This window comes from Pecten maximus, chromosome 11 (assembly GCF_902652985.1).
Source record: "Pecten maximus chromosome 11, xPecMax1.1, whole genome shotgun sequence".
NCBI lineage: Eukaryota > Metazoa > Mollusca > Bivalvia > Pectinida > Pectinidae > Pecten > Pecten maximus.
Window position 1 is genome coordinate 39,931,864 of NC_047025.1, and position 124,059 is coordinate 40,055,922.

General features: G+C 36.6%; 4 protein-coding genes and 1 non-coding gene across 13 annotated transcripts; 2 read left to right on the top strand and 3 right to left on the bottom strand.

The window, feature by feature from the left end:
- Positions 1-3,732: 3,732 nt before the first annotated feature.
- On the bottom strand, positions 3,733-7,741 carry LOC117338606 (dentin sialophosphoprotein-like). The gene is made up of 3 exons (XM_033899963.1): positions 7,716-7,741; positions 4,357-6,200; positions 3,733-4,202 (listed from the first exon to the last, which is right to left on the bottom strand). The coding sequence occupies exons 1-3, from the start codon at positions 7,739-7,741 to the stop codon at positions 3,733-3,735; spliced, it is 2,340 nt and encodes a 779-aa protein (XP_033755854.1).
- Positions 7,677-69,612, top strand: LOC117337677 (rotatin-like). Of its 4 annotated transcripts, none has more exons than XM_033898773.1 (47): positions 7,677-7,844; positions 9,354-9,541; positions 10,707-10,896; positions 11,443-11,649; positions 12,645-12,729; positions 13,334-13,448; positions 13,650-13,794; positions 14,013-14,169; positions 14,656-14,926; positions 15,114-15,287; positions 15,556-15,768; positions 16,053-16,165; positions 18,416-18,542; positions 20,344-20,469; positions 21,958-22,074; positions 22,578-22,717; positions 23,581-23,749; positions 24,150-24,249; positions 24,470-24,567; positions 25,177-25,297; positions 37,132-37,228; positions 37,365-37,418; positions 37,665-37,865; positions 38,252-38,473; positions 46,210-46,434; positions 46,669-46,740; positions 47,752-47,886; positions 48,543-48,618; positions 50,928-51,056; positions 51,689-51,805; positions 52,293-52,559; positions 52,801-52,981; positions 53,249-53,295; positions 53,467-53,542; positions 54,449-54,626; positions 55,715-55,935; positions 56,540-56,680; positions 57,025-57,201; positions 57,823-58,008; positions 58,460-58,635; positions 59,560-59,686; positions 60,112-60,311; positions 65,573-65,720; positions 67,919-68,041; positions 68,309-68,412; positions 68,679-68,838; positions 69,082-69,612. In XM_033898773.1, exons 1-46 carry the CDS (start codon positions 7,784-7,786, stop codon positions 68,817-68,819), a joined length of 6,738 nt encoding a protein of 2,245 aa, XP_033754664.1. In that variant the 5' UTR covers positions 7,677-7,783; the 3' UTR covers positions 68,820-68,838; positions 69,082-69,612. The 4 variants fall into 4 exon arrangements, with proteins under 4 accessions (XP_033754664.1, XP_033754666.1, XP_033754667.1 ...); XM_033898775.1 differs by having other exon boundaries at positions 68,679-68,783; positions 68,869-69,612; XM_033898776.1 differs by having other exon boundaries at positions 68,679-68,764; positions 68,850-69,612.
- Positions 43,702-43,774, bottom strand: Trnat-ugu. Its single transcript has one exon. It is a non-coding gene; the product is annotated as a tRNA-Thr (tRNA).
- Positions 69,613-71,478: 1,866 nt separating the features above from the next.
- Positions 71,479-97,762, bottom strand: LOC117338390 (ankyrin repeat domain-containing protein 50-like). Of its 2 annotated transcripts, none has more exons than XM_033899736.1 (8): positions 97,719-97,762; positions 89,219-89,487; positions 85,533-85,955; positions 84,982-85,060; positions 82,208-82,339; positions 80,876-81,014; positions 80,562-80,678; positions 71,479-78,374 (listed from the first exon to the last, which is right to left on the bottom strand). In XM_033899736.1, exons 2-8 carry the CDS (start codon positions 89,456-89,458, stop codon positions 78,098-78,100), a joined length of 1,407 nt encoding a protein of 468 aa, XP_033755627.1. In that variant the 5' UTR covers positions 89,459-89,487; positions 97,719-97,762; the 3' UTR covers positions 71,479-78,097. The 2 variants fall into 2 exon arrangements, with proteins under 2 accessions (XP_033755627.1, XP_033755625.1); XM_033899734.1 differs by lacking the exon at positions 97,719-97,762 and adding an exon at positions 97,449-97,704.
- An 11-nt stretch (positions 97,763-97,773) lies between these two features.
- LOC117338388 (cytoplasmic dynein 1 light intermediate chain 2-like) lies at positions 97,774-116,117 on the top strand. Of its 5 annotated transcripts, XM_033899729.1 has the most exons (14): positions 97,774-97,883; positions 100,188-100,261; positions 100,575-100,691; positions 100,875-101,105; positions 102,984-103,177; positions 103,799-103,892; positions 104,325-104,460; positions 105,337-105,448; positions 105,636-105,737; positions 108,054-108,146; positions 108,495-108,500; positions 110,876-110,978; positions 111,472-111,483; positions 114,541-116,117. In XM_033899729.1, exons 1-14 carry the CDS (start codon positions 97,804-97,806, stop codon positions 114,645-114,647), a joined length of 1,461 nt encoding a protein of 486 aa, XP_033755620.1. In that variant the 5' UTR covers positions 97,774-97,803; the 3' UTR covers positions 114,648-116,117. The 5 variants fall into 5 exon arrangements, with proteins under 5 accessions (XP_033755620.1, XP_033755622.1, XP_033755621.1 ...); XM_033899731.1 differs by lacking the exon at positions 111,472-111,483; XM_033899730.1 differs by lacking the exon at positions 108,495-108,500.
- The last annotated feature ends 7,942 nt before the right edge of the window (positions 116,118-124,059 follow it).

The following is a 124,059-nucleotide window of genomic DNA, read 5'->3' on the forward strand; positions in this document are numbered from 1 at the left end:
GGGAATGATAAAGCTGAAACATCAGGTACAGTGGGAATGATAAAGCTGAAACATCAGGTACAGTGGGAATGATAAAGCTGACACATCAGGTACAGTGTTAAATCCATGTCGGAGAACAGCATCTTAAATCCGTATATAGTCACTATCACCAAGCTCTCCCACTCGTCATACTGCAATTCAACATGTTCACGACTTCCCGATATGTTTTCAAATTGGCCCAAGAAGTAATATGATAGAACGTATTGGTAGCGTCTGCAGTCCTACGTTTACAAATATGCGGAGTATAGCCCCCTTTTTGTGTCAAAAATGAAAAACTACGATTTTGGGGGGAATGTTAAATATCCTTTCTTCGTGTTTTGGGAAGCCTAAACAAGCTGTTAACAACATGTTAGATATCATATACATGCAAATCAAAAAGCTACATTTTTGAATACATTAGGAACAGGAGACAAAGATAAAAATGTGATGGGTTTTGAATAAGAATATTGTCCTTTATATTACTTAAGCGAAATTTTCTGAAGGCCAATAAATACAACTTCCTGTTGCAGTCCATTCGTAATTACAAATGTGTTCGTATGTGATATAAAACCATCTACAGACAGTATAAAATAAATCGCCCAAAACATTGTAATTAGGAGTTTTTAAAGTTGATTGACAACATTGCTGTATAGTTTTCAAAAGAAAAACGAACATGGGGGAAAATATGATTTGCATTGAGCTTTTACAAAGTGAACTAAAATAAAATGTTTATTTGGTTGAATTAGTACACAGGGACTGACACCTACACTAATAATCAACTTAAGTGGAATTTTCATTTTCAAAATGGCCGCCATGTTCCCTGCATGATAACCACAAATAGCAAATGTTCTTACAACTGCTGAATCAATTTCCTGACAAGAAACGCTTCATAATAGATTTATGTTGGTTTACACATTAGACCTCCGGAATTCTATAATATGATTGCCCACGTCAGTGTAAGTCTACATCGTAGTTCTAAATGTCCAAATCGACCAGACCCCACACTAAGAAGACGAAAGTTGGTAGCGAAATCTACATCACTTGAGGTTTGTCTTAAACTTTTGACTTTTGGATGCAAACATTTTCAGGTTTCCAAATGCATGTAGTATCCTAGACAGTATATGTTATTGACTACGTAGGACGCCTGTGGTTCTCTGTCCATTAGAACACTGGCAATAATAATCCTTTGTGAAATTGACAGTGCCGGAGCAGTCATGCGGTATCCAAACATGGTACTTTACACTGCTCTTATGCCTAGAGTGGATCTGACATCCTACAATGGCCCGTGAGTTCCGATGGATCCAGATCTTGTAGTCACCATCATCACAGAGGTATGCACGGGTGTAGCCAGCTGCCAGTGATATTTGGTATGTGCCAGTGGAGATTGTCCGAAGGTATTCCATATGTCTGTGTTTGAAAAGTCACAATTATCTGCAGTCGCATCTAATTTGACAAATAGTGACTTGGCCATTCTGGTAAGAGCTGGCTTATCTTTCACACGCTGATCCAAGGTGTTGTGAGTTGTCATTTTGTCAGCCAGCGCCCTATCCTTTGTGTCTCGCTCTGGTGTTCTAACATATATGGGTCGTCGGATTCCATTGAGACAGGCTGTTACTATTCTAACGAGTGTCTCGATGACATCAATGAAATAGGTGGACCGTGAGGTAAGTTGTGTTTTAAAGGACAGCCATTGCTGGAATCGTTCGTGATATGACTCCACCGCTACTCATCTGGATTTAGTTATGGATCTATCAAGGTTAGCTTGTAGGTCGTCATGTTGAGTCTGCCAAGGTTTTAGATAAGATGGCATGTTTGTTGTCAAACCACGTGATTCAAACGCTGGCAAAACGTCCCTAAATTATACATCAACAATGACATTGTCATCATTCTCCAGTAAGGAAAGTTTGCATCATTATTGCTTCCAGGAAAAGGTCCCAGTGTGTCCAGAATGTAACCATCAGGCAGGGCTATGGATTTAAAATAGTTCCGTTTCTTCTGGGCACAGTAGGAGATTCTCTTGAGCTTGTGATCAGAACTCTTAGAAATAAATATATGTACCGTCAAGTATGACCGTTGCCCGCTTACCAAAAAAAAATACTTCCGAGAACACTGTGTTGCGTCCCGGAATGTTTTCGATATACTGGAAAATGACATGTTGAAAAGAATCGAAGACTCTTTCCGTGATATGTCTGTCTTCACTTTTACCCAGAACAACAGTAGTACGTCCCCGTGGTTTTTGAGTGAGGACGTCTTCACTTTTACCCAGAACAACAGTAGTACGTCCCCGTGGTTTTTGAGTGAGGACGAACAACGTAAAAGAATTTCTAGAAACTGTGTTCTTGCCCAACCTTTCTAGGCTTCACAATCTGTAATATCCAGAGAGGAGAAACGCAAAGTAAAAAGGCTCCTGTTTTGATAGCTTATATGATATCTCCAAAAGATCATTGATAATTTCCTTTGATCTAGAAGGTAGCTGGGAAGTCAACATTTTTTCTTTCATCATTGCGAATTTCAACGTCAGGGTTAAGTACAAATACGTGAGGACCAAGGACACCACAGTTTGTGATGAAAGATGAGTTGATGTTTTGCGCACTTGGGCAAAGTGGTCGGAGCTTTGATTCAAACTCTTCATACCTATTGTGCATTTGGCGTGGGAAGACTGGCCATACAATAGATCTTCTATGGAGAATAATGTGATATACCGCCTCGTATCATCATCGACACCAACGTTTTGATCTTCAGGTTGCGGCTTTCGTTTCCGATAATTATTATAACACTTCGCACACACGTCAATCTCCTTATCGTCAGTAAAGTTGTTCTAAGATGCTTTTAAAACATAAAGCAACCAATTGTACAGGGGAAGTCTAATGATTCTATCAGATTTCTTGGAGTGAATGTCTCTCCTAAAGACAACTTTACAACACGCACCTACACACCTTTCTCTCATTGTGAGAACGATACTGTATTAGGTCACCTACACACCTTTCTCTCATTGTGAGAACGATAATGTATTAGGTCACCTACACACCTATCTCTCATTGTGAGAACGATACTGTATTAGGTGTTTAAAGTCTCCGTCCGACGCGATTTTGTAAACGTGATAGAAGTTCTTTAATGTAATACAGTATTTCAAATCATGGACATAGAAGCTATTTACTTGAAGAGAATATCAAAAGTAAGGTCAAAAGAACTGTCAGATTGGGGTATGGGGGCTTATTGTTGCAAGATTTGTTTCTCCACTACTGGTCATGGCCATTTAAAGACGTGGCCTCCATATGTCGGCATTACTTGTATGCGTACTACGGGTTGTTATAAATAAGGAAAGGCGTACATTAATGTTTTGAGTGTAACAGGGTGGTCTGTTATGTCCAATATCTTTCAACAAGTCATTGGGGTGACGCATCAAAAATCAACACTTTGCAAAAATAGAGTTATTTTTTCTTTTGGAATGGTTGGGTGAGTGATGAAGATTTTGAATAGACTGAATATGGAAGCCATTCAAGATGTCATTAATTCGGGCTATTCTGAAAAAAAAGTCGGGCACCGACATCTATTTTGCATTTTTTTGGCATAAAAAAAAATTATTTAATACAGGGACAGGCAAGTGCATACTTTTTAGGGAGACCTGTGTCGGAGCCATGCTGACTTTTAGAGAGACCTGTGTCAGAGCCATGATGACTTTTAGAGAAACCTGTGTCGGAGCCATGCTGACTTTTAGAGACCTGTGTCAGAGTCAGACTGACTTTTAGAGAGACTTGTGTCAGAGTCAGACTGACTTTTAGAGAGACTTGTGTCAGAGTCAGACTGACTTTTAGAGAGACCTGTGTCGGAGCCAGACTGACTTTTAGAGAGACCTGTGTCGGAGCCAGACTGACTTTTAGAGAGACTTGTGTCAGAGTCAGACTGACTTTTAGAGAGACTTGTGTCAGAGCCAGGATGACTTTTAGAGTGACCTGTGTCAGAGTCAGACTGACTTTTAGAGAGACTTGTGTCAGAGTCAGACTGACTTTTAGAGAGACTTGTGTCAGAGTCAGACTGACTTTTAGAGAGACCTGTGTCGGAGCCAGACTGACTTTTAGAGAGACTTGTGTCAGAGTCAGACTGACTTTTAGAGAGACCTGTGTCGGAGCCAGACTGACTTTTAGAGAGACCTGTGTCGGAGCCATGCTGACTTTTAGAGAGACCTGTGTCAGAGTCAGGACTGACTTTTATAGAGACCTGTGTCAGAGCCAGGATGACTTTTAGAGAGACCTGTTTCAGAGCCAGGATGACTTTTAGAGAGACCTGTGTCGGAGCCAGGATGACTTTTAGAGAGACCTGTGTCAGAGTCAGACTGACTTTTAGAGAGACCTGTGTCAGAGTCAGACTGACTTTTATAGAGACCTGTGTCAGAGCCAGGATGACTTTTAGAGAGACCTGTTTCAGAGCCAGGATGACTTTTAGAGAGACCTGTGTCGGAGCCAGGATGACTTTTAGAGAGACCTGTGTCGGAGCCAGGATGACTTTTAGAGAGACCTGTGTCAGAGCCAGGATGACTTTTAGAGAGACCTGTGTCGGAGCCAGGATGACTTTTAGAGAGACCTGTTTCAGAGCCAGGATGACTTTTAGAGAGACCTGTGTCGGAGCCAGGATGACTTTTAGAGAGACCTGTGTCGGAGCCAGGATGACTTTTAGAGAGACCTGTGTCGGAGCCAGGATGACTTTTAGAGAGACCTGTGTCGGAGCCAGACTGACTTTTAGAGAGACTTGTGTCAGAGTCAGACTGACTTTTAGAGAGACTTGTGTCAGAGCCAGGATGACTTTTAGAGTGACCTGTGTCAGAGTCAGACTGACTTTTAGAGAGACTTGTGTCAGAGTCAGACTGACTTTTAGAGAGACTTGTGTCAGAGTCAGACTGACTTTTAGAGAGACTTGTGTCAGAGCCAGGATGACTTTTAGAGAGACCTGTGTCAGAGTCAGACTGACTTTTAGAGAGACCTGTGTCAGAGTCAGACTGACTTTTAGAGAGACTTGTGTCAGAGTCAGACTGACTTTTAGAGAGACCTGTGTCGGAGCCATGCTGACTTTTAGAGAGACTTGTGTCAGAGTCAGACTGACTTTTAGAGAGACCTGTGTCGGAGTCAGACTGACTTTTAGAGAGACCTGTGTCAGAGCCAGACTGACTTTTAGAGAGACCTGTGTCAGAGCCAGACTGACTTTTAGAGAGACCTGTGTCGGAGCCATGCTGACTTTTAGAGAGACTTGTGTCAGAGTCAGACTGACTTTTAGAGAGACTTGTGTCAGAGTCAGACTGACTTTTAGAGAGACTTGTGTCAGAGCCAGGATGACTTTTAGAGAGACCTGTGTCAGAGTCAGACTGACTTTTAGAGAGACTTGTGTCAGAGCCAGGATGACTTTTAGAGTGACCTGTGTCAGAGTCAGACTGACTTTTAGAGAGACTTGTGTCAGAGTCAGACTGACTTTTAGAGAGACTTGTGTCAGAGTCAGACTGACTTTTAGAGAGACCTGTGTCGGAGCCAGACTGACTTTTAGAGAGACTTGTGTCAGAGTCAGACTGACTTTTAGAGAGACCTGTGTCGGAGCCAGACTGACTTTTAGAGAGACCTGTGTCGGAGCCAGACTGACTTTTAGAGAGACTTGTGTCAGAGTCAGACTGACTTTTAGAGAGACTTGTGTCAGAGCCAGGATGACTTTTAGAGTGACCTGTGTCAGAGTCAGACTGACTTTTAGAGAGACTTGTGTCAGAGTCAGACTGACTTTTAGAGAGACTTGTGTCAGAGTCAGACTGACTTTTAGAGAGACTTGTGTCAGAGCCAGGATGACTTTTAGAGAGACCTGTGTCAGAGTCAGACTGACTTTTAGAGAGACCTGTGTCAGAGTCAGACTGACTTTTAGAGAGACTTGTGTCAGAGTCAGACTGACTTTTAGAGAGACCTGTGTCGGAGCCATGCTGACTTTTAGAGAGACTTGTGTCAGAGTCAGACTGACTTTTAGAGAGACCTGTGTCGGAGCCATGCTGACTTTTAGAGAGACTTGTGTCAGAGTCAGACTGACTTTTAGAGAGACTTGTGTCAGAGTCAGACTGACTTTTAGAGAGACTTGTGTCAGAGCCAGGATGACTTTTAGAGAGACCTGTGCCAGAGCTAGTACTACTATACTCGCTACTGAGTATGTACAATATACTACAACAGTACAAATTAAAGGTCTTTTAGAGTTAGATGACCGTTAAGACCCTTGTGCCTCTTGTTTTATATCAGATAATTAAATTCAAAATTTTGGAAATAAAGAATAATTCAAATATTTCCAATACTCAATTGTCAGTCCATCATACCTAGATCTGTAATGATAATAACAAAAAGGAAAGCCGGGGTAGGTGTGGAATGTATATATGTATGGGGCGCCGTTTTACTATTTATTCCCATTTGGTGATATCACCTATTCGAATGAGTGATATCACCTATTCGAATAAGTGATATCACCTATTCGTTTCATTAAGTGATATCACCCATTCGAATAGGTGATATCACTTATTGAAACGAATAGGTGATATCACCAATTCGAATAGGTGATATCACTCATTCGAATAGGTGATATCACTTAATGAAACGAATAAGTGATATCACATATTCGAATAGTGATATCACCAATTCGAATAGGTGATATCACTTATTTGAAAAATGAATTGGTGATATCATATCACTGATTGAATAGGTGATATCACCTATTCGAATAGGTGATATCACCAAATGGGAATAAATAGTAAAACGGCGCCCCATAGTGATATCACTTATTCGAATAGGTGATATCACCAATTGGAATAGGTGATATCACTTATAAAATTTCATAAGTGATATCGCCTATTCGAATAGGTGATATCACTTAAGAATTTTATAAGTGATATCACCTATTCAAATTGGTGATATCACCTATTCGAATAGGTGATATCACCTATTCGAATAGGTGATATCACTTAAGAATATTTTTAAGTGATATCACCTATTCGAATAGGTGATATCACTGATTGAATAAGTGATATCACCTATTCGAATAGGTGATATCACCAAATGGGAATAAATAGTAAAACGGCGCCCCATATATATGGACCTACATTTTCAAACCTTTTAAAAACTCCAAATTGAGTTTTGATGGGAAATGTCCAAAACATGTAAAAATTTTGGGGGAAATCAATCAACACTATTACGCTAGCTCTATAACATTTTTAGGGGGTGGGGGTGGGGGGTGGGGGGCACACAACTCACATACAACTTAATGCAAACATGCAAATTCAGGGGGGTTTTCGGTACCTCAGACACGTGTAGTTGGATAACTAGCATTTATAAAATGAAACGCCACAATAAATCTTCCAATGTCAGCATATATCAGCAGAGACATATATATATGTGTATAAGCTTATATGTCTGATAGCAGGCAACCGGTTAAAATGCTTTTATTTATTGTTTTATATGTTGTTTGCTTTAAAAAGACGTAAAGTTCATGTATCATGTAAGACACGTATAAATATAATTTATATTTAGGTCTAATATCTTTAAACGTTCATCAAAGTCATCTGAATTATTTTACGTTTACTGTAAATATGAGTCACAGATATTTCTTCTTGGGAGAGTTATCTCCCCTGTGTGGAAATCTTCGTTCAAAACATGGCGGATGTTTTGAAACAAGTTCGGACAGCACCTGACTGTTTTGTGTATTTGTGTTGAAACATGGAGTTAGCGTAAAATCAGTGGTTGAACGAATGCTGTAGAATATGGAGGGTGTAAATATTTTAAGACAGGATATAAATTTTCAGGGATTGTTTAAGAAACTTGGTAAGATCCGATTATTTGTAGCTAAAAAAATGTCTGCGATTTTTTTCATCCCCTATCTGCAACTAACGTTTTCAATTCGGTGTATAAAAGTTCATCTGGACTGTGTTGTGATCTTCCATGCACTCGCATGAACATATTAAGTAATTAAAACACAGTCCACTAAAACTGACTAAGTCGACTCTACAATTCTGAGCGGTCGCCAGTTTTAGAGGACCATCAGTTTCAGAAATCGTCAGGCCTAATTCTTGAATCCATGTCACAATCAAAAAGTCGTCATGATATGGTCTATTAGTTTATCTTTGTGTTTGTGACTTTAATTGTAAATAAAAATATAGAGTGATATGGTTCACTGTTGTAAAATGAGCAGATCGGTCTGGCTTCTGCTTATATATAGTGTTAAATACTATAAGGTCTCTGTCAATCTGACAGAGACCATGCATCTTTGGCTCTATAACAGGAAAGTGGATAGTTTACTTCTACCGGGGAACGGACCTGCCACCCTCTGCTTACTACTCTGATCAAATGAACCTAAGTAAAATTCACCAAGCACGAAGCTAGAAGGCGACCGTATCACAATGTACACTAAACCTGCCACAGCTCAATTGGCAGATTATCACAACAGGCCTGGACCCAGATTCAATCCCTTTCTAACTTTACACTTGGAAGGAGAAAGTCTGAAAGTCATTATCTGTTTCTGTATTTTAGTATGATTGATTAAAGGTTGGTTAAAAACTTCCTAAAGAACGAGGTACATAAGAATATGAGTGACGGATCGAGACTGTATTTAACACTGATGTACAAGCCACACCGACCCGTTCCTTTTACAATATTTTTTACATTATATCATAATGAAAATGGATATAGAATGTCTTATAACAACAGTATCAACAGAAGTACTGCACATAACTTTCAGTGACTGGTTTAGCATGTTGCACCATTTTTCTTGCTGTTAATTACTGTAAAGGTACATATATATATTTTAGCGGTAATGTTATTTCTGCATTTTTCGCGCATGAAACATTCTGCTAAGCTATGATTGCACGAATTGTACTTTATCTGCATTAGTTTCTATTGCAATCATTTGGTGCGCTAATTCATTATTCCTCTTGTCAGTTTTAATTTGGGTTTGCACTTGAATATGAGTGCATCAAATTAAGAATGTTTGTAATATGCGGTTCTGAAGCCATCTTCACTAGCTCTTTAATTAAGGAAGGTCAATAATTTTTGACATATTATAAGGCTACAAGAAGACAAACAAACTTCTAATATGCAGATATTATAATCCTTGAACCTTTGTTTTAATCTGTGTTAAACAGATAACACAGTTTCTTTTGATTTTATTTGAGTATACATCTAACCTATACAGGACATTAATGTACATTTAGGCAGACTATATTCATATTTCAATTTGTTCAATATATACCTTGACATATTTTTCTCATTTGTGATATTGGGTCTGTAGCATGCTGGGGTGAAGGGCTACCAAGTTTTTCTCATTTGTGTTTTTAGGTCACGACCTGGAAGAAATCCGTGTTCGAGCTCTGGATAATCTGCTCTCCAAACTAGAACACAAATTGGTGTGTGATGCTGATCTAGTAAATGAGAGACATCTCCTCATCAGACTGATAGAATGGTTCAATTTCCCCAGCAGTACTAAACACAAGGATGTCTTACTACTGTTACAGAGACTGTCACAGGTTTGTAGTAGCCTGATTATTTATGATGGCTGATGAATTGTTTAGCTGGTTTATTAGCTCACCTGCCCGAAGGGCAAGTGAGCTTATGCCGTGGCACGGCGTCCGTCGTCCGTCCGGCGTCAACTTTTCCATTCAAGCAACTTCTTCTCAATAACCAAGAGTCCCAGGGAGTTGATATTGGGTCTGTAGCATGCTGGGGTGAAGGGCTACCAAGTTTGTTCAAATGAATGACCTTGACTTTCATTCAAGGTCACAGGGGTCAAATATGCTAAAAAAAATTAAACGACTTCTTCTAAATAGCCAAAAGACTCAGGGACTTGATATTGGGTCTGTAGCATGCTGGGGTGAAGGGCTACCAAGTTTGTTCAAATGAATGACCTTGACCTTCATTCAAGGTCACAGGAGTCAAAAAGGCTAAAATCTTTAAACGACTTCTTCTCAATAACCAACAGTTCCAGAGACCTAATATTTGGCCTGTAGCATGCTGGGGTAAATGGCTACCAAGTTTGTTCAAATGAATGACCTTGACCTTCATTCAAGGTCACAGGAGTCAAAAAGGCTAAACAATTTTAAACGACTTCTTCTCAATAACCAAGAGTCCCAGAGACCTAATATTTGGCCTGTAGCATGCTGGGGTGAAGGGCTACCAAGTTTTTTCAAATGAATGACCCTGACTCACATTCAAGGTCACGTCGATCAAGTATGCTCAAATCTTTAAAGGACTTTTAGTGAAAAGCCAAAGTGCAGAGAGACATTATATTGGTCCTGTAGCATGCTTTCAAATAACTGCAGGATCCATATATATGAAAAGATCACTGCATTGCAGGTGAGCAATGTGGGCCCATTGGGCCCTTGTTAATATTAACCTTCAGCTATCCAGTGTGTATATACGTATGTATTTAGATATTGTCAAACACTCTGTAATATCTGCTTGTAACACATTAAAAACTAAAACTAAAACACGGCTATACATATGCATAGATTTCATCGTCTAGCTGGTCAGAGACATTGAAATAAAATACAAATTCAATACATCTACAGAACTGATTTTGAATCATTTCTTCAGTTTATATCATGCAGACATTGAATTTAATTATTAAAATCATAGATTCGTCTATTAGATAATGTTCAGTATAAAGTGTAGACATGGTGTTACATTTTCCAGCACTCTGCTGCTGCCGAGATTCTTCAGGAGGTAGGTGCTATAGAGTTTCTTGGTAAGCTGCGGTCTGATGTGGCCAGTTCTCTACAGCCAGTGATAGACCAAGTTCTGGAGAACACCATGAGATTACCACAGACAAGGACTGAAGATCATGTACCTCAGTGTCTATACCAAAGACACACGGAGGAAACAGGTATGTATTACATAGATCATGTACCTCAGTGTCTATACCAAAGACACACAGAGGAAACAGGTATGTATTACATAGATCATGTACCTCAGTGTCTATACCAAAGTCACACGGAGGAAACAGGTATGTATTACATAGATCATGTACCTCATTGTCTATACCAAAGTCACACGGAGGAAACAGGTATGTATTACATAGATCATGTACCTCAGTGTCTATACCAAAGTCACACAGAAGAAACAGGTATGTATTACATAGATCATGTACCTCAGTGTCTATACCAAAGACACACGGAGGAAACATATGTACTCAATGTGTGTTTTGCAATGATACTTAAAACTTCAGGGTATATTGGTATAGTAGGCAATTTATTCTAAAATATGAAATTATTTTACACCTTTTCGAAGTCATCATGAATGTAGTGTGATTGATTGTATACTAATTTAAAGTTGAGTAATTGCCATTTCAATATAAACTTAACTAACTGTATCTGTTAGTTAAATTATCAGCTTTGAAACTGTTTCAGAACAATTTTAAACCATATTTCAGAATCTGTCCAACAACATGTTATGTCTGGCTGGGATTCCATAGGATCACAAACAACAAATTCTTCTGTCCAGCCACCACCGATCACTGACATTCCACATATAGCGAGCGGACGAGACATGGGCATGGGGTACTTTCAGCACCAGCAGCAGCAGCAGCCCGCTGTATCTACCCCAATTGTTCAGCAGAATTCAGAGGCTAGCACTCAAGGTAGGATAGATTACACTGCTTCTCCTGCAGTGGGTATTGATGTGATCATGAGCTTATATACAAAGATGTACCTTGGGTGTCAAATAAAAAAGACATAGTTCTACACCATCTACCACCATTTTTGGGGCCATATTGTGTTACCCATGTCTAAACATTCTGTCCCATTATGAATCGGTGACAGATTTTGAGTACCCCTGAACAGGTTTGGTTCCTATTTGTACTGTAGTATCACGTAAAGTTCTACACCTGATCATATGGTCATCAATCAAGGGTTAAAGGTCAAAGGTTACCCTTTCTAAATGAGACACAATTTAGCTGCCTGGTAGTGTGTCGGGTCTCATTTTAAAAAAGTGTCATTCCTTGAGAACCTCCTAACTTGTAGACATTTTCTAGTTGTTTTTGTTCTGTAGAATATTGTTGATTTACAGACATTTTCTAGTTGTTTTTGTTCTGTAGAATATTGTTGATTTACAGACATTTTCTAGTTGTTTTTGTTCTGTAGAATATCTAAGCATTGATGTCATTTTTTTTTAGTTTCATCGGGGTATGAAATTTTACAATTTTACTGGTTTTAAATGGGATTCTTTTTCTCAAATATATACGCAATGTCAATTGTCGTATTGTGACGTCACATTTTTCGCGCCATTCTCGGAATTTCTTTCATAGAAGAATGAAAAGAATTTTTCGACCAATCACATTTTTTTTTACCATGAAAACAAAGAAAAATTAATTATTGTTGATTTACAGACATTTTCTAGTTGTTTTTGTTCTGTAGAATATTGTTGATTTACAGACATTTTCTAGTTGTTTTTGTTCTGTAGAATGTTGTTGATTTACAGACATTTTCTAGTTGTTTTTGCTCTGTAGAATATTGTTGATTTACAGACATTTTCTAGTTGTTTTTGTTCTGTAGAATATTGTTGATTTACAGACATTTTCTAGTTGTTTTTGTTCTGTAGAATATTGTTGATTAAATCCTTTTCTCTGGATGGTAGGAGGAAGTGAGAGTTTCCAGCTGTCCGCCTTTCCCTGGCTGGCCCTCACACCAACAGACAGACACGTCATACAGTCAACCAACTCGTGAGTTATATACTAAACTAGTTTAACAGTTAGTATTGTCAGTCGCCAAGCAAGTCTTATAATCTTCTAATCCTTACCATACTTCTAAACTATTGATTCCAATTTTATTTTACTTGTAAGTATGTCTGTAGGTCATTGGAAAATAAGTTCTAAAATCTGCTTAATATGTTTAGTTAGGGTTAACTTTATAGGTTACTTATACACTGTACATGTTCAAGTAATTACAACCAGACATCAGGGGTTTTATATTAACATAATCAGGTATGTGCTATCAAAATCAATAATTTGTGGCTATAAGTTTAAACACAATAAATATACCAGTAGGTAAAAAACAAACACACAATTAATATACCAGTACATGTATTGAAAAAAAAAAATAGTTTTAAGGTTTTTGTTTCGTTCCTAGTAAGCTATATACATGTAACATGCTTGCCTCATCAATTTCTCGCTATTCTAGCATAAAGAGATGTCCTTATAAGTAATCTGTACCGAGTCATTATACATAGATTACTGATATATTAAAGGTCTGCCTCAACCAACTCCTAAGTTACTATGTGACCATGGTAGACATACTAGTATAGTGTTAGTACTCCCTCCTCTCCAGATCACTACAGAGTAGAGAGCCACACCTCCTGGCCAGCTCTTGTGAATTCCTCAGTGATGTTGTGTTCCAAGACTTCCCTGCAGAAATATTTCTCCAGAGGCCAAATATTGTAAAAGTAAGTACAAATGTACCAGTATTGATTAGAACTAGTATGTAGTTTTTAATAAAGAAGCTAAAATGCTGACAGTGTTTATTTATAGCATGAAACATTCGATGCTTATCTGACTGATTGTCACTTATAAAACATAAAGATGAAAGTATGATAGAATTTCTTCTAGAGGCAAATAAAGCCAGAATTGTTATTTTTAATTTACAGAATTTATTATCAATTCTTGGAAGTCCTACCAATTCGAACACCAACTTGACAATGAGTGCTGCACGTACTCTTGGGGATTTGGCATTTTCTCTGAGATCAAGAATGCGATATTACCAAGATCCAACATTGTGTACACCAAAGCAAGGTTTGCTAACATTGTTTGCTTCTGTATCTCTATATACCAGGTTATCTATGATTTTTCTAAAAACTCATTGATATACTGGTCAAAAGCATGAATGAATATTCTTAAAAGTGACCCTTATTATACATGAAGTAGAATTTTAAAAACTTAAACCAAAATCAACCAAATTAAAACGTGAAAAAGTACAATTTTCGTGACTTTGTGTTGGATTTATTTTTCAGAGTTCACATCCTCCTCATCATCTCCATTTTCTGCTTCACCAAGTACAGAGTCAAACCACTCTACCCCTTCTGAACCTCGACCATCAGCGATTGGTGTAACAGACACACGTCACCGTGGTGATGGTCGAGACGGCGATTCATCCACTTCCTCCAGCAGGTAAACTGTATTCTTTGTCCAGTAAACGTCTGTTTTGTCAGTTTAGTATTTTGTAGGTTAATTATAATTTCCTTGATAATTTTTTTTACAGCTTTATTCAATATGTTCTTTTATACAATTTATCAGAAATGACAAGTATTTTCAAGGATCTAGTTTTCCGTTAAACAAATTAATTGTTAAAGTAACTAGTTTGGAGATAATAACATACAGGGTAATACCAGCTATATCATATAATGTGTCCTAGTGTTGTATGTTCTTTATGATGATATGAGACTACATGTTTTGAGGCATTTCTGGAAAAGTGAACACTATGCCCGGCAACAAAGTTATAGAGAGGCCTACTGGAATCAGTCTGTTTAAATCGGCCTTGGCCTCACAGCTATGGCGGATAATTCTAGCTTAAAACTATTTTGTAATGATTTAATTTTAATTTGAATTTTGTGCTTTGTGAGACTTAAAATGAAATAGCCACTTTTTCTATGACAGCTCACGGGCTTCAAGTATTGGCCTTGGCCCCGACATGACAACCACACGCGAGGAGACCGACATCGAGGACGCACCAGCCCTACAGTTCGTACAGCTGACCTTACCACAGTTCTGTGCCCTGGTCCTGGAGAAGGCCCTGCCATTGTTACAGACAGGCGAGGAGAGTGTGGTGGTACACCTGTTATACCTACTGAAGGAGAGCTTCGGTATCCTGGTGTCTGTTGTCAGTCCGTCTGTCTGGACTGACACTAGTCCTGCTGCTAGGGAAATGGTCAGTGTCTGTGGCAGAATGTGTTTATTTTGTTTAGTGAGAAAAGCATGGATCTATTATAAAATTTTCAAATTCTTTATAAATAAGCAAATATGTATTTACATACATGTATGTGAATGTGTTGTCATTACCAGTAAACCTGCAATGAAAGTCAAGTGATTGAATATGTCTAAACTTGAACCAACAGGTAGAAAAGTTAACGGGATGCCTGAGTGTTATAGCCGAGCTGATGAGTTACCATCACTATGGTAACAGTGATTCTGACAACAGTAAATCTGGACTGATTCCTCACAGGCTTGCATACATTGGTGTTTGTGGGTTCTTAAATCAACTACTCAAAGATCTCATCCCTTTTCAAAAGGTATTCTTTTAATGTTTATATCATTTATATATAAAAAATATAACTTTTATCCACTTCTGAAAGATTTTAAACCCTTTCAAAAGGTATTCTTTTTATCAACTTATATATATAAAACACATGCATTTATTAACGTTTTGTATGAATAGTAAACTTAGATTATAGATATCTATCACTACAGCTTTTAAACTTCTGCATTTGATGGAAGTCCTGTACAGACCAGAGTTCCCAATCTTATATGAGAATGTTTTAACTTGTGTGTTGTTTGTAGGTGCGGAGTTTACTGCCCGAGAACCTAGTCAAGGCTGTAACTGTGGCTGTGTATGATGAGAGTCTGTCCAACAGCTACCCTGACATACAGATCACACTGCTGTCTGTCCTACAACTAGTGGACACTGACCGCTACCAGGTCTACGTGGACACTGCCAAGGTCGCCCAGTCCATGCACAAATCCTGTAAATTCCTGATGCTGTGTCAGCAGGAGGTCTGTATCCACTGTTCTAGTCCTCTTAATTCATCATATTTCTGTGTGCTACATTTGTTTTTATATTTCAGAGAAATCATTACGTAGACCATAATTTCTTCCATCAATCTTCATTTTCAAGATATCTATGTTCTGTGTTTTTATTCTGTTCACATAAACAATGAAAAAATAATCTTTATAGTGTTTTAATAAAAAAATTGTCTTTATTGACTACAGATTGTTTTGTACCATCTTACATACCCTGGTATATATTGTATACATGTATCCTGCACTTATAACTACAGGCGTATAAGGGGAACAAGGAGCTGGCCACCCTGGCTGAGGCCTCACTGTTGAGTCTACAGTATCACCTACATCTGCCTCTTGTCATTGAGTTTGTCAAGCTCACATCCTCTGTGTAAGTGTAATATACAAAAATCCAGGTGTTAACTTCATGTGGAGTTCAATCTACATTCTTTGCATACCTAAACCTGCAAAGTTAATAAAAAGGTGTCATATGTTTTTAGCTCACCTGCCCGAAGGGCAAGTGAGCTTATGCCGTGGTGCGGTGTCCGTCGTCCGTCCGTCCGTCTGGCCGTCCGGCCGTCCGTCCGGCGTCAACTTTCCATTCAAGCAACTTCTTCTCAATAACCAAAAGGCCTAGAGACCTAATATTGGGCCTGTAGCATGCTGGGGTGAAGGGCTACCAAGTTTGTTCAAATGAATGACCTTGACCTTCATTCAAGGTCACAGGAGTCAAAAAGGCTAAAATCTTCAAACGACTTCTTCTCAACAACCAACAGTCCCAGGGAGTTGATATTGGGTCTGTAGCATGCTGGGGTAAAGGGCTACCAAGTTTGTTCAAATGAATGACCTTGACTTTCATTCAAGGTCACAGGAGTCAAAAAGGCTAAAAAAAAATTAGACGACTTCTTCTAAATTGCCAAAAGACCCAGGGACTTGATATTGGGTCTGTAGCATGCTGGGGCGAAGGGCTACCAAGTTTGTTCAAATGAATGACCTTGACCTTCATTCAAGGTCACAGGAGTCAAAAAGGCTAAAATCTTTAAACGACTTCTTCTCAATAACCAAGAGTCCCAAGGACTTGATATTGGGTCTGTAGCATGCTGGGGCGAAGGGCTACCAAGTTTGTTCAAATGAATGACCTTGACTTTCATTCAAGGTCACAGGAGTCAAAAAGGCTAAAATCTTTAAACGACTTCTTCTCAATAACCAAGAGTCCCAAGGACTTGATATTGGGTCTGTAGCATGCTGGGGTGAAGGGCTCCCAAGTTTGTTCAAATGAATGACCTTGACTTTCATTCAAGGTCACAGGAGTCAAAAAGGCTAAAATCTTTAAACGACTTCTTCTCAATAACCAAGAGTCCCAGGGAGTTGATATTGGGTCTGTAGCATGCTCGGGTGAAGGGCTACCAAGTTTGTTCAAATGAATGACCTTGACCTTCATTCAAGGTCACAGGGGTCAAAAAGGCTAAAATCTTCAAACGACTTCTTCTCAATAACCAACAGTCCCAGGGAGTTGATATTGGGTCTGTAGCATGCTGGGATGAAGGGCTACCTAGTTTGTTCAAATGAATGGCCTTGACCTTCATTCAAGGTCACAGGGGCCAAAAAGGCTAAAATCTTTAAACGACTTCTTCTCGATAACCAACAGTCCCAGAGACCTAATATTTGGCCTGTAGCATGCTGGGGTAAAGAGCTACCAAGTTTGTTCAAATGAATGACCTTGACTTTCATTCAAGGTCACAGGAGTCAAAAAGGCTAAAATCTTTAAACGACTTCTTCTCAATAACCAAGAGTCCCAGAGACCTAATATTTGGCCTGTAGCATGCTGGGGTGAAGGGCTACCAAGTTTGTTCAAATGAATGACCTTGACTTTCATTCAAGGTCACAGGAGTCAAAAAGGCTAAAATCTTTAAACGACTTCTTCTCAATAACCAAGAGTCCCAGAGAGTTGATATTGGGTCTGTAGCATGCTGGGGTAAAGGGCTACCAAGTTTGTTCAAATGAATGACCTTGACCTTCATTCAAGGTCACAGGGGTCAAAAAGGCTAAAATCTTTAAACAACTTCTTCTCAATAACCAAGAGTCCCAGGGAGTTGATATTGGGTCTGTAGCATGCTGGGGTGAAGGGCTACCAAGTTTGTTCAAATGAATGACCTTGACCTTCATTCAAGGTCACGTCGATCAAGTATGCTTAAATCTTTAAATGACTTTTAGTGAAAAGCCAAAGTGCAGAGAGACATTATATTGGTCCTGTAGCATGCTTTCAAATAACTGCAGGATCCATATATGAAAAGATCACTGCATTGCAGGTGAGCGATTTGGGCCCATTGGGCCCTTGTTATATTTAACATTCTAATGAAAAAAAAACTAAAGTATGTTAAAAACAATGGTAGCAATTGATTGTTAACTGAAACTAATGTTTCTTGTTGTCAATATATTTCATATTAATGAGTTAAGAGATAATCCCCCAGCAGCAAATACAATAATAATTTATTATTTTAATAATATATCACATCAATAATCTATCACATCAGTGGGATATATTATTTTACCTGGCCCAGTGGGATATATTATTTTACCTGTCATATTACTATGCCCAGTGATATTATTCCCTAGTAGACAAAGTGATTAACAATTACAGGTGTGCAAGTGTCTCTGGTGACCAGGACCTCCAAGGTCGTTGTAGACAAGTGTTATTGAAATACCTGGCTAATCCAGTGGTACAGGTACGACAGCGGGCTTACAACACAGTGTTACAGATCATTAAGGTAAGTATTGTCTTCCTACCTGCAAGTATAAGTGTGACTCACTCCCTCCCAATACAGGTGTGACTCCCTACCTCCCTGTACAGGTGTGACTCCCTACCTCCCAGTACAGGTGTGACTCCTTACCTCCCTGTACAGGTGTGACTCCCTACCTCCCTGTACAGGTGTAACTCCCTACCTCCCAGTACAGGTGTGACCCCCTACCTCCCTATACAGGTATGACTCCCTACCTCCCTGTACAGGTGTGACTCCCTACCTCCCAGTACAGGTGTGACTCCCTACCTCCCCGTACAGGTGTGACCCCCTACCTCCCTGTACAGGTGTGACTCCCTACCTCCCAGTACAGGTGTGACTCCCTACCTCCCTGTATAGGTGTGACTCCCTACCTCCCAGTACAGGTGTGACTCCCTACCTCCCCGTACAGGTGTGACCCCCTACCTCCCTGTACAGGTGTGACTCCCTACCTCCCAGTACAGGTGTGACTCCCTACCTCCCTGTACAGGTGTGACCCCTACCTCCCAGTACAGGTGTGACTCCTTACCTCCCTGTACAGGTGTGACCCCTACCTCCCAGTACAGGTGTGACTCCTAACCTCCCTGTATAGGTGTGACTCCCTACCTCCCTGTACAGGTGTGACTCCCTACCTCCCAGTACAGGTGTGACTCCCTACCTCCCTATACAGGTGTGACTCCCTACCTCCCTGTATAGGTGTGACTCCCTACCTCCCTGTACAGGTGTGACCCCTACCTCCCTGTACAGGTGTGACTCCCTACCTCCCTGTATAGGTGTGACTCCCTACCTCCCTGTACAGGTGTGACTCCCTACCTCCCAGTACAGGTGTGACTCCCTACCTCCCTGTACAGTTGTGACTCCCTACCTCCCTGTACAGGTGTGACTCCCTACCTCCCTGTACAGGTGTGACTCCCTACCTCCCAGTACAGGTGTGACTCCCTACCTCCCTGTACAGGTGTGACTCCCTACCTCCCAGTACAAGTGTGACTCCCTACCTCCCTGTACAGGTGTGACTCCCTACCTCCCTGTACAGGTGTGACTCCCTACCTCCCTGTACAGGTGTGACTCCCTACCTCCCAGTACAAGTGTGACTCCCTACCTCCCTGTACAGGTGTGACTCCCTACCTCCCTGTACAGGTGTGACTCCCTACCTCCCAGTACAAGTGTGACTCCCTACCTCCCTGTACAGGTGTGACTCCCTACCTCCCAGTACAAGTGTGACTCCCTACCTCCCTGTACAGGTGTGACTCCCTACCTCCCTGTACAGGTGTGACTCCCTACCTCCCTGTACAGGTGTGACTCCCTACCTCCCTGTATAGGTGTGACTCCCTACCTCCCTGTACAGGTGTGACTCCCTACCTCCCTATACAGGTGTGACCCCCTACCTCCCTGTATAGGTGTGACTCCCTACCTCCCTGTATAGGTGTGACTCCCTACCTCCCAGTACAGGTGTGACTCCCTACCTCCCTGTACAGGTGTGACCCCCTACCTCCCTGTACAGGTGTGACCCCCTACCTCCCTGTACAGGTGTGACTCCTTATCTCCCAGTACAGGTGTGACTCCCTACCTCCCTATACAGGTATGACTCCCTACCTCCCAGCACAGCTGTGACTCCCAGTATAGATATGATAAATAGCCCTGATATCAATGATAAGTCTAACACTTGGACATTCTGGATCAAAAAGAAACTGTAAGGAAACTATATCTGGCATTAATTTTCTGTATATTGTGATTGTATCTGCCCCAATCTTGAATTTGAATAACTAAAAATTTTCTGTGTTTGTGTATACAGGGAGCTGTTTGTGTGGATGAGGCATCAGACCCAAGTTCTGAGGCATGCCGGCTCAGCCGCTTCCTGTTTGATACAGATGTCCTGTACCAGATCATCGTGTTTGCACTGGACGACAAGGATACAAAGGTAACATCATCTAGTTTAGTGGTGAGGATAACACCTATATCACCTAGTGTGGTTGTCAGGGTAACACCTATATCACCTAGTGTGGTTGTCAGGGTAACACCAATATCACCTAGTGTGGTTGTCAAGGTAACAACTATATCACCTAGTGTGGTTGTCAAGGTAACACCTATATCACCTAGTGTGGTTGTCAGGGTAACACCTATATCACCTAGTGTGGTTGTCAAGGTAACAACTATATCACCTAGTGTGGTTGTCAAGGTAACACCTATATCACCTTTTGTAACACTTAAACACCTTAACAGGTCTGTCATATGTATGTTATTATGTCAAGAATATCCAGAGAAAATGATCAGAAATAAAATCTAATAATATGTATAATGGCAAATCAAGACATCTATAAATGATGTAGGAATATAGGAGTTGTCCTCCCTCCCCTCCTCCAATATTAATACATTCATTTATTGTGATAGGTTGTCAGGACCCTGTGTCCCCATCCCTCCACTTACTATATTGATATATTACTTTATTGTGATAGGTTGCCAGGACCCTGTGTCCCCATCCCTCCACTAACTATATTGATATATTACTTTATTGTGACAGGTTGCCAGGACCCTGTGTCCCCATCCCTCCACTTACAATATTGATATATTACTTTATTGTGTGGTTGCCATCCCTCCATTAACAATATTGATATATTACTTTATTGTGACAGGTTGCCAGGAAACTGTGTCCCCATCCCTCCATTAACTATATTGATATATTACTTTATTGTGACAGGTTGCCAGGACCCTGTGTCCCCATCCCTCCACTTACAATATTGATATATTACTTTATTGTGATAGGTTGCCAGGACCCTGTGTCCCCATCCCTCCACTTACAATATTGATATATTACTTTATTGTGACAGGTTGTTAGGACCCTGTGTCCCCATCCCTCCACTAACTATATTGATATATTACTTTATTGTGATAGGTTGTTAGGACCCTGTGTCCCCATCCCTCCACTAACTATATTGATATATTACTTTATTGTGACAGGTTGTTAGGACCCCGTGTCCCCATCCCTCCACTAACTATATTGATATATTACTTTATTGTGACAGGTTGTCAGGACCCTGTGTCCCCATCCCTCCACTAACTATATTGATATATTACTTTATTGTGACAGGTTGCCAGGACCCTGTGTCCCCATCCCTCCACTTACAATATTGATATATTACTTTATTGTGACAGGTTGTCAGGACCCTGTGTCCCCATCCCTCCACTTACAATATTGATATATTACTTTATTGTGATAGGTTGCCAGGACCCTGTGTCCCCATCCCTCCACTTACAATATTGATATATTACTTTATTGTGACAGGTTGTTAGGACCCTGTGTCCCCATCCCTCCACTAACTATATTAATACATTCCTTTATTGTGACAGGTTGCCAGGACCCTGTGTCCCCATCCCTCCAGTAACAATATACATTCCTTTATTGTGACAGGTTGCCAGGACAGCGACAGACATGATGTGCCACTTACTGAACAGTCCCCTGATGATGTCCTCACAGATGTGGACAGAGTTCATGGAGAGTCTGCGCCGCCCACTCCCTGTCCTCCAGGTATGTACTCGAGGAGTTGTTATCTCGTTGTTTTATAGTTGGTCATAGTTTAGATAACTAGAATTGATTTTAACTAAAAAATCAGAGGATGTATCATTTACCAGATATGTCTTGGTATATTCTGAACGCAGTCATAATTGCCTCTATGTTCAGAATCTATTTTCAGATCATCCATATATGTAGAGAGTCTTATGTGATCAAACAGTTTTATGATTTAAAAGTTAAACCATCCCTCTGAATGTAATAAACCTGTTATGAGCAGCGCATGGTAATGATAATTTAACTATCCTGTAAATACCATATTTATCCTGTAATAAGCCCCTTGGGGCACCAACTCCTAAACTTTTGACTCAAAATGTGGTGTGCATATTGCAGGACAATGAATTAACATTTTTGAATTGATAACAAACATGAGTTTCTTAGCTGGCATTGGCTTATTACTGAATAAAAACGGTACTCATTAATCCATCCTGTGGTCACATGACTATTGACGTGTGTTGCAGTCGTACAGCGACCTTGAGACGAGCCTGGGGAAGTGTCTACTGTCCATGTCTGACCCACAGATGTCAAAGGGGTCCAGTTCTCTCTCGTATCTGGAGAAACTCCGGGCCACACTCCGGCATATGTTCTCATCTGATGTCAGGTTAGTTGAATCTAAGAGAGACCAGATTTCTATACGCCCATCAATGATGGGTCGTATTATGGTATACCCTGCCCTGTCCGTATGTCTGTTAACTTTTCTCTGTTAGTTCTTTCTAGCCTTTATTTATCAACAGATTTTTATGAAACTTGCTACAGATATTCTATGGCACAATAGCTCAAGCGAGTTTGTGTTACAGAATTTCATGATTATTTTTAGCAGTGTTATGCCCCTTTTATTGCCAAATATGGGCATTGTGTAGAAAATGCAAGAAGTTTTCCATTTCTTATTCAATTTCTCTTCAAGATTTCTTTCATTACAACAAGAAGCAATTATGTTCAACAGATATCAGGGGTTTTTATATGCACCTCAGTGACACTACATTTTCTTGTGGTACCTTTTCCAGTGATTGGCGTGTTGAGCATGCTTGAATCAAATACATTCAATGTGTCAAATGCTTTGTTTAATGCTGATTTAACGCTTCTATATCTTAATAAATGAAACAGAAAATTATACATTTTTGCATCCGTATTGAAACACGGTTATTTTACTTGGTCCTGTCGACTTATCTGTGTTTACTGTATATTGATTGTTTTGTGTTCTTTCTGATATGGAGGGGAAAAGGCACAATTTTCTGTAGACAAAATCAACAACATCATTTTCAGTAGAAGTTATTTGAGCTTCAGTCAATGACACAGCTTATGACTTATTACTATGTTAAAGCAAACTGTTCTTGAGATAAAGAAAAAAAATATTGTTGTTTCATTGGCCTATACTGTAGACTTGTGGATCGTAAAGAGACAATTTTAAAATAAAAGAGAACAATTTACCTGATGTTTAGAATTTCTTGGTATATCCTATTACAGGACACGAGCAGAGGCCCTGAAACGTGTTGCCTGGTTTCTGTCTAATGAGAAGGACAGTACAAAAAAGCTACCAGTCTTCTCTGACCTGGACGTCACTAACTTAACCAATATCTTTGTGATGGAGACACCAAGGTCTATAGATGATGACCTGGGCCGATCTGTATTCCAGGTAGATTCTCAAATTAATGGTTTTTTGATTTTCAATGACACTGCAGTTACATTTATCATAAATAGAATAAATTATAGATGACCTTCGGATTAACACAGATCATACAATACCAGAAGCTGACTGTGTTTTGAATGTTAATTGTACACCATGGACTAATTAAATGAAGATATCAATTTAATGATTTTATATTCCAAATTTGATAATGTCACCATGAAATCATAGTGAAAATTCATGTCTGTAGAAGAAGTCAGTAGTCTGCTGTTAAAACTGCTTTAAAGCTTGAAAAATTTCCAAATTTTTCACCTCTATCAGGAAAAATAAATGTGTACATACAGTAGTCTATGTGAATCTGACACTCAGCTATTTAGAATGCCTAATTTCTTACTGTCTTGTCCAACAGATTGATGGGTTAAGGAAAGTCAATGACATTTTCAAGTCTACATCAGTAGACCCTGGAGTGAAGAAATCAGCAGCAGATCAACTAGCTATCATTCTTCAAGGTTGGTGAATGATTACTGGCAGTTTTATCAAATACTGTGAGCAATTGAAAAAATAAAGGGAGATAATTCTTTGCCCAATGAGATTTTCTGTAATTTTGTTTGTGTATTGACATAGTAACCTTGTTCGTCTCAGATAAAGTTTTTAGATGGAATTCTAGATTCAATATTGAGAACGCTATTGTATAATGGCTTTCATGATTTTTACCTGAATTTTCAACAGATCACAATTTACATTCTGCATTCAAAAGAGATGGAGGACTGGAAAATGTACTGGATCACTTAAAGTTGGCCATACTACGGGATCAAGGACCTAACAAGGTAGCTGTAGTGTACCACCTTGTTGTTTGGTCATGTAACTGATCATGTAGTTTATTTGCTATATATAAACACAATCAAATTCACTAATATGTTATATGACATATTCTTTGTTTCCTGTGATGAATTTGCCTTCAGATTTCAAAGAATTTGTAAAATATGTAATGAAAAATACCCCAAGTGTTATTTTTCTTTTTCATTTTGAACCTTACCGTTAATATTATTGTGCATTCATTATCCTCCTGCAACACATTTGTGGGGGATATTGAATTGGGCTTTGTCTATCTGTATGTCCAGCTGTGCGTTCATGCGTCCTTCTGAGGGCTTTTCTGGACTGCTACTTCAAATTCATTCAACTAACTCCACAAAACTTTCTGTATATATTAGGTTATTGCCCTGGCTGTGCCTTTTTGAGTGAAACACACATAGGATCTACATCGATATATAAACTCTTACTATTAGGTTGATATATATGTATCATGTTTGGGTTTTCATACCAACAGCTGGGTACGGGGGATAATGCCACACTTTGCGGCTCCTTGTTGACTATTTAACCATAACAGATCAACTATCTGCCATTCCCATGTAACATTTAACATTTAACGATCACAGATTGACTACCTGCCGTACCTGAATGCCTGTGTTAGCATACTGAGATACCTTGTCCACCATGACTACACCCTCCGACACAAACTGGCCACAAACGAGGAAATATACACCTGTTTGATTAGAGGTATAGCTTTAAACAATCTAATTAATCCAAACAATTCGTATCATCAAAGATACAGTGTACATAACAGGTAGTATTTGTATCTCGATATTAATGATTGTCTGTTAAAATCTGTTGACATATCTATATGACAGCTCACTATAAATAAAATTGGTTCTAAATACACCAATGGTTTAGTCAATTGGTTCTAAATACACCAATGGTTTAGTCAATTGGTTCTAAATACACCAATGGTTTAGTCAATTGGTTCTAAATACACCAATGGTTAAGTCAGTTGGTTCTAAATACACCAATGGTTTAGTCAGTTGGTTCTAAATACACCAATGGTTTAGTCAATTGGTTCTAAATACACCAATGGTTTAGTCAGTTAGTTCTAAATACACTAATGGTTTAGTCAGTTGGTTCTAAATACACTAATGGTTTAGTCAATTGGTTCTAAGTACACCAATGGTTTAGTCAATTGGTTCTAAATACACCAATGGTTTAGTCAATTGGTTCTAAATACACCAATGGTTTAGTCAGTTAGTTCTAAATACACTAATGGTTTAGTCAGTTGGTTCTAAATACACCAATGGTTTAGTCAGTTGGTTCTAAATACACTAATGGTTTAGTCAGTTGGTTCTAAATACACTAATGGTTTAGTCAATTGGTTCTAAGTACACCAATGGTTTAGTCAATTGGTTCTAAATACACCAATGGTTTAGTCAATTGGTTCTAAATACACCAATGGTTTAGTCAGTTGGTTCTAAAGACACTAATGGTTTAGTCAGTTGGTTCTAAATACACCAATGGTTTAGTCAGTTGGTCCTAAATACACCAATGGTTTAGTCAATTGGTTCTAAATACACCAATGGTTTAGTCAATTGGTTCTAAATACACCAATGGTTTAGTCAGTTAGTCCTAAATACACCAATGGTTTAGTCAATTGGTTCTAAATACACCAATGGTTTAGTCAATTGGTTCTAAATACACCAATGGTTTAGTCAATTGGTTCTAAATACACCAATGGTTTAGTCAATTGGTTCTAAATACACCAATGGTTTAGTCAATTGGTTCTAAATACACCAATGGTTTAGTCAATTGGTTCTAAATACACCAATGGTTTAGTCAATTGGTCCTAAATACACCAATGGTTTAGTCAATTGGTTCTAAATACACCAATGGTTTAGTCAATTGGTTCTAAATACACCAATGGTTTAGTCAATTGGTTCTAAATACACCAATGGTTTAGTCAATTGGTTCTAAATACACCAATGGTTTAGTCAATTGGTTCTAAATACACCAATGGTTTAGTCAATTGGTTCTAAATACACCAATGGTTTAGTCAATTGGTTCTAAATACACCAATGGTTTAGTCAATTGGTTCTAAATACACCAATGGTTTAGTCAATTGGTTCTAAATACACCAATGGTTTAGTCAGTTGGTTCTAAATACACCAATGGTTTAGTCAATTGGTTCTAAATACACTAATGGTTTAGTCAATTGGTTCTAAATACACCAATGGTTTAGTCAGTTGGTTCTAAATACACCAATGGTTTAGTCAATTGGTTCTAAATACACCAATGGTTTAGTCAATTGGTCCTAAATACACCAATGGTTTAGTCAATTGGTTCTAAATACACCAATGGTTTAGTCAATTGGTTCTAAATACACCAATGGTTTAGTCAGTTGGTTCTAAATACACCAATGGTTTAGTCAATTGGTTCTAAATACACCAATGGTTTAGTCAGTTGGTTCTAAATACACCAATGGTTTAGTCAATTGGTCCTAATACACCAATGGTTTAGTCAATTGGTTCTAAATACACCAATGGTTTAGTCAATTGGTTCTAAATACACCAATGGTTTAGTCAATTGGTCCTAGATACACCAATGGTTTAGTCAATTGGTCCTAGATACACCAATGGTTTAGTCAATTGGTCCTAGATACACCAATGGTTTAGTCAATTGGTTCTAAATACACTAATGGTTTAGTCAATTGGTTCTAAATACACCAATGGTTTAGTCAGTTGGTTCTAAATACACTAATGGTTTAGTCAATTGGTTCTAAATACACCAATGGTTTAGTCAACTGGTTCTAAATACACCAATGGTTTAGTCAATTGGTTCTAAATACACCAATGGTTTAGTCAATTGGTTCTAAATGCACCAATGGTTTAGTCAATTGGTCCTAAATACACCAATGGTTTAGTCAATTGGTTCTAAATACACTAATGGTTTAGTCAATTGGTTCTAAATACACCAATGGTTTAGTCAATTGGTCCTAGATACACTAATGGTTTAGTCAGTTGGTTCTAAATACACCAATGGTTTAGTCAGTTAGTCCTAAATACACCAATGGTTTAGTCAATTGGTTCTAAGTACACCAATGGTTTAGTCAATTGGTTCTAAATACACCAATGGTTTAGTCAATTGGTTCTAAATACACCAATGGTTTAGTCAATTGGTTCTAGATACACTAATGGTTTAGTCAGTTGGTTCTAAATACACCAATGGTTTAGTCAGTTAGTCCTAAATACACCAATGGTTTAGTCAATTGGTTCTAAGTACACCAATGGTTTAGTCAGTTAGTCCTAAATACACCAATGGTTTAGTCAATTGGTTCTAAATACACCAATGGTTTAGTCAATTGGTTCTAAATACACTAATGGTTTAGTCAATTGGTTCTAAATACACCAATGGTTTAGTCAATTGGTTCTAAATACACTAATGGTTTAGTCAGTTGGTTCTAAATACACCAATGGTTTAGTCAGTTGGTCCTAAATACACTAATGGTTTAGTCAGTTGGTTCTAAATACACCAATGGTTTAGTCAATTGGTTCTAAATACACCAATGGTTTAGTCAATTGGTTCTAAATACACCAATGGTTTAGTCAGTTGGTTCTAAATACACTAATGGTTTAGTCAATTGGTTCTAAATACACCAATGGTTTAGTCAGTTGGTTCTAAATACACTAATGGTTTAGTCAATTGGTTCTAAATACACCAATGGTTTAGTCAGTTGGTTCTAAATACACCAATGGTTTAGTCAGTTGGTTCTAAATACACTAATGGTTTAGTCAATTGGTTCTAAATACACCAATGGTTTAGTCAGTTGGTTCTAAATACACCAATGGTTTAGTCAGTTGGTTCTAAATACACCAATGGTTTAGTCAATTGGTTCTAAATACACTAATGGTTTAGTCAATTGGTTCTAAATACACCAATGGTTTAGTCAATTGGTTCTAAATACACTAATAGTTTAGTCAATTGGTTCTAAATACACCAATGGTTTAGTCAATTGGTTCTAAATACACCAATGGTTTAGTCAATTGGTTCTAAATACACCAATGGTTTAGTCAATTGGTTCTAAATACACCAATGGTTTAGTCAGTTGGTTCTAAATACACCAATGGTTTAGTCAGTTGGTCCTAAATACACCAATGGTTTAGTCAATTGGTTCTAAATACACTAATGGTTTAGTCAATTGGTTCTAAATACACCAATGGTTTAGTCAATTGGTTCTAAATACACCAATGGTTTAGTCAATTGGTTCTAAATACACCAATGGTTTAGTCAATTGGTTCTAAATACACCAATGGTTTAGTCAATTGGTTCTAAATACACCAATGGTTTAGTCAATTGGTCCTAAATACACCAATGGTTTAGTCAATTGGTTCTAAATACACCAATGGTTTAGTCAATTGGTTCTAAATACACCAATGGTTTAGTCAATTGGTTCTAAATACACCAATGGTTTAGTCAATTGGTTCTAAATACACCAATGGTTTAGTCAATTGGTTCTAAATACACCAATGGTTTAGTCAATTGGTTCTAAATACACCAATGGTTTAGTCAATTGGTTCTAAATACACCAATGGTTTAGTCAATTGGTTCTAAATACACCAATGGTTTAGTCAATTGGTTCTAAATACACCAATGGTTTAGTCAATTGGTTCTAAATACACCAATGGTTTAGTCAATTGGTTCTAAATACACCAATGGTTTAGTCAATTGGTTCTAAATACACCAATGGTTTAGTCAATTGGTTCTAAATACACCAATGGTTTAGTCAATTGGTTCTAAATACACCAATGGTTTAGTCAATTGGTTCTAAATACACCAATGGTTTAGTCAATTGGTTCTAAATACACCAATGGTTTAGTCAATTGGTTCTAAATACACCAATGGTTTAGTCAATTGGTTCTAAATACACCAATGGTTTAGTCAATTGGTTCTAAATACACCAATGGTTTAGTCAATTGGTTCTAAATACACTAATGGTTTAGTCAATTGGTTCTAAATACACCAATGGTTTAGTCAGTTGGTTCTAAATACACCAATGGTTTAGTCAATTGGTTCTAAATACACCAATGGTTTAGTCAATTGGTTCTAAATACACCAATGGTTTAGTCAATTGGTTCTAAATACACCAATGGTTTAGTCAATTGGTTCTAAATACACCAATGGTTTAGTCAATTGGTTCTAAATACACCAATGGTTTAGTCAATTGGTTCTAAATACACCAATGGTTTAGTCAATTGGTTCTAAATACACCAATGGTTTAGTCAATTGGTTCTAAATACACCAATGGTTTAGTCAATTGGTTCTAAATACACCAATGGTTTAGTCAATTGGTTCTAAATACACCAATGGTTTAGTCAATTGGTTCTAAATACACCAATGGTTTAGTCAATTGGTTCTAAATACACCAATGGTTTAGTCAATTGGTTCTAAATACACTAATGGTTTAGTCAATTGGTTCTAAATACACCAATGGTTTAGTCAATTGGTTCTAAATACACCAATGGTTTAGTCAATTGGTTCTAAATACACCAATGGTTTAGTCAATTGGTTCTAAATACACCAATGGTTTAGTCAGTTGGTTCTAAATACACCAATGGTTTAGTCAATTGGTTCTAAATACACCAATGGTTTAGTCAGTTGGTTCTAAATACACTAATGGTTTAGTCAATTGGTCCTAAATACACCAATGGTTTAGTCAATTGGTTCTAAATACACCAATGGTTTAGTCAGTTGGTTCTAAATACACCAATGGTTTAGTCAATTGGTTCTAAATACACCAATGGTTTAGTCAGTTGGTTCTAAATACACCAATGGTTTAGTCAATTGGTTCTAAATACACCAATGGTTTAGTCAATTGGTTCTAAATACACTAATGGTTTAGTCAATTGGTTCTAAATACACCAATGGTTTAGTCAATTGGTTCTAAATACACCAATGGTTTAGTCAATTGGTTCTAAATACACCAATGGTTTAGTCAATTGGTTCTAAATACACCAATGGTTTAGTCAATTGGTTCTAAATACACCAATGGTTTAGTCAATTGGTTCTAAATACACCAATGGTTTAGTCAATTGGTTCTAAATACAATTAATTGTTTAGTCAATTGGTTCTAAATACACCAATGGTTTAGTCAATTGGTTCTAAATACACCAATGGTTTAGTCAATTGGTTCTAAATACACCAATGGTTTAGTCAATTGGTTCTAAATACACCAATGGTTTAGTCAATTGGTTCTAAATACACCAATGGTTTAGTCAATTGGTTCTAAATACACCAATGGTTTAGTCAATTGGTTCTAAATACACCAATGGTTTAGTCAATTGGTTCTAAATACACTAATGGTTTAGTCAATTGGTTCTAAATACACTAATGGTTTAGTCAATTGGTTCTAAATACACCAATGGTTTAGTCAGTTGGTTCTAAATACACCAATGGTTTAGTCAATTGGTTCTAAATACACCAATGGTTTAGTCAATTGGTTCTAAATACACCAATGGTTTAGTCAATTGGTTCTAAATACACCAATGGTTTAGTCAATTGGTTCTAAATACACCAATGGTTTAGTCAATTGGTTCTAAATACACCAATGGTTTAGTCAATTGGTTCTAAATACACCAATGGTTTAGTCAATTGGTCCTAAATACACCAATGGTTTAGTCAATTGGTTCTAAATACACCAATGGTTTAGTCAATTGGTTCTAAATACACCAATGGTTTAGTCAATTGGTTCTAAATACACCAATGGTTTAGTCAATTGGTTCTAAATACACCAATGGTTTAGTCAATTGGTTCTAAATACACCAATGGTTTAGTCAATTGGTTCTAAATACACCAATGGTTTAGTCAATTGGTTCTAAATACACCAATGGTTTAGTCAATTGGTTCTAAATACACCAATGGTTTAGTCAATTGGTTCTAAATACACCAATGGTTTAGTCAATTGGTTCTAAATACACCAATGGTTTAGTCAATTGGTTCTAAATACACCAATGGTTTAGTCAATTGGTTCTAAATACACCAATGGTTTAGTCAATTGGTTCTAAATACACCAATGGTTTAGTCAATTGGTTCTAAATACACCAATGGTTTAGTCAGTTGGTTCTAAATACACCAATGGTTTAGTCAATTGGTTCTAAATACACCAATGGTTTAGTCAATTGGTTCTAAATACACCAATGGTTTAGTCAATTGGTTCTAAATACACCAATGGTTTAGTCAATTGGTCCTAGATACACCAATGGTTTAGTCAATTGGTTCTAAATACACCAATGGTTTAGTCAATTGGTTCTAAATACACCAATGGTTTAGTCAATTGGTTCTAAATACACCAATGGTTTAGTCAATTGGTTCTAAATACACCAATGGTTTAGTCAATTGGTTCTAAATACACCAATGGTTTAGTCAATTGGTCCTAAATACACCAATGGTTTAGTCAATTGGTTCTAAATACACCAATGGTTTAGTCAATTGGTTCTAAATACACCAATGGTTTAGTCAATTGGTTCTAAATACACCAATGGTTTAGTCAATTGGTTCTAAATACACCAATGGTTTAGTCAATTGGTTCTAAATACACCAATGGTTTAGTCAATTGGTTCTAAATACACCAATGGTTTAGTCAATTGGTTCTAAATACACCAATGGTTTAGTCAATTGGTTCTAAATACACCAATGGTTTAGTCAATTGGTTCTAAATACACCAATGGTTTAGTCAATTGGTTCTAAATACACCAATGGTTTAGTCAATTGGTTCTAAATACACCAATGGTTTAGTCAATTGGTTCTAAATACACCAATGGTTTAGTCAATTGGTTCTAAATACACCAATGGTTTAGTCAATTGGTTCTAAATACACCAATGGTTTAGTCAATTGGTTCTAAATACACCAATGGTTTAGTCAATTGGTTCTAAATACACCAATGGTTTAGTCAATTGGTTCTAAATACACCAATGGTTTAGTCAATTGGTTCTAAATACACCAATGGTTTAGTCAATTGGTTCTAAATACACCAATGGTTTAGTCAATTGGTTCTAAATACACCAATGGTTTAGTCAATTGGTTCTAAATACACCAATGGTTTAGTCAATTGGTTCTAAATACACCAATGGTTTAGTCAATTGGTTCTAAATACACTAATGGTTTAGTCAATTGGTTCTAAATACACCAATGGTTTAGTCAATTGGTTCTAAATACACCAATGGTTTAGTCAATTGGTTCTAAATACACCAATGGTTTAGTCAATTGGTTCTAAATACACCAATGGTTTAGTCAATTGGTTCTAAATACACCAATGGTTTAGTCAATTGGTTCTAAATACACCAATGGTTTAGTCAATTGGTTCTAAATACACCAATGGTTTAGTCAATTGGTTCTAAATACACCAATGGTTTAGTCAATTGGTTCTAAATACACCAATGGTTTAGTCAATTGGTTCTAAATACACCAATGGTTTAGTCAATTGGTTCTAAATACACCAATGGTTTAGTCAATTGGTTCTAAATACACCAATGGTTTAGTCAATTGGTTCTAAATACACTAATGGTTTAGTCAGTTGGTTCTAAATACACCAATGGTTTAGTCAGTTGGTTCTAAATACACCAATGGTTTAGTCAATTGGTTCTAAATACACCAATGGTTTAGTCAATTGGTTCTAAATACACCAATGGTTTAGTCAATTGGTTCTAAATACACCAATGGTTTAGTCAATTGGTTCTAAATACACCAATGGTTTAGTCAATTGGTTCTAAATACACCAATGGTTTAGTCAATTGGTTCTAAATACACCAATGGTTTAGTCAATTGGTTCTAAATACACCAATGGTTTAGTCAATTGGTTCTAAATACACCAATGGTTTAGTCAGTTGGTTCTAAATACACCAATGGTTTAGTCAATTGGTTCTAAATACACCAATGGTTTAGTCAATTGGTTCTAAATACACCAATGGTTTAGTCAATTGGTTCTAAATACACCAATGGTTTAGTCAATTGGTTCTAAATACACCAATGGTTTAGTCAATTGGTTCTAAATACACCAATGGTTTAGTCAATTGGTTCTAAATACACCAATGGTTTAGTCAATTGGTTCTAAATACACCAATGGTTTAGTCAATTGGTTCTAAATACACCAATGGTTTAGTCAATTGGTTCTAAATACACCAATGGTTTAGTCAATTGGTTCTAAATACACCAATGGTTTAGTCAATTGGTTCTAAATACACCAATGGTTTAGTCAATTGGTTCTAAATACACCAATGGTTTAGTCAGTTGGTCTAAATACACCAATGGTTTAGTCAATTGGTTCTAAATACACCAATGGTTTAGTCAATTGGTTCTAAATACACCAATGGTTTAGTCAATTGGTTCTAAATACACCAATGGTTTAGTCAATTGGTTCTAAATACACCAATGGTTTAGTCAATTGGTTCTAAATACACCAATGGTTTAGTCAATTGGTTCTAAATACACCAATGGTTTAGTCAATTGGTTCTAAATACACCAATGGTTTAGTCAATTGGTTCTAAATACACCAATGGTTTAGTCAATTGGTTCTAAATACACCAATGGTTTAGTCAATTGGTTCTAAATACACCAATGGTTTAGTCAATTGGTTCTAAATACACCAATGGTTTAGTCAATTGGTTCTAAATACACCAATGGTTTAGTCAGTTGGTTCTAAATACACCAATGATTTAGTTAATTGGTTCTAAATACACTAATGGTTTAGTCAATTGGTTCTAAATACACCAATGGTTTAGTTAATTGGTTCTAAATACACCAATGGTTTATTCAGTTGGTTCTAAATACAATTAATTGTTTAGTCAATTGGTTCTAAATACAATTAATTGTTTAGTCAATTGGTTCTAAATACACCAATGGTTTAGTCAATTGGTTCTAAATACACCAATGGTTTAGTCAATTGGTTCTAAATACACCAATGGTTTAGTCAATTGGTTCTAAATACACCAATGGTTTAGTCAATTGGTTCTAAATACACCAATGGTTTAGTCAATTGGTTCTAAATACACCAATGGTTTAGTCAATTGGTTCTAAATACACCAATGGTTTAGTCAATTGGTTCTAAATACACCAATGGTTTAGTCAATTGGTTCTAAATACACCAATGGTTTAGTCAATTGGTTCTAAATACACCAATGGTTTAGTCAGTTGGTTCTAAATACACTAATGGTTTAGTCAATTGGTTCTAAATACACCAATGGTTTAGTCAATTGGTTCTAAATACACTAATGGTTTAGTCAATTGGTTCTAAATACACCAATGGTTTAGTCAATTGGTTCTAAATACACCAATGGTTTAGTCAGTTGGTTCTAAATACACCAATGGTTTAGTCAATTGGTTCTAAATACACCAATGGTTTAGTCAATTGGTTCTAAATACACCAATGGTTTAGTCAATTGGTTCTAAATACACCAATGGTTTAGTCAGTTGGTTCTAAATACACTAATGGTTTAGTCAATTGGTTCTAAATACACCAATGGTTTAGTCAATTGGTCCTAAATACACCAATGGTTTAGTCAGTTGGTTCTAAATACACCAATGGTTTAGTCAATTGGTTCTAAATACACTAATGGTTTAGTCAATTGGTTCTAAATACACTAATGGTTTAGTCAGTTGGTTCTAAATACACCAATGGTTTAGTCAATTGGTTCTAAATACACTAATGGTTTAGTCAATTGGTTCTAAATACACCAATGGTTTAGTCAGTTGGTTCTAAATACACCAATGGTTTAGTCAATTGGTCCTAAATACACCAATGGTTTAGTCAATTGGTTCTAAATACACCAATGGTTTAGTCAATTGGTTCTAAATACACCAATGGTTTAGACAATTAGTTCTAAGTACACTAATGGTTTAGTCAGTTGGTTCTAAATACACCAATGGTTTAGTCAATTGGTCCTAAGTACACCAATGGTTTAGTCAATTGGTTCTAAATACACCAATGGTTTAGTCAATTGGTTCTAAATACACCAATGGTTTAGTCAATTGGTTCTAAATACACTAATGGTTTAGTCAATTGGTTCTAAATACACCAATGGTTTAGTCAATTGGTCCTAAGTACACCAATGGTTTAGTCAATTGGTTCTAAATACACCAATGGTTTAGTCAGTTGGTTCTAAATACACCAATGGTTTAGTCAATTGGTCCTAAATACACCAATGGTTTAGTCAATTGGTTCTAAATACACCAATGGTTTAGTCAATTGGTTCTAAATACACAATGGTTTAGTCAATTGGTTCTAAATACACCAATGGTTTAGTCAGTTGGTTCTAAATACACCAATGGTTTAGTCAGTTGGTTCTAAATACACCAATGGTTTAGTCAATTGGTTCTAAATACACCAATGGTTTAGTCAATTGGTTCTAAATACACTAATGGTTTAGTCAATTGGTTCTAAATACACTAATGGTTTAGTCAGTTGGTTCTAAATACACCAATGGTTTAGTCAATTGGTTCTAAATACACCAATGGTTTAGTCAGTTGGTTCTAAATACACCAATGGTTTAGTCAATTGGTTCTAAATACACCAATGGTTTAGTCAATTGGTTCTAAATACACCAATGGTTTAGTCAATTGGTTCTAAATACACCAATGGTTTAGTCAGTTGGTTCTAAATACACCAATGGTTTAGTCAATTGGTTCTAAATACACCAATGGTTTAGTCAGTTGGTTCTAAATACACCAATGGTTTAGTCAATTGGTTCTAAATACACTAATGGTTTAGTCAATTGGTTCTAAATACACCAATGGTTTAGTCAAGTTGGTTCTAAATACACCAATGGTTTAGTCAATTGGTTCTAAATACACCAATGGTTTAGTCAATTGGTTCTAAATACACCAATGGTTTAGTCAATTGGTTCTAAATACACCAATGGTTTAGTCAATTGGTTCTAAATACACCAATGGTTTAGTCAATTGGTTCTAAATACACCAATGGTTTAGTCAATTGGTTCTAAATACACCAATGGTTTAGTCAATTGGTTCTAAATACACCAATGGTTTAGTCAATTGGTTCTAAATACACCAATGGTTTAGTCAATTGGTTCTAAATACACCAATGGTTTAGTCAATTGGTTCTAAATACACCAATGGTTTAGTCAATTGGTTCTAAATACAATTAATGGTTTAGTCAATTGGTTCTAAATACACCAATGGTTTAGTCAATTGGTTCTAAATACACCAATGGTTTAGTCAATTGGTTCTAAATACACTAATGGTTTAGTCAATTGGTTCTAAATACACCAATGGTTTAGTCAATTGGTCCTAAATACACCAATGGTTTAGTCAATTGGTCCTAAATACACCAATGGTTTAGTCAATTGGTTCTAAATACACCAATGGTTTAGTCAATTGGTTCTAAATACACCAATGGTTTAGTCAATTGGTTCTAAATACACCAATGGTTTAGTCAATTGGTTCTAAATACACCAATGGTTTAGTCAATTGGTTCTAAATACACCAATGGTTTAGTCAGTTGGTTCTAAGTACACCAATGGTTTAGTGGTGAAGCCTCATGTGATTGGTTTATTTCCAGCTGCCTTTATTAACCAGAGGGATGAGAGGACATGTTACGAGGCAGCTCACACTCTCACGCTCCTTTTGTTCGATGAGGTTGCCAAGTTTGACATGGGGTAGGTTTATAATGGAGTACCTTCTATAAAATATACCTTCATTTGATCTTCACCTCTAATTCAAGAGATTCAGAAGAAGCTTGGTACAAACATGTTTACATTGTATTGATGTTTCTTGTATATTGTTTTGTTTCAGAGGAGGACAAAATCCAGTTGTGACGTTTTCTATACCAAAAGTTTTAAAGAAAAGGCAAGTGTCCCAAATGTTCAAACCATTATTATTTCTGTGATTTTTTTTTACAAGTAGTAGATAATCTAAATGGCAACAGTTGCATAATCTATGAATTGTTCTGAAATTTTTATATAAAAACAAAGAACTGATATTTGATGACATAGATAGAATGTCTTTGTACTTTTCAAAACTGAGTTTTAATCATAAAATTGCATATAACTCTGAAGCCATTAATCGATAAAGAATTGTCTCCCTCTCCTACAGATACCGCTTACCTTTCCGCCCTGTATGTCACCATGAGATAAGTCCCCACCAGGGCCCACAGCCCCCTGAGCCAGATCCTCTGACAAATGGACCTCCTGCCGAGATGTTGAAGGTTGTTTGGAATGTAGCCTGGCATGGAGGGATGGACAAACTCCTGTCTTACCTCAAATTACACAAGTCTAAACAGGACAAGTTCACCGAGTAAGTATATCTGCTATAAACTGTCTGTAAGTTTGAAGAAAATAAGATACATGTATTTTATCAATATCCTGGACGTACATGTAATGCCATGGTACATGGAATTTATTTGGAAAATGTTTATTTGTATTATCAAAATGTTTATGATAATTATTAAGAAGTTTTGAAGACGACTATTATATATTAACTTTACTTTATCATTACAATGTAATAATTGTTACTTTACTTCAATATATCATTGTCACATTTACAATCTTAAGTAAATAAGGAACCTTTAAAGAATACCCTGTAAGATCTAAGATGTCTATAGCTAAGATCTAAGATGACTATAGCTACTCTATATGTGGCAAATACCTGTTGTACATATTTTGTCCGCACATTTGTTTCAGATTTTCTGCGAAGCTTCACTTGACTTGTTCGGACCGTGTGGTTATACAGACCACACACCTACGTCAGGGTATGCAGGAGGCTGTGTTTGATATCAGTAACGCTACCTCACATAGAGGTGTCAGTACCGCACTCAACCGACTCCTCACCTACCTCGTCACGGCTCAGGGTCACCCCGGAGTTGATGATGTGTTCAACCTGGACTGGTTCACCACAATTGGCAGGTAGGGGTCTAGAACTAAGATGTAATATGTACCTCACAGGAGCATTGTGTGTTGAATGTAGTTGGTTATATAATCTGCACCTCAAGGTCTCAAATCCGTCTATTAACACCTTTTTCTGTTGTCTGATACAAATACCAGTAATACAAATTGTGTTTATTGTAAACATGGAGACCTCGTGAAAGCCTACTCCAGGCATTTTCATTGGCCACCCCAGCCATAGGGTTCATGGTTGTTTTTTCAACTACTACCAAAAATATTACTCTTACTATATCTTGCATTTTCTAGTACTGTTTATCTATCATGTGATTGTATTTGTATTCTTTGTGTCTTGATAAAGGGGTAGATTGCCTGAAAAATTTGACATTTTCCATTTTTCACACTGTTAAGTTACTTCTTTGCCCCATATATTTATATATATATCTATAGGGTCTAGTAAGTAATAACAACAGTATGGTCCAATATAGGTACTGGATCCTAACATAGTGTTATACAGGGTCTAGTAAGTAATAACGACAGTATGGTCCAATATAGGTACTGGATCCTAACATAGTGTTGTATAGAGTCTAGTAAGTAATAACGACGGTATGGTCCAATATAGGTACTGGATCCTAACATAGTGTTGTATAGAGTCTAGTAAGTAATAACGACGGTATGGTCCAATATAGGTACTGGATCCTAGCATAGTGTTGTATAGGGTCTAGTAAGTAATAACGACGGTATGGTCCAATATAGGAACTGGATCCTAACATAGTGTTGTATAGGGTCTAGTAAGTAATAACGACGGTATGGTCCAATATAGGTACTGGATCCTAACATAGTGTTGTATAGAGTCTAGTAAGTAATAACGACGGTGTGGTCCAATATAGGTACTGGATCCTAACATAGTGTTGTACAGGGTCTAGTAAGTAATAACGACGGTATGGTCTAATATAGGTACTGGATCCTAACATAGTGTTGTATAGGGTCTAGTAAGTAATAACGACGGTATGGTCCAATATAGGTACTGGATCCTAACATAGTGTTGTACAGGGTCTAGTAAGTAATAACGACGGTATGGTCCAATATAGGTACTGGATCCTAACAAACAGATGTTCCCTTGATGCTTATTCCTAGAAATAAGATAATTTGTCGATTGTAATTTACTTGTGTCTGATAAAGGGGCAGATTGCCTCAAAAATTTGACAATTTACTTGTCTGTACTGTCGTTATTACTACTTGATCACATATAGACATAGAACATGGAACAGTTACACATTAATTATAATTAATTAGAAAACATCTTAGGTGGTGTACAGATGGTTTATATATATCAAAAAACAATAAAAACTTCACAACAAATTTTCTAGCGCTTTCACAGCTCTTGCTGCTCTTCAGGAAAGTTTATTTTTAGCTCACCTGGCCCGAAGGGCTGGTGAGCTTATGCCATGGTGCAGCGCCCATCGTCCGTCCGTGGTCCGGTGTCCGTCAACTTTTTCTTTAAATTGCTACTAGTCCTAAAGTATTGAATGGATTTTCTCCAAATTTGGTCAGGAACATCCTTGGGGGAAGGGGAACAGAGTTTGTATAAATTTTTACTCTGAACCCCCAGGGGCCTGAGGGGCGGGGCCAAATAGGGGAAATAGGGTTAATCCTTTAAATCGCTACTAGTCATAAAGTTATGAATGAATTTGAACCAAATTTGGTCAGGAACATCCTTGGCAGAAGGTGAACAGAGTTTTTATAAATTTTTACTCTGAACCCCCAGGGGCCTGAGGGGCGGGGCCAAATAGGGGAAATAGGGTTAATCCTTTAATCGCTACTAGTCATAAAGTTATGAATGAATTTGAACCAAATTTGGTCAGTAACATCCTTGGCAGAAAGGGAACAGAGTTTGTATAAATTTTTACTCTGAACCCCCAGGGACCTGAGGGGCTGGGCCAAATAGGGAAAATAGGGTTACTCCTTTAAATCGCTACTAGTCATAAAGTTATTAATGAATTTGAACCAAATTTGGTCAGGAACATCCTTGGGGGAAGAGGAACAGAGTTTGTTTAAATCTTTATTCTCAACCCCCAGGGGCCTGAGGGGCTGGGCCAAATAGGGGAAATAGGGTTACTCCTTTAAATCGCTACTAGTCCTAAAGTATTGAATAGCTTTTCACCAAATTTGGTCAGGAACATCCTTGAGGGGAGAGGGAACAGAGTTTATATGAATTTTTACTCTTTACCCCTAGGGGCCTAAGGGGCGGGGCCAAGTAGGGGAAATAGAGATTAGTCTTTTAATTGCTACTAGTCATAAAGTTTTAAATGGATTTTAACAAAATATGGTCAGGAATATTCATTGGACAAGGGGAACCGAGTTGGTATAAATTTTTACTCTGAATCCCCAGGGGACTGAGGAGTAGGGTCCGATAGGGAAAATAGGGGTTAATCCTTTAAATCGCTATTAATTATTAAGTTACGAATGAATTTTAACTAAATTTGGTCAGGAACATTCAGAGAGGAAGGGGGGAAAGAGTTTGTATAAATATTGAGGGGCCTGAGGGGCGGGGCCAAATAGGGGAAATAGAGATTAGTCTTTAAATTGCTATTTGCCATAAAGTTTTAAATGGATTTTAACCAAATTTGGTCAAGAACATCCTTGGGAGAAGGGGAACCGAGTTTGGATAAATTTTTACTCGGTACCCTCAGAGGCCTGAGGGGCAGGGCCAAATAGGGAAATAGGGGTTTATCCTTTAAAACGCTATTTTTCATAAAGTTATGAATGGATTTGAACCAAATTTGGTCTGGAATATCCTTAGGGGAAGGGGGCAAGAGAGTTTATATAAATATTGACTCTGACCCCCAAGGGGCCTGAAGGGAGGGGCCAAATAGGGGAAATAGAGATTTGAGTTTTAAATGGATTTGAACCCAATTTGGTCAGAAACATCCGTGGTGATGGGGGAACAGATTTTGCATAAATGGTTATATATAATTACTGTGACCCTCAATCCCATAACAATGTATAGTATCGCTGGGCATTAAGGGATAAACACAATTCTTATGTAAAAATAGGCCAAAGGGTTTTCCCCACCCTAAGGGACTTAGTTTCTTTAAACACCATTATGTTGTAAAAATAATCCATATTGTCTTTCAGAGAGTACATTTTTGTATATGTATTAACAAATTGAACATGAACATTATTTTGACATTTGGTCAAATCCAACCAGGTGAGCGATACAGGCCCCATGGGCCTCTTGTTAAAAGGACACCTTGATTATGTCACAAATAACGTGATGTCACAATGTACAGAACAAGTTTATAAAGTTGCGCCATATTTACTATGATCTATATTGAGACTAGATTTTAATATTTTCATTAGCTGGTCCTCTTTTTTCTCCAATAAAAAAGTATCAGATGAATGTAGTTGATATAAAGGTACTACATTGAATTGGTCACCAGCACAGTCATGAGTATGCTTATTGACATATAAATTTCGTATTGAACAAGTCTTTGTTTGTTGCTCATACGAGCACCGTTTTGCTTTAGCTCCTCTCATTTTGTTTTAATCACATCTAAATATTCTAAAAGTTCCAAGGGTCATGAAATGGACATCACGGTAAACCAATTTTTATTTTGGATTTTTTCATATTATTTAAAAATATAACCTTATGAACAATAACCGTTCGAATTTGATAATATATGTACATAAAAAAACATCAATTATTAATTATAAAAAGGTTATCACAATTCGTTGATCAACAGTCTGGATATGTAAATTTTGTGATATACACGATAAAACGCGATAAAACGCATGCGCACAACAAACTAAAAAATCCTGAAAACAAAAATAAATGGCTTCCAACGTGAATCGACTGCGGTTGAAAACGATAACAGCTTCTGCTATAAAGAGAACAATGGCCAAATGGGTCAAAGACAATCCTAGAATTACACTGGGGAAGCAGTACAATAGATTGGAACAGTTCAAACATGAAAACAATGACTGCAGTAATACGGACGCTGCTTGTATTCTGCTTGATTGCTGGATAGTAGGCCATAACAAACTTGGTAATACATGTATTTATACAAACTCTGTAATATTTATACAGCCTGTACCAGTACAACATTACTGTCACTACACTATATGTACAGTGTTAAGTTCCGCGCTGAATTTATGGTCTGATGGAACTCATACGCGAAACAAGGGTTAAGACGAGGAATTCACTTGTTTCGTGTATGAGTTCCATCAGACCATAAAGTTTACTGTACACTGCAGACATTTCCAACGAGAAAAACACTTTTTTGGACACCTGCTCCAAACTCGCCAACGAAGAAATAAGCACAGAATTATACAGTTAACCTGGACACTCACCAGCAGCTTCACTTCATATGTCACCCACCTTATACTACAAGAGGCATTCCATATTCCCAAGCTGTGAGAATCAGACATATTGATTGTATAACAACGACTATTTCATCTGCTGATTTACTTTGTTTCAAATAGAGTGTTTTCCGAGTAAAGCCTAGTCCTTTAAACCAGACTGTCCAATCAAGATCTTTGTCTAAACCTGTCAAATATTAATTTAGTCCCAAAAATTTCCTTCTTTATCTGTAGTAGTTAACTCTACCTAATCCTAATTTAAAGTCCTCTTCCTTCTTTACACTAGTAAATGTACTCCATGTCTTTCTTCTGAATGGAAAATTGCACTTCTTGTCTGTTCGACCAGTTTACCATAGTATGGACACAGATGAGGAGTCAGATATTGAAACAGAAAATGAAAATGAGATGAGCTAGACTACTAAGACATATACTACATTACTGAATTATTATGAAAATCAATATTATCATGATGATTTGTTTACTATCAATAACCTAAGTATTCTGTGTTTCACCCTTCTATGATGTTTTACCTTTTAATATTTGCTTCCCAAAAGGTAAAATTTATACATTCACCATGAGATATATTGGAATATTTTGTTGAAAATAAAGTATAATCCATAATATAAGAAAAGCACACATTTCAATTTCAAAATATTAATTGTCAACAGAACAAATATGAAAACAAGTTATTTCACAGAAAATATCGCTATAGGGATTGGATAACATATATACTTGGGGCATTTTAATCTTGTAAATACAATATATAAGTAAATGGTTAAATAAGGAGTAAATAAAATTATATATTTCGATGGAAGTTAAGAATGTCGAATACATGAATATAGACGTTAATAAAATAAAATGTTTTTTAATCTGGAAAAAAAAAAAAAATCAGCCCCCAGGGAGGATCGAACTCCCGACCCCTGGTTTACAAGACCAGTGCTCTAACCACTGAGCTATGGAGGCTTACATTTAAACGATGGGAGAAAGTCTGTATCTATAGCTGGTTTAAAGTATGCTTCTCGTAACATACGTAGAAAGCGTTGTTTGTTTACCCAGGCGCGTACTGTATGATCAATAAAAGTAAAATAAGAGAAATACTAGCACTATAAGAATTACAATTGTGTCAGGAGGTAGTACTTACACCCAGCCTGGTGTTAACAAACACGCGTGGCACCCTGACGTCACGGCACAACAAATTCTATAAATAGCTACACAGAACCAGTATAACAACGACATGTAATACACCTTAATTTCACAGCAATGACGATTTACTTATCTCTGTTATTGACACTGGAACGCTAAATAATTCGATAGCTTTTTCTTGCATTGGAACGCTAAATAAATCGTGTAGACCTATATTTGGTGTTGCTGAAGTTCTGCTGATTCCTTACTCTTCGATGAAAACGAAAGTAGAGCAGTCCAACAGTACACACGTAGCTTGCATTGTCAAAGGGACCTTTTTGTATGATATAATAATGGATCTAAGCTTAACCTTAATAAAAAAAGACAAGAAATGCCGTTGTATAAGGACATTTTTAGGTTTATAAAGGTAAAACAAAAATCAGCAACAAGAAATGCCTATGTAAAATCTTTATAGGTTGCATACTTATTATTTTTGCATGATGTTTATCAATTTGTTATTCGTTCGGCTGTCTGATACATGCTGCTAATGTGATATTTTGTTTGTTTTATTGACTTAAGTTGTTAAATCAAATTCGTAAGAATAGCTGAATTGAGCTAAAGTTACATATTGGACATGACTTTAAAAAATAAATCATTAGAAAAATAAACAACAAGAAATACCTACAAAAAAGACAATATTTATTTTAAACAACAAAAACGTGTACTTAAATTTCCTTCACAATGGAAACAACATTTGTTCTCAATGGAGGCAGGTCACCTGAGGTCTCTATATTAGATCGTTATCCTCATCTGAAACTGTCGCATCAGCACTGAGTATAGACAGTGTCTTGAAAACTTTATGTTTATTTCTATGTTCATGACATTAAATTAAGATTGTTGACTTTTCAATAACATTACAAGGATGATGTCATAGGAAAGTAAACCTGTACTGCTGTACAACAATTAAGGAGGGTGAAATGGACCATTTATTGTAGTCCAATACAACTGAAAAGTAAATGCATCATCATCTTATTAAGCACTCTTTATAAACTATCTGTCTGCATAGGTGTCAACCATCCCGGATTACACAGGAAGTGCCCGGAAAATCATTAAAATTTCCCCTAAATCCCGATTTGGTACATTACCCGAATAGGGGTTAAATTTATCCCAGATTTGAGCAATCATTCCTCATCAAACCCCGGAAATCTCACACATTTCGACCCAGGACTGATTGTGTAAACAAAACACCCCCTCAACCTGCCTTGGCCTGGGGCTTGTTGAGAGAGGAGTCGGTGGTCACTGTGTGTGCCAACGGGTGTATACAAATGTACATTACAACTGTGCGTAGCTAGTTGGCTTCATTTGACACGGTCAGTTAATTTTGTGATTACAACTAAGATACATCACTTCAAGAACAAGCACTATAGTCATGTCTGCCAACAAGATTTACTCAATAATGCCTTTCTTAATCGTCAGCATTTGTATTGCCGCCATAAACAGTTGTATTAACTGCCACAAAAATCCGGATTTCAATTTGGGTCAGAAAAAAAAAATACTTTTAAGAAGTTTGTTTGATGTCACAACAGACCTAGTAGTAATCCAAACACAATTAATAAATTACTGTGTAATTTTAATTTGAGATATAAAGGGAGATTATTTGATCAATAAATTTAGAATTTTTTCAATACAAAATATATATATAAAAAAAAAAATCAGCAGATAGGTAGTTACTTTTGTATATTGGTTGGAGATTCCAAGTGACTATATAGGTAGTTACTTTTGTATATTGGTTGGAGATTCCAAGTGACTATATCATTAATAATTCACTGAATACAGTTCCTTTCTATGAAATTTCTTAAAACATTTTTAAAGAATCAATCATTTGTTTTTATTTTTTTATTATTATTCATTAAAATTAACTATTGTTGTCAAATTTTAACATCAAAATGTACTTATCAATAACTTGAGGTAGTTAACACCTGTGCAAGCTCACATGAAACATCCACTAAATACAACAAAAAATGTCGCAATTGTTTTCACGCTCTTTTTCCCTCATTTTGGATGTGGAATGAGGGAGATCTCCCTCATTGGAGATTTTAGAGGTTGACAGGTATGTGTCTGGGTTAGATTTAATGTCCCAGCGAAAAAAGGCCATTATATCAGGTCATTGTTTTACCTACAATGCCAACATGTTGGAGAGAATTGAAATGAGAAGATAACATTTCTCACTTAGAAAAGTCTTATTTAAAGTGAGGTTAATTGGTGCTATGTTTTAGGTTCCTGAAAGTGACCCCCTCCTTGACAGCAGATGAATCCCTGTTACAAGAGGTACTGAAGTTCATTTGCATAGCTCTGAAATTGACCAATGGTGTGCCAGATAACACTCTGCAGTGGCTGGGAGAGATGTTGTACCAACCATCAGGCACTCTGATTGGTCTACTTCACAGAGCGTCAGTGAAGGGAGAAGCAAGAGATGTGCCAGAAAATGTTAACATTAAAAGGTGGGCTACTGCTCTATCTAGACTAGATATATTAAGGAAATATTTGACTATTTATAGACTGAAGTTTGTAATTTTAATGGTGGAATTTCAAAAGAAAGGTCATGCAAAAAATGTATTAAGATTCAAAACCATTACCAAACACCAACTGCCCTTTTGGAGAGAAATGTGTGTTGTTTTATTGCGATATCTTCTCTCATCTTTCCCATTGTTTACCGTTGTGCTTGTACTTTTCAGGACACTGGACAAAGAGCTACTGTCTTTCATAGCGACATACAACAGTAAACTACCGTACCTGTTGTGTAGAAGGTAGGGGATATTCCATTATACATCTTTTGTACAGATAGTTGTGACTCAAAACTTTACAAATCTACAAATCTACAGACATGTGGAGAGTGTTTATTAGGGATGAGAGTCAAGGTCAGCATTTCTGATACAGATGATACTGTCTTAACTTCAGTTAAGAGACAGAAATTCCACGCACACACAACTAATATTGTGCCACATTAAGGGGATACACCAACAATGGTTCCATGTTAGCAAAGTAAATATTACAATCACTGGTGTTACTTAATCCACGAGATACAGGTTATTTTTACTGAAGCATTTAACTTCATAATTAAGTTGAAAAGGTTAATATATATATATTTATCCTGCAACTGCCACCGCATTGTCGGAATACACCCACCGTATATATTTTTGCTGTATACGGCAGTGACGGAAAACAGCTGTATTTTGGAATCTTAGCACGTGCCTCAGTTCGACTGACCTACTTCAAAGTGAAACTACGTTTAAAAGGCGAACATATTTCTGTCATTTTTACACCCTTTCACTTCAAAATGATTATTTTTGATGATTATTTTTATGACTGTTGCAGGATAAATAGAATACATGGTCAGTGTCTTAAAATATAAGCTGTATTTTTGGCTCGGGACAGAAAGACAAAAGTGGCTCGCCAAGGCTCGCCACTTTTGTCTTTCTTTACCCTCGCCAAAATACAGCTTATATTTTAAGACACTGACCATGTATTCTCTATATATATAATATATAAATAACAGAGTAACACAAATGACGAAGGAAGACAACTTTTTGACTCACGCTAATATAGTTTGTCTATACCCAGACTGAAGACCAGGGTTGATGGATATAATAGATTATAAAACCTGATGTAGTTTGTCTGTTACCCAGACTGAAGATCAGGGTTGATGGATGTGATACATTATAAAACCTGATGTAGTTTGTCTGTTACCCAGACTGAAGATCAGGTGTTGGTGGATATGATACATTATAAAACCTAATGTAGTTTGTCTTTTCACCCAGACTGAAGATTCAGCAGCTGAGAGGAGACCTTTCTCATCAACTGATTCAGCGACTTAACGTGACAGATGCCCCTCACTTTTACAATCTCGCCTCCCTTGAAGGAACTCTCCAATGTCTGATGCACATCACAGCCAGGTAGGCTTGCCTCTGTTATATCTTCCCTCACCCTTTTCATTATTATAGACTCATCAAGTTTTCACAGGGAGCATTAATGTTGGTGTTGGTGACTTTTTTTTGACCGACTGGTGTTAAGGAATAATCATGACTGGTTGTTTCGACAAGTCTTTTGTAACATTTCAATAAGGTGTTTGGGGTGGGGGGGGGGGGGGGGGGCTAGGTTTGCTCCCCACCTTTCTGTCTGTCTGTTGGTCCATATGTCTATCAGTTTGTTCACTCAGTTTTCTTCGCTTTCTCATCCATACTTCAAGGTATGTTGATGAAAGTTGGTATGTAGCTCCAGTATGAGTAGCTACAGATCAAGCTTGAGTATCAGGGTTTTTTGGTCAAGGTCAAGGTCACTGTTACTATTTTAACCGGGGGTGATAGGGGACATGTATTGCTTTTGAAATAACAAGCAGGCTTGTTATAAAAGAATGTATGTCACATTTCTTTGTCCAGTGGTACCATCCTTATTGTCTTAACAGGACTTAAGCATTGCTTACTCACACCAAAACCTTGCAGTGGCCTACTAGTGAAGATTTCTTTTGTCTGAGTCATGTTTCAATGTTATATTACCAGTGTACTTATTACTTAGTTGTCTATGAAAGCTAATTGCTTAACTTGTCTTTCAGACCAGGGTGGAGCCATGAGAGTACAGAACTAGACAGTGGGGCCCTTTGTTCCCAGGTCCTCCATTGTTTACTGGAGGTAGGTATCAGCCCTTTGTTCCCAGGTCCTCCATTGTTTACTTGAGGTAGGTATCAGCCCTTTGTTCCCAGGTCCTCCATTGTTTACTTGAGGTAGGTATCAGCCCTTTGTTCCCAGGTCCTCCACTGTTTACTTGAGGTAGGTATCAGCCCTTTGTTCCCAGGTCCTCCATTGTTTACTTGAGGTAGGTATCAGCCCTTTGTTGCCAGGTCCTCCACTGTTTACTAGAGGTAGGTATTAGCCCTTTGGTCCCAGGTCCTCCACTGTTTACTGGAGGTAGGTATCGGCCCTTTGTTCCCAGGTCCTCCACTGTTTACTGGAGGTAGGTATCGGCCCTTTGTTCACAGGTCCTCCACTGTTTACTGGAGGTAGGTATCGGCCCTTTGTTCCCAGGTCCTCCACTGTTTACTGGAGGTAGGTATCGGCCCTTTGTTCCCAGGTCCTCCACTGTTTACTGGAGGTAGGTATCGGCCCTTTGTTCCATGGTCCTCCACTGTTTACTGGAGGTAGGTATCGGCCCTTTGTTCCCAGGTCTTCCATTGTTTACTGGAGGTAAGTATTGGCCCTTTGTTCCAAGGTCCTCCATTGTTTACTGGAGGTAGGTATCAGCCCTTTGTTCCCAGATCCTCCATTGTTTACTGGAGGTAGGTATCAGCCCTTTGTTCCCAGGTCCTCCATTGTTTACTTGAGGTAGGTATCGGCCCTTTGTTCCCAGGTCCTTCATTGTTTACTGGAGGTAGGTATCGGCCCTTTGTTCCCAGATCCTCCATTGTTTACTTGAGGTAGGTATTGGCCCTTTGTTCCCAGGTCCTCCATTGTTTACTTGAGGTAGGTATCAGCCCTTTGTTCCCAGGTCCTCCATTGTTTACTGGAGGTAGGTATCAGCCCTTTGTTCCCAGGTCCTCCACTGTTTACTGGAGGTAGGTATCAGCCCTTTGTTCCCAGGTCCCCCATTGTTTACTTGAGGTAGGTATCAGCCCTTTGTTGCCAGGTCCTCCACTGTTTACTGGAGGTAGGTATTAGCCCTTTGTTCCCAGGTCCTCCACTGTTTACTGGAGGTAGGTATCGGCCCTTTGTTCCCAGGTCCTCCACTGTTTACTGGAGGTAGGTATCGGCCCTTTGTTCACAGGTCCTCCACTGTTTACTGGAGGTAGGTATCAGCCCTTTGTTCCCAGGTCCTCCACTGTTTACTGGAGGTAGGTATCGGCCCTTTGTTCACAGGTCCTCCACTGTTTACTGGAGGTAGGTATCAGCCCTTTGTTCCCAGGTCCTCCACTGTCTACTGGAGGTAGGTATCGGCCCTTTGTTCCCAGGTCCTCCACTGTTTACTGGAGGTAGGTATCAGCCCTTTGTTCCCAGGTCCTCCACTGTCTACTGGAGGTAGGTATCAGCCCTTTGTTCCCAGGTCCTCCACTGTTTACTGGAGGTAGGTATCAGCCCTTTGTTCCCAGGTCCTCCATTGTTTACTGGAGGTAGGTATCAGCCCTTTGTTCCCAGGTCCTCCACTGTTTACTGGAGGTAGGTATCAGCCCTTTGTTCCCAGGTCCCCCATTGTTTACTTGAGGTAGGTATCAGCCCTTTGTTGCCAGGTCCTCCACTGTTTACTGGAGGTAGGTATTAGCCCTTTGTTCCCAGGTCCTCCACTGTTTACTGGAGGTAGGTATCGGCCCTTTGTTCCCAGGTCCTCCACTGTTTACTGGAGGTAGGTATCGGCCCTTTGTTCACAGGTCCTCCACTGTTTACTGGAGGTAGGTATCAGCCCTTTGTTCCCAGGTCCTCCACTGTCTACTGGAGGTAGGTATCGGCCCTTTGTTCCCAGGTCCTCCACTGTTTACTGGAGGTAGGTATCAGCCCTTTGTTCCCAGGTCCTCCACTGTCTACTGGAGGTAGGTATCAGCCCTTTGTTCCCAGGTCCTCCACTGTTTACTGGAGGTAGGTATCAGCCCTTTGTTCCCAGGTCCTCCATTGTTTACTGGAGGTAGGTATCGGCCCTTTGTTCCCAGGTCCTCCACTGTCTACTGGAGGTAGGTATCAGCCCTTTGTTCCCAGGTCCTCCATTGTTTACTGGAGGTAGGTATCGGCCCTTTGTTCCCAGGTCCTCCATTGTTTACTGGAGGTAGGTATCAGTTATGTTAGATTGGAACTTGAACTAAGATTTACACAAAGTTTATGTTATTGTACATATTTAGAGCTTTCTGAAGTAATCATGGTGTCCATGATATGTTTGTTTGTTGTGTGAGTACAAGCTGTAACCTTAGAATATTAATATGTATGACTAACACTTCATGATTGTTGATTGTCTTGTTCAGGTTGTGTCTGCCTTTCACATTGGACGTGGAGGGACATCAATGTCTTACATGGGGAAGGGTGTCACCAAGTCTGCTACACTCTGTCTTCGTCACCTCGCACATGAAATGGCCACATACTCTGATGACAAGGCAAGTTGATCACCTCTTCATACACAAGATATAACAATTAAAAGTTCATGGATAAAATTAATGATTAAGCTTATACATCTGGTTTTGAGGTGTATATTTGTTGGTAATAGTGACTAAGAACAATACTGTAAAAAACTGTTTGTACAATAAGTACTGATTTAAGATAGTATAAGTACTGGTAAATGAGGTTAAGATAGTATAAGTACTGGTAAATGAGGTTAAGATAGCATAAGTACTGGTAAATGAGGTTAAGATAGCATAAGTACTGGTAAATGAGGTTAAGATAGTATAAGTACTGGTAAATGAGGTTAAGATAGTATAAGTACTGGTACATGAGGTTAAGATAGCATAAGTATTGGTTAATGAAGTTAGGATAGTATAAGTACTGGTAAATGAGGTTAAGATAGCATAAGTACTGGTAAATGAGGTTAAGATAGTATAAGTACTGGTAAATGAGGTTAAGATAGTATAAGTACTGGTAAATGAGGTTAAGATAGTATAAGTACTGGTAAATGAGGTTAAGATAGTATAAGTACTGGTTAATGAGGTTAAGATAGTATAAGTACTGGTTAATGAAGTTAGGATAGTATAAGTACTGGTAAATGAGGTTAAGATAGATAAATATTTTACAGAACTGGGCGAGGCAATGGTCCCACCTACAGCAGAAGTCTGACATGTCCCGAAGTGTAGTGACAGGAGATTCCGGCCTGATTTGGATGTTGACACTGTGGGCATACAGAGATCCCGAGGTGAGAACTTCACAAATACATTGATTGATCAAGTTTCTGTCATAAAAACAAGCAGCACAAATACATTGATTGATGTCAGTTTCTGTCACCAGCAGTCATCATATCATGATGTAAATCTCCAATACTTATGTACACGAAGTAGTAGGTGAATACACAGCTGGAACCTTGGCTATTTATTTGTGACAATTGATTTAAAAGTCACATAGTTGATTAAAAGATAATATGACATTTGCTTGTGAGTGCTCATATGTGCTATATCCTATAGAAATCTATGCCTTTCACATTAGTGTATGTTTGACCAGGATTATTGACCTGAATGTGACGACAAAAATGTCAAAAACAGAGAAGGAAATCTATGACTATCCCAAGAGGAAAGGTTCAAAATGTGGAGTCTGAAATGTAGTTTTAATAACAGTATAACAAATATTGTCAGCGATTTCTTACGGACGATCCATCTGTTCCATCTTACCTACTACGTATGTTACAGGTGAGGGCTGCTGGCCTCGGTATAGCTGTCGCACTGACTTCTACAGAACCAGGTCGTATTGTTATGACGTCCCACTGTAAACACATCCCAGGGGGGATCTGGGGAGCAGCGTTCAGTATACTTTTGGATCAGGCTGAATGCAGTATGGTTCGTCAGCAGGCAGCATTGCTCCTAGTGAACATGACATCACAGACAATGCCATGTGGTAGCGTGGAGCTAGAACAGAATGTGTGGCAGGGGCCCATTGTCACGGATACAGAGTTTGAGGTAATGTATTTAAAATATCAATATTACATGCTGTAACTTTTAAACAGGGGGAGTCAGTCCAGAATTATTGTGTAGAAAATAATTATGCATTCACATATAACACATATAGTACCAAGGTCCTACAGAAACATCTACCAACTATTGTTGTAATTTATCTAATTTTCACTACTAGGTGTCTCTGTTTTGCCTCAACACTGTTGATACATTTACTCTAGGAAATGTATTTATCTAATACCACTAGGTGTCTCTGGTTGGCCTGACTGCTCTGTTGGCACTAATTCACCACAGCCAGTTTTACCAGGAGATGCTTGTCCTGTTGTGTAACTTCTATGCCCAGCCTACCATCCAACCAGTCAGTGTGTTGGAAGTACCGGTCAGTCATCTGTCCACTACAGGGTCAGACTCGACGCTCTCTACTGTAGGTATGTACTACATCAAAAGGCTAGAGCAACCATCTTACTGGGTCAAATTCATTGTTTCTCTGCAGAATTAATACAGGTTAAAGGTCATCACTGACCTACTGGGTCAAGGTCAAGATCTAGCAACAAGGTCAAGGTCATTCTCCAGATTTGAGTTGATGTAGTTGATGTACTAATGTTATTGTGGCTTTGATGGGAAATGCCAAGTTGTCCTTTGTAATGTTTATATAATGTTGACATGTAACCTTGCAAGTCTATCTTACATTACAGCTGAATTTGGAACAGATGGACTTCAGAGTACATCAGGAAGTAACCAGGTAGGTATAGCCTTACGGTTCTGTGGCATTCAAATGTACATATTTATATCTACTTTATTGTGTATATCGGTCTTGCATCAGGTTTTCATAGATTTATTAGATTTAACCAATGCACTAAATTAGACTGGAAAACATTTGATAAATAATAAATATGGTAATGTTTGTTCACAGCCGAGATCCAAGGGGAGGGGACATATTCACCAGACATCCAACTCTAGTGGCAGCAAGACACGCCATTCCACCACTGGTAAGTACCCGTCAGGCCTCAGATGATGGACTCTATCTAACACCATTCCACCACTGGTAAGAACCCGTCAGTGATGGACTCTATCTAACGCCATTCCACCACTGGTAAGTACCCATCAGGCCTCGGATGATGGACTCTATCTAACACCATTCCATCACTGGTAAGTACCCGTCAGTGATGGACTCTATCTAACGCCATTCCACCACTGGTAAGTTACCGTCAGGCCTCAGATGATGGACTCTATCTAACGCCATTCCACCACTGGTAAGTACCCGTCAGTGATGGACTCTATCTAACACCATTCCACCACTGGTAAGTACCCGTCAGTGATGGACTCTATCTAACACCATTCCACCACTGGTAAGTACCCGTCAGGCCTCAGATGATGGACTCTATCTAACACCATTCCACCACTGGTAAGTACCCGTCAGTGATGGACTCTATCTAACGCCATTCCACCACTGGTAAGTACCCGTCAGTGATGGACTCTAACGCCATACTATCTATTCCATCAATCTGTATTCTGAGATTCTCCATTAATTACACTGGTTCCATAGCCTGGATTTACTTGTGTGTTGGATCCAGTATCCCAACCACTAGTGTTTGAGTTTTCCCAAGTAGGACATTTTATTTCTGTTACAGTCTAGTAAACCAAAAAGATCATTTTAATCAATTTTTTAAAAGGAATGAAATGTCAAAGTAAGGGACTGATCAGGCCAGTCATTTATATCCTAGACTTTGGTGTGTGGTGGTTTGATTCCGTATTCTGTGTAGACATTCATAAATGAGTGGATAGATTGAACTATTGAGACGTGTTGGCAAGAACGAGCCATTCACATAATGCATTTTGATTCAACATTATTGTTATTTGATAACCTGAATCATTAACCAGAATTTGTTTTGTAGACCCCACAGGGAACAGTACCAGTAGTACTCTGACTGGAGAACAGTTGGAGTACCAGAGTATTGCCACGCCCTCCCTGGTATCCTCTGTGTGTCAGTTCCTACGTAATCTGGTGATATTGGCTCCTCAGGACACATTTACCTGTCTGAAAAAGGATTCTTATATACAAGTACTCACCAAGTAAGTTATGTACATGTCCTTACCACTTAGCTTGTAGTTGACCACTGTGCCCTTACTTGACCATGATATTTGTGTAGTTTTTTACCACTGTGTCCTTACTTGACCTTGATATTTGTGTAGTTTGTGACCATTGTGTCCTTACTTACCCTTGATATTTGTGTAGTTTGTGACCATTGTGTCCTTACTTGACCTTGATATTTGTGTAGTTTGTGACCATTGTGTCCTTACTTGCCCTTGATATTTGTGTAGTTTGTGACCATTGTGTCCTTACTTGACCTTGATATTTGTGTAGTTTGTGACCATTGTGTCCTTACTTGCCCTTGATATTTGTGTAGTTTGTGACCATTGTGTCCTTACTTGACCTTGACATTTGTGTAGTTTGTGACCATTGTGTCCTTACTTGCCCTTGATATTTGTGTAGTTTGTGACCATTGTGTCCTTACTTGACCTTGATATTTGTGTAGTTTGTGACCATTGTGTCCTTACTTGACCTTGACATTTGTGTAGTTTGTGACCATTGTGTCCTTACTTGACCTTGACATTTGTGTAGTTTGTGACCACTGTTCCCTTACTTGACCTTGACATTTGTGTAGTTTGTGACCATTGTGTCCTTACTTACCCTTGATATTTGTGTAGTTTGTGACCATTGTGTCCTTACTTGCCCTTGATATTTGTGTAGTTTGTGACCATTGTGTCCTTACTTGACCTTGATATTTGTGTAGTTTGTGACCATTGTGTCCTTACTTACCCTTGATATTTGTGTAGTTTGTGACCATTGTGTCCTTACTTGACCTTGACATTTGTGTAGTTTGTGACCATTGTGTCCTTACTTGACCTTGATATTTGTGTGGTATAGGGCCACTGTGCCCTTACTTGACCTTGATATTTGTGTAGTTTGTGACCACTTTGCCCTTACTTGACCTTGACATTTGTGTAGTTTGACCACTGTGTCCTTACTTGACCTTGATATTTGTGTAGTTTGTGACCACTGTGTCCTTACTTGACCTTAATATTTGTGTAGTTTGACCACTGTGCCCTTGATCTTGATATTTGTGTAGTTTGTGACTACTTTGCTATTTTGTCTCCAGTATGGTTGACACTAACCTGTTGGATGCCTACATGACAGAGATGGAGGAGGGATGTTCTGATCAGCTGGAACTTGTCTTCTGTGACCTGCTCCATATGTATGCAGCCATTTTGGATCTGTTGCGTACCTGTGTGGTGTATGACACTCCCATCAGACAGGAAGTGTTAGCCAATGAGGATTTCATCAGGTCCACTGCAGCTCTCCTCACCATCCGATTCGAGGGTGTGAACCACTAGGCTGACTTGACTTTAAACTTATTTTATTAACCAATCTTAGAGATATATTCATATTCAAACTACATATTCATATTCAAACTACGTAAATGATTAGAAAGGGCAGCACAGGCATTTGAGTAAGTCTGGCATTCAAAGAAGAAGTGATAGGCATTCTAACAAGGGTAGCCACAATTAATACAAGTTTTCGTTCTCCACTTAAATAGGAAGGGGGGACTGAATAATGTACGTTTGAAATTAAAGCGGACTTGAAAGAAGAGAAGGGCTGCATGTCCTTCCTTATTCAATCAACAGTCAAAGATTTTAGTGTTTGAATCCAGTCTATCTGATATTAGGGCCTTTCAGTCTTCCAGTTGACAAGAGATTGAAAAAATGAGTAGTAGGGGCATAGTTAGTCTGTGCTTTGTGTGAAATTGATATACAGGAGAAAAGTGTTCTCGTAAAGTGGTTCACTACATTCATGGTTTTCTGAATTACAAAAACTAAAACACATATACATATGGTATGTATTTTATATAAAATTTGAGGGAATATATTGCTGAATTCCTGTAAATTACTGTGTATCCATAGCTGGTATATGTATGTGTTACCAGGCTCTGCTGACGTGGAGGGATGTTGTCATACACTGTGGAGTTCTGTGTTCTCCTTCCTCACTGTCCTACTACAGCTACAGGGGGCCTCCGCTCTCCACAGCTTCACCATGGCCGCCCACACTCTTTGGACATCTATATCAGGTATTAGTCATGTTACTTCAGACTAAAACAGATTAGTTCTTTGTGTACAGTGTGTATATACGCCATCTGTCTGAATTTAAATCTGTGATGACAGACAAAGTTTATTTCAGTAATAATTTACTTGAAGCATTGAAATCTATATGTTTTAAAATATGCAGGTTTACAGTATTTTGTGTGTATTGTAGAAACAGTTTGATGTATTAGAAATGATTTCTGTATATTTTGTATTTATTTGTAGAAACGATTTGATATGTTAGGAATTATTTCTGTTTATTTTGTATTTATTTGTTGAAACAATTTGACATGTTAGGAATGATTTCTTTATATTTTGTGTTTATTTGTAGAAACAATTTGCTCTGTACTGGAGAAAAGAATACACCTGAGCAAGCACCTGTTTGACAATTGTTTACGATTCTTGTCCATACTCTTCAGTGAAGAAGGTAAACTGGTGGGGAGACAACCCCAGTTAGCAGAGGACACAATCACAATCATTGGCCTCCTTAACACGCCTCTAAAGTCAGGTGTGTACTTAATTCTGAGTAATTTACTTCATCAAGGTTTAGGTAATTAGGCTGATTAACTAGTTTAACTTGCAGAGTTCATTTTCGACTTTCAACAGACATTTTGTGTGTAGATATCAGGAATTTTCAGTATATGATAAAATATTTCCATACTAGATACTCATGGAGCCAAGTTTTTATTAGGCCATCTTTCCAGATATCAACACTAGTGTACTTTCACTGCCACTGAGAACCCTAGTAAAGGGAAGTAATATGCTAGCTCTAGTTATGCTTTGGATTAAACCCTTACTACAAGATAATAAAACACTCGGAAAAGTGAGAATTTCTATAATGTAAACGTACTTATTTGGCTCAAATAACCAAGTTAAAGAGAGATTAGCTCTGTGATGATTTAGGGCTACCAAAATGTTTGCCATAGAAAACCATTTTACAGACTCGAGAATTAAGCACAATCAAGCTTAAAGCACAAAGTTGCAAAAATAAAATTGTGGCTTAACATGTATATTTACCATAACTATCTTATGAGTTCTAAACAATGGACCTGGATGTCTTTTACTTTCAGATATAATTTTTTCTTTGAAGCTAGCTTCAGAAGTATTCACAGATAATTTTACTTTGTAGACACAAAAGATACCGACCAAGGGGAGGTAACTACAGGCAGTCAGCTTTGTAAGGTGTTGGTTAATGTGTATGAACACTCATGTATAAAGTCCTCTGACCATAAGGAGGATGAACGTATCCACGCTGCCACAGCCCTGAGGACACTGCTAGCCATATCCAGCTCCGCCAAGGCCACAGCTCTCCAGTGTAAGTCTAAAATCATATAATCTGTCTGTGACACAATTCCCTTTGTTTATTTAAACTGTTTGTCCATTGAAGGAGTAAACAATCGACCAGTTTCACAAAATTCATCAGTTATTGGCTGCTAGTTTTCATCTACTTCTATCTTAGAAAATTATTGAAGATCATTTAATCAAACTTAGTAATGAAACCAAAATAAGGACTTGTGACTTGAAATACAGTGTCTGTTGGTCAACATCAAAATCATATTATAGTGTGTTTATAAGAAAAATGCCATTAGGGCCCATTGACGTCTTGCTTCTAAGTGAATTGGCATTCCTAAAACTGATGTTTTGATTTGTGATATTTGCCCTCAAGTGGGCCTCCCTGTGATTGCCATGTTTTGATTTGATATTTGCCCTCCAGTAGGCCTATTATAACTGTGGATTATTATTGTTTTTATTCCCCTGTTTTCCAGTGGGACTGGTGGAGAGTGTTATTGATCACATCAAACAGACTCACACCAAACTCAACATGGAGTCACTCCAGCCTGGTAAACCTAGCACCAAGAAGAAAGAGGACCCACTGATGAGTGACCTCATCCTCACTTTTGACCTTCTGCGCAACTTCATTTTCCAGGACCAAGAGGCTAAGGTTAGTTCATGATTTATTTTTAGCCACAAGTAACATCCCACCTGTATATGAGTACCATAGATTTGTTTATCATTTTATATTGTATTTTGTCACCTATAACTGGCCTGTTACTACTTGTTACTTATCACATGCATGGTAAATGTTACTATATCATTTTGTCCCCTATAACTGGCCTGTTTCTCCTCGTTACTTATCACATGCATGATAAATGTTACTACTGTATGTAATTATACCCCCGCAACGAAGTTAGGGGGGGTATACTGGAATCAGGTTGTCCGTCCGTCCGTCCGTCCATCCGTCTGTCTGTAGACGCATTTTGTCCGGACAACTCCTCCTAAACCGATGGGCCAATTCCGATGAAACTTCACACAAATATATATAGAGGACCATGTGTAGATGTGCATGCCACTTTTTTTTTTTTTCAAAATTATGGTTGCCATGGCAACTGGTCACTATAAACAGGTTTTCTGATAAGAACCATAACTTTAAGTTTGTGCGGACAACTCCTCCTAAACGGAAGGGTCGATTTCAATGAAACTTCACACAAATATAGAGGACCATGGGTAGATGTGCATGCCACTTTCTTTTTCTCAAAATTATGGTTGTTATGGCAACTGGTCACTATATTACTGGGTTATCTTAGTTAGCCTCTAATTAACAGTTCCAATTCACCATTGACTCGTGCAGATTGCGGGGGTATTAGTCAGCCATCCTGGCGACAGTTCTAGTTTTGTCCCCTGTAGATGACCTGTTACTACTTGTTACATGGTAAATGTTACTAAATCATTTTGTCCCCTGTAGAAGGCATGTTACTACTTGTCAAATGGTAAATGTTACTATATCATTTTGTCCCCTATAACTGGCCTGTTTCTCCTCGTTACTTATAACATGGTAAATGTGACTATATCATTTTGTTCACTGTAGATGGCCTGTTACTACTCTGGTCTACACAACATCATACACCGACTTTGGGCCTGGTGTCAACTAGATATGGCCGTCATGTCTTCTACTCTCTCCCTTCTCACCACCTACATAGCTCACTGCCCCACAGGTAAGACATTTCATGATATTTTATATCTCAAACTGTCATAGAATATGTTATAGTAACATATCCTACAGCTTAAGATGGTTTCTGAATCAGTGTAATATAGACTGTTCTATTACATAATCTGTTGATTTTCCTTAACTATACGCATAAGCTTGGAATTTAGTCCCAGCCTTTCAAGCGATTAAATCACTCAGATGTCAACACTGGCAGAGGAAAGTCATGGCGACTTCTAGGCAAATAGGAAAGTCAAAATTTCAGTGATTCTAAGTGTGTTTTAGTGATTATGTAATAAAACAAGTATATCATGGGTGTCTGTGCAATAGTCCAGAATATTTGACCCTCGGTACTATATTAGACTTTTGATATACAATGTACATGTACTTCCATTGCTACAACTGGAACTTAGAATATCTGATGATCTGTTACAGCCACCAGCTCCCTAGCCTACACAACCACATCTGTCTCTACTGGAGGTCAGAAATCACAACAGCTCAGTAGTAACTCCCTGGTTCACTGTCTCATACGTCTAGCTGGGAGAGACAACATCAAGGACTCCATACTCCGCACTCTCTTCTCCCTCCTTGCCACCCTCACACTGTCCTCTGAGGGTAGGAACATTGTGTTTAAGGTATATTTGGTGTAATATATATATTCTAGGAGAGTAAAGACAAATTTATTTTTTTGTGTCAGTTTCTTGGAAGGATGAGATGCACCAAGTGTTGAGTCATAAACAGTTCTTCTTCCAAATACATATTTATCTTTTCCATGATGTACTTTCAGCTTGTGAAAAAATCGTTATTACTCTTGAAGTCATTGTAATTCAAAGTCAACATTCACATAAGTGATCAATTTCAGTATAATCTTTTTTCAAGGTTATGGTTGTTCAGCCATATAACAGAAACATTTATGATAAAGGAAAACAAAAAGACAATTTTTAACTTGTGCCCTTACAAGGCCTCAGAATCACGACCTACACACAAAATCACTGGTACAAAGTTGCCTTCCTTATTTTTGACACAAACGTAAGTTTGAGTCTATGTCAGCGCTTTTGAGGTGTAGCTGACAAAATCTACGATGCCCTCTGGCGGATACTGCCTTGGCCAATCTAACCGTTGCTTTACAGTAACTCCGTAATGCTATGCAGTAAATATTTGTAAATATCGTAAATATTCACGATAAAAAATGACACACAGTGAAGTTCAGCTATTAAAAAAAATCACCTTTTGTTTTGTTGTATTTTAGAAGCTGACAGGACAATGTGGTTTTTTTTTGGCATTTTCGTTCGCTCTGACACAACTTCCACTGCCACTTCACAATCATATTCTATCGCAAAAAAAAATAGTCCCGTGACTTACGGAGTCAAATGCAACACTGCAGTTTCGTTAGATATATGACAAAACAACAGAACCTCACAAATAGATAGTTTTCAAAGTATTTAATTTAAGTATGTTCTGTCGATGATACGTAAGAATATTTTTCCGCGTTGAACGCATTAGATTTCACGCGGAATGATACAATCGACTTTTCGCTGGCGCCATATTGCTGCTTACCTGTGACCCGGAAGAAAAATCTACTAACATCACGCTGAATTTTCATCATCGACATCTAGCCTATGTGTTTTTTTTCTTTGGTGGCATGTTACTGAATGGGTTATAATATTGATAAAGTTTCGTCGGAATATCGTTGTTATTTTGTACATTGAAAATCACTCATCCAGCATCCGATTTTATCCGCCATCTTTCAGTAATGTAAACAATAATAAAAGCAAGAGTAGGTGATCAAACCCAACTTTGACTGTCATTTTCTCACTGAAATATTAACTTGCATGTGATTGATGTAGTCTGCAGATGGTTAGATTATATAGATGTTTTTTTACGAAAGAAAAAAAGTTGTCTATTCATCATGACAATATCACAACAACGGCAGTCGAGTACCATACGCATGTTTGCAAATAAAAAGTTAAAATAAATTCTCACTGAATAGGGTTTTGAAATGTCAAATGGACTTGTGAATATTAATATTGACTTCGGATCTATTGATTATATCCTACGTAATGCACATGAAGTTTTTCGTTTGCAGAACGCGTACCGCATTAACGTGGCTGTCTGCATGCATATGTAGACGTCACTGAAAATTTCATCTCTAATTATAGCGACTGATTCTTTTTTTCTAATATTCGTGATGGTTTAAAAAAAATAGAAAATGATCTATCATTATCATTTGAAATATTACATAACAGTCGAAGCATATTATAAAAAAGAAAGGGGTCTACGATGTACATCTACATAGACCTTTATTATGTTTGGTGGAGTTTTGAACGCTTCAGGGACGGTTAAAGGGCAGTAACTCTTTAGAAAACACAATGGAAATGTACTGATTGCTAAATATAACCAGAGATATTTAAAGGCAGTGGAAATGTTATATTCCTACATCTGCGGTTTTTTCTGTCTTAAATCATTTCAGCTTCTGAATTAAATTAACCTTTAAACTAATGCACAGTAAAGTATTGATAAATCAATGCAAATAATTTATTATAACTTAGATTTATTATTATTATTTAATCTTTTTTTCTTTACAACACTAGTACATGTACATATTATTTGAGAAGAACAGCAAAAATTACTAAGTTCATTATTCTTCTAAACAACAAAAATTTGTAAAACTTTTTTGTGTTGTGCATATATCCTATTGTGAAATAACTTGGCATGACTAAAGATAATAGTATTGTCTTGATGGCTGTTACATACTATATCATAGGTTGAGTTAAATAATTATTTTCTTCTTATCAATTATGGTCAATGGTGAAAACACATTTTTTTCATTTAAATTGTTAAGTCGGTTTAATGTTCAAATTCAGATTAATTTAATTAAAACTATTAATAATGTATATATGTGTTAACTTTTCTGACAAAGTCTTCAAGTAACCTGATTATATTTGACAGAGAATCAAAATAAGTAATTTTGTTGTTAAGAATAGTGGGCTTAGCCATTTACAACTGTTTAGATTCTACTTAATAAGGTTTGATTTTTAACATTTTGGCAAATTTATCTTATCAATATCCAATATAGTTTTAAAGATAAGCAGTACTTTATGAAAATAAAAATTACTTCAGTGTTCTAATAATTTAAACACATGAACAATTGAAAGAAATACATTTGTATGAAAAGCATTCATAATGGACTTTGAAGAATGCTGCTACATGTACAGTTCATCCAGTTTGGGCATTCGAACTACATTTTCATCTGACAGATGCTGCAGATTAAAAAAAAAACTCTGATTTTGAAATCGATGATATCAATACATATAGCTACATTCACATCTCACTAACATTAATTAACATGATATATATACCATACATATATATATGTATCATGCAGTTACAGTTATGTATGTGGTACATATACTATTGCGGAGAATATTTGATGCAATGTACATAAGTGAAAAACAAAATTCCACTTCAAATTGATTTGAACTGTACATGTGAATGAATGTGTTTTTGTTGTATAGATAATTTGTAGCTACACAGTATGGAGTGTAAACATATAACGTAGAGTGCTATATGAAAATCATGTTCACTCTAATGAGCGATTAAGAAACTGTCTCAAGTCTGAGCTGATATGAGCATGTAATTCTAAGTTTTGAATATAGTGCTTAGTTTAATGTGCCCGTCGTGATGGTATACCCTGCCCTGTCTACATCCGCATTCTACGCCTCCAGAGTCTGTTTATCAGACCCAGGTGTTTTTAACCCACCATCATCAGATGGTGGGCTATTCAAATCGCCCTGCGTCCGTGGTCCGTCCGTCCCTCCATCCGTAAACAATTCTTGTTATTGCTATTTCTCAAAGTACTGAAGGGATCTTCTAAAATTTCATATATAGGTTTCTCTTGGTTTCTAGTTATGCATATTGCATTTTGAGACCAATCGGAAAACAATATGGCCGACAGGCAGCCATCTTAGGTTTTGACAATTGATGTTTGTTATTGCTATTTCTCAGAAAGCACTGAATTGATCTTTCTCAAATTTCATATGTAGGTTCCTCTTGGTGCTAACATTAGTTATGCATATTGCATTTTGAGACCAATCGGAAAACAATAAGGCCGACAGGCAGCCATCTTGGATTTTGTCAATTGAAGTTTGTTATCACTATTTCTCAGAAAGTTTTGACGGGATCTTTTTCAAATTTCATAAGTAGGTTCCCCTCGGTGCCTGGTTATGCATATTGCATTTTGAGACTAATCGGAAAACAACATGGCCGACAGGCAGCCATCTTGGATTTGGACAATTGAAGTTTGTTATCGCTATTTCTCAGAAAGTGCTGAAGGGATCTTACTCAAATTTGATATGTAGGTTCCCCTTGGTGGGTGGTTATGCATATTGCATTTTGAGACCAATCGGAAAACAATATGGCCGACAGGCAGCCATCTTAGGTTTTGACAATTGAAGTTTGTTATTGCTATTTCTCAGAAAGCACTGAATTGATCTTTCTCAAATTTCATATGTAGGTTCCTCTTGGTGCTAACATTAGTTATGCATATTGCATTTTGAGACCAATCGGAAAACAAAATGGCCGACAGGCAGCCATCTTGGATTTTGTCAATTGAAGTTTGTTATCACTATTTCTCAGAAAGTTTTGACGGGATCTTTTTCAAATTTCATAAGTAGGTTCCCCTCGGTGCCTAGTTATACATATTGCATTTTGAGACTAATCGGAAAACAACATGGCCGACAGGCAGCCATCTTGGATTTGGACAATTGAAGTTTGTTATCGCTATTTCTCAGAAAGTGCTGAAGGGATCTTTCTCAAATTTGATATGTAGGTTCCCCTTAGTGGGTGGTTATGCATATTGCATTTTGAGACCAATCGGAAAACAATATGGCCGACAGGCAGCCATCTTAGGTTTTGACAATTGAAGTTTGTTATTGCTATTTCTCAGAAAGCGCTGAATTGATCTTTCTCAAATTTCATATGTAGGTTCCTCTTGGTGCTTACATTAGTTATGCATATTGCATTTTGAGACCAATCGGAAAACAATATGGCCGACAGGCAGCCATCTTGGATTTGGACAATTGAAGTATGTTATCGCTATTTCTCAGAAAGTGCTGAATTGATCTTTCTCAAATTTTATATGTAGGTTCCCCTCGGTGCCTAGTTATGGATATTGCATTTTGAGACTAATCGGAAAACAACATGGCCAGCAGGCAGCCATATTGTATTTTGACAATTGAAGTTTGTTATCGCTATTTTACAGAAGGTACTGAAGGGATAGAACAATCTGCCACAAAATATCATTCAAAACCTTGACATAACATCATTCAAACCAGGGCTCACACACACGATAAAATCCTAAAACAATCACACAAGTGTTTTTAACCTGAGCTCTCTCTTAACTAAAAGCTAGTAGCTAGATGGGGCGCTACATCAAATGTATAAATATCTTTTCAATGGCTAATGATAATGATAATTTGTGAAGCGCTTATAGGCATGGGATCCTCAAAAGTTTGAAAAGAAAGGCCTCATTAATTTTACAGGTAATCTAGGACCTTCATATTACATCTACAACTACGTATACATTAACCCATTGAAGATGTCAAATAAGATTACCTGAGTACCTATTCTGACAATTAGCTGCCAAGACGCACTTGCAATCAAAAGTAGATATGAATTTCTTTTCTTGCCAATATTTTGTCCTAGTCCTAATCAGGTATTGGTGATGTTCCATACAAAGTTGACCATGTCCCCACTAAACAAAAGCAGTTAAAATAATTTGTTTTCGTTTGTGTCTTCAGTACTTTCAGTACTTTGATTCATCATTTGTGAGACTATTGTTTTATACTTGATATTTAGTAAATGATTCTGAACTGGAAAACTTTACATATACTTACAGAGTAACTTTCTGAGAGAATTCCTGAGTCTAAATCCAAGAAAAAGTAAGAAGACGAAACACGTACAGAACTTAGAACTGTTCTGGCTGGAGTTGCTGGTCAACCTGTCTTTCTCAGTGGAGGGTCAACAGATGCTGCTGAAAACAGGAGGTGAGGACAGATATAGTACTGTTGTTTGTTTTTGTGGACGATCCTTATAATAGTACTGGTAAGTAGGGACAAAGACAAAGGTGAGTCACTTTGTTGGAAGGTATGTCAGCTGTGCTTCCAAAACCAATGGTGGCACCTGAATACCTCTGGGGTCTATATACCGGGAATTGTTAATTATGTCAAAGTACATAGATGACTCCTATAATTTTGGTTTTATTTTACTATAAATTGTGGTGTCTGTATATCATTTTGTGAATGACAATTTTTAGCTCACCTGGTCCAAAGGACCAAGGTGAGCTTATGCCATACCGTGGCGTTCGTCGTCCGTCGTCCGTCCGTCCGTCAACAATTGACTTCTTCTTCATAACCACTGATCAGAATTTGACCAAATTTGGTCAGAAGCATCCCTATGGGTAGGGGACTCAAAATTGTACAAATGATGGGGCTGACCCCCCAGGGGCCTGAGGGGCGGGGCCAAAAGGGGTCAATTTGGCTATATTGATATAAACGACTTCTTCTCTGAAACCGAGCAAAGGATATTGCTCCTATTTGTCTGGAAGTATCACTATGGGGTGGGGATTCACAATTGTACAAATGGTGGTGCTGACCCCCAGGGGCCTGAGGGGCGGGGCCAAAAGGGGTCAATTTGGCCATATTGATATAAACGACTTCTTCTCTGAAACCGAGCAAAGGATATTGCTCCTATTTGTCTGGAAGCATCACTATGGGGTGGGGATTCACAATTGTACAAATGGTGGTGCTGACCCCCTAGGGGCCTGAGGGGCGAGGCAAAAATGGGTCAATATAGCTACCATATGGATATAAACGACTTCTTCTCTGGAACCGAGCAAAGGATATCACTCATATTTGCCTGGTAGCATAACTTTGGGGTGGGGATTCAAAATTGTACAAATGGTGGTGCTGACCCCCTAGGGGCCTGAGGGGCGAGGCAAAAATGGGTCAATATAGCTACCATATTGATATAAACGACTTCTTCTCTGGAACCGAGCAAAGGATATCACTCATATTTGTCAGTAGCATCACTTTGGGGTGGGGATTCAAAATTGTACAAATGATGGGGCTAACCTCCAGGGGCCGGAAGGGCAGGGCCAAATGTGGTCATTTAGGCTATATTGATATAAACAACTTCTTCTCTGAAACCGAACAAACGATATTGCTCATATTTGCCTGGTAGCAACACTATGGAGTGGGGATTCAAAATTGTACAAATGGTGTGGCTGACCCCCGGGGGGCCTGAGGGGCGGGGCCAAGAGGGGTCAATTTGGCTGTATTGATATAAACGACTTCTTCTCTGAAACCGAGCAAAGGATATTGCTCCTATTTGCCTGGAAGCAATCACTATGGGGTGGGGATTCAAAATTGTACAAATGGTGGTGCTGACTCCCTAGGGGCCTGAGAGGCGGGGCAAAAATGGGTCAATAAAGCTATATTGATATTAACGACTTCTTCTCTGAAACTAAGCAGTGGATATCACTCATATTTGCCTGGTAGCAACCCCCTAGGGTAGGGATTCAAAATTGTACAAATGACAGGGCTGACCCCAGGGGACCTAAGAGGAGGGGCCAAAAGGGGTTATTTTGGCAAAATTGATATAAACAACTTTTTCTCTGAAAATAAGCAATGGATATCTTTAATATTTGACTGGTAGCATTCACTTTGGTTAAGGATTCAAAATTGTACAATTGATGGGGCCGACCCCCTGGAGGCTGAGGGGCTGGGCCAAAAGGGGTCAATTTGGCTAAATTGATATGAACAACTTCTCTGCAACAGCTCATATTTGACTATTAGCATCCTATTGGGGTAGGGATTCAAAATTGTATAAAGGAAGGAGCTGACTCCCAGGGGGCAGAGGGCAGGGCCAAAAGGGGCCAATTGGTCTAAACAAAATCTTCTCTGAAACTAAGCAATGGATATCACTCACATTTGTGTGGTAGCATCCCTATGGGGTCGTGCCAAAAGTCAATTTCATTTCATGGATTAATGTACCTTTTGGCATTTTTAGTATTAAAATAAAACCAATGTACATGTACCCATATAAAATGCTTATGATATATATTGACATAGCAATACCAGCAACAAATATACTTAAGCATCATTCTTGTTTCATATCTCATGAAACCAGGTGAGCGATACAGGCCCTCTGGGCCTCTTGTTTATGATGTTATGTATCTTTTCAGACTGTGTGAACCTGCTGTTGGATTTTGTGGAATGTGGCAAGGGGAAGGTCCAGGAGTGTGCGACCCTCATCCTCCGTAATATGTGTTGTCACACCAGTAACAAACCAAAACTCCTTGCCTGTGGTCAGTATAGGTCAAAGTTGTCTCTGGCCTGTGGTCAGTATAGGTCAAAGTTGTCTCTGATCATGTCGTTATGTTGGAAGATAAAATGATAACCTTTTCGTTCAGAAACTAAAGCATTTATCTGTTGACAAACTTCACTTGTTAAAATGTCCGATAAATTGATGAATCTGTGTTGAAAAATTCATACATTTCTGATGAATCTGTGTTGAAAATTTCATACGTTTCTGATGAATTTATTGATAAATTCATACATTTCTGTGTTGACAGACAAACTACTGCCCCAGCTGTTGGAGTGTCTGACCAGTGGTAATACCCAAATCCAGTGTGTGGCTGCCTCGGCTCTGTGGGCGCTCGTCTTCAACAACCAGAAGGTGAATATCGTCTCTCTGATGTGATCAGTAACAAGTGTAGGCATCAGTAACATGCAGATCCAGAGCTAACATACCTATAAACTGTGTTGTTGATTATCTGATTCACTTTTAAATACTCCTTCGTAGAATTTTTGTATTGTTACTTAGATGGAAGAAATTCCTATGACTTACAATATACTAGTATATCCTTCTCCTTGTGTCAAGGGTTGGACATAAGAGTTGTTCCTTTGTACAGTAGTATTTATTGAATACCTTCTCTTTCCTAGGCAAAGGTGATGATGAAGAATGCCAATGTGATCCCCAAACTCCAAGAAGTAATGAACAACATCAACAACCACTACAGACGGGACACATCAGACAAGTGTTTAGAGGACCTGCAGTCTGTTGTAGCTGCAGTGGGGGAATAGTTATATAAATACCCTCTACAGACGGGACACATCGGACAAGTGTTTAGAGGACCTGCAGTCTGTTGTAGCTGCTGTGGGGGAATAGTCACACCAACAACCACTACAGACGGGACACATCGGACAAGTGTTTAGAGGACTTCCAGTCTGTTGTAGCTGCTGTGGAGGAATAGTTACACCAACAACCACTACAGACGGGACACATCAGACAAGTGTTTAGAGGACTTCCAGTCCGTTGTAGCTGCTGTGGAGGAATACCCTCTAAAGATATGAAATAGACTTGGTTTTGTTGGTCTGCCATTGACTAAAGTCTGTAGTTGTGTATGTAGAGACATAGATTGTATTTTGGATCAGCATCAGTTATTGTGAGAATATTGCTAGGACTAACATACAAGCATTGTAACATGTTTGGATCACTCCTTAGGTATATCTGGAGAAGTGCCAAATGCTGTTTATCATCTCAAGTCTAGTTAATGTTTTATCCAGTTATGACATGAGATAATAGATGAATGTGTATCCTGGTAGTATGATTGTACCATATGTAAGTGATTACAGCTATTTCTTGAATGAGAAAGGAGAATTATACTATAATTAAACATTCCGTCCAATATGTGTATAGTACATCCGTATTTATCACTGATTTCACATACCGATACAGTATGTTTCAGTTGGCTTTGTTGTTTCATATGGTTTATGTTGTACATTTATGTAAATCATGTTTATAGCTGATATTTATTGCCAATTACATAAATCATGTATTTGAATTGTACAGAAAATAAATAACTTTATACTAAAATTGAATGTATGTGTACTTTGTATTTTAGCGTCTTTGTGTTTGGTATTTACGGTACAAGCTTAAGGAAAAAATATTTACCGGTGTCATTGAACTTTGAATGCACAAGCTACAGAGAGTTAGAAGCCTGTATTTCTCGCTTATGGAAAAGAAATTTGTAAGAAACATCATATTATCTTGTTAGTAGATCAAAATCCTGTTTTAACAAACTTTAACCAAAGCAAGGTAGACATGTCTCGCATTGTACATCTTTGTTAACTCACACTAGCATTAGGGGCGAGTTCAACAACTGGAATCTATATTGCAATACATGTATACCAATATATTAGCAAAAAATAATGCAACATTTACAGGTAAAATGGACGTACTTTTAAATTTTTTAAACATGTTCACCTACAGGAAATAACAGTGAGGACCCCTACAGCAACCCTCAAACCAAATATTAGGTCCTACAGCAACCCTCAAACCAAACATTAGGTCCAACAGCAACCCTCAAACCAAATATTAGGTCCTACAGCAACCCTCAAACCAAATATTAGGTCCTACAGCAACCCTCAAACCAAATATTAGGTCCTACAGCAACCCTCAAACCAAATATTAGGTCCAACAGTAACCCTCAAACCAAATATTAGGTCCAACAGCAACCCTCAAACCAAATATTAGGTCCTACAGCAACCCTCAAACCAAAAGCAACCCTCAAACCAAATATTAGGTCCTACAGTAACCCTCAAACCAAATATTAGGTCATACAGTAACCCTCAAACAAAAATATTAGGTCCAACAGCAACCCTCAAACCAAATATTAGGTCCTACAGCAACCCTCAAACCAAATATTAGGTCCAACAGCAACCCTCAAACCAAATATTAGGTCCTACAGTAACCCTCAAACCAAATATTAGGTCCTACAGTAACCCTCAAACCAAATATTAGGTCCTACAGTAACCCTCAAACCAAATATTAGGTCCTACAGCAACCCTCAAACCAAATATTAGGTCCTACAGCAACCCTCAAACCAAATATTAGGTCCTACAGTAACCCTCAAACCAAATATTAGGTCCTACAGTAACCCTCAAACCAAACATTAGGTCCAACAGCAACCCTCAAACCAAACATTAGGTCCAACAGCAACCCTCAAACCAAATATTAGGTCCTACAGCAACCCTCAAACCAAATATTAGGTCCTACAGCAACCCTCAAACCAAATATTAGGTCCTACAGTAACCCTCAAACCAAACATTAGGTCCAACAGCAACCCTCAAACCAAATATTAGGTCCAACAGCAACCCTCAAACCAAATATTAGGTCCTACAGCAACCCTCAAACCAAATATTAGGTCCTACAGTAACCCTCAAACCAAATATTAGGTCATACAGTAACCCTCAAACAAAAATATTAGGTCCAACAGCAACCCTCAAACAAAATATTAGGTCCTACAGCAACCCTCAAACCAAATATTAGGTCCAACAGCAACCCTCAAACCAAATATTAGGTCCTACAGCAACCCTCAACCCAAATATTAGGTCCTACAGCAACCCTCAAACCAAATATTAGGTCCTACAGCAACCCTCAAACCAAATATTAGGTCCTACAGCAACCCTCAAACCAAATATTAGGTCCTACAGTAACCCTCAAACCAAATATTAGGTCCTACAGTAACCCTCAAACCAAATATTAGGTCAAACAGTAACTAAAGTAAATTTTAGAACCTAGTAAAGGAGTTTATTGATGCCTTTCAACACTTGCACGACGACGGACAAAAGGCGATTAGAATAGGTCACTTGAGATCTCAGGTGACCTAAAAACGGACACCAGGGTGACAACATAAGCTTCCCCTCTCTTCAAGAGGCAAGCTAAAAAAGAAACACAACATTGATTAGGTAACATTTTTAATGCTAATGATAAACCATTAAAGAACAGTGAAAACTTGACTGGTAGCACCATTAGTAATCGTGTATGGTGGCGACAATCAGCAGTGATAACTATCAACATTCACAGCAAAAATCTTGGAGTAAAAAAACTATTGTGTTTCTAACATGACAGCAGAGTTCTACATCCTATTGTATGTACACATAGAAATGTATATATATTGACCTGTATGGAAACATTGTGAGCATATTCTTCAAATTACTAACATCACAAACAAGCAACAATTTATAATCATTAACAGAAACGGACAACATCAAAAAAAGACACTGTATATGGTAATGTAAATAAATTAGTGATCTGTAAGATTTATCAGAGATACTAAATGTTGAATAACTTACATGTCTATAGTAAACATTATCTTCAGAAGTCCAGGAATTCTATTGTGTACAGAGGCATATTCATCAAACACTCGCTGAATAAATATTGTTCTAGAATACAGCTGTACTGTACTTTATAACATGAAACCTTCATTCTGAATAAACTTGTTTTTGTAGTTAATATGGAACCACAACATATCAATATAAATACAAAAAATATTGTATGTATTATATTATTGTCCCATGGGCTAACCAAAAAATAATTTGAAAGCTCCAAACCACGAAAGATAAAAAAGAAAGAACATGCAAACATTTAACGTTATACAGTATATATCAATTTAACGTTATACAGTATACATGTATATCGGCAAATAAAGCGATGCCTCTGCCCACAAATAAGTTCCTCTTAATCCTCAAAGTGATTCTCAAATAAGCTGACCCCCCCCCCCCCCCCCCCCACACAAAAATAAAATAAAAATTAACAGTAAATATACTACACTTTAATAATAGGCGACTTAATTGAAGATAAATATGATAGCTACATAAAATGCCTGAAATAACCCAAACATCACCAGAGGTATGTTGATTTTCACAGCTGCTATTCAATGTTGGGATCAACTGAAAAAATATTTAAATACTACTAACTTAGGAGTGTCTTGATTGAATCCCAAAGGAAACCAACTTGGACTCCAGATTAGTATCAAATCTAATATGTACAAATTGATTACGATGTACTAATATTATTGGGTTTGTTCTCTAACAGATCTTCAAATATCACTGTTTAGATCACAATAACTACCTGCTATGTTCTGACGTTAAGTACAAGGCACTTCATTATAAAACAGTGATTTACTGTATGTAAAATATGCAGTGATTATATAGAGGTTACACAACGAGTGGTTGTTGGATATGGAATTTATTTCACTTGAGTAAGTTATTTTTCTAAAGTTACAAAAGACACAAGTTTTAGCGAGTGTCTTTTGTAACTTTCAAAAAATAACTTACGAGTGTGAAATAAAATCTATCCAAAAAATATGAGTCGTGTGACCTGTTTCTACCACATTGAAATTAGCTTGAATAAACGGGGAACGTGGCCAAGTCTAATTCTGCGTATGAAAACAAGGTGTACAAGTGACGGCGGGGACCCGGTGATGTGACATCATTCTATTATTGGTGACGTTAATAACAATTGTAGTTCGGGTCAAAGTTTGAATTCTTGACCAATCAAAAGACCGGAATATAACATATATATCCGACAGTCAGCTTATGTATACAATGGCCTGAGAATGGAATAACATAGCATATTGTGGTAGAAAAAGCCAACAATAAATCCCAGATGAATCTTAGTGGACTCAAATGAGTGATCTTTATTGGTTCTATGTAAGGCGGATCTTTTATCTACTTTTCTTTTCCTCTTCATCAAGGAAAACATCGCATGATATCGAAGAAAAACCTAGAAAATAGGAAAACAAATTTCAACTGACAAAATCAAAGATGGCCAATTCGCTATTTTGTTTTCCTTATGAAACGCAAAATTGAATGCACACAACTACGAAACAAGGGAAACCTAAATATCATGTTCGAGAAATATCCCTCCAGTATTCTGTAGGAAATCACAATTATATATGTAACAAACTTCAACTGTCAAAATCCCAGATAACTGTATGTCGCCCTGTTTGTTCCTCCAATCAGACTCGGAATTGAATGTCACAACTAGGGACATGCAGGAAATTACATGTGATATCCTTGTAATATTTCTCACAATCATAACCAGGATTGTTTATGAACGGACCACAGGCATAGGACGATTTGAATAGCCCACCATCTGATGATAATGGACTAATAAACAAACAAGGTCTGAAATGGTCACACAACATTCTGTCCAGGTACATTTGCTACCCTATTTATCCTGAGGGGGCATGGGTTATTTTGTTTAAGGTCCTATTAACAGCCAGGGGGCCATAATATTTTACCTCTGATGTAAAGAGAAGGGGTGGGCATTTTAAAGGACAATGACTTTCATTTGATGGTAATTTTACTGCTGTTGCTTGGCCTATTACTAGGCATGGACTTGTAGTGGGATTCATATAGAATTATTTAAATCGCAGCAATCTGATAACTTTGAAGTTATTAAAAGTTACATAAAAAATCAGGCAAATAGCTAAACTGAAAAACATCATCATAAAAATCATAGATATTCTACCTGCAACTCCATGTCACACTCCAAAAAACATGAATGATTATATTCTCCTACCCCGTTTATCCTCATATACATTTGTATAAGACCGACATTACATCAATGCAAGACCATTATTGGTGTGAAACCTTCGTATTGTTGCCGTGACCAATACTGAATTGTTGATTACATACAAAGAGCATATGTAGAAAACTTCACACCGGTAAAATTGTGAATAAGCCTGTCCAGGGAACGAGATAAAATCTCACATCGTTAAAAATTATTGATATCCATGTCAAGGGTAAATGAATAACAGAATCCCCCATTGGTAAAGTAGTGGATATCCCAGGGGAAGAGGAAAACTGTAGAGATTGTAAAACAACACGCAGTACCAGCTGCTAATATCATCATACAATCTGTACCATACCAAGGTCATCCATTTGAACAAACTTGCTAGCCCTTCATCCCATCATGCTACAGATCCAATATCAGGTCTCTGGGCCTGTTGGTAATTAAGAAAAAGTTGAAAACGTAAATTGTTTACGACGCACGACGCTGGACAAAAGGCGATCACAATAGGGCAACTGAGAATTCGTCTCAGGTGACCTAAAAATCATAGATATTCTACATGCAACTGTAATAAGGGTCACCGAACTTGACTAGATGTGGCAGAATTTAGGCCTTAAATATATACATCAGAAGTAAACATACAATTAAAATGTTATACATGTCAACAAACATATATATTTCATTATACCTATTATCGTTAAATTTCACTCTATAACTTTAGCAAAATGAAAATATGATGCTAAATAGATTTTCTGTAATACAGTTTTCGTTACCAACACTTTCTTACGTTACCTCGAATAACTTCTTAATTAATTTAGATTCCAGCATTTTACAAAACTTTAATAACAATTTATGATTTAGAAAGTAAAATAAATGACCAGAATTGCAATTATAATCTAATAAACCGGGTTCATCAATCAGGGCATGCACAGCTGCCCTTAAACTATTGAAAATGTGAAAACATATAAAACAAGGTCCTAATACAGACCAACATCACATTCAGACAAAATCCAAGTATGACTCACCAAATAATATAACAAGACAGCAGAGAATGTAGTCATGTATCAAGTGAAAGGAGTTGTGTTGTAAATAGAGGAAAGACTTGTAGAGCAATCAAGGGAAAGATGAGGTTGTCCTGGAGTAAATTACAGCACTTAAACCAAGCCCAATGGAAGATTGATAAAATCTTTCAGTCCCTTGAGAATGAGACAGGAGAATCCAAACCTGAGCAGGAAGATTCTTAAGTTACACCTGGCTCTGCTTAGCTAAAGAATCTTAGCCCGAGTTGCTATCTCCGTGTCGCACTCCAAAAAGCCTGAATGATCATATTCTCTTCCCCTGTTGATCCTCATATATAAGAATGATGTTACATCAATGCAAGACGATTATTGGTGTGACACCTTTGTATTGTCGCTGTGACCAATACTGAATTGTTGACAATATGCAAAGAGCATATACCGGTATGTAGAAAATTTCACACCGGTAAAATTGTGGAAAAGAAATAAAATCTCACATCGGTAAAAATTGTGGATATCCATGTCAAGGGTATTAACAGAATGTCACATCAGTAAAATTGTGGGTATCCATGTCAAGGGTATTAACAGAATCTCACATCAGTAAAATTGTGGATAACCTTGTCCAGGGTGTGAGATAAAATCTCCCATTGGTAAAATAGTGGATATCCCAGGGGAAGAGGAAAACTGTAGAGATTGTAAAACAACACGCAGTACCAGCTGCTAATATCATCATACAATCTGTACCATACAAAATGTTGTAGAGAGAATTCTCCGACTGATAAACAGCGAAACAAATCTTGTACAATGTATGTACCTAATGTAAAACAAAACAAAAAACAAAATCGTCTCCAACAGCAAACAACTCAATGGTCCTTGTCAGAATTTGGTCAATGAATATTTCAAATCTCTATTATACCCAAGACTGACAGAATAAAATTCTATCATAGAATCATTCCTTTGTAAAAATCAAAACAGAAAAACCAGCACAACTAAGTATTCATTGAATTCTCACAGTACTGTACACTGGTACACCAATATAAGATATATACCAAGGTAAAAATCCTCAGAATCCTTACAATTAAAATCTAATGTACATTAATTGAGATTAAGCAAATGAAATGTATTTAAGAAAAATCCTCAACAAAATGAACATTCATCAGATGATTACATTTTAAAGGAAAGTAAAATCATAAGTTCATAAATTTTCTGTCCTTCGAAAATATTTCTTTCATCAAAGAACAGCACCACTAAAACCAGAATCATATGTAATTATATGTCTCCCCTGTCGTACCTTCATGTCAGTATAGTAAGATTTAAAATCCAAAATTCTCTAAAATTTCTGTATTTTTTGCCCCAAAACAATCAATGGTACCTCCACATTAAAAAGTGATAGTATGTTAGCTTACTCTATACTTTGTAGACATCAGAGAATATAAAGATGCCTTGCAAAATTACTAAATTTTTGCAAAATCAATAATTCTCAAAATTCACCAAAATATGATATTTTTATCCAAAAAAAAACCACACTGCTGAAGAGTGACAAGCAAAATATATTTGATTTATTATAGAACTTGTTCCAATTTGACTATAAATTAACTGTGAAAGAAATGGAAGAGCAATGATAAAAGATGTTATATTAATTTCTCAAATCTGATGTTTTTACCCTTAAAGAAACCAAAAAACAAAATTCACATAATCTATCAGATGTACATACTACAATGTATCTACTGGTATGTTCCTTTCTTTGAAAAACTGAGCTTAACATGAAAGTTTGAAGTCTAGATTCCGTGCATCCCTAATTTCCAGAGTCACTGGGTCATACATTCTGTATGATATTCCCTAAATGAAGGCTGTGTTGAGATGTTCACTATGTGATGTAACTTTATGCCAAGGTTGTTTAAGTTTATAAAACTTTTGATACATGAATGTACACGAAAAAGAATATACACTGTAATGCTTCTGTTTTAGCAATGGATGGTGTTATTCCTTTATCAAGCAAAGTGCAGAAACTTGTGGTCTACTAGTATCTATATACACAACTGAAAACCACTTAAAACCAGATATAAATCTGTTCTAGCATTAGTGTTTACTAGTATTTATATTGAGGAAATCTGATGAACCACATTTCCATTTTGATTACAAGTTGTGTTTCTGTAATTCAACTGAAAAGTTGGCATATTGTATCAACACCACAAAACTTGTGATGGAATAATATCAGACATGCTGAACATTTTAGTATTACATGTACTACAAATACACAATTCCTATATCTCCGTAATTATAAACAAAATCAATAAAACAAAGCTAATTCAAAATCTTAATACCAGGCAGACATCATACATTGCACTCATTCCAACCACGTAAAATAAAATACAATAAATCATATTATCTAAATTTAAAAGACTGACACATGAGGTTGAACACTTTGTTCTAAGCTCTCTACTGACACCAGAACAGTTTGTATTTACTGTTCTAATTACCTGTAAACAATTGGCATGGACAAACTGCTTTTGATTTAAAAACATGAATAAGATTAAAAAGATTTGTAAAAAGGTTATATATCATGACACATACAACTTGATCATCTATAACCAGAAATATACCAAAAGCACACACTGGGCTATGAAAGACAAAAGGTTACCAGCGATGTCATTACTTCTCTGATTCATCATACTTCATTTATACATGTGTAACACACGTCCATACTCGAGGAGCATAGATAGCTCCCGAAATCTAAAGTTATGATTTTTCGATGATTTTTCTGAACTAAAATAATTGTATATGAAGTGAATATGAGGAATATGCTGATACAGCCAAACTTGAAGCACATTCTTGAAACAACATGAAGTTCGACTTTCTACTTTTAACCAACTTGCTTTAGAAAAAAAATCACCTTATATAGATTACAGTAGATAAATTTTATGTCGCGCAGACACCGAGTCCTTGATGACAGATGGTAGTGGCTATCTCTAAGTCACCAAACTTTATTCCTTTGATATGTCGTGCAGACACACATAGTCTTTGATGATAGATGGCAGTGGCAATCCTTTGGATAGGCAAAGAATTTTATTGCCTAGACATCTCCGCACTCGAATACGACACAATGATTTGAGAGAGCGCGGTTTCTTGTGGTACTCTTGAAGCCACTCGGCAGCGATTGGATTGCAGACATATTTGGGGTGAAGTTTAGGCACTGTGAGGACTCCGGGGATAGTCTGTATCCCAGACATAAACAACATCTCCAGCAGGTATTTGTCAGTACTGTGGAGGCAGAACACAGTATTAAAAACATATTCCAATAATCTGAAATACTAATATTGAAAAATACTGAGAAGTTCATGTTCCCTTTATGTTTTTTCAAACTCGTAAAAGGTTAATTTTTTCACTACATATGAAACTTCCTGGAATTTTCAACATCAGAAAAAATGTAATTCTCAATACAACTGTAGATTTATAAGAAATACAAAAATGACCGAAAGTATTCACCTTTTATGGAACTGCATGGTTCTGTACCATATCTTTGAATATAACAAGAATTTTAGGTAGAGGGTAGTGTTATAATGTGACCTCGGGGTAGTGTTACACTGTGACCCCGGGGTAGTGTTATACTGTGACCCCGGGGTAGTGTTATACTGTGACCTCAGGGTTGTGTTATAATGTGACCTCGGGGTAGTGTTATACTGTGACCTCGGGGTAGTGTTATACTGTGACCTCGGGGTAGTGTTATACTGTGACCTCGGGGTAGTGTTATAATGTGACCTCGGGGTAGTGTTATACAGTGACCCCGGGGTAGTGTTATACTGTGACCCCGGGGTAGTGTTATACTGTGACCTTGGGGTAGTGATATACTGTGACCCCGGGGTAGTGTTATACTGAGACCTCGGGGTGGTGTTATACTGTGACCCGGGGTAGTGTTATACTGTGACCCGGGGTAGTGTTATACTGTGACCCCGGGGTAGTGTTATACTGTGACCCCGGGGTAGTGTTATACTGTGACCCCGGGGTAGTGTTATACTGTGACCGGGGTAGTGTTATACTGTGACCGGGGTAGTGTTATACTGTAACCCCGGGGTAGTGTTATACTGTGACCTCAGGGTAGTGTTATACTGTGACCTCGGGGTAGTGTTATACTGTGACCTTGGGGTAGTGATATACTGTGACCCGGGGTAGTGTTATACTGTGACCCCAGGGTAGTGTTATACTGTGACCTTGGGGTAGTGATATACTGTGACCCCGGGGTAGTGTTATAATGTGACCCCGGGGTAGTGTTATACTGTGACCCCGGGGTAGTGTTATACTGTGACCTCAGGGTAGTGTTATACTGTGACCCCAGGGTAGTGTTATACTGTGACCTCAGGGTAGTGTTATACTGTGACCCCGGGGTAGTGATATACTGTGACCTCAGGGTAGTGTTATACTGTGACCCCAGGGTAGTGTTATACTGTGATGTGACCTTGGGGTAGTGTTATACTGTGACCTTGGGGTAGTGATATACTGTGACCCCGGGGTAGTGTTATACTGTGACCCTGGAGTAGTGTTATACTGTGACCTCAGGGTAGTGTTATACTGTGACCCCAGGGTAGTGTTATACTGTGACCTCAGGGTAGTGTTATACTGTGACCCCAGGGTAGTGTTATACTGTGACCTTGGGGTAGTGATATACTGTGACCCCGGGGTAGTGTTATACTGTGACCCCGGGGTAGTGTTATATTGTGACTCCAGGGCAGTGTTATACTGTGACCCCGGGGTAGTGTTATACTGTGACCCTGGAGTAGTGTTATACTGTGACCCCGGGGTAGTGTTATACTGTGACTCCAGGGCAGTGTTGTACTGTGACCCCGGGGAAGTGTTATACTGTGACCCTGGAGTAGTGTTATACTGTGACCCCGGGGTAGTGTTATAATGTGACCCCGGGGTAGTGTTATACTGTGACCTCGGGGTAGTGATATACTGTGACCCCGGGGTAGTGTTATACTGTGACCTCGGGGTAGTGTTATACTGTGACCCCGGGGTAGTGTTATACTGTGACCTCGGGGTAGTGGTATAATGTGACCCCGGGGTAGTGTTATAATGTGACCTCGGGGTAGTGTTATACTGTGACCTTGGGGTAGTGTTATACTGTGACCCCGGGGTAGTGTTATAATGTGACCCCGGGGTAGTGTTATACTGTAACCCCGGGGTAGTGTTATACTGTGACCCCGGGGTAGTGTTATACTGTGACCTCGGGGTAGTGTTATACTGTGACTCCGGGGTAGTGTTATACAGTAGTGTACTCACCAGAACATCTCTGTGACCCCGGGGTAGTGTTATACTGTGACCCCAGGGTAGTGTTATACAGTAGTGTACTCACCAGAACATCTCTGTGACCCCAGGGTAGTGGTATACAGTAGTGTACTCACCAGAACATCTCTGTGACCCCGGGGTAGTGTTATACAGTAGTGTACTCACCAGAACATCTCTGTGACCCCGGGGTAGTGTAAAAGGACAAGATTGGCACAGCCTCTCAGTAAAACCTCCACAGTTTCTCTGTGACCCTTCTCAAACACTGTGGCTATTATCTTCAGACTGTCAAATCAAGAAAACATGAGCTTAAATAACAATACTGGTAGTTTCAATTCAGTCTGAGGGAAGGAAAGACTAAAACTATGTATATCAAGTTACAGATAATGAGATGTTTGGGGAGATATAATTCATAAACCATATCAGATAATAAGATTTCCTGAAGTAAATGACACGACAATTTATCACCACAGTTACAGTACCTGTTACTTCCATGAGGTTTACTCAGAATATCCTCCCCTCTAGAAAGGAAGTACTCCACAACATCTGCGTGGTTCATCTCCATGGCAACTTGTAGGGCGGTCTGGCCATGTTGCATTCTCAGCCTCATGTCAGCACCACCTGTCACCACAAACAGACACTGAACATCTCGGCTCATCTAAGCCAACACTGAAGGTGGGTTTGATACGAGATGAAAAACGGGACCTAACAAAGTACAATTCTCACAAATCTTAAATATCAGTAATCTAATTCAATCAGAGCAAAGATTGTCCAAATATTTTCAAACTCCAAATATTTTGTAAGTGTGTAACAAATTCAGGAAAATTTTTTTTGAATCAGACACATCACAATATTTTTAAATGCAAAACATTAAACTTTGAAGGAAAAGTTGAATTGGATTCATCTTCGATTCAACACCAAAAAATAGAACTATAATCAGAACCAAATTTAAATGGCTGACATAGAAATGTTCACTTGTTACAGTGAGTGTAAATTCATTAGTTTTGATGAAACATGTATAATAAGGATGGTCATGAACAAAACAAGATACCATTGTACTACATAGTGGTAGCCTCCTGAGCCATGTGTGACTGACACTTGCTGGTTATGCAGCCTCAGTCACTGGAAATCAAACAAAACACCACTGCGTCATCACACAGCCTCATCACATAGCAAATCACCACTTCACGTACCCACAACAGGCTTATAATCTTACATAAAACATTTCATTCAAGGGAGATTCTTTTCTTGGTTCGCCTTTCTTACTCCATAGGTGCGATATAAATTGACTAGCAAACATTCTTTTATCGCGATAATTTGTATGAAAGGGTTTTTTTTCTTCATTTTTACTTCTCCAAAACATAAACTTTTTTTGTTATTTTAACACAGCTGCCAGTCAGAGGGTACAAAAAAATGAATCATTTACCAGTTAGATATGAACCTGGACTTATCTATATGAAATCTAGAATGGGGAGTTGTAATTGATCAAACTCTGTCTTGTCTAAGACATTAAAAGTCCCACCTGGCCAGTTTATACAACCCAGGAAGTTTTCTATAAGATCTTACCAAAGAACAATTCTCTCTTAAATTTTTTAGAGCATGTACTCTGTTAAAATCTTACCTATTTAGAGTATTTCCAATTGCAATAATAATAGTTGTAAAAACAAACAAAAAAATCCACTGTTAATAAAGTAAATGGTCACAAACAGAAAAGTATTCTGAATCGCTTGTAGATTAAGCTGAAAATTTCCATACACATCATGGATGTAAGCCAGGAATTTCATATGTTGCCCTGTGTTGCGAGATTGTCTTACCTAGGATGAGGAGGATCACACAGTTCAGGTGGCCATACATGGAGGCAATATGGAGTGGACTAACACCATACATGTCCGTCTTGTTAACGTCACAGCCTTCATTCACAAGGAACTCCACAATATCTGTGTGACCTACAAATAAAATAGATCAGTAATTATTATATAAAGTTTCAGAGAAATTCCTAAATGGCTACCTGTCCTATCATACGATTGTGTAGCAGTAGAAATGTATTTAACTTGATGTAGCTCTAAGCGACTATTAAACTCTTGGGTTTTTCAGCATTCAAAACACATTTGAGATTAAAAGAATCTTTCACTTCCTTGATGGTAAGACAGGCCTAGGGGATCTCAACTTGAGGAGGAAGATTCTGAAGCTGCCAAACACAAGGTTTGCTGAGAGTTTGGCAGCTTGGTACCTCAAGAGATGAGATCTCCTGTCTCACTCCAAAGGTGGTGAATGATTCTTTTTCTCTTTAAAACCCTGCTTACCCAGTTGTCGTACATTTTACTACCAGTACTTTACACTGAAAAGACACTTCCATTCATATTTACTAAATAAATTGGTGGCAAGAAAAGACATCTCTAGATCTAGATTCTCTAGATAAGATACTTCTATAGAGCTGGAGCTACATTATGTATAGATCTAGACTGTTTAAGATCTAGAACCTTTCAGATCTAGCTATATATAGACTCCTATAAATCTAGAGCCTCATAGATCTAGACCCTCATAGATCTAGATCTAGAGCCTTATAGATATACAGCCCTATAGATCTAGAGCCTTACAGATCTAGAGCCTCATAGATATAGAGCCCTATAGATCTAGACCCTTATAGATATAGACCCTTATAGATATAAACCCTTATAGATATAGACCCTTATAGATATAGAGCCCTATAGATATAGACCCTTATAGATATAGAGCCTTATAGATATAGAGCCTCATAGTTACAGAGCCTTATAGATCTAGACCCTTACAGATCTAGACCCTTACAGATCTAGACCCTTATAGATATAGAGCCCTATAGATATAGAACCTTATAGATCTAGACCCTTACAGATCTAGACCCTTATAGATATAGAGCCTTATAGATATAGAGCCTTACAGATCTAGAGCCCTACAGATCTAGACCCTTATAGATATAGAGCCCTATAGATCTAGACCTCTATAGATAGAGAGCCTTACAGATCTAGACCCTTATAGATATAGAGCCTTACAGATCTAGAGCCTTATAGATCTAGAGCCTTACAGATCTAGAGCCTTATAGATATAGAGCCTTATAGATATAGAGCCTTACAGATCTAGAGCCCTATAGATATAGAGCCTCATAGTTACAGAGCCCTATAGATATAGAGCCTTATATAGATATAGAGCCTTATAGATCTAGAGCCTTACAGATCTAGACCTCTATAGATATAGAGCCCTATAGATCTAGAGCCCTATAGATCTAGAGCCTTACAGATCTAGACCTCTATAGATATAGAGCCCTATAGATATAGAGCCCTATAGATCTAGACCCTTATAGATATAGAGCCCTATAGATATAGAGCCTTACAGACCTAGACCCTTATAGATATAGAGCCCTATAGATCTAGAGCCTTATAGATATATAGCCCTATAGATCTAGAGCCTTACAGATCTAGAGCCTTATAGATATAGAGCCCTATAGATATAGAGCCCTATAGATCTAGAGCCTTATAGATATAGAGCCCTATAGATCTAGAGCCTTATAGATATAGAGCCTTACAGATCTAGACCTCTATAGATCTAGACCCTTATAGATATAGACCTCTATAGATCTAAACACTTATATTTATGCATCTATTATTGACTTTACATCAAGACAAGACAATGTTGATGTGACATGATTGAATTATCAGAGTGATGTCATTGTATTGTTACTGTCACATCATGGAATCGTTGCCATGACATCATACAATTGCTGAGAACCTACAAAGAGCATGTGTAGCTTGTCTCAACCCTAGGTCGAGATCAGAAAATATCAACCCTAGGTCGAGATCAGATAATATCAACCCTAGGTCGAGATCAGAAAATATCAACCCTAGGTCGAGATCAGAAAATATCAACCCTAGGTCGAGATCAGAAAATATCAACCCTAGGTCGAGATCAGAAAATATCAACCCTAGGTCGAGATCAGAAAATATCAACCCTAGGTAGAGATCAGAAAATATCAACCCTAGGTCGAGATCAGAAAATATCTCTCTCCAGGGTAAAAGATCTTTTCCCATTGGGTATGTTACAGCACATAAAGTTTGTTGTAAACCTGCAAGGAAACTAAAGCCCTGACGACTGAAGATGCTCTTTTATTATTTCTGAATCTCTCCTATATATTCATCCCTCTCATATTATAGACCCATCACAACTGAGCCATGACAGTATTCTTTGACTACTTCCTTGGTAACTCAATGATGATGTTATAATCACATGACCTACATTTTCACTCCTAACTACATGTACATGTTCATTATGTAAGCTGTGCCCTAAGGCCGAAACATGTAGGCAACCAGCAGCAGAAGAACAAAGTAGAATAAACTGTTTCAAAACCTAGCTTCAGGAGTTGCTATTCTTCATGTGTTTAAAGCTCAGAAAAGTTCCAACAATGCCATATCACACAAATCCAAATATAAAGACACTTTTCAAGTAATGATGTTTTAGCAGTTTTAGTATATCAATTCTGGGCACCAGGCAGCATGTAAAAAAGGCTGACAGTATTAATGATGATATTGGACCCACGAAGTTGTAACTCTGTACCTACCCCTAAATGTAGCCTCATACAGTGGGGTGACTCCATACTTTATTGTGATGTTCTTCTCACAACCTGCTTCTATCAGCATCTGTGGGTCAAATCAGATCATATAATGTTAGAACTTATTGACAAAAAACCTTACTCTATAACAATGCCTTGATAATTCAAAAGTTACAATGGTTTCTAGGCTACTAGTATGTGAAAAACTGTTTAAGAACAATCTGAAACAGTAGCTTAATTCTGCTCTTCATTTAATGTTTTGGATACACAAATGTATAGATGCATTGTAATAATTAACACTATTACATCAGAGCTTTTTCTCACTGGGGGAATGGGCCCTTTTTGTCTCATTTTGGGAAGAAAATTGGTGAATTGGGAAAGATTTTTTCATGTGTAAACTGCAAATTTTGGAAATTTGGCTTAAATATGAAATAATTTCAAAAATGGAAGGGGCCCATTAATGGCCCCAAAAAGCCCCCAGGAAAACCCCTGTACATCTAAAGCAGTTTTCATTTAACATGTTTATCAGGATAAATATATTACATGTATTTATACCATACCTGTACAACTGATAGCAGTTTGAGTCTGGCTGCCAAAAAGAGAGGGGCATGGTCCTGACTTCCAAGGTTAACGTCACAACCTGCCTGAATCAGTCGCTGGACCATCAGCGGATTCCGTGCCTTGATGGCAGCGTAAAGCGGTGTGATGTTTATATTGTCCGTGAGCTGTACATCAGCACCACAGTCTAACAGGAAATCAACCACATCCATGTGACCCTGCTCTACAGCCACCAGGAGTGGCGTTTGTCGGACATGCTGGTTTGTCTGGTTGATGTAGGCTCCTGAATCCAGAAGGAGGCTACATATGTCAATGTGCCCTGCTCGGGCAGCACATATCAGAGGGGTGTCCCCATTGTCATTAAGTGTCTCCAACACAGGCACATGGTTCAGACGATCACTCAGCCTACTCTTATTGTTCTCCTCCTGAGAATGAAAATAACATTCATTTGATAGAGGGAGCAAGTCAAGATAAATTTCTGCATACCACACAATTTAAACTGGTAGTAACAGACATTTAAGAGTTTACTCAATACCGCAGTACTACTGGCAACTTGTGTCTGTATTTGTGAAAGTTTGATTTTCAACTTTCCAAGACAGAATAATCACCATTAAAATAGATACCATGAGACTTCACAAAATATCAACTTCTTGTGGGTTTTTTTTTCATCTTTTTTTTGTTCATATTCACATTTACTTGTAGTCCAACTTTATATAATTTGAAGCGGGTCAACAATATCTATTCAATGCTGTTATATAGCGAAGCTCTTTGTGTTATTTGTCTCCACTTTGCGCAAATTGTAATGTATTGTAAAGCTACACTTCATAACCAAAATGGCAAAATATCAAAAGAGTAGCCATTTAAATTCAAACATATTTGATACACGTGACTTTGAAATCTGGTCACGGTCATTTATTTGAACAAGTCTAGTTATATACAATGTATATAGTTACTCTATCCCACAAAGCCACTGAATACACATAAAAATTTATTGGAAATCTTGAAAATGTTTTCAGAAAGATGACAAATGTACATATAAGGAAAGTGTCTGACTTTCAAGGTTCCATGTCAGGTTATAATTAAAATTTAGGTAAGTTACAGTTCTAATGTCCTGTTAAATATGTGTAAAGGGCAGACATAATTGTTAGTAACAATGCATTGTAAAAGTAACCTATTTCTAGAAGACAAAACATCCCAGATATTCTCATAAACGTGGAGAAGAGTCTGGATGGACTACTGCCAGTGCTATTTTTGATTTCGAGATGTTTAGATAGGGTACAATAAAGCAGGAGGAAAGATCATAAAATGCATGTTCAAACAAACCCCTCTTAAACACACATGCAGTGGGAATGCTAATGTACCTTGATATAGTTACTGAAATAAGGTTTACTGCACAGCCAAGTATCTCAACACAACTTACTTTAGTCCACCAATTTCAAACAGTTTCATGTTATATCTTTCATCCACATTAAAAGATTGAAATATTAACGTACACATATACACATGTGTTGTGTGCATATGGAATATTTTAAGTTGATTTTGAAATGTTTATCAAAAGCAGCCATCAATCTGTCCTGAACTAATTAAAGACAAGTGATATAGCTGTGGTACATACAGTCAAAAGAGCCATGCATATTACTTTGGAATTAATAAGTAACAGTTGTCTATCATGTGTCTATATTTACTCCTACATTAAAATGCCACACGGCTTACTTCCAACTTAGACATACACTGCTACCATTCATCTGATTTCCATGAATATAAATGTATGTAGTAGCTCTCAAGTCAGTGCTAATTATAACTAAAGCAGAATATTTTAGCTGTGACTGTTATAAATAATACCTTCTAATAAATTCTTCGAAGTGTCTTCTAACTACAGATCAAATACTAAAAATATACATGTTTCAATCAACTACCAAAGTACTGTGTGTCGCATCAGACAAATTACCTGTATGATATAGCTGTAAAGACATGGTGTTTAGTAGGACGATTATTGTCTGTATGATTTAGCTGTAATGACAGGGTGTTTAGTAGGACGATTATTGTCTGTATGATTTAATTTAGCTGTAATGACAGGGTGTTGATCATGAGTAGGACGATTATTGTCTGTAGGATTTAGCTGTAATGACAGGGTGTTGAGTAGGACGATTATTGCCTGTATGATTTAGCTGTAATTACAGGGTGGTGAGTAGGACAATTATTGTCTGTATGATTTAGCTGTAATAACAGGGTGGTGAGTAGGACGATTATTGCCTGTATGATTTAGCTGTAATTACAGGATGGTGAGTAGGACGATTATTGCCTGTATGATTTAGCTGTAATTACAGGGTGTTGAGTAGGACGATTATTTAATAGCTGTAATGACAGGGTGTTGATCATGAGTAGGACGATTATTGCCTGTAGGATTTAGCTGTACTGACAGGGTGTCAAGTAGGACGATTATTGTCTGTAGGATTTAGCTGTAATGACAGGGTGTCGAGTAGGACGATTATTGCCCTTATGATTAAGCTGGATTGAAATTCTAGCCATACCAAACATCAAAACCTATAGTATATATACACACACACTTGCACACATTCATCACCAGTAACAACACTATAAAGTCAATTTATGACCAGAAAATTTCTCTACCATAAAATATAGCTGATGACAATTTAATTTGATGTTCCAACTTAAGCTGCACTGTACCTAGTGTGTTTTATTCACTAAAAGGTAAAATTAAAATGACTGATCCCCAATTTAAAATCTCCTTCAGCTTGATTAAGATCAGATTTAATATTCTGAAGGAGAATCACTTTAGCTACAACTATCCAAAATTTCATTTTTTCATTACAAATTATGTTGGAGATTATAAAAATTGTCTAAGAACATGTAATAGTGGAAGATAATAAAAGGTTCGAAATCAAAAGTGATGTTTAACATATATATAGACTTCAGAGAACAGTGTGCATCGATCAGTACTGATATAGAATACTCCAGTACTGAAGTATATACCTAATCAAAATCTATAAGAATAAGCTAAATTAAATACCATTTATAAGACATGATTGACAGTTTTAGCAATATTTGAAAAAAAAACCAAAAAAAAAACAGTTTTAGATATTTTTAGAAGCATGTTTGCCTTCTTAGATCAAGATATCATAGCTAGCTAACAAGAGATGTACCAGAATGTGTGTATCTAAAAAACTAACTGTACACACAGCTTTCCTTCTGTGAATAGATGCCGAGTTATTTTCAGATACTGGTACTGATATTTTACGTTAGAAGATAAAAATAACAAAGCTTGTACTGATTAAACTACCAAGAAATGTCCCGCATTCCTCTATTTTTTTATGGATTCAAATGTTTGTTCAGTTTCGTCATGTGTACTGATCTTTCACATTTAGATTCAAATGTTTGTTCAGTTTCGTCATGTGCAGAGTAATATTTCACATTAAGATTCAAATGTTTGTTCTGTTTCGTCATGTATTGAGTAATATTTCAATATATAATTACAACACTACATCATGGACTTAAAACTAATTTGCATGATTACAGTTTGTGATTTTGTGCAGTAATGCAACATGTTTAAAATCACATTTAATATGTTGGTTAAAAATTACAATCCATTATTATTTTCATCAAATACTTTTTTGTTAAATCAAAAAGACTAACAAAACATGTCCCTCAGAAAAGTGTAATTACTTACATCAATTTTCAACTGGTTCACAATAGCCTCTACAATGTCCTCATGTCCATATTCACAAGCGACGGTCAGTGGTGACCATCCCTCTAGTTTGTATGACAAGTCCACTCCTCTATCCAGCAGAGTTTGGACATTCTGAAGTTCCCCTCGCTCTATGGCCAGGTACAAGTCCTGTTCAGGTGTGTTGGGTGTAATGACTTTCTTCTTCTGCCGTTTTGTATTCTCCACTAACACACATTCCATCCTACATCAGCTGACCCTGGTCATCAATCCTGTCACAGACACCACAACAAATTATATAGCAGATATATTCCAAACATGAGCTAAGTACAAGATTCCATATACTGCAAATTAACATATACAATATTTCATTGAAATGTCTTTCAGGAATATAAAACATACACATGTACAGCAGCTAGGTATATGAAATTGCTGCTGAACACACTGTCGAGAAAGCCAAGTCTAAATCTGTGATAATCTCGACTGCATCATTTTATCCTTGTACCTGCACACCTTTCTGCATACTAATGTAATAATGATGTATGTACGACAAAAATGTCTGATGTTCCTACAGTTTATCATTGCCACATGGCCCCAATGCTACATCTGTATCACCTGCCTGAGTAAATATGTATTGCACAGCTCCACAACAACCATGCACGATATACTTCACATCAATCTGCCTATCTCTGGGCGCACACTTTAACATACCACTAGATCAGGTAGGGTACGTTAACAAAATAACAGGTGAGTCATTGTGTGAATTCTTCTGTTATCAACATCAACACTTGTAGATGAACACATCATTTTACATCACACGGAATCCCTCACCTTATTAACTTATCATATAATGAAGGGAATTGACAACCTGACACTTTATGGAAGATAAGAGAAATCTGTAATACACAATCACGTAAAGGACATGTGCCTGCTACATTTCTTACGTGGACTGGTGATCAGATTAATTCAAGCAGTGATCATGAAGATACAGCTGTTCAAGCGTAAATCATTAGCATCATTTTCATTTTTCCAATTTTCAGTTGCTTATACTTTTTTTTCTCACAAAATAATAGAATTAATTCCAGCAGTGAGTAATTAAATATAAATATACAACTTCCCTGAGTGTCATGTACAAGCATAATTTTTTAAATATTTTTCATATTTAAATGCATTCATTTGCAGACTTTAGATCACAAAATGAGTTCAACTTTTTACTTTTAAACTTAATGTAAATTAAAACACTGATAAATCCTAAAGTTCAGTAATTAAGCATCAATTTATTGAAGAAGAGGTACCGGTGGAACAATATATGCCATATACTGTTTTTTTCAGTTTGTGGAAAACAAGTAATCAAAAGTTTCCCACTCATTATAAACAAAAGTTGATATCATGAATATACAGCCTACTAAATTTCAAATAAATAGACAGTTAGGTAAAGGGAGACCTACAGAAAAGATTCAAGTACTAGAAATAAACAAAGGGCAATAGTTTCTGTAAAAAAAAAAAAGGGGGGGGGGGGGGGGGGGGGATTCAAATTTTGTCCATTATATCACGACTACAATGCATTCCAAGTTTCAAAGAAATTGGTTCACCCTTGGAAAATGTAGGGAGATTTCTGGACAAAATCTGATACTGAAATGAATTAAGGGCAGTAGCTTATGCAAAACTGGTTGAATCAAAGTTCTTTGTCAGCAAGTACAACTGGATATATATATCATGATTATGAAGTCATACATTATATATATATGCATGTCACTAATCGTCATCTCTGAGCTTGACTTTAGCTTCAGCCTCTTTAGTGTTCAGACTCATTCTTGTGTTAAATTTAGGTTTTTAGTTTAATTAATCATTGGTGATGTTTTACTTTTTACCTATGTACAAGATCATTTTAAATATGAAAGAGCAAATAATCATTTGGCCATATACATCTGCATAAAACATTCAGGTCAATTATATATATTAGTCTATATTTACAAGCAATGGTGAAGGTAATTAAGGCTGATGCGACAATATACCCCAGAAAACATCCAGGTCAATCAGCCTATATTTACAAGCAATGGTGAAGGTAATTAAGGCTGATGTGACAATATACCCCAGAAAGCATGACATGGCCTTGACTTTCTTTTACACCTCTCATCACTGCCATCAAAATATGTAGGAGCACATGTACACAAAACCTTTATCTGATGGTGTTTATATGCACCATTATAACTCATCAGTAATCACCTATAATATCTGCTAATGAAACACATATGTATTTCTCATGTCTTCTATAAACATCAAAACAACACTAAGCACCTGGTAATGGCTGGAGTTTGATCACATGTACACACTGATTATATATCAAGTGAGATTTGGTGACAAGAATGTAACCTAATTACATCAGTTGTTCTGACAACTGTTAGAAGTATGTAAGTTTAATGACAACTGTTAGAAATATGTAAGTTTAATGACAACTGTTAGAAATACGTAAGTTTACTGACAACTGTTAGAAATATGTAAGTTTAATGACAACTGTTAGAAATAATATGTAAGTTTAATGACAACTGTTAGAAATATGTAAGTTTAATGACAACTGTTAGAAATATGTAAGTTTAATGACAACTGTTAGAAATATGTAAGTTTAATGACAACTGTTAGAAATATGTAAGTTTAATGACAACTGTTGAAATATGTAAGTTTAATGACAACTGTTAGAAATATGTAAGTTTAATGACAACTTTTAGAAATATGTAAAATTAATGACAACTGTTAGAAATACGTAAGTTTAATGACAACTGTTAGAAATATGTTAAATTAATGACAACTGTTAGAAATAATATGTAAGTTTAATGACAACTGTTAGAAATATGTAAGTTTAATGACAACTGTTAGAAATATGTAAGTTTAATGACAACTGTTAGAAATAATATGTAAGTTTAATGACAACTGTTAGAAATATGTAAGTTTAATGACAACTGTTAGAAATATGTAAGTTTAATGACAACTGTTAGAAATATGTAAGTTTAATGACAACTGTTAGAAATATGTAAGTTTAATGACAACTGTTAGAAATATGTAAGCTTAATGACAACTGTTAGAAATACGTAAGTTTAATGACAACTGTACATGTTAGAAATACGTAAGTTTAATGACAACTGTTAGAAATATGTAAAATTAATGACAACTGTTAGAAATATGTAAGTTTAATGACAACTGTTAGAAATATGTAAGTTTAATGACAACTGTTAGAAATATGTAAGTTTAATGAAAACTGTTAGAGATAATATGTAAGTTTAATGACAACTGTTAGAAATATGTAAAATTAATGACAACTGTTAGAAATATTTAAGTTTAATGACAACTGTTAAGAAATACGTAAGTTTAATGACAACTGTTAGAAATAATATGTAAGTTTAATGACAACTGTTAGAAATAATATGTAAGTTTAATGACAACTGTTAGAAATATGTAAGTTTAATGACAACTGTTAGAAATATGTAAGTTTAATGACAACTGTTAGAGATAATATGTAAGTTTAATGACAACTGTTAGAAATATGTAAAATTAATGACAACTGTTAGAAATATTTAAGTTTAATGACAACTGTTAAGAAATATGTAAGTTTAATGACAACTGTTAGAAATACGTAAGTTTAATGACAACTGTTAGAAATATGTAAGTTTAATGACAACTGTTAGAAATATGTAAGTTTAATGACAACTGTTAGAAATATGTAAGTTTAATGACAACTGTTAGAAATATGTAAGTTTAATGACAACTGTTAAAAATAATATGTAAGTTTAATGACAACTGTTAGAAATATGTAAGTTTAATGACAACTGTTAGAAATATGTAAGTTTAATGACAACTGTTAGAAATATGTAAAATTAATGACAACTGTTAGAAATATGTAAGTTTAATGACAACTGTTAGAAATAATATGTAAGTTTAATGACAACTGTTAGAAATAATATGTAAGTTTAATGACAACTGTTAGAAATATGTAAAATTAATGACAACTGTTAGAAATATGTAAGTTTAATGACAACTGTTAAAAATAATATGTAAGTTTAATGACAACTGTTAGAAATAATATGTAAGTTTAATGACAACTGTTAGAAATATGTAAGTTTAATGACAACTGTTAGTGTTAGAAATATGTAAAATTAATGACAACTGTTAGAAATATGTAAAATTAATGACAACTGTTAGAAGTATGTAAGTTTAATGACAACTGTTAGAAATATGTAAGTTTAATGACAACTGTTAGAAATAATATGTAAGTTTAATGACAACTGTTAGAAATATGTAAAATTAATGACAATTGTTAGAAATATGTAAGTTTAATGACAACTGTTAGAAATATGTAAGTTTAATGACAACTGTTAGAAATATGTAAGTTTAATGACAACTGTTAGAAATATGTAAGTTTAATGACAACTGTTAGAAATATGTAAAATTAATGACAACTGTTAGAAATATGTAAGCTATGTACCTATCAGGGCTTTTTTTCACGTACATTTTATTATATATATGTACTGTAAAAGTTGAACAAAGGGCAGTAACTCAAAGTGTGTGTCGAGGGCAATATTTCTTGTACACAATGTTTTCAGTTACAAGTATATCATATGCACAATAAATAATATGTCACTTTGAGATGTACATGTATGGATACCAACTTAATTTTGACAAAGGCAACGAAAAAGCAAAGAAACAAATAATTATATATCATTAACAGATGTGACATGTAGAGCTTTGATATTTGTGATTAAAGTTATTTCATATTTCATTATTTTTGAAGAATGCTTGACAAAAAGTTTAGTATAAAAGTAAGTTATTTACTAAGGGCAAATTTGTTGCAAATAAACTGGTTTAGGTTTGGGTTTATGGTTTAAACCTGGTTTTCAAAACGGTTTGTAAACTAAAACTGGTTTGCTCTTGAGAAACAAATGCAAAATTCTAGTTTTCAATGTGGTGTCTTTGGGAGAAAAAACTTCAGAGCAGTATTTGAAACGTTAATACCTCCTGAACGCACAAAAATCCCCCGAATCCCAAATTATGTTGAAGACATACTTCCACAATGCAATGACAGGGAAATGCATGCAGTTCTAGCAGACTTTCTTTCAAACACAAGGGAAAACTGTCATACCAATGGGAAAACAATTATTAAATATTTATAATTTATATTTTATTTGTCCAGTCAAATGACACTACAAGCCATAGCTGGCAAGTTTGGAGCACGTAGCGCACTTCAAGAGCACATTCTGCATGTGTGTTGACAACATTCGCCATCTTGTTTTCAGATACGAAACCTTCCAAACCACAACCGGTGGTGGTTTGAATGGTTTAATAAACTAGTTTAGGTTTATCAGAAACAAATGAATGAACCGGTTTCAGTTTAAATGTGGTTTGAAACTGGTTTACTCAACAAATGGAAAGTTTACAGAACCGGTTCGAAACTAAAACTGGTTTTAGGAGAACAAATTCGCCCTAAGAGTGAGAGGCATGGCTGGAGGATGCAAGTGACCTATATATATTTTACAAGATAAACAAGCAGAACAATTTATGTATAGACATGCATCTACACAGCTATGCCTTTAAATGCACCTTAATAAATGTGTAAAAGTTCTTGAGAGAATAATGATAGTGTTATTTTACATGAGAAACATATATGGTATACATGTAATAGTCTGGGTTAGGGTTGTGTATATGTAAAGTCGAAAATAAGTTATTTATCTATTATCAATGTGATCCCTTAGATTGAAAAGGCATTTTGAAAGCAAACTGCCGTCACTATCATACATGTACAATTGTATGATATGTAATTATGACATCACAATTGCTATGCAAAAGATGTCTGTTACAGTCCTTTAGTAAATATCACCTCTTTCTTGTTTGCATAATCATGATTCCCATGCAAATGTTAATAAGTGCTTTTAATGTTATAAACAATATTTGAAAGACCAGTTTATTATATTATTTTAGTGTGTTAATGTTGCTATTGGAAACATGTTTAAATATGGAACCTGTACATGTTCAAACAAGAGATTAAATTTTATAACCAGATAACTAATTCTGCAATTCTTGTATAATGTTATATATATTTATAACATCTCGATACATAATGAAAGTGCATGCAACCATAATACATAAAATCATCTGAAATCAAATTTCTGACAATAACTAACTTGTTTGTGCTAATTTGATATGAAAGAACTACTACCAGGTATTATGACTTAACATCTCGCTATAGTCTGTCAATACAACAGGTACAATGTAAGTGGCAGCTGCAGCCACAACCTCCATCTAGCATGCATGTACAAGTACACCCATAGGATTTTTTTTAACATTGCTGCAAGCACTACATTGACAATAGATCTAGACCATAAGGAAAATTACTTCTAGACAAAGGTCAAATAATTTGTAAAGTAAAAACATGGGCGACTACAATGTACATGTGTTTGTCCAAGGTTATCTAGCTCCCAAACAAAGTCTCTCAATCTCCTATTGGTTTACCTGGACAAAAGCACTTGCTGCCTCTAGTGTGCAGCTAGAAAGCAACCATATTCCAAACTACATGCATATATAACATGTACAACAACACAATGCAGCAAAACTACAGTCCCCCACCGGATGTAAATATTATGCCAACAATGCACAGATAATGAATACTTGTTGGAACTAATTCTACACACTGCATGTTTAGCAAACCCACTGAATTCAAGTTGCATTTGGAGGTATTAATATGAATGAATTAAGGAATATCACTAATTTTAGAAGGTGATATCAAAAGTTAGATGAAACTCAACATATGCCCAAAGTAAGATGAACCTGGCCTTGCACCAAGTTTGAAGTTCCAGTGACAAATCAATAAATAGTGCAGGATATCAGGTTCAAACAACTTTTTTCTTTGATGTAGCAAAAAAGTGGAACATATAGGTCGCTGTCAACCTACTTCTGGTTCATGACACACCGCCTCACATTGGTAAACCTATGCCTCAAAAATGAAGATCCAGTGACAACTGGTGGAGGAGAAAAACATCAGGAGAAACTTGTTTTGATGTAGGTGATTAATCAAAATGTAGATCAGAGTGCCCTACTTTTACTCTGACCTACTTTTGATAAAAGACATGTCACCTCAACTAGGTGAATTCACATAGGCCCTAATTATGAAGTTCCTTATAACAAGTACTAGTGTAGGAGCTAGATCCCAGAAAAGATCAAAAGTGTAGAAGGGTTCAAATGGAATGTTAAGATTAGACTCCCAATGCGAAATTATCATATAGTCAAGGATAAGGAGCAAACTCCCTGCAATCTGGAGAGTAAATTTTGGGACCCTGTGGAAGATTACCTTTGCTATTATGCTAAACAGGTTTTATATTCTCAGTAAATAAAGTTTATTATTATAGTGAAGAAAAGAGCAGAAAGAACAGATTTTGGGTATACTTTGTGCTACAAAAATCTCTCCCTATGGGCCGTATGTCATAGATCAGTAAGCACAAGCAAATTAAAACATATGTCAAATTTAACTGGTTTCTTTTTCACATACACCTGTAAAATTGCTGAATATTGATCATGAAAATCCATTAAACTGTTTAGGCCTAATGATTAATCAGATCACCTGTATATTATAATGATTCACTTTTAGGCTGATGTTTGACTGATTATTTTGCTTTAAACACTATGTGAAGATAAATGCTGAAAAGCTAGTTAACTTAATATAAATTATAAAGTCAGTGTCAGCTCTGTGCCATCACATGGAGACAAATAACAACTTAGTTACCACAGCCTCCAAAATCTGACACTCTCAAACACCTGGCTGCACATGCCTGTGTCTCACACAAATGAGAGAGGCACATCACTCTACCAATGACCATCTAGCTGTTACAATGGGTCGTTACAATTGAGAGGATATATTGAACAATGCAAAAGTCAATGTACATTAATATTTCACTGTGTTTTAGATCAAACAAATTACATAGCCTATATAATAAAGGGACAAATTAGTCAACCAGCATCGTTTTAATTCAAATATATCAGTAGTCTGTGGTTAATTGTAGGGGATAGCAGTAAGCTTGAAAATGTTATATTTATCAAGTTATTCCTTAATGTTACCAGATCTACTGTCTACCTATATAAATATTTTAGAATGAGTTTATATTAGGTCTCTAACATTCTTTTTATAACCTCAGTGGTCAAGGATTCAAAAAACAAAACAGCAATTAGTCATATTGTAATGAACATCCATTACCTATGATCAAGTGAGTTCTTTGCTTTTGTATAGGCAAACCGAAACTCCAAACCCAAACAACGGTTATATCTAGCCAGCTGCTCCACTCAGCTGTCAACACCAAACTGTCCCTGCATCAGGATGTGGAATGAATGGAAACATTGCGCGAAAAAAAACAATAATTACATGCACGGCCATATAACCTCGGCAATCTAAATATGACAAGTTCTTATCGGCCGTCAACGTAAACCATGCATACATGGCATAAATACACAACAAATGACATCATACCTTCTGAATCATCCATCTGCCACACAACACACTGCCAATTTCCGCATGCGCAGTCGATCAATATCCGGGCATATTTCGGACCAAGATGGCGCCCACAGGCGAGAGAAATGAGAATATGGGTGCGATAGCTGGCGATGACGACGATAATGAAGCTCAGAATCTTTGGTAATGCTTACAGAAAACATGTTGGAAATCTTTTGTAGCTATTGCAATCAAAAAGAATGTTTTCGATGGTTAAAAATCATTGTACCAGGGTTTGTAGTTGGACTAAATTCATCATAATTTATCCGTCAACCCTTTTTTGCAGACTCTGAGTCTGAAAGATGCAGACAAGAGCATCGTTTTATTAAAGAACTGATAAACACACAGGAGTGACATTCTAAGATGATCGAGGAAATAGACAGCACTATAATCAGATGTCTAAACTATGTACTTAATTTCCTATCAATGACAGCCGGTTGGTAGAATTTTCTCGCGTGTTGACTATGATGAAAACAAGTGCTATTCGATAACGTTGGTCACATGACTACTGATGTGACAGCTGATGGCAAATAGCTGTAATCACGGCAATATGAAACATTGTTTATAGTTAGAGTTATTATCGAGAAAATGTTTATGCTTTTATTATATAAAGCAATGGAATTTAATTCTGGTGTTTTTAATCAATATGATATTCACCAATATTAATTGCAATGGCTAAAATCTGGTCTGCCTGTTGTATTTTCCCTGCATGGACTTTTACAAATTAATGAGAACAAGGGCTGTTTTTTTTTTTGTTTTTTTTTTTTACCTTTTACATATTAAAGAGAACCAGGGTTGTTTTTAATTGTTTGAATTGTTCTTAATGCATATGATCGTGAAATAACAAGTCCTTACTGTAATAAAATAATATTTTCACACATTTTATCAGTGAAATTTCTCTTGGATGAATAAAGTGATGACAATGAAAGACCACATGGGAATAACTTGTCATGTTCTGTCTGATATGACCTTTAGGAATATATAATAGTAAAGAAATAAATCCAACCCAAACTGGCTGAAAGTATAGTGACCTCTTACTCTTTCTTCTGGCCCTGATACCATGTCTGGTGTGTTGGGCAGTGTGCGAAAGTAACGATAGACCGATAGACCGAGGCCATAGAAAAACCTGTCGGTCTATACAAAAACGTCAGCACAGTAGACCTGATGTCTAAGCAATTAAATTGCTTATTAATGTCTAAAACGTATTTTAAATGTTATAAATAAATAGCATCAATTGCATTTCTCTTAAGTGTTGTTCGTTTTCATGCTTTGTTTGTCCGATCAAGTTCTGTAGACATGTGTACTACGCTAACGTTTCAAACGTCCGGTTGATTGAGGGGAGATCACTCTCAGTCAAGCGCTCCGTTGATACTGATTGCGATACAATATGGCGAACTTCTTACGCTATTATGAGGGGGCTAAACCTAATCAAAAGAGAAAAGGGGCAATACCTTCATCAGAAGATACGACGAAACAAAAACGCAATGCATATGAAGACACAAGGGAACGGGCGTTCATGCCTTACTGGCAGGTAGGAAGGTCATGGCTAAAATTTGACTCTACTAAAATGTGGTGCGAGACTTGCAAGATGTTTGGAAAAAACAAGTCCAACATACAGTCACAGATGTGGTTTGAAGGAACGTCAAACTTCAAAATAGACACCATCAAAGCCCATGAAAAGAGTACGTTACACATTGAATCCGCCAAGGCACAAACAAATATCATAGATAACCCTGCTAAGTCGGAAGGTGTGTCGGCCATACGACTGCTGAATGCTTCAAATTTACGAAATTTACGATAAATAAACACACATATCGCAATGAATTGAAAATCAGAGTTTGTCATTATTTTAGTGGAAAAAATTGCGGTCTATAGAAATTTGGTTGGGTCTATGCCATTTGAAATTTATATAGACCTATTGTCTGTGAAGATTCATGAGTTACTTTCACACACTGGTTGGGCCAGACCACACTTCTATATGATTGACACCGTTTGATGTCCCTAAGATTTTGGTGCAGATAAATTAAAATTAGTCAAAAGGTAACACCTACTTTACGTATAAGTGTAAATGAAGTAATTATTTTAATTACTGTAAAACATCCTATATTGGTGTTCTGTTCTGTTCATGTAGATCCACGCTTTACACTGGTCAAAATTTCGCTCTTGACTCGATGCCATATTGCAAACTAAAGATGTAATTCGTAGACTGACTAATCACCCTATCGGAGCAAAGTGGAGCTGGGGGAAGATATAGCATCTATTTCTATCTACCAACAATCAAACATCAATTTGACATTCTAGACAGGAGTCCTGGATGGGACAAGGTCACTGAGAGCACCTCTGTGTTAATGTGGTGATTCCAAATTTGAATTTCTGTCAGATTATATTTGTTCATTCCTTAATCCTGGTATCTGCATTCTCTAACATTTTACATTTTACATGATTCAGGGCCACCATCTTGGGAGAAGTCCAGTCAAGTTCTGCATCAAATCTTCCATCAACAAAATCAGTATTATTACTTGGTATGTGGTTTGAAGAAAATTCTGTCGCACATTGTTTTCTTTATTACTTTGTTTGAATCAGACATTTTAATATATTAAATTAAGTTAGAAATCTATCCTCTCTATTATTATAGGTTGACTATCAAATTTTTAACTTTAATTTCATAAGGTATCTGTAAAACTTGTTTAATTATTACTCATAATTTTGGCCTGAGACTCATTCTTTTCAAAAACAGTGATTCCAGGACTCACAAGCCCAAATAGCTGTCATGAAATCCGATACAACAAAAATATTGATAGTGATATCGATATTTCTGATATATTGTATTTTCAGGAGATAATGAAAGTGGAAAAACAACACTAGTAGCAAAATTACAAGGTGTAGAAGAACCAAAGAAGGGGACAGGTTTAGAGTACTACTTCATAAATATCAAAGATGAATACAGAGATGGTACGTATAATTACTTGGCATTCATTGGATAGTTGTGCTCAAAGAAAAACAAAAAATACTTTTCATAATAGTTTGAAAAATGAAAAGTAGTAATTCCTTCCAATTTTTTTAAGAGCTACTGTTTTTAAAGCAGTTTCCTATAGTACTGTATTAATTTTTGAAGTGTATATGGGTTTTTTTCAGAAAAAGCACGATTAGGAGTATGGGTGTTAGATGGTGACCCAAGTCACAATGGTTTACTAAAATATTGTGTAACAAAGGACAATTTTGAACATAATCTAGTCGTATTAGTGGCATCCATGTCAAATCCATGGTCAATCATGGAATCTTTGGAGAAGTGGACAAATGTTCTCCGAGAACACATTGACAGACTCAAACTACAGCATGAGGATCGAAGAGAATATGAGGAAAGCTGTAAGTAATTCAGACTACCAATTACAGTGTGTTTGTGTTGTTCAGGATGTCTCATCTGTACAAGTCTGTTTAAGTTTGATAATGTTTCTTTGTCCAGCTCCTAAACAGTATTTTAATGAAATTTGACAAAGGGAAACTTTAAATTGTATAACATTATTGAAATTAGATTGAATGTTACAATGTAACTGGTGGTGCATGTACAACAGGTGGGAACATGGACAGACTATGATACAATAGTGAATGTACTAAATGCCTGGTATTCATTCAGCTCAGGTTCATAAAAAAGAGTGAGAAAAGGATTATGTTATTGATTTCTGGGTGAGTTGTAGCTGTATTACATACAATGCTTTGTACTTACTGGTGTAGGATAAGACATGTATATGTCACTCAATGTAAGGCAGAAGTAAGGAAATCAGGCAATATCATATTTTGAGTGTATATAATATGGATTTGATCATGTCTCTGTTGTTTTACAAGAGGATTTGATTAAATTCAGGAGATTTTTTCCACTCATTTGAGATAGGGCATATTTATCTTCTTTCTTTCTTTTTTTTTTTTTTTTTTTTTTCGAAGAAAATAATTATAGAACTGGGAAAGAATTTCTCAGGAGTGAACTGCAAATTTTTGGAATTGGCTTCAATATGAAAGAATTTCCATCGGGGATAGGGTCCATTATCACCTCTCAAAAGTCACCAGAATTGCACTGCATCTGTTTGTGTAAATGAGGATTTGATCATGTCAGTATTATGTAAATGAGGATTTGATCATGTCAGTATTTTTGTAAACGAGGACTTTATCATGTCGGTATTATGTAAACAAGGATTTGATCATGTCGGTATTATGTAAACAAGGATTTGATCATGACGGTATTATGTAAACAAGGACTTGATCATGTCGGTATTATGTAAACAAGGACTTGATCTTATCGGTATTATGTAAACAAGGATTTGATCATGACGGTATTGTGTAAACAAGGACTTGATCATGTCGGTATTGTGTAAACAAGGACTTGATCATGTCGGTATTGTGTAAACAAGGACTTGATCATGACGGTATTGTGTAAACAAGGACTTGATCATGACAGTATTGAGTAAACAAGGACTTGATCATGTCGGTATTGTGTAAACAAGGACTTGATCATGTCGGTATTGTGTAAACAAGGACTTGATCATGTCGGTATTGTGTAAACAAGGACTTGATCATGTCGGTATTGTGTAAACAAGGACTTGATCATGTCAGTATTATGTAAACAAGGACTTGATCATGACGATATTATGTAAACACGGATTTGGTCATGTCGGTATTATGTAAACAAGGATTTGATCATGTCAGTATTATATAAACAAGAACTTGATCATGTAGGTATTATGTAAACAAGGACTTGATCATGTCGGTATTGTGTAAACAAGGACTTGATCATGTCGGTATTGTGTAAACAAGGACTTGATCATGTCGGTATTGTGTAAACAAGGACTTGATCATGACGGTATTATGTAAACACGGATTTGGTCATGTCGGTATTATGTAAACAAGGATTTGATCATGTCAGTATTATATAAACAAGAACTTGATCATGTAGGTATTATGTAAACAAGGACTTGATCATGTCGGTATTATGTAAACAAGGACTTGATTATGTCAGTATTATGTAAACAAGGACTTGATTATGTCAGTATTATGTAAACAAGGACTTGATCATGTCAGTATTATGTAAACAAGGACTTGATCATGTCAGTATTGTGTAAACAAAGACTTGATCATGTCGGTATTATGTAAACAAGGACTTGATCAAGAAGAATCTTAATGCATAAGATGTTTGTAAGGATGAAAACAAACAATTATACCATATGTTGTTGTACTGTTCATGTCACGTTTCAGTGGTGAGGTTCTTCCAGGAGTACACCGAGCCAGAGGAGGGTCAATCTTCACAATCTGTGGCCGCCCCCAGGCGAGATGTGAACCCCCTTCATCCTTCAGCCTCACATACAGAGGAAGACAGAGTACTACTACCCCTAGGGGAAAACACCCTGTCACAGAACCTAGGTATTCCAATTGTAGTGGTCATTACCAAGGTAAGCATTCGTAACCACACATCATTTCGGGATTTTGGGAGTTGGTCGACCTTGTACTAAAATTTGAATCTGGAATCTGAAATTTGGTAAAACAGCATCGTTGCTTTGACAGTTGTCAGTTTTTGTGGGTACATTTCTAACTTGAAAACTAGGTTAAATTTAGTTAGAAATAAAAAAAAAAAAAAAAAATACTTGGACTATTTTCAGTTGAAAATATGGAGTGTAATACCAGACCTTACAGTCATCTGGCAAAATTCCTGTGCTTGTCTAAGGACCTGGATATCTATTCTCTGAGTCACATTGTTATATCACTACTGTACTTTATAGGACAAATTTGTACCAATATTTAATAATTTCAAGACTTTTCAACTTGATCTATTTTGTAAGAAATCTTAATCTGAAAGATTTGAATTAACTCAACCTGTAGTCACATCACCTTGCGGGTTCTGACTTGTGGTAATTCCGGTAAATCTAAATCACATAGGAGGACTCCAGAAATAGAGAAAATCTTTGATTTTAATTTGTTGGTGCTGGAGAAATGACAGCTTATTATATGGTACAGTTTGAATTTGATGACTTTATGTTGAAATGTTGTTATATTTTCTAATTACTGAATTTCAGACTGATGCAATCTCCACACTAGAGAAAGAACATGACTACAGGGAGGAGCATTTTGACTTCATCCAGCAACACATAAGGAAATTCTGCTTGCAAAGTATCCTTTTGTCCTGCCCAGACACTCTTCATGTAGATTTTGAATTCTCCCACAGTTCACCGATTTATCTCCAGTTTTAGACTTGGGAGATTTCTCTGTCAACCCCTAGGGTATGACAGATTGTACGCCTTGCACTGCCTTTGGGGTGTGACAAAGAAATCTCAACCCTCGGGGAAATTCATAAATGTCCAACCTTTGGCAAGTCTCGGGTTGGATGTTCATGAATCCCCCCTTGGGTTGAGATTTCTTTGTCACACCCCCAAGGCAGGGAAAGATAACATTAATCTACTTGCCTGAAGGGACATCAAAAATTTTTGATTCTTGTCCTGAGTATCTACTTGGGGTGATTAATGTGTTGAAATAAAAATGAACATTTGTGGCTGTAGAGCTGCATGTTTGCCACTAAAAACTGTTTTCCTTAACCATTTCTAGTTGGTGCTGCCTTAGTGTACACATCTGTGAAGGAAGATAAAAACTGTGATTTGTTGTATAGGTATTTTGAACATAGAATATATGGATTCCCCTTCTCACAACAGGCGTATGTTGTAGAAAAGGACAGTGTATTTGTGTAAGTATCACTGTAAATCTCTCTAGTTTTCTATTTCATAAAAATGTACTAGAATGTAGAATGATTACCACCTTAATTAGTAGTATTTTAGTACAAATAGATGAAGTATAAATGTCACATTATAAATGTATCAAATATCTTATCTTTCATCTGGTGAAACTTGTAGCAAGAAATCAAATTGAAAATAGTTTGCTATGTTAAAATTCTTCACTGCCACTGTTTTGATTACTGTGGTTAATTCTGCAGTCTTCGTGGAGTGAATGCGAGCATATATAACAAAGAATAAAGTTATTTGTGTGAAATAGTTATATAAATGTAAATAATATCATTACATATACCACCAATATGTTCCATTGGGTGTCTCAGCACTCAGTAGCTTTAACATTGTAGGGAAGTTTCATGAGTGAATATAAAGATTCTCCTGAAAAATGACTGCAGGATAAACTAGTGATTTCTGACATGTCTGATGATATAAGAGATCTTGTCTCTATTGGTACTATACAGTACCATTCCAATTACAATAATATAATATCAGAATCCAAGGGTTTGATTGAAGATATTGTGCTATAACTCATCTGTGAAAGTCATATTGATTGGGAGGTTGTTCCTCTGTAATCTTAACAATCAATATAATGATGGAGCACTTTTATATCTGGGAGTCAATGAAATGAGTAACCATTAACCTTGGGTAATAACATAATATTCCAAGGATGCAGATCTTGACATGATACAAACTATTAGAAACACTTGAACTTCTTATTTGTGGATCACTCCAGTCCATATATTGTATATTATGAATTACAATAGGAATTTCAGACACATTTATCACATCTTATTCTTTCGTTATTGAACATATCAGAACCATTGTATTTTCAGTCCTACTGGCTGGGATAACGAAAAGAAGATAAAGATTTTATATGAAAACCTCAGCAGCATGAAGGCCGAGGACTGTTATGAAGATGTTATAGTGAAACCAATGACGAGAAAGGTGTGTACCCAAATATATACACTTACACAAGCTAATTGAAGCTCAAACTCATTTACCTGTAATGAATGAAAAAATCAATTGGCGAAAATAATTTCATCATCAATTGAACATCTATATTTAGCTTTTACAGTGTATATTATTGTAATTGTTTAGTGAAGCTTACATATAAATGATGGAAATGTTTCAGCCTGTACAGCGGGATGCAGAGGTGATAGCTGAAGATGAACAAGTTTTCTTGGTGAAACAACAAATGCAGTTGAGCAAACAGCCGGCACCTGGTGCAGCTGGAGTAAGTCCTTTACCGTTAAATCATAAAGTGTATAGTTATGGTTATATTTTCGTGACATACATCACGCAGGTGTTTTACTGTAATTCAACAATACCTTTCCTCCGTAGTCAACAGACATATTGTAAATTTCTTTGAAACTTTTGTCAGATTTCATTTAAACTTGGTTTATAGTAGAATTTATGGGTTAAAAGTGCAAAATATTCAAATGATAATTAACATAATTTCTAAATGTTTACCATCAATTTAGACCAACTATTTATCCTGAAACTTAGTGCTGGAAATTCACTTCTTAACTTACCCTAAGATGAACAAGATTACAAATCCTCATACAGAGGCTAACCCCACATCTCCACAGTCAAGTGAATGGTAGATTACAAGTCCTCTTTGAGAGGCTAACCCCACATCTCCACGGTCAAGTGAATGGTAGATTACAAATCCTCATACAGAGGCTAACCCCACATCTCCACAGTCAAGTGAATGGTAGATTACAAGTCCTCTTTGAGAGGCTAACCCCACATCTCCACAGTCAAGTGAATGGTAGATTACAAATCCTCATCGAGAGGCTAACCCCACATCTCCACGGTCAAGTGAATGGTAGATTACAAATCCTCATCGAGAGGCTAACCCCACATCTCCACGGTCAAGTGAATGGTAGATTACAAGTCCTCTTTGAGAGGCTAACCCCACATCTCCACGGTCAAGTGAATGGTAGATTACAAATCCTCATCGAGAGGCTAACCCCACATCTCCACGGTCAAGTGAATGGTAGATTACAAATCCTCATCGAGAGGCTAACCCCACATCTCCACAGTCAAGTGAATGGTAGATTACAAATCCTCATACAGAGGCTAACCCCACATCTCCACAGTCAAGTGAATGGTAGATTACAAATCCTCATCGAGAGGCTAACCCCACATCTCCACAGTCAAGTGAATGGTAGATTACAAATCCTCATACAGAGGCTAACCCCACATCTCCACAGTCAAGTGAATGGTAGATTACAAATCCTCATTCAGAGGCTAACCCCACATCTCCACAGTCAAGTGAATGGTAGATTACAAATCCTCATTCAGAGGCTAACCCCACATCTCCATGGTCAAGTGAATGGTAGATTACAAATCCTCATCGAGAGGCTAACCCCACATCTCCACAGTCAAGTGAATGGTAGATTACAAATCCTCCTCATACAGAGGCTAACCCCACATCTCCAGTCAAGTGAATGGTAGATTACAAATCCTCATCAAGAGGCTAACCCCACATCTCCACAGTCAAGTGAATGGTAGATTACAAATCCTCATTCAGAGGCTAACCCCACATCTCCATGGTCAAGTGAATGGTAGATTACAAATCCTCATACAGAGGGTAACCCCACATCTCCACAGTCAAGTGAATGGTAGATTACAAATCCTCATACAGAGGCTAACCCCACATCTCCACGGTCAAGTGGATGGTAGATTACAAATCCTCCTCATCGAGAGGCTAACCCCACATCTCCACGGTCAAGTGAATGGTAGATTACAAATCCTCATCGAGAGGCTAACCCCACATCTCCACGGTCAAGTGAATGGTAGATTACAAATCCTCATCGAGAGGCTAACCCCACATCTCCACAGTCAAGTGAATGGTGGATTACAAATCCTCATCGAGAGGCTAACCCCACATCTCCACAGTCAAGTGAATGGTAGATTACAAATCCTCATCGAGAGGCTAACCCCACATCTCCACGGTCAAGTGAATGGTAGATTACAAATCCTCATCAAGAGGCTAACCCCACATCTCCACGGTCAAGTGAATGGTAGATTACAAATCCTCATACAGAGGCTAACCCCACATCTCCACTGTCAAGTGGATGGTGGATTACAAATCCTCATCGAGAGGCTAACCCCACATCTCCACGGTCAAGTGAATGGTAGATTACAAATCCTCATCGAGAGGCTAACCCCACATCTCCACGGTCAAGTGAATGGTAGATTACAAATCCTCATACAGAGGCTAGCCCCACATCTCCACTGTCAAGTGAATGGTAGATTACAAATCCTCATCGAGAGGCTAGTCTTAAATGTCTGCTGTGGAGTTCAAAGGTGTCAATGTCCTCTTCTTGTAAATGGCAATTTATTTAATCATTCAATACATCGCGTGACACTTGCTCAATGGAAGCTAGATTTCTCTCAACAGTTTGTATGTTGTTCTTTTTTCCATAGATAGTTCAGATTAATTTACTTTGAAATTAACACTATCAAGTAGCAACTTGTTTTCAAACCCAATTGATATGCAAGTAACTTAACCTATCTATTGTATTTCCTTGTTTTTATGAAGGAGTCACCTCTACGACCGCCAGCAGCTGCAACCAACAAGCAGAGCACATCACCACGACCAACAACCCCTCAGGCCAGTAGTTCTCCTAAAAAGGCATGTATTTGCAGTGTTGTGGTGACATTTTTCTTCATTTTCTTTTCATTTGATTTTGATTGTGTAATGTTATAGATTGGATTGCTTAATATTTGGTTTATGAATTATTTTTTCGAGAACTGTGCCTGAATTGAATTACTGTTCTTGCATGTTCAAAACTAGGTCATAGTTATGGAGTAGGTTACAGTAATGATACAATTTTGTATTTGTTTTGTTGTGCTTAGTTTAATTATAGAATGCTGAGGAGATTGTTTGTTGTAACATTATTAAAATTCATATTTATTAAATTTTCTCAAAATATATTTTAACACTGGTAAGATTTTGCTCTTTTGTTTGTTTTTGATTTAGAGGGTGGTAAGTTGATTTTAATCTCTGGTGAAATGATATAAAGCACTATTTCATTGTCATCCATTGTCATTTCATCTCTATATAGACTTGCTTCTGAATCTGTAACTATGTCAATTTTATTTGAATTTTCAGCATCAAAACTCTCAGAAAACTTAACTCTGTCTATTGATAGCTGATATGTGCATGCTGAAAATGTCTAGAAAATGAAAATCCTAGTGTTGATCTCATTGGAATCTTAAGTGATCTTAATTTCGCAGTTGTTCCCAAATTTCATTTCAATTTAAGTTGTGTTTTTTCACTATGTGTGGAACTACCTATTTTTGCATGGTATATGTAATGTATTGAAACAATTTCATTTGCTTTGAATTTACAATTTTCATATAATTTCTCTGAATGTTAAAATTTTGTATAATAATTTTTTTCTACCACATATATTATTCTCTTTATATAATGTTACAGATTGAGGCTTTAGTGTAGGTCGTCTGAGTGATATTGTCTATATAATTTGTTACAAAGGTTTTAGTGTAGGTCGTCTGAGTGATATTGTCTATATAAATTGTTACAGAGGTTTTAGTGTAGGTCGTCTGAGTGATATTGTCTATATAAATTATTACAAAGGTTTTAGTGTAGGTCGTCTGAGTGATATTGTCTATATAAATTGTTACAGAGGTTTTAGTGTAGGTCATCTGAGGGATATTGTCTATATAAATTGTAACAGAGGTTTTAGTGTAGGTCGTCTGAGTGATATTGTCTATGTAAATTGTTACAGAGGTTTTAGTGTAGGTCATCTGAGTGATATTGTCTATATAAATTGTTACAGAGGTTTAGTGTAGGTCGTCTGAGTGATATTGTCTATATAAATTGTTACAGAGGTTTTAGTGTAGGTCGTCTGAGTGATATTGTCTATATAAATTGTTACAGAGGTTTTAGTGTAGGTCGTCTGAGTGATATTGTCTATATAATTTGTTATAGAGGTTTTAGTATAGGTCATCTGCTATAATCAGTCACTGTAGCGTCATCAAATTGTATCACCATATTAGATGTGTATACACAACTCTGCAGAACTCACATCTTTAACGCAGTGGACTGTTATTTACCTAGAAATTCTATGTGATAAACAGAATTATTACTAAAGAGAAGTAATGCAAGTAAATAGCATCGACTTTAGTCTAGAAAGAGGTTAGGACATGGAGAATTAGAATAAAATATAGAGCATCATAAAGTATGAGGAAGTAATTGGAGTAAAAAGTATGTAATCAGTGTAAAAAGTATCTACGTTACGTTGTACTACATAGCAGAGATAGGGAGGAGAACTACCTGGGAACAGCCTGTGTCGGGGCATGGAGCATCTCGATGCATGATACATAGGTTTGGGTTATAGTATTAATAGATTATTAAGACAGTTTAGGCAATGATGTCAGCTGGGTGGAAGTTTTTGTTTTGGGAAATACAGGGTATATTTTACGCTCTGTAGAATAATAACCTCTAATGTATAAACAGATCTATACCCATTACTAATCAAACTAACTATCATCAGCATATTTAATCCCAGACTCCAAATAATGGTTGCTTGTTCTAAAATATAAAACTGGAGATACAAACAAGATATGACAACAGTAAAGACATTACAATATTTTGTTCTGCTAAAATAAAAGTGTGTATTTAAGTATATTCTGCTAGTTTTACATATATTTATACCTAAACTAGTATAAATCTTACTGTTTTCTACAACAAACATGTGGTATTTTAGCTAGGAACTGTAAGCTAGATTGTGTCAGATCTAGTGACTACCATGTCTCACACAAACATCATGTTGCCAATGATAGCACTGTGTTTGTTTCACATGGTATTTGCATTATGTATTTCAAAATTTTCCTTTCGAGATGTTGACACAAGATTAATGACAGCTTTGTAAGATATTTCTTACACAATTGTATGGATTCATGTGTATAATAAATCTAAAAATCAGTTGGAATTCATGAATAGTTTAAAGGCATTCTAATATTACACAGAATGTTCATATATTTTCTTACATCAGTTTGCAAATAGATTACATATTGGTATACATATGTGTCACAAATTACTTTTGGGTAGAATAAGATGCTTATTTATGACATGTATTAGGACAGTGACCATGGTAAGTTATAAATATAATACAATTATCGTTTTAATATGAAGTGGTCGTGGGTACTGTCTTTCCTAGTGTCATACTGAGAAAGCTTCAGAGTACATACTTTTGTTAACACCCAATATGTAAAAGAGGATTTCATGATTTATTGTGTGTAAGGATACATCACATTGTTGAATTGTTCCTTCACACCTGTACATTTAACACCTGTATCTTTCACATTATAACACAGACATCACCATTCTCATTGTAGCTGGACGGCAAGAATCCTCAGAACACCAGTGAAGGGATGTTAGCTAACTTCTTCAACAGTCTACTGAACAAAAACACACGCACACCTGTCCCAACTAAAGCAGGTAAATATCCGACTGACAAACTCTGACGTGTTACATCATCTTTCTACAGGGAATGAAAGTTTGGCTCTGACTTGTAGTTTTTGAGGGAAAGATTATCTATTTGTTAGATTTGTGTATTTTATTTTACCCATTTTGACTTTGTGACTGTGTGCCTCGGTCCATGTAAACACTGCATGTTAACTAACGTGTAGATAGACTGGCAATGTGGCTATTATGTCCTCTAGTATTGTATGTTACTATTTATAGTTATTTCCAAAGACTACTCTCTGCTATGTCCAACCAAAGAAATACTAATTTATGCATTTTGAAACATGTTTGCCTATTAAGATCTGAATTCCTGGTTTTCATCTGGTGAAATTTGAAAATTTCAAGGACTTAGCGACAGTCTTCTGACAAAGTTGACACTGGGTATGATGTTAACAATGGAGCACTAGTATTTGAGTATGTTGTGTATGGTAGTAAACCTGTTTATACATTGTTATTATGAGAGCAGTGGTTGACAGTGGTAAGTGTGTTGGTATTAGCTGTGGTGGGCGGGTCAGGTTTATAAGGTAAAGGCTTTCGTATCCCATAGATACAACACAGGATAATGATAGTCATTCATGAGCTTATTCAAAGACGTTACAGTTATAAATGCTTTTGGAAAAGAATTGCTAAGAGAATTAAGCTGATTGATTACAGGTAAGTCAGATTTAAATGTTAAAAACATCCAACAGAATTGCTTCTGCAGAAGGATAGTATTTGATCATTGATCTATGTTAAGAGAAAGCCAAAATCTAAAGCTGGTGATGGGGTAGATGACAGTCATGCTTTAGGGGAAAGGTAGTGATATTGGCAGCATGGTCATCTCCAGATCTTCACAAGCCAGGTGATTTGTACTTGTATGTAGGTAGTCCACCAACACCCAGTCGGTTCGCAATCAAGACTAAATTGCATGCCAACATGGAGCAGGGAAGTTTGAATTCTTTGTTAAACCAAACCAGAGGTAAACCGTTGAAGGCCCACCCAGGTCTGTAGTCCGCTAGGTACCCTAGATGTGTCTAACACGGTCTGATCACATAACTAGCTGGGGCGTCTCCATTCTACTGCCTACTACCTGTCAGTCGTACACCCAGCTGTATACACACATCAATTTATCTGTCCTCAAATATTTTGTTACTTGTGTAAGTTTTATAATTTTAACAATTTTATAGTTTTTTTAGGTCATTGATACAGAAAATCAAATTTTGGAATAACTCTTTTAACATCCAGGAGTTTTTATTGAATGCAGTGTAATATGATTTCACAAGTTTATATCATTTTTAAAAAAATACACAAAAATCAATCTGACTGCATATCTAGAATGAAAAAATCAGTAACAGAGATGCCATGAAGTATTTATTTTGAGGTCCTGATGTAATATCAGAAGATGGTGTGTGTACATGGGTTTATACCTGAGGATAGGCTGTGACAGGAGAGTTGTCACATGAGTCTTGCTGTGGCAGTCAAGCTAGACTAGGCTCTACTCGTTTAAAAACATCTCTCCATCATCTAGTGTGATCTCAAACTAGCATTGAGGCTTTGCTATTAATGCATATTTTAAGGTAACATGGGATGTTTGTGATATAACTACAATGTTGTGGACAATTCTCTAATTCAAAGTCAGTAGAATGAATTCAGACTACTGAATTCAAAATCACTGTAGCTACAATTGTGTGAGGAAAAATACATAGTTGAAGCTATCTTTTACATGGATGACATACTGTCAAGTTTTGCTAATTTAAACAGTTTATATTTACTATTATCTGTAAAGGTATACACTATAAATATGATACCCTCTCTTTATTATATGGATGGTTATATACCCCCATTGGCCTCTGTATGAGAGTATAATGTTCAGTCTATTTGTCCATCTGTCCGTCTTATAACCATTGTGATAATACTAGGGGTCATTTTCTGAGCCGATTTTAATTATATATCATATAGGTCTTCCGACAAATTTAAATATGGGCATCATCGGTCATGGGATCAAGGTCTCTGTTATTTAAATAAAATATTGCTGTCTTATGATTTAGAGACATTGATAAAATTTTACATGTTTAACATACCTTGATGGAAAGTAGTTTATTAGATATGTTGAAGTACGAGTGTGATTTCAAAGGTTAAAGGTCACTTTTACTATAAATAGAATTTTAGCATACTCTTGATAATTCTAGAGGCTTTTATCACTTGACAAGTATCTTGGCTTTGTTATTGGACAAAGGTAAATGTCACTAACTTAACTAGAATATGGATTTAGCAGAAACACGGTTCCACCCTGCTTGCATTCTTCAGAATCACTTCTCTACTTGACGTTAGTGATTTCCAAATTTAAGAATTAAAATAATTCCATAACAATAAAATGACAGTGTTGTTTTATCTATAACATGTGGTCAAAGGTTAATACCAATTATTTTTGTAGAAAAACGGGGAAGAATCACAAAAGGTGTCAGGCCGTAGCAAGTAGTACATCAGCTTCCATAGCATTCTATTTACTGTCAAACGCTTTTATTAGTTTCCTTTAGATGTTTTCATGATCCTGGAATTTCATTTTTTAAAAGTAATTAGTTTTAGTTGCAGTCAATTTGTATGTACACCTGTCAATTACCTGGCATGATAATGTGAGATTAGTTTCTTCATGTGTATAGGACCCTGTCTTTATCATAGACAAGCATGTTGTGCACTGGCGATGGCGACATCTTTCGTGATAACCACTGTTTGATGGCGACATCTTTCGTGATAACCACTGTTTGATGCCTTTCTCTTGATACATTTTACAAATAGTTTCTGTCTAGTTGTAAAAAGAATTGTAATTTAATCAAAAAGAAACAATACCACATGTATATCCTACATTATGCATATTGATTTTAATCCAGAGTTTGTTGGAAGATGGCAAAAAACCTGAAACATCCTTATAATTTCAACAGCTTCTGCTGCTATGATAATATATAATGATGCTAAATTTTAATTGTCAACAGAATTTTTTCAGTTTTATTTGGGTGTTTTACAATGCCATGCTTACAGTTGTCCTGAGAAGAGTATTAGACAGTGTAGAATCTATATATTTACAATCATCCCTCAATAAATATTTTTCTGGTTTTTGTAACAAAGATGTTGGAAAGGTGTTAGACAATTTTGTCCGTGTTTTCTTGATTTGCTGAAGCTATATTGATGTGTTGTGTGGTGAAGAACCTGGAACTGCAGTTTTTGCTGTTTTAATTTACATTCATTACTTTATAATATTTTATTATGTAATTATCTTTCATAATTTCTCTTCACTTTTCTACACTGTATTGAAGTTCTGTTTCCATCGTTAATAATTGTTCTGAATACTACTGCTATATAAATCCAATGGCAAGCATTCTCTAACATAATCATAAAAACTTCTTTACTATCAAAAAGTCAGTATAATTGGAAGAATATATAATTGGTATTAGATATGTAATATATAAGAATATGAGTGGTATGATAACTATAATACATTGTCTACAAAATCTAGACCTTCGCTGACTTGACACAATAATAATGTAACTTTTTCTGACAGACAAAGCTGCTGTTACACGGGACGCCACAGCTGAACTGGAGAGACTGACACGATCAAAGAAAACACCAGAGGCCAAACCAAACGGGCCTGACAGCTCTGCATCCTGATCTTATACAGGGACAAGAGGACAGAAACTTACACCAAAGTACTACAGATCCACACCAAGCCCACAACAAACTAGACCATTTTTCGACGATATCAAGATTTCGCTATAGCCTCACAAGTCAACATGGCGACTTTCTTGAATTTATCTTCAGCCTTTTCATCAGTGTTGTGTTCAAAATGACTCGTACAAAGTTTAACAGACTTATTAGTAGTTCTATAAATGGGTTGTAAGTTTGTCTGGCCCAGTAATTTTGACGATTTTTAGTCCACAGACAGAGCTGTAATATGCTGGTGTGTGCATCTGTAATGGCCTCCGGCCGGCTTCCAGCCTGGTGTCTGAGATCTGTGGTACACTCCAAGTACACAGGTTTGAACATTAGACATACCTACATGACCCTTGAAACTATTCTACAATATCTTTTCATGCTAGAACCAGGAAAGTCCTAACAAACTGTGTTGATGTAAAATTTAATTGAACTTCCTTCATTGGCAAGGTAGTAAATGCCTGTTTGAGAATACAGAGTACATATGGAGTAATAAACTAGACATCCCGGTATGTGGTGACCATATGTAACACAGTACTATTGCTAGGACACCTGTACATACAGATTTTGCAGAATTTGTTGATAATGCTGCCACCTTTTCGTTGGGTTCATGCGTAATGGTATTTATCTGGCTGGTCAATTGGGATATGGGTAAAGTGTCCCCTGTTCAGTGATTTTGAAATTGCTTGAAGATGAAAAGAAAGACTGGTATACTTTCTTTATGTAAGTTATAAAAAAATCTGTACAGTGTTGTAAAATTTTTATGTTTATTGAAGTATGCCTGTGCGATTTATTTCCCCAGAAATAAATGATTATATGAAGAGAATTATCACTGAAAGCTACTGTCATACCAACTGTTAAGCACATGTGATACACAAACTTGTACATGTTATTTTATTTATTTATGTGTGTATAGATGAGATGTGGCATATTACTCTCTTGTTTTAAACAAGTTTTCTCTCCGTGTTTGTAAATCAGGAAATACTTTGTGACATTTTTTCCTTCATGAATGTTTGGTGTATGGTTGGAGAGACTAGCAGTGCCCCTGGATATCACTAAGGTTTCTTCGTTATTAAAGCTAGTGTTGATTAAAACAAATCTGTTTCAGTCTCACTTAAGCCCTTTTCATCCATTTTGCAAAAAAAAAACGTCTATTTAATCAATATATGTAACCATGTACTGATCTGTTAAACTGACAAGAAATGTTACCAAATCTTCCCTGATTTACATGACTATGTGCTTATTTGGCTTGTATGATTTTTCCTGACCACATCATCTGCTATATTACAATTCTATGTGTTCACAAAGTTAGTGACTGGTGCATATATATTTACAAAATAACAATTTACCCAATCTCATATAGAATCAGGAGTATACTGTATACCAGTTAATAAATATACCTACATCTGTTTTATAGGAGGTTATAAAGATGAACTTATCTGATTATTATATTAATCACATTATACAGTCACAATACTAGGTTAGATCTCCAAGTATAGGGTAGAGTAGAAAAAACACAAGTCAGGTCTACAATACAAATACCAGATATACAATACAAATACCGGGTATACAATACAAATACCGGGTATACAATACAAATACCGGGTATACAATACAATACCAGGTATACAATACAAATATCAGGTCTACAAAACAAATACCAGGTATACAATACCAATACAAATACCAGGTATACAATACAAATACCAGGTATACAATACAAACACCAGGTATACGATACAAATATCAGGTATACAATACAAATACCGGGTATACAATACAAATACCAGGTATACAATACAAATACCAGGTATACAATACAAATACCAGGTATACAATACAAATACCGGGTATACAATATAAATACCAGGTATACAATACAAATACCAGGTATACAATACAAATACCAGGTATACGATACAATTACCAGGTATATGATACAAATACCAGGTATACAATACAAATACCAGGTATATGATACAAATTACCAGGTATATGATACAATTACCAGGTATACAATACAAATACCAGGTATACAATACAAATACCAGGTATACAATACAAATACCAGGTATACAATACAAATACCGGGTATACAATACAAATACTGGGTATACAATACAAATACCAGGTCTACAATACAAATACCGGGTATACAATACAAATATCAGGTTTACAATACAAATACCAGGTCTACAATACAAATACCAGTTATACAATACAAATACCGGGTATACAATACAAATACCGGGTATACAATACAAATACCGGGTATACAATACAAATACCAGGTATACAATATAAATACCAGGTATACAATACAAATACTGGGTATACAATACAAATACCAGGTCTACAATACAAATACCGGGTATACAATACAAATATCAGGTTTACAATACAAATACCAGGTCTACAATACAAATACCAGGTATACAATACAAATACCAGGTATACCCTATGTAAACATACCCACAGAACACTGACTATAGTTGATGAGATAAGACCTGACAATAGACGTGGTCATGTAGATGGTAAACCAGTAATAACTATATAAAATACCAATTATTGATATAAAGCCCCGATATCACAAAACATCTTAGGTAACTTGGCTCTCAAGATGGAAATTATCATAAAGGCTATATTTTTTCTCGGTCATTAATTTTAAAGGTTGGGAATTATTTCTATGTCAAAGACCACCACTAGATAGGAAAGAGTGACGAGAAATGTTTACTGGCAATATTTGCTGGAAAATGTGGAACTTGGATTTAAGCAGTTTGTGATACCGGGATCAGGTATAAATGTTAACCAGGTAATGTACGTGGACATAGGCTGGTTAACCAGAATCTGTGATAACAATTACTATTACAGGCCCATATATACAATGTACAGCTTCAAGCAAACTTACATATAAAATGAAATATATAAATATGATGAAAGGAGTGATGTTAAAAAAACTGTACATTTTTGCTGGATAAGCTCCCAAGATGTATATAGTTATGAACATTTTATTCCACAATTTAAATACTTATACTGGTATATAATTACAATGGTTCTTGCTTACCTGGTGACATTTTCTGGCATCAGTTTACCTCATGTAAATCATGTGAAGTTTAAATTTCATATATGGTCATGGCATGGAGGTTTCAACTCTTTCTGTAGATAAATACTACTGATATACATGTAGTTACAAATCATGAAAACTGGCAAAGGTATCCAATATTAAATGTAGTTATACAGTTGGTAGATGGTGATCTCTCCAACATGTACACTTCTTATGGAAGAGGAAGTTAGTGTTACTGTTGGGATGACGTGGACGACCATTTAACATACCTTGCCAGAGTATTGTGCTGCCAACGCTTGAGATAAAGACTTGTATAACGCAACTTGTGCAATATAGAGAGGATAGAGTGTTTATATGCATTACTATTGTATGTTTCTGCATATCTAATTCATATTATTCCCTGTTTAAATTTTTAACATACTTAGTTTGAGAAAGTTGGATAAAAAAAATTAATTGGAGACATGTAATAAATTGTAATTGGAAATTTAAAAGAAGAGGAGCTTAATCAATAATGAAAGGTATGTTTAGCATAATAGAAAATATAAAAAAGCTGCTATATATTATTACTCGCCATTGTTTATGTTATATGAGAATTAATGAGGATTCTATGATACACTGTGAAGCTATGTATTGGGTTATCTCCCTTACCCCACTGCCTGGAAGCTTTTCATGTACACAAAAACAAAACCAAATCACTTTCAGCATTTACAAATTTCGGGTACATGGTTGTTAGGTGTGCCAGTATTTCTATGTGTATTTGTTTGGGTTATAGTATAACCTCTTATAAACTGCTGTTTGGGCATACACTTCCAGAAACATTTTGGTTTGTCGTCATGCCATGTCTGTAAGGATTAGTTACAACGTTGTCCAACTTGCCTGTAGAGTTTTATAACTTTGATTATGCTGGAATTAGAAAAAGTACAGAATACTAGTCATTCATTCAGTTTATTATTATATCAGCTTTTGTCACTTTTGCACATTTGTTCAATTTTATATTTTTTTCAAATGCTCGTTGAAATTGTCTCGCTAGATGGTAGTATGTAGATTCTGTTTCTCTGAGTTCTTGTAATTTTCACAATAGTTAGTAGACATACATACTCCTTTGTATGTAGAACACTGTACATTTTCTGATTGTTCAGATATTGTACTTCATCAGTAATTAATGTTCTCTACAGTTAATTACATTGCCAACCTATTTGTCACCTCAAACAAAATTAGGATTTCATGTTTTTTTTCATAGTCATCTGATCAAATTCACTTAAAACCTATCTTCATGATATGAGATTTGGCTTTTAAATATAATGTAGACCAAGGACATCATTCAGCAACATATCAAAATTGAGGCATGCATATTGTACGATGTAGGTTAAGTATATCAGTTAAGTAGTAATTCTTGTTTTCATTTTCAATGTAGTGATTTTCGGGTGCATGCAATGAAACAAAAATAAACACAATGTTATTGTGTAGGTTGGTGCATGCTGGACCAGTGTCTGGCTATATCTCGCCGTATATATTGTTATATAGAGTGGTCCGCAGTAACACAGAAACATTTATCATTACTGTGCCATATATTCAGACAGGCCAGACTTCATTACACTTCACTGTCACAACAGTTAGTAGAGGAGTTAACATCAGAATTAGTTAAACCTCACAATCAGCAATAAACTATTGTTTAGGCATTTCTGTATCGAGTCCTGTGTATGCTGTATGGAAAGAGAGAACTATTTTACCAGATGTGCGAGTCAGTGAAGATAATGTGTAACGCTGTGGATGCAGCAGCCATTGAAAGTGTCCTTTTGTTTTGGCCAAAATATGTTGTGCAAGCGTTATGACCTACATAGTATATTTGTAAATTAAGAGCAGTTTCTAGGGTTTCCCTTCCCCTACTGTGTTGATTTCTAATCTGTGCTAAATCATTCATACTCTTGTTCTTGTGTTAATATTTCAATGAAAAATTAAAAATCAAATGAATGTGTTTTATTTCGTCTGTGAAATCCATTGCTGCAGATACATGTATTATTATAGAAAGAGACGATTCTGGTTTATTGTGTATTATTATAGAAAGAGAAGATTCTGGTTTATTGTATCGATGCCATTGTTGATTTCCTCGTGATATGTAACAAAAAGCTGTAATACATTATATTGGTTTAGTTTTCTAATTAGACTCTCTCTCCTGTTGATAGACTTCACTATAAAATTTAGGTGATAGAGTTGATCATATGTAGATATGGAGGATAGGGAACCTCTTCCCAAGGACTTACAATTGGTGAATTACCATGGTTCCAACTTACAATTGGTGAATTACCATGGTTCCAATAGAATTTCCCCATCTCCTGTACATAATGATTGACATTTTTTACCTACCTCTTACCCGGGACCTTGGTAAAGACTTAAAGCAACATCGTGAAAGCAATTATCAGTTTAGTAAGTAACATTCAAATTAATAAAGAGCATATTTGGAACGAACAGGATAAGTTTTGTTTACCAAAGGGAAAGTATAGATGGTCCACACGGGGCATTTGTATGGGAGAAATCAGCTATGATACTGCCATGGTGTTTCTATGTAGGACTTTTCTTCCTTTTTTTTTTTTAATTCTAGAGGTGTATAACGACTTGGAAGATTACACATTCCGTATAAGTTATATTTGGAAATGAGCCCCGAGTGTATACTACTTTATATATGTGACCTTGTATATTTGCGGTACTGGGTATCCCTTTTTTGTAATCAATTTTGATTTTGGTTTCTGTTGGTGATGAATAAAATCTGTTCACTTTGGGAATGTTCTATCTTTAGAATAGGTTTTCTGTACTAACAACTGTTCAGTTATATTTACAACATATTTAAAAACAAAAGTATGTAGAATAAATGAGGGAATCACCTGCTGTTATAAAGAAGTTAAGATAATGTGAGATGTCCTAAATCTGAACCGATTGCTGTCATCACACGACACTGTGTAAGGGGAGACAACTTATTGACGAGAGGGATAACTACCTCGCTTTTCTCTTAGTATATATAATTACGTTTCCATATAAATCATGGCATCTTTTAAAGAAGAAAATTGTTTTGTCTTTGTTTCATCAAATCGCTCTAATTGTTGGATATAATTGTAAATACCAGGAGGTTAGATACATTTGGTATTTGCAGATGTTGGAGAAAAGATATGATTAACATTGTTATTTTGTTAGAAAGTGAAAAAAAAAATCTCATTTCTGCCAGTGAATACTCTTGTGTTCTGTAGAAATCATGACTGCTTAGCAAACATATTCACACTCATGTCTGTGCTGTCATGTAGACATTTTTTGAGTCCTGCTATTTACACAAGTACTTATTTATATAGCAGTAAAGCATGGGTCATGGAAAAAATGTACATCTTTAACTTTGAATAAATGTTACAGATGGTTTCTTTGGTGTTTTTTTGTCTTTTGATTTGTATTGTATTCTTTATAGTGAATCTCAAACAAGTTTTCATTGTCATTGGAATGGGAACAAACAGGAGATCACCTTTCTCTACCAAAACCAAGGCTACAAAGGTTAATTTGTGAATATCTAACTGAAAAAAAAAAGAAGTTTTGTCCTTGTCATGAATTGAAATCTCATTTCACAAAAGTCACACACAGTACATAGAAATTTGAAGGAAAACAAAGGCAGCATATACTCCATCCTGTTCCATATGAATATGGAAATCTAAGCCAACTTACCAACTTTTAAAGTATTCATAGTTGAATGGTTTTAATTAAAAGGTGTGACAATGAGCAATATGGAAAAGATGTGTAGATGTTGGTGATTGAAATCCTATCTATTCCATAGTAGTGAAGGAATTGTAACTTAACATCCAAAACATACAAATGAGTGGCATTACTTCACTGGAGTCTAATCATGGGCTTCATGTAATAGTTTTACACATCAGTGTATAAATGAGGGCATTACCTCACTGGAGAAATGGACTTTGTCCAGTGGTGGACCTCGTACATGTATAATAGTTTTACAATGTGGCTGGTCAGTGTATAAATGAGGGCATTACCTCACTGGAGAGATGGACTTTGTCCAGTGGTGGACCTAGTATAATGGCTAATCATGTTATAATCAATATATTGTAATACAACAGATATACTTTGACATGGAGTAACTCAAACTTTCATTCAATTTGATAAGTATCTGAAGTAGAACTAGTGGTATCCTTTAAGATTTTTATGTTCCTGCTCAATACTGAAACTGTTGATGTAGATAGTTCTTGTTAAAATTAGTTCTACCCCCAAAAAAAAGTTGACAATGATTAGTAATGTAACTAAGAAACGTGAGTTATCGGTGTAGTGTTTGTAGTAATGGTAAAACAGATGGGGAGCCATCAGTTATCATGTGTGTTATCTATGAGGATGCCACTCCACAGGTAGTGTAGTATTAATGCACACTCTCACTAGTATCGGGCTGTATGTGAGTGCAGAACTTATAGTATGCTATCACTGGCTATGGCAACCCAATCTTTAAAACCCTGATACACTGCTTACTGTCATCATATGTTAATAGTAATAGAACATAAGTATATTCCATAACCAAGAGATACAGGTTCGGGATTCAGGTAGACAGAGATAAGAACCATCAGCATATAGAGTGACTCACAGTTACATGTAAGAACCATCAACATATAGAGTGACTCACAGTTACATGTAAGAACAATCAATATAAAGATGGACAGTAATCAGAAATATGTAGACGACCACAGTTAAAAACCTCCACTGTGTTGTCGAGGTAAGACAGTTTAAGAACTACCAGCATGTACTCAAGCACAAAGTTCAGAGCCATCAACATATGGAGAGTTACAGAGTTAATAGATGGTACAGCCAGTTAAGGACCACATCGATAGTTATGAGCCAGCAATAGGCCTATATGAGAGATGAGTTGATTGGGTTATGTTTTGGTAACGTATTTGCCTTTCACCTTGGTGCCCAGGGTTTGATTTTCCGATTGAACATGAAAAGGTGTGGAGGTCACCTATCTTACCATGTGGTGTTTGTCTGGGTAATCTCGTTTCCTACCACAGTAAGACCTCACACGTATTTCCTCTCATGTACTTTCATCATTGGAGTTATTAATATAAGTTAATATAACTTGTTTCAAAATTATAGTATAATAATTAATTTTTCTTTGTTTTCATGTTAAATACTCAAATGTGATTGGTCGAAAAATTCTTTTCATTCTTCTATGAAAGAAATTCCGAGAATGGCGCGAAAAATGTGATGTCACAATACGACAATTGACGTTGCGTATTGATTTGAGAAAAAGAATCCCATTTAAAACTAGTAAAATTGTACATAAAACATGTTTTAAATTATAAAATCATTTTCAAAAATTAATTAAAAGCGTTGATGTCAATTTTTTTTTAGTTTCATCGGGGTATGAAACAATTTCGTTTGCAATCTTCTGTAAGAATCCGCTATGCGGATTCATACAGTTTGCAAACAAAATTTGTTTCATACCCCGATGAAACTAAAAAAAAATGACATCAATGCTTGAATAAATGTACAGTAATTTATTTAGCCAATACAGACAGTTTAGAACAAACATCACACACATGAATTGAAATAAGACATATCAATACAGACAGATTAGAACAAGCGGTTCAATAATATATCCACATGCTACATAACACAATTTGAGAAGTGAAATTCAATTAAAAATCTTCCAAACATCTGTTTAGTAAAATATTGCTCATGGTTCTTAAGTAACATTTAGTTTTAAGTTAAGAACCACAAACTAATTTTTTAATGAAAGCAAAAAAAGATGAAATGGATGTGTAATGAAGCTAATTTGTGTCTCCATTTGAAGGATGGTGGTAACCTTTACCCATCTTAGATTTCCAGGGAAATTATCAGTTATACTTGATACACTATCGCTTCTCTATGCCATCTTAATACAGGAAGTTCTACAGCAGCTGTACATTACATTGAAGAATTACTGCTATTGTGTCAATATTATGATGTTGATGAATCATCTCCCCTTATTCTGTTCTTCAGTGCCCCCAGGTGGTATCAGTGGGGGTTCCCTTTCCATGAGTGCAGTCATCAATGCTCCCTGGTGGTGATGAGTGGGGGTTCCCTTTCTATCAGTGCAGTCATCAATGCCCCCTGGTGGTGATGAGTGGGGGTCCCTTTCTATCAGTGCAGTCATCAATGCCCCCTGGTGGTGATGAGTGGGGGTTCCCTTTCTATCAGTGCAGTCATCAATGCCCCCTGGTGGTGATTAGTGGGGGGTCCCTTTCCATCAGTGCACTTCTCCAGAATTATATTAACAGCTTACTGAGGTTGGTC

Coding starts and splice junctions, on each gene's coding strand:
- LOC117338606 (XM_033899963.1), bottom strand. CDS start 7,741: ATGTTTCAACACAAATACACAAAACA. Junction 6,201..7,715: donor CAACACAAATACACAAAACA/GTCAGGTGCTGT, acceptor GTACTGTTGTAG/TATATTGTACATACTCAGTA. Junction 4,203..4,356: donor TGACACAGGTCTCTCTAAAA/GTCAGTCTGACT, acceptor ACTCTGACACAG/GTCTCTCTAAAAGTCAGCAT.
- LOC117337677 (XM_033898773.1), top strand. CDS start 7,784: ATGGAGGGTGTAAATATTTTAAGACAGGATATAAATTTTCAGGGATTG. Junction 13,449..13,649: donor AGAGGCCAAATATTGTAAAA/GTAAGTACAAAT, acceptor TTTAATTTACAG/AATTTATTATCAATTCTTGG. Junction 47,887..48,542: donor CTGATGCACATCACAGCCAG/GTAGGCTTGCCT, acceptor CTTGTCTTTCAG/ACCAGGGTGGAGCCATGAGA.
- LOC117338390 (XM_033899736.1), bottom strand. CDS start 89,458: ATGGAATGTGTGTTAGTGGAGAATACAAAACGGCAGAAGAAGAAAGTC. Junction 81,015..82,207: donor TGTGATCCTCCTCATCCTAG/GTAAGACAATCT, acceptor TTGTGGTGACAG/GTGGTGCTGACATGAGGCTG. Junction 78,375..80,561: donor GGGGTCACAGAGATGTTCTG/GTGAGTACACTA, acceptor CTGCCTCCACAG/TACTGACAAATACCTGCTGG.
- LOC117338388 (XM_033899729.1), top strand. CDS start 97,804: ATGGCGCCCACAGGCGAGAGAAATGAGAATATGGGTGCGATAGCTGGC. Junction 97,884..100,187: donor AATGAAGCTCAGAATCTTTG/GTAATGCTTACA, acceptor TACATGATTCAG/GGCCACCATCTTGGGAGAAG. Junction 101,106..102,983: donor AAGAGAATATGAGGAAAGCT/GTAAGTAATTCA, acceptor GTCACGTTTCAG/TGGTGAGGTTCTTCCAGGAG.